Source organism: Salmo salar, chromosome ssa12, assembly GCF_905237065.1.
Source record: "Salmo salar chromosome ssa12, Ssal_v3.1, whole genome shotgun sequence".
NCBI lineage: Eukaryota > Metazoa > Chordata > Actinopteri > Salmoniformes > Salmonidae > Salmo > Salmo salar.
The window spans coordinates 68,770,455-68,903,360 of record NC_059453.1 but is presented as its reverse complement, the minus strand read 5'-3'; the positions used below and the strand labels follow the sequence as shown (position 1 = coordinate 68,903,360).

Sequence of the window (132,906 nt, the reverse complement as noted above, 5' to 3'; positions counted from 1 at the left end):
ATCAGACCAGATAATCTTGTTTCTCATGGTCTGAGAGTTCTTTAGGTGCCCTTTGGCAAACTCCAAGCGGGGTGTCATGTGCCTTTTACAGAGGAGAGGCTTCCGTCTGTCCACTCTACCATAAAGGCCTGATTGGTGGAGTGCTGCAGAGATGGTTGTCCTTCTGGAAGATTCTCCCATCTCCACAGATGAACTCTGGAGCTCTATCAGAGTGACCCTCGGGTTCTTGGTCACCTCCCTGACCAAGACCCTTCTCCCCCGATTAATCAGTTTGGCCAGCTCTAGGAAGAGTCTTGGTGGTTCCAAACTTCTTCAATTTAAGAATAATGGAAGCCACTGTTTTCTTGGGGACCTTCAATGCTGCAGAATGTTTTTGGTACCCTTCCCCAGATCTGTGCTTCGACACAATCCTGTCTCGGAGCTCTACGGAAAATTCCTTCGACCTAATGTCTTGGTTTTTGCTCTGACATGCACTGTCAACTGTGGGACTTTATATAGACAGGTGTAAAACTGTAACGTAACAACATGTGGAAAAAGTCATAGGGGTCTGAATAATCTCCGCATGAACTGTATTATATATACACTGTACGTTTGTTGTCACTTTTATCCTAATTGTTTGATTTTTTTGTGGTCTACTTAAAGGATTGCTTTAGATCAAGAGTCATTATTTTCCTATTGCCTGTATTTCGTTTTTTTCCCATGGAAATTTTATATCCTGAGATTTTAGATTATTCTGAAAATATTTTTTGCAAGGGGGGCATTATGTTTTCAGTGTTGGTCAGGTATATCAGGAGATCATCTGCAAAGAAGTTGAGTTTATATTCAAGTTTACCAATACTGTTACGTTTGGGTCTTGTCTAATTCTTTCTGCAAGAGATTCAATTGCCAGTGCAAACAGGAGTGGGGAGAGAAGACATCCCTGTCTTGTGCCCCTTTCTGAAGCAATAATGTATTATTATCAGATAATGTATTATTTCTGTATATTTTTGCTTTAAGACATTTTATACATACCCTCGTAAAACTGACCATCCTACCGATCCTCGACTTCGGCGATGTCATTTACAAAATAGCCCCCAATACCCTACTCAATAAACTGGATGCAGTCTATCACAGTGCCATCCGTTTTGTCACCAAAGCCCCATATACTACCCACCACTGCGACCTGTACGCTGTCGTTGGCTGGCCCTCGCTTCATACTCGTCGCCAAACCCACTGGCTCCAGGTCATCTACAAGACCCTGCCCTTATCTCAGCTCACTGCTCACCATAGCAGCACCCACCTGTAGCACGCGCTCCAGAAGGTATATCTCTCTGGTCACCCCCAAAGCCAATTCGTCCTTTGGCCGTCTCTCCTTCCAGTTCTCTGCTGCCAATGACTGGAACGAACTACAAAAATCTCTGAAACTGGAAACACTTATCTCCCTCACTAGCTTTAAACACCAGCTGTCAGAGCAGCTCACAGATCACTGCACCTATACATAGCCCATCTATAATTTAGCCCATACAACTACCTCTTCCCCTACTGTATTTATTTATTTATTTTGCTCCGTTGCACCCCATTATTTCTATTTCTACTTTGCACTTTCTTCCACTGCAAATCCACCATTCCGGTGTTTTACTTGCTATATTGTATTTACTTTGTCACCATGGCCTTTTTTGCCTTTACCTCGCTTATCCCACCTCATTTGCTCACATTGTATATAGACTTATTTTTCTATTGTATTATTGACTGTATGTTTGTTTTACTCCATGTGTAACTCTGTGTTGTTGTATGTGTTGAACTGCTTTGCTTTATCTTGGCCAGGTCGCAATTGTAAATGAGAACTTGTTCTCAACTTGCCTACCTGGTTAAATAAAGGTGAAATAAATAAATAAAAATAATATTTTTATGAAATGTATTACACTACAGTCGTGGCCAAAAGTTTTGAGAATTACACATATATATATTTTTCACAAAGTTTGCTGCTTCAGTGTCTTTAGATATTTTTGTCAGATGTTACTATGGAATAGTGAAGTATAATTACAAGTATTTCATAAGTGTCAAATGCTTTTATTGAAAATTACATGAAGTTGATGCAAAGAGTCAATATTTTCAGTGTTAACCCTTCTTTGTCAAGACCTCTGCAATCCGTCCTGGCTTGCTGTCAATTAACTTCTGGGCCACATCCTGACTAATGGCAGCCCATTCTTGCATATTCAATGCTTGGAGTTTGTCAGAATTTGTGGGTTTTTGTTTGTCCACCCGCCTCTTGAGGATTGACCACAATTTCTCAATGGGATTAAGGTCCAGGGAGTTTCCTGGCCATGGACCCAAAATATCGATGTTTTGTTCCCCTGAGCCACTTAGTTATCACTTTTGCCTTATGGCAAGGTGCTCCATCATGCTGGAAAAGGCATTGTCGTCAACAAACTGTTCCTGGATGGTTGGGAGAAGTTGCTCTCGGAGGATGTGTTGGTACCATTCTTTATTCATGGCTGTGTTCTTAGGCAAAATTGTGAGTGAGCCCACTCCCTTGACTGAGAAGCAACCCCACACATGAATGGCCTCAGGATGCTTTACTGTTGGCATGACACAGGACTGATGGTAGCGCTCACCTTGTCTTCTCCGGACAAGCCTTTTTCCGGATGCCCCAAACAATCGGAAAGGGGATTCATCAGAGAAAATGACTTTACCCCAGTCCTCAGCAGTCCAATCCCTGTACCTTTTGCAGAATATCAGTCTGTCCCTGATGTTTTTCCTGGAGAGAAGTGGCTTCTTTGCTGCCCTTCTTGACACCAGGCCATCCTCCAAAAGTATTCGCCTCACTGTGCAAAGCAATGATGACGGCACGTGTTTCCTCACAGGTAAGCATGGTTGACAGAGGAAGAACAATGATTCCAAGCACCACCCTCCTTTTGAAGCTTCAAGTCTGTTATTCAAACTCAATCAGCATGACAGAGTGATCTCCAGCCTTGTCCTCGTCAACACTCACACCTGTGTTAATGAGAGAATCACTAACGAGATACTTTTCTGCCAGGGCTGAAATGCAGTGGAAATGTTTTGGGGGATTCAGTTCATTTGCATGGCATAGAGGGACTTTGCAATTAATAGCAATTCATCTGATCACTCTTCATAACATTCTGGAGTATATGCAAATTGCCATCATACAAACTGAGGCAGCAGAATTTGTGAAAATAAATATTTGTGTCAATCTCAAAACTTTTGGCCACGACTGTATATGTCCAAAAGTATGTGGACACCGGCTCGTCGAACATCTCATTCCAAGATGATGGGCATTCATATAGAGTTGGTCCCCCCTTTGCTGCTATTACAGCCTCCACTCTTCTGGGAAGGCTTTCCAATTCAATTCAGCGATAAGATCATTAAAGAGGTCGGACACTGATGGCCGATTAGGCCTGGCTCGCAGCCGGCGTTCCAATTCATCCCAGTGGTGTTTGATGGGTTTGAGGTCAGGGCTCTGTGCAGGCCAGTCTGTGATCCAAGCCACAGACCCCATTAAGCCTGACAAGCAGCGTCCTCCATCCCTCCACACACATACATTGTCTACTACTCCTACAGATATGTTGTACAGCTTGGTTTTATTTGGTCCTAATAGAATAAAGTAGTGATTAACTAATCTGCGTTGCCTTGGCCTCCACTTAAACTTAAGATCTACACTGTAATAAATAAACCCAAAGCATCATTTTACCACAGATACTGTACTCTTCGATTTTACTTATGAAAAACTCACTCACACTGGACATTATGAAGCTAACACGCTAGGTGGCAGTATTGCACAAACCTTCAGGCTCCAGCCAGCACAGGTGGAAGAAAAGGGAATGGGTGCTTCGCCAAATATTTCCTAGAATGGCTTCAATAGCTGCTTGCAACCATTAATTCATTCACCAAAATGGCTCGATTGGAATCTCTTAAGGCGTTTCTAGCCTTATGGAACAAATGATCACCAAGTATGAGGGTAAAATGTTATGTTTCAAGCAGGAGAACGACGTGTACCTACCGAGCATGTTGGACGTCGCGGTGAACACTGAAACACTAATCTCAGGCCTGGAACTAGCTAGACTGGTAGCTAATTTGAAGTTTCTAAAGTATACTCTGGACCTATCTTGTTTCTGGCAACAGTACCATAGTGCCTAACCTATGTATTACTGTCTCTAACAAATCCATATCTGTCTACCATAGCTGCTAAGTAGCTATAATTTGTCACTGTTGTGCACTTGAATAATGGTACGGTATCATTAACATAAGGTGTAGTTTGCTTTGATGAGGTGGATGCCTCTTAGATATTTTGTTCTATCTATTACTATTACCAATAGGTTGTTGGTCTTTTTCACTATTTTATGCCCTATGGTCATTTGAGCTAATAATATAATCTGTCTTTTCAGATTCTCGGATGCTCGCACTCTCAGGCTCCATAGAGGATCCCCATGACCAGCCGCAGGAGTGGAGCCACTGTCTGGGACAGGAGGGCAGGATCAGCCATGAAAGACGCACCTCAGATGTCACATGCGTACCGAACTGTACACTCATCGGCACTCGCTGACACAGCCTTCCTCAGAGGAAAACACAGACAGCTCCTCAGCATGGAGTGAAATCCCCAGTGAGAGTGAGAGCCAAGGAAGTGATGATGAGTACCAACAACTGCAGACGGAAAACTCACGCAGGAGAGGAAGTGGAAAGGGCGGAGAGTAAGGGGTCAAAAGAGTCAAAGGTAAGCGGGAGGAACGGGGCAGAGACCTCCCAGGAGTCTCCATCCTCCATCCAGAGCCAACAAACCTCCTTCCCCTGTAAGGTCTGCAGCAAGTCATTCAGGCACATGGGAAATTTCAACGTGCATGTAAGAGTGCACACGCAGGAGCAGCTGTACCTCGCAGTGTGTGTGGTAAACAGTGCCGGTCCTCAGAGGAACTGACGGGAAACTATGAGATCCACATCGGGGAGAAGCCCTACCGCTGCCACTCCTGTGGAAAGGGCTTCAGACAGGCAGGGGAGCTGAGGGTCCATACAGGAGAGAAGCCCTACAAGTGTTCTGAGTGTGGGAAAATGTTCATCTCGCCACTACGCTCAGAATCCATCAGAAGATCCACACAGGAGAGAAGCCCTATTGCTGCGAGGTCTGTAGGAAATTCTTCAATCAGAAGGTTCACCTCAACGTGCACATGAAGGTCCATGTAAAGGCCAAATAGTGAGGATATAGAGAGAGGAGTAAGGGATAGACTGCTTTTCAGGTCAATAGCATTCTCTTCCGACATGTGGCGTCACTCCTACGCGACGCTCGTTCCTCTGTTTAAAGATATTGTGTGAGACTGATTCCCTTCTCCTGATTTTTTTTTATTATAATGATACTCAAAAAACATTTGCTATGTGAAAATGGGTGGTAAGTGTTAATCTCCAATGCTTCAAACCAGTGGCGATTTTAGCATGTAAATCTTGGCCAAAAAAAACTAAAGTGGGATGCATGCCAGCAAAGCCACTACACAACACAACAGTGAACAATACATTAATTGCACTATAACAGTGACAAAAGGTGCCCACATACTGTTAGGACCTACATAAAGATGTCCCAACAGCAGTCCCAACACCTTACCACTGCTACACCTGGCCATCAGCGGAGCCTTGTCTGGCAGCGAAACAGTTCATTCAGCCTCATTTACTGCCTTTTAAAAAACATAGCTGATATGGCTGACTTGCTTAAACAAATGTGGTTTCTAACGACAACTGAGATGTACAAACTATGGCATAAGGGGATGACAAGCGGATAAGAGGCAATCCATAATTTCGATTAAGACATTAATGAGCGAGCTTGGACGGACGTAGTCAATATAAGTTCAGCACTTTTGAAATGTACAGCAACAGAATTCAGAACATGGGCCGTTCTTACAGTGTTCTCCCTGTACACCAAGTCAGAACCGTAGGATAAATAAAGGGGGCATATAAGCAGACAATGAAATCTCTTAAAATATTTGATGATTACATTTCTTAAAAACAGGTCATAGGCTACATGTGCACCACCAAGTCAGAATCTTAAGTGAAATTAAGAGGTGAAAATAGACCAAATGATTAGGGTGAGGCACATGGGCTACTAACAGCTTACTACACAACATACACTTAATATTACTTTCTTAGTTACAGTATACATATCTCCCTGGCATATTACATAATTTACGCAGCAGCATACAAGGCATTTTTGGACTCACCTTGTCGTGCTGTGCACACTTGAACAGGAAGGTGGCACGGCGGTCCTTCTTGTGAGCAAATTTTGTCATCAAACTTTGTTATCAAAGTCTGGCATTCTCTGGCTTTATGGTGCTTTCAAGACAACTGGGAACTCAAACAAAAAAAAAGGTTGATTCATGATGACATCAGTGATCTTCAGGTCGTATCTCTAGAAAGAGGCCCGAGTTCTGAATGTACAATTCCGAGTTGGATGAAAGTTCATAACATATTTCCCCAATTGTAGCTCGTTTTTCCAGAGTTCCCTGTTATCATGAACTCACTGAAGTCAAATTTTGCAGTTCCGAGTTAACACTTGTTTTGATTGCGGCACAAGCCATGTTTCATTGACAGCATGGCCAATGTTGAATGTTTATCATTTTAAATTAGGAAATGAGACCCTTAATCTTAGACTTGGGACCACACAGCCACTCCACTGAATAGCAGGATTGCTTTGCAATGCTTGCACTTAGCCACTGATTCCTTCCAAACCACTCATTGTTGAATTTGTGATTTCCAACTTGTTGTGTAATGTTTATGTCCAATGGCCGATGAGCACCGATACGTTTTATCTATAATTTCTCTTCATTATTGCTCTTCATATGTCAAGGAATAAAAAGGATTTGCCAGTAGATTGTCAACTTGATTCATGATGATGACTGCTAGCTAAGATTTTGAAAGTATGATGTTGACATGATCAGTCCAATCTGTAGATATAATGTGATTTAACGTAGTTTTATCTGTGGCCAATGACCTTGAGCCTTCTTGGATGGGCACTTCTAATGTAACTCTATGGCAGCACCCAAGGGCTTGAATTTTCTAGCTCTACCCTTAGACTTGGCGGTGACTAGTGTCCCCATGAGTGACAGAACACTGAGTTAATCATTCCTTTAAATTATTCCACTGAACTGTACCATTTGATTGTCATTCCTTTATTGAAAATTGTACCTTGTTAACACCACAGGGCCTACCAAAGCAAGGTTTCTCAAACAATTGTGGGGTGTCTGTTTTGATGGTAAGATGCTTGCTATTCAGTATATTATATTAGTCCTATTTTCTGTTATAACATATTAAAAGTTATTATTATTTATGTGCTTGCAGCATGCAAGGCACACTGTTGTTATTGCTCATACTTTTTCTTGTTTATTATTCTTGACACTTCTTGGGACCTATTTCCTACAGTTTTACACTACATACACATTTCATACATCAAACTCCTGCAGAGCTGTACGCTGATGTGACATGCTGTGACTTCTTGAGGGGGGGTGTCTTCTACATCCTGAAATATATTCCTGGGGGGGATGTCTTCTACATTGTGAAATATATTCCTGGGGGGGATGTCTTCTACATTGTGAAATATATTCCTGGGGGGGATGTCTTCTACATCCTGAAATATGTTCCTGGGGGGGATGTCTCCTACATCCTGAAATATATTCCTGGGGGGATGTCTTCTACATCCTGAAATATATTCCTGGGGGGATGTGTTCTACATCCTGAAATATATTCCTGGGGGGGATGTCTTTTACATCCTGAAATATATTCCTGGGGGGGGATGTCTTCTACATCCTGAAATATATTCCTGGGGGGATGTCTTCTACATTCTGAAATATATTCCTGGGGGGATGTCTCCTACATCCTGAAATATATTCCTGGGGGGATGTCTTCTACATCCTGAAATATATTCCTGGGGGGGGATGTCTTTTACATCCTGAAATATATTCCTGGGGGGGATGTCTTCTACATCCTGAAATATATTCCTGGGGGGGATGTCTCCTACATCCTGACATTTTTTCCGGTGGGGATGTCTTCTACATCCTGAAATATATTCCTGGGGGGATGTCTCCTACATCCTGAAATATATTCCTGGGGGGATGTCTTCTACATCCTGAAATATATTCCTGGGGGGATGTCTTCTACATCCTGAAATATTCCTGGGGGGGATGTCTTCTACATCCTGAAATATATTCCTGGGGGGATGTCTTCTACATCCTGAAATATATTCCTGGGGGGGATGTCTCCTACATCCTGAAATATATTCCTGGGGGGAATATATAAATATATTCCTTGATCATTGTTGTTGTTATCATAACTATCAAACTTAATGACCTACTCTTTCCTAACTTACAGTACGCCCTCTACATTGCAATGGAAGCACAGTGGGATTTCCCTGAGGTATGTATAAATTATGAAATTCTCATCACTAGTGGATATAATGTTTTTTGGGATACCCATCCGATTGTGTGATTTTCTTTTTCAAAGGAAAACATGCAGCACATTAGGCGATGGTGGTGCTTAGTTCTGCAGAACTTTCCCATGCCGTAAGACTTGAACATTATAAAAACTTTTCTTTTGCATTCTTAAAATCACTTGTTTCACCGTAGCCAGACTGACCTGAATATACACTGCTCAAAAAAATAAAGGGAACACTAAAATAACACATCCTAGATCTGAATGAATGAAATAATCTTATTAAATACTTTTTTCTTTACATAGTTGAATGTGCTGACAACAAAATCACACAAAAATAATCAATGGAAATCCAATTTATCAACCCATGGAGGTCTGGATTTGGAGTCACACTCAAAATTAAAGTGGAAAAACACACTACAGGCTGATCCAACTTTGATGTAATGTCCTTAAAACAAGTCAAAATGAGGCTCAGTAGTGTGTGTGGCCTCCACGTGCCTGTATGACCTCCCTACAACGCCTGGGCATGCTCCTGATGAGGTGGCAGACGGTCTCCTGAGGGATCTCCTCCCAGACCTGGACTAAAGCATCCGCCAACTCCTGGACAGTCTGTGGTGCAACGTGGCGTTGGTGGATGGAGCGAGACATGATGTCCCAGATGTGCTCAATTGGATTCAGGTCTGGGGAACGGGCGGGCCAGTCCATAGCATCAATACCTTCCTCTTGCAGGAACTGCTGACACACTCCAGCCACATTAGGTCTAGCATTGTCTTGCATTAGGAGGAACCCAGGGCCAACCGCACCAGCATATGGTCTCACAAGGGGTCTGAGGATCTCATCTCGGTACCTAATGGCAGCAAGGTGGTGCGAACACCTAACATTTAAAGGCACCGTTTCCCTCCCAAGTGTAACTGGGATGGACGGGGAAAACCGCATTACAACTCTTAAAGAACTACAGTTGTATGATGGAGGGGGAAGACCACATTACAACTCTTAAAGAACTACGGTTGTATGATGGAGGGGGAAGACCACATTACAACTCTTAAAGAACTACGGTTGTATGATGGAGGGGGAAGACCACATTACAACTCTTAAAGAACTACAGTTGTATGATGGAGGGGGAAGACCACATTACAACTCTTAAAGAACTACGGTTGTATGATGGAGGGGGAAGACCACATTACAACTCTTAAAGAACTACGGTTGTATGATGGAGGGGGAAGACCACATTACAACTCTTAAAGAACTACAGTTGTATGATGGAGGGGGAAGACGCATTACAACTCTTAAAGAACTACGGTTGTATGATGGAGGGGGAAGACCACATTACAACTCTTAAAGAACTACGGTTGTATGATGGAGGGGGAAGACCACATTACAACTCTTAAAGAACTACGGTTGTATGATGGAGGGGGAAGACCACATTACAACTCTTAAAGAACTACGGTTGTATGATGGAGGGGGAAGACCACATTACAACTCTTAAAGAACTACGGTTGTATGATGGCCTGGATGAAGAGGAAAATATTCTCTTCAAGGAACCATTCATGTTCTCGTTCCAGTTACAGAGATTATGAGATGTTCTATGTGGAGGCAGTTGACAACAAGGAAATGTTGAGGAGCAGGAGTGAAGCCATTTTTGAGGACTGGTCAAACCTTGTTTTTGTCTGTTGTGTTAATTGTGTTGTTTAGTAAAGATGACGTAGAAGTCACCCGAGTCTCTGATCTCTTTACTGAAGCTGGTATAACTTAATGTACAGAGCACATTCAGCTTGTCAGTATGTCTATATGGTATAGTCTGTCTCCATTCTCATGAGGAAAATAAATAGCATTATAAATCAGGATAAGTAGGAACAGTGCGTATATATATGCTCAATGAAATAATATAATCAAGTTATAATATTTATCAACACAATTTTAACAGTACATGACATAATTATGTTGTTCACTGCCACAATATCAGTAGCTTGTCTCAAATATAGTATGAAGCAAAAAGTGTTACAACACATCCGCCGGTACCACTTTATAGAATATTTCTAAATACGTTTGTATTCAACGTGTCTTACGCAAACGTGTGTTTTTTTAATTCAGTGTGTGACTGTCAAACCTCAGATGGACAAACGTGTGTTTTTTTTATTCAGTGTGTGACTGTCAAACCTCAGATGGACAAAAAAGGTGCGCGGGGTCAAACGATTGACTCCGCCCACATTGAGTCCTGCCCCGAACTGCACAGTGCAGTCAGAGGTACTGTCTGTCTGTCTGTCTGTCTGTCTGTCTGTCTGTCTGTCTGTCTGTCTGTCTGTCTGTCTGTCTGTCTGTCTGTCTGTCTGTCTGTCTGTCTGTCTGTCTGTCTGTCTGTCTGTCTGTCTGTCTGTCTGTCTGTCCCGAACTGCACAGTGCAGTCAGAGGTACTGTCTGTCTGTCTGTCTGTCTGTCTGTCTGTCTGTGGGGAATCTGCAGTAACTACCTCCCGCCCATAGGGGCACTGCAGCATTGCGGCTCAGTCACTCTGCTTGCGCACGCGGAAAGCCCACAGCGCGCCATTGAAGAGAACCCCAACGTGATTATTTCAATTTCGCTGTCGGATTGCGACTGAAATGTTTTGCTGAAAGAAAAGGTTTTTAGACAACTAAGCGTTAAACCGACAAGGAGGATGGCGTACAGAGGACAAGGGCAGAAGGTCCAGAAGGTTATGGTGCAGCCAATCGTATCCTTTTATCAGTATTGTGTTGTAATGTTAGCCTGCTATTTTGCTCTGGCTTGTGTCTGGTTCGCTGTAGCTAAGTTAGCAGGGTAATCAGAACTAGCTAGTGGTACGTAGCTAGCTAAGTTACTCATTAATGAGCCGTTGCTATTAATACACGTGGACCTTAGTGTTTCAGCCAGGAACTGAAACACTATGGCCGTTTATGTAACTAACTTAACTTAAACTATTGAGATATTAATGTTGCTAATGGCCAGAAAAACCTGTGCAGCCAGTTAAGCAATATGTTTGTCGAGTTTCCTTGACCCCCCGTCCACCAGAACCTTATTTTCAGGTATCTACAGAACGTAAGTATTGCATTTTTATATGATTTTATTCATTTCAGTCAAATGATTTGATGTTCATGGTTGTAAATAGACCTCGTACTTTCATAATACATTGCCTATCGGGCTATCTCGCAAATGTATTCAAAGCCTCTCTTCTCGCTGCAGCGTTCTCGGATACAGGTGTGGCTGTATGAACAAGTTAACATGCGGATAGAGGGCTGCATCATCGTAAGTCCTCTTCCTCCACTGTTTCCTCCCTTATTCTACTTGGCCAAGGCTCCTGAAACTATATCTTGGCTGCTGATGCCTAGATGTGTAGTTGAAACCAACAAACCTCTCCCCCTCTCAGGGCTTTGATGAGTACATGAACCTGGTTCTGGATGATGCTGAGGAGGTCCACATGAAGACCAAGAACAGGAAGCCCCTGGGTAAGTCTGAGTTTGTTTTCTGTCTTTCTTACCTCACATTTCTCAGTGTCTGTCTGTATTACATGTTGATTCATACACATTTCAGTGAAAAGACTTCCAGGCTATTGTCCACGTTCCACAATATCAGTTTGTCTGTGACTAGCCTCGGAGGCCCAGGCTTCTCACATTCTGTTTGAAAGCCTGGGGAAGTTCTCCTTGGGAAGATAATAAAAAGGGGTGATATATGGCTGGATGGAAACTAGTGATGTGTTGCCACTTATTAAACCAATTAAAATGTTTTGCATGGGTGGAGGTCCAAACCGAGGTTGTGTTTTTGAACATTTGTCTGACTTGCAAAAAGCTAGCTTGCGTAAGATATAAAATGAGCACAGGATAGGCTACCAAAACGTTGTCTGACATGATAGGAAAAGAGACACGGACAAACAAGGAAATGCCTCTTCCTGTGGGGAGCACCTTGGAGAAAAACACACTTCAAACTAGATGACTCTTGTGGCCTAATGCCATCAAATTGATAAAGGCCACTCCAGTTGACTAAGTCTGTAGTTTCTCATTCATTGTCTATGATTAGTCATCTTTTCTTTGTCAGCAGTCTGAACAAGTGTCTCCTACTACTGAAGTGTCAGTTACTCTAGACTGATCACCTGTCTATCTGCCTCTCTCGATCCCTCCCTACATCTGTCTCTCTCAGGGAGGATCATGCTGAAAGGAGATAACATCACCTTGCTACAGAGTGTTGCCACTTAACTCAACAGGACAACAGCCAGCAGACAGATTTGTGGATCTTGTGGATGTTTTTCCCGTTCTATTTTGTAGTGTTTTTCATTTTTTTTGCAAACAATGTTGAAGCTCAATGGTGTTTGGGACATGAGTCATGTCATTTTCCTTTTATCAACGTTTCCTCCTCTGAAATAAATGTAGTTTTGTTTCTTAGTGGTTCTCATTTCAATGATGAAATATCTATTTACAAACAATTACTCTTTATTCCAAAGGGAACATAGTAAGCGAGCAGGGATCATATACGCATCACTTATTCTGTCGACCTGTATTCCTTCTGAGAATCGCAAAAGCCAACAAATAGAAAACTGCTAATTTGAGTGTTACTTGGTTTCATTTGGCTACAAATTAATTTGAATCATGCTGCTAGATGCATTTTATTTGCAAGCAATATTGACCATCGTACTGGCATCCACTTTTCTGGTCTTTGGGTTAATACTGTGAGGATCCACCAGACGGCGATATGTGCTGTGTACTATGCAACTCATGAGAGATGTAGATATATTTTCAGCAGTGATTCTATAGTTTTCTCAGATTTTTTTTTTAATCTAGGAAACATTGCCTGCAACATTTCAGATACTAGACTGTGCTGACTGTAGAGTACCATTTACGTCAATCAACATTTCCACACATCTTACCATAAGTGGCCATAGTATTTCATATGGTATTAATAGAGCGTATTATATAAAGCAGGATTGGCCATTTCACTGTTGGGTACAATATACCTGTAACATGATGATCTGAGTCAGCGAGGCCAGCCTTGAGTTTGCAGTTAACAATCGTATTAATAACATACAACACTAGGCCGGCTGGCTATCTGGAGGAAGTGTTATGGAAACGAGTAGCCGAGGACAGACGGGAGCTCACAAGTGGGAGAAGGGGCAAGGAGCTTCAGCAGTGAGGGCCGAGGTGTCGCCTTACAGGACAGGAGCCCTGCGCCTCATCTTAAAAGGAAGGGGTGCCACAGCTTGTGGCAACATGCGTCGCTCATCAGGCATCGTTGTCAAGTGCCAGATGACTCTCTTTGTGCTATGAGGGGAGGAATGGGCTGACTCAATGCCACACGCCTCCCACACATTCTTAAGTCAGGCTGAGAACAGTGAGGCTCTACAGACGTTGGCAGTTGACTGTCACAGTGGTGCAGTTCAAGCAAACAAGTTTCACTTGAGGATTTCTCTATGTTGTAAGCCAATTGAAATTATTTTGGTGACCTTTCTGCCATAAAAAGCTTTACCAGACACACACACTCATACATAACGTACATAACATGACATACATAGTCCTCCATAGGAGTGTTAGGGCCAACTCCCCTTCTCATCCATCTCTGTCTCCCCACTTCCAGACAAAGGACACAGTGCCCGGGTCAGACCCCCCCCTCTCCAGAGACCTCTTCCTTAGCCACCTGACCCCTCTCTTGGCTTGGCTCAGCAAGGTGTGGGTCTATATCCTGTCTATTCATAGCACCTTCATTGAACATGTTTTGGGGCTCAGACTCTTGTGTGGTTGTTATTTCTTTCAACCTCTGCTCTGTCAATGGCCTATATCAAAACTTTCATTGAATAAATGTTATTCAAAAAGTTCAAATACACATCAATACAGTACAGATGTATTGTAATGGGATTGTTATTTCAACCTCTGCGTGGCTTGGTACCTATTCTGACTCTCAGGCTTGGTACCTATTCTGACTCTCAGGCTTGGTACGTATTCTGACTCTCAGGCTTGGTACCTATTCTGACTCTCAGGCTTGGTACGTATTCTGACTCTCAGGCTTGGTACGTATTCTGACTCTCAGGCTTGGTACCTATTCTGACTCTCAGGCTTGGTACCTATTCTGACTCTCAGGCTTGGTACGTATTCTGACTCTCAGGCTTGGTACGTATTCTGACTCTCAGGCTTGGTACCTATTCTGACTCTCAGGCTTGGTACCTATTCTGACTCTCAGGCTTGGTACGTATTCTGACTCTCAGGCTTGGTACGTATTCTGACTCTCAGGCTTGGTACGTATTCTGACTCTCAGGCTTGGTACCTATTCTGACTCTCAGGCTTGGTACCTATTCTGACTCTCAGGCTTGGTACGTATTCTGACTCTCAGGCTTGGTACGTATTCTGACTCTCAGGCTTGGTACGTATTCTGACTCTCAGGCTTGGTACGTATTCTGACTCTCAGGCTTGGTACCTATTCTGACTCTCAGGCTTGGTACGTATTCTGACTCTCAGGCTTGGTACCTATTCTGACTCTCAGGCTTGGTACCTATTCTGACTCTCAGGCTTGGTACCTATTCTGACTCTCAGGCTTGGTACCTATTCTGACTCTCAGGCTTGGTACGTATTCTGACTCTCAGGCTTGGTACGTATTCTGACTCTCAGGCTTGGTACGTATTCTGACTCTCAGGCTTGGTACGTATTCTGACTCTCAGGCTTGGTACGTATTCTGACTCTCAGGCTTGGTACGTATTCTGACTCTCAGGCTTGGTACCTATTCTGACTCTCAGGCTTGGTACGTATTCTGACTCTCAGGCTTGGTACGTATTCTGACTCTCAGGCTTGGTACGTATTCTGACTCTCAGGCTTGGTACGTATTCTGACTCTCAGGCTTGGTACCTATTCTGACTCTCAGGCTTGGTACCTATTCTGACTCTCAGGCTTGGTACGTATTCTGACTCTCAGGCTTGGTACGTATTCTGACTCTCAGGCTTGGTACGTATTCTGACTCTCAGGCTTGGTACGTATTCTGACTCTCAGGCTTGGTACCTATTCTGACTCTCAGGCTTGGTACCTATTCTGACTCTCAGGCTTGGTACCTATTCTGACTCTCAGGCTTGGTACCTATTCTGACTCTCAGGCTTGGTACGTATTCTGACTCTCAGGCTTGGTACCTATTCTGACTCTCAGGCTTGGTACCTATTCTGACTCTCAGGCTTGGTACCTATTCTGACTCTCAGGCTTGGTACCTATTCTGACTCTCAGGCTTGGTACCTATTCTGACTCTCAGGCTTGGTACCTATTCTGACTCTCAGGCTTGGTACCTATTCTGACTCTCAGGCTTGGTACCTATTCTGACTCTCAGGCTTGGTACCTATTCTGACTCTCAGGCTTGGTACCTATTCTGACTCTCAGGCTTGGTACCTATTCTGACTCTCAGGCTTGGTACCTATTCTGACTCTCAGGCTTGGTACCTATTCTGACTCTCAGGCTTGGTACCTATTCTGACTCTCAGGCTTGGTACCTATTCTGACTCTCAGGCTTGGTACCTATTCTGACTCTCAGGCTTGGTACCTATTCTGACTCTCAGGCTTGGTACCTATTCTGACTCTCAGGCTTGGTACCTATTCTGACTCTCAGGCTTGGTACCTATTCTGACTCTCAGGCTTGGTACCTATTCTGACTCTCAGGCTTGGTACCTATTCTGACTCTCAGGCTTGGTACCTATTCTGACTCTCAGGCTTGGTACCTATTCTGACTCTCAGGCTTGGTACCTATTCTGACTCTCAGGCTTGGTACCTATTCTGACTCTCAGGCTTGGTACCTATTCTGACTCTCAGGCTTGGTACCTATTCTGACTCTCAGGCTTGGTACCTATTCTGACTCTCAGGCTTGGTACCTATTCTGACTCTCAGGCTTGGTACCTATTCTGACTCTCAGGCTTGGTACCTATTCTGACTCTCAGGCTTGGTACCTATTCTGACTCTCAGGCTTGGTACCTATTCTGACTCTCAGGCTTGGTACCTATTCTGACTCTCAGGCTTGGTACCTATTCTGACTCTCAGGCTTGGTACGTATTCTGACTCTCAGGCTTGGTACGTATTCTGACTCTCAGGCTTGGTACCTATTCTGACTCTCAGGCTTGGTACCTATTCTGACTCTCAGGCTTGGTACCTATTCTGACTCTCAGGCTTGGTACCTATTCTGACTCTCAGGCTTGGTACCTATTCTGACTCTCAGGCTTGGTACCTATTCTGACTCTCAGGCTTGGTACCTATTCTGACTCTCAGGCTTGGTACCTATTCTGACTCTCAGGCTTGGTACCTATTCTGACTCTCAGGCTTGGTACCTATTCTGACTCTCAGGCTTGGTACCTATTCTGACTCTCAGGCTTGGTACCTATTCTGACTCTCAGGCTTGGTACCTATTCTGACTCTCAGGCTTGGTACCTATTCTGACTCTCAGGCTTGGTACCTATTCTGACTCTCAGGCTTGGTACCTATTCTGACTCTCAGGCTTGGTACCTATTCTGACTCTCAGGCTTGGTACCTATTCTGACTCTCAGGCTTGGTACGTATTCTGACTCTCAGGCTTGGTACGTATTCTGACTCTCAGGCTTGGTACCTATTCTGACTCTCAGGCTTGGTACCTATTCTGACTCTCAGGCTTGGTACCTATTCTGACTCTCAGGCTTGGTACGTATTCTGACTCTCAGGCTTGGTACCTATTCTGACTCTCAGGCTTGGTACCTATTCTGACTCTCAGGCTTGGTACCTATTCTGACTCTCAGGCTTGGTACCTATTCTGACTCTCAGGCTTGGTACCTATTCTGACTCTCAGGCTTGGTACCTATTCTGACTCTCAGGCTTGGTACGTATTCTGACTCTCAGGCTTGGTACCTATTCTGACTCTCAGGGTAGTATGTTTGTTTGTTAGTCTGTGTGTCTCCCTCTAAAGCCAGCACCCATTGATAGCATCATATTATGACCTGGACTGATATACTAGGAAAGAATAGGACCAATAGGTACTTAATACATGACTATTATATGCATGTTTATTTTGTTTATTCAAAACGTGGGTTGGAGGCCCACTCCTTCTTGTTTAAAATCAAAACATGGTCACAAAATAAAAGGTGCTTTCCTTGGACTTTTTGTTTTGTTTCTTGGTTTTTTTATGTTTATGTTTCTCACAAATAAAGCTTCCAAATTCATCTAACCAGATATTATGTGTTTCTAAGTCTAACTGGAGCAGCAGATGCAGTTAGCGATAGCTTGTGGTAATGAAAATACTACTTACTGTGTCAGCAGAAAGATACACAGCCATCTCTGTCTTTGTTGTTGTTGGGGGAGGGGGAATGTGTGTAAGTTTGTAACATTAAGCAACGTTAATACAACATCAGTTTAGCTAGTGCTTAGCATGATGGAATGGCAATAATTCATTGAGAAAATGTATAAATACTGTACCTCGGATTGCTCTCTGTATGTTTATCTCCTCAGAATCAATCAAATGTACAGGTATATATATATATATGTATGACATTTTACCTGCAGAGATGCATTGTGTCAAACATAGCAATCTGTCACCATCTCTGACAGAATCCAGGAGAATCTGTCAGGGCAGAGCTGGGGAACTTCCAGACTGTTCACCTCAGACAGGCAGACTTGGTCAGAGCAAAAAGGAAAAATAATCTGTTTTCAACTTGTTCACAATCTTTATACCAAACAATCCCATTGAATGGCCATCGGCTTGGACCTGTTCACGAGGCCCTTATCTTGTTTTCACAGGGCCGTCGCAATGCACAATACATGTATTTCCCCCCAATTAACACCGTGAATAATACGCAGGTCGCCTTTTTGTTTTAAATAGAATTTGTGAAAATGAGGAAATGTGGAGGCATTTTAATTGTGTGACTCTTTGGCTGGAACACAGAATCTGATCTACAGTGGCAGGTTTGTTGAGGCCAAACCTGTGCCAGAGGCGTCACGGCGTACCAGTGGGAAAGTCACCCCAGGGTTTGGGGAAAATATTCTTCAGGAATCATGTTAACATATGAATCCTGATGCTTATTGAATCTTGATGATCAGTTATTCAATGTCTTAATGGTCAGTTGATATCTTACTGAATCTGGTGTATTAGAGCTCGGCTGGGATGAAGGCTGGCACACATATACAGTAGCTCTTCAGGACCAGGGTTAGTGACCACTTCTGTGCTTTACTGTGTTCAAACAAGATCTATTGATTTGCAATGGATATTTCATAACAATGGAAAAGGTCCTAGCTGTGCACGGCCATGCGATAAGCCTGTGAATAGATTACTACTTCTCTCTTCACAACGACCCTTCATTTTCTCTGCAGATAGTGTATATGTAGCTGTTTGTAGCTTTCCGTGATGTTATAGAATGAGAGACATATCTTTTCAGATTATTTACTTCCTGTTTTATCTCATCATGAAACTGACACCTGTTTAGCACACACACACACACACACACACACAGAGTGGCGGTGGCTCCAAATGAAGTGCCTAAATGTGTGGAACAAAAGATCTGCAGGGGAGCAAAAGGAGAAGCGGAACAAAAAACAAACGAGTAATGAAATTATAACAATATGGAGAGAGGGAGAGGTAGAGAGAGAGAGAGAAAGAAAGAGAGTTGGGTGCGGGTGCCGCAATGGCAGGGAACAATCGTGCCGCGTCAATGGAAAAAGAGAGGTGGGGGAGGGCTATCTGGACAATAGAGCCGGTGACAGGAGCACAATGGCTGCAGTGTTTTCAATTAGACATTATCTCATAGACAGAGTGGCAGGTCTCATTGTGTGAGGGGGCTATTTCAGGGCTGCCTTTGTGTGGGGCAGTGCCGTACCCACCTTCCCTCAATCCCCCCCGCCCCTGCCGAGAGACTGTACCCCTCCTGCGCCCCTGTGTATGTGTGTGTGCGGTGTGTGTACACCCATGGAGAGAGAGCAGGCCTTTATGCAGCCCTCCGTCAGGACAGGGGAGAATGTGGGTGGCTACTGGGACTGGACCTCAGACAGACAGACAGACAGACAGACAGACACTTTTGGAACTTCTGTGAGTATAATGTTAACTGTTCATTTTTATTGTTTATTTCACTTTTGTATATTATTTACTTCACCTGCTTTGGCAATGTTAACATGTTTCCCATGCCAATAAAGCCCCTTGAATTGAATTGAATAGATGGTGAGAGAGAGAAACATAGAGACAAAGAGACATATAGATAGTGAGAGAAAAAAACATAGAGACAGAGAGATAGATAGTGAGAGAGAAACAGAGAGATATATAGATAGTGAGAGAGAGAAACATAGAGACAGAGAGATAGATAGATAGTAAGAGAGAAACAGAGAGATATATATAGATAGTGAGAGAGAGAAAAACATAGAAACAGAGAGATAGATAGATAGTAAGAGAGAAACAGAGAGATATATATATAGATAGTGAGAGAGAGAAACATAGAGACAGAGAGATAGATAGATAGTAAGAGAGAAACAGATATATATATATATATAGATAGATAGTGAGAGAGAAACAGAGAGACATATAGATAGTGAGAGAGAGAAAAAAATAGTGACAGAGATAGATCGTAAGAGAGAAACAGATATATATATATATATATATATATATATATATATATATATATATATATATATATGAGATAGTGAGAGAGAGAAACATAGAGACAGAGAGATATATAGATAGTGAGAGAGAAACAGAGAGATATATAGATAGATAGTGAGAGAGAGACAGAGAAGTTCGCTTGTCATCAGGCTTTTGCTCCAGCCCAGCAATAACACACCTGATTCCGCCCTTTCAACAGCCATAAGAGGCTTGACAAGCACAAGGGCCCTGGTTTGAGGCCTTGTCTTGGCTATCACCCAAATTGTTGTCACAAATAGATTGGCTGTCACATCAAAGAAAAAAATGTAATCAAATAAAAATCTAATATTTGTCACGTGCCGAATACAACAGTGAAATGCTTACTTAAAAGCCCTTAACCAATAATGCAGTTCAAGAAATAGAGTTAATAAAATATTTACTAAATAAAGTAAAAAATATCAAATCAATCCAAAAAGTAACAGGACATTTACATAACGATAACGAGGCTATATACAGGGGGTACCGGTACAGAGTCAATGTGCGGGGTACAGGTTAGTCGAGGTAATTTGTAAAGTGACTGTGCATAGATAATAAACAGCGAGTAGCAGCAGTGTAAAAACAAAGGTGGGGGGGGGGGTCAATGTAAATAGTCCAGGTGGCCATTTCATTATTTGTTCGGCAGTCTTATGGCTTGGGGTTAGAAGCTGTTAAGGAGCCTTTTGTTCCTAGACTTGGCGCTCCGGTACCGCTTGCCGTGTGGTAGCAGAGAGAACATCCTCTGACACCGCCTAGTATAGAGGTCCTGGATGTCAGGAAGCTTGGCTCCAGTGATGTACTGGGCCGTACGTATTACCCTCTGTAGTGGTCAGATGCCGAACAGTTGCCATACCAGGCGGTGATGCAATTGGTCAGGATGCTCTCGGTGGTGCAGCTGTAGAACTTTTTGAGGATCTGGGGACCCATGCCAAATGACTACAAGACCTCAAAACAATTTCTGTTAAATTACCTGCATTCAGTAAAACTATCAGTTCATTCGGGTCACTGCGGTCTGTCTCAATAGGGTAATGTTTGTGAGAGGGAGTGGTACTGTGGCCGTATGTTTTTCCGATGGCAGATGTGTTGTTTTGCTCGAATCTGCGGAAGTGGTGTCAGAAGGGGGGTGTTGCGGTCCCTTCGCTTCTGAGAAATAATGCGAGTGCTTGTTATCGTATAAACATGTATGACGCACACAAACACACACAAACACACACACAGGAGTGATGTTTTTGCTGTTCTCGATAACATTCTCAGCCTACTTCTCCCATGCGGTTGGTGTATGTATCCACCCTCTTCTGTTTCCCACCCCACCTTTTTCATGTTGGTGAAGACACCTTGGTTTGTGTAAGTGCATACATGGGCAAATCTGCTTCATCGCTTTGGCTGCTATCAAATATACTGTAGTGTCAGCTAAGCAAAATGAAGTCAACCTCACGAGGAGCTGTCCCCCCACAGCGTTGACTGTTATCTCTGTCGTCACTGGTTCTCCCTTTGATGCTCACAAGATTCCATGGTTTTGCTTGATGTTCTGGCTGACATTGTTAAAATACACATTCACAATCATATTAGTCATACTGATGGTTATTCCATTTGGCAAAATGTGTGTGAACTTCTCAAGGAAACATGACCCATCAGCCCCCTCTGCTAGGGTGAGTGATACAGTACAAGAGGGCATTGTGAGTATGCTTGTTCTTTATCCCCAAAACATGTAGAGGCCTATCATAAGCTTTTAGGATTGTCCTATGGCCCACTCATTACTAACCAAACCAATGTTACCAGTCATCTTCTATACAGATGGAAAGGAATCCACTATGACCCAGAAGTGAACACTGGAGGCTCCTGCAGACCAATGTCATGGTTTTGGTGATTTAGTGGTTAAGGTCTTCAGTACATTGTGTTCTTGTGAACACTGGTTGGGATTGTGGGTCCGCCGTGTTAGAGATGGACTGTGTTCCACCAGCACCACAGGGAGAGACAAACAGTGTGCTAATATTCACTTGCTTCAGTCCAACCCACCAGTGGTGCTGAGAGTGCTGTTAGATTAGACAGACAGGCAGGCAGGCTAACAGATCAGATTCAGGAGAGAACAGAGAGGCCCACAGCCAGATAGACATCTAATGGGTGAGGGCAGAGAGCAGGCAGCAGTGTGGTCTGATACTGATCTTAGCCATCAGGGGAGGGCAGGGGCTTCCAACCCCACAAAAACAACCTGGCACACAGGAAGAGAGTGTGGTAATCTCAGTCAGTTTGGATCGTGTCTGTTATGACATATATCACATGGAGGCTAGGCGCTGATGCAAACACACATAACGGACATAAATTGTTTGGTTTGTGGGGATAGGTCGGCTGAAACCAATGTGAAGTTTGACTCTTTACTTTGCCTAGGGCAATTCTGGTCCTAGAAGGCCATTGTGTGTAAGCTTTTGTTCCAGCCCAGCTCAACACACACATACCAGATTAAACTAATCAAAATCAATGATAAGTTGATTATTTGAATCAGGTGTTCTAGTGCTGGGTTGGAATAAAAGTGTGCCCACCCCTGGAGTAGGGTTTTCACATTCTCTCTCTCTCTCTCGCTCTCTGTGTTGATATGAAAGTGGCTTAACAACCTTGGCTCGGCTCGGCTCGGCTCAGCTCAGCTCAGTTCGGTTGGTTTAAGCAGGCAAGGTAGACAAAGATGCATGGCCTGAAAGGCAGAGGGGAGAATCAGGGTGCCAGATCCTGAGCCTGGCAAACAGTCTCACTGCAGCTCACTGACACCAGAGTGACTCACAAATAAACAGAGAGAGTAGAGTGTACAGAGAGGAGGGAGAAAAAAAACCAAATAAAAAATAAAGGAGATGGGGAGAGATTGAAAGAGAGAGAGGGAGAGAAGAAAAGGAGAGAGAGCGAGGGAGAGAGAAAAGACGAAGGGGAGCAAAAAGGAGAAGTGGAGAAAGGTTTCTGTAATCCCGCAATAGTGGTGTTGGGCCGTCTCCATGGTGACAGGCACAAAGGCCTGTGGTTGGCCATTGATGGCTAATTGTATTCTTCACAGCTCTTTTGTTAATTGTTGTCTGCCCAGCTCCTACTTCCTGCTGGGCCACAGCACAAAGGCAGGAACAGGGGGGATTAGAAATGGCACATCAGCTCCCAGCTAGCTAGCTATAGTCTCTCTCCCTCTCTCCGAGCCCTCGCCTCTCTCTCTCCCTGTCAGTCCTTGCCTCTCTCTCTCATCCTTCCGAGCCCCTTTCTTTCTCTCTCTCTCTCTCTCTCTCTCTCTCTCTCTCTCTCTCTCTCTCTCTCTCTCTCTCTCTCTCTCTCTCTCTCTCTCTCTCTCAGAGTCCTTGACTCTCTCTCACTCTCCCTGTCAGAGCCCTCGCTTCTCGCTCTCTCTCTTTCTCTGACTGACTGGGTGAATGACTGTCTAGTGACTGTCTAGTTTTGGCATAGGGCCCCACTGTATTTCTCTGTGCTTCTCTGGTCCACCACTGTATGGCTTCCATCCATGTAACAGATAAAGCACTATGTGGTACAACTATTAAAAATAGGCTTCTGTTTCTAGCTACAGACAGTACTCTGAAGTCTTACTCTAAGGTACCACTTTAAGGTGATAGTAGGCATACTTCCACTTTCACCCAGTGTAGACCAACATCACACAGAAGGTCATGGGGATCAAACCCTTTTCTCAATGTTTGGAATACTTTACTCCAATAAGGGATGTTGTGTCCCATGAATGTTTAGATTATACAGACCTGTGCTGAGCAGTTTTAGGTTAGGTACTTTTGAGCCCTAATGTATGCTCTCCTTTGCTTTGTTTGTGTGTGTGTGTGTATGTGTGTATGTGTGTTGTTTTGGAGTGTAGGGGAAGGGATACCTTATTGACAGTTTGGTTATTGTGTCAAATGAGAATCGAGTGCAGAAAATACCATTCTTTCCAGTCTAAAGATCATATTGATTGGATACCCGGGCCCTTTCTCATTATCCCTTATCTTCCAAGCCCGCTGCCGCGACAGTTAAATGAGTCCTTTGCCTTTAAGGGGGAGGTGAGTGGCAGGGAGCGTGAATGTTGGACACAAAACACCAGAAAGTAATCGGGAGAAAGCGGGGTGAGGTTGTGTGAGCGTTGGGGAGAACTACCGCGAAGCTGATAGTAACTATAGGCGCTTATGTAACTCTGTCCTCTAATTCTCTGTAGACCGAAGAGAAGTCGACACAACGCACCCTCTTGTGCTTTGCATGCGGTGAGCGGTCAACCGCGAGGGCTCGGAAAAACAGCGGTGGAGACGGAAGTTTGGAAATCCCGGGCGCTTCAGGAGTGGTGAGTGAACAGAGCGCGGCACGGCAAAGCTCCCGACGCACATAGTATTTTTACAATCCACTTTACCCAGGATTGGTGTGATGACTCCCGACACACTGTACTACCTGTTATCGACAACACATACAGTATTACCTATTGTCCATACAATTACATAAAGCATAACTTTGTGTGCTTTGGGATGTTTCTCCTATGCGTTTCCCCCGAAACAGCATGCGCGCATCCTGTATCGCGACTCTTTCGAATACCAAAGGACAATTTGCAACTTTCATATGTGTACCATATTCGAACTCGAATAGTTAATATCATATGTATCAATTACTCAGATCGGTCCATCTCGCCTATTCTTCAGTTTGATTCTGTGTGAGTGTCAGTCTGGGACTGTTTTTATAGGCAGAACAGTGACGACGAACGCAATAAGCAAGAGAAGATGCCACTTCTGTTTGCAAATTCAAATGAAACTGTTTCATCTACTTTCCAGAGAATAGCTGCTAGTGTTTAAAACGCAGATGTTTTAAATATATCTGTGTTCTCTCATGGTATAATTATTATATAAATACTTTGCTGGGAGGTGTTGGGTGTTTGCATGGGCAGACAAGGCATCTGGCATAATGGCCAAATGGCAGATTGCTAGTCCATTTTGGGCTCATTGAGGGGAAAAAAAGTGGGCCGGTGTGTGGGCATCAAAGAAAGAAATTGGCTGGTGTGTTTGAAATGCCATGGCCGATGTTTGGTCCCAGTCTGCCCCTGGGTGTTTGGACGTGTAGATTAGGCTATATCTTTGTAGAGTTGGAGAATTGGTTGGAATAGATAAGGAAAGAGAACATGCTTCATAATTCAGTAACGTTGTACCTTTTGTAGAATCTATGTGCAGTCTACTCTTCTAGATCATATGGACATAGCTCTGGGTGGAGGTGACGGAGCGTTGTTAAGTCTTGATGGCTGGAATGAGTTGATTGACAGCACTAGACAGCAGAGAAGTCTTCATGGACAATGTGTGTGCATTGTGCAGGTTTTATAAGCAAAGCATGTCACTCTGTAGTGTACAGGGTCTGGGTAGGCATACCTACTGTGTGTTGAGCATGTCTGGGTACTGTGTGTGTGATGGGACTGTGTTTAGGTCTGTGTGTGTGATGGGACTGTGTTTAGGTCTGTGTGTGTGATGGGACTGTGTTTAGGTCTGTGTGTGTGATGGGACTGTGTTTAGGTCTGTGTGTGTGTGATGGGACTGTGTTTAGGTCTGTGTGTGTGTGATGGGACTGTGTTTAGGTCTGTGTGTGTGTGTGTGTGATGGGACTGTGTTTAGGTCTGTGTGTGTGTGTGTGTGTGTGTGTGTGTGTGATGGGACTGTGTTTAGGTCTGTGTGTGTGTGTGTGTGTGTGTGTGTGGATGGGACTGTGTTTAGGTCTGTGTGTGTGTGTGTGTGTGTGTGTGTGATGGGACTGTGTTTAGGTGTGTGTGTGTGTGTGTGTGTGTGATGGGACTGTGTTTAGGTCTGTGTGTGTGTGTGTGTGTGATGGGACTGTGTTTAGGTCTGTGTGTGTGTGATGGGACTGTGTTTAGGTCTGTGTGTGTGTGATGGGACTGTGTTTAGGTCTGTGTGTGTGTGATGGGACTGTGTTTAGGTCTATGTGTGTGTGATGGGACTGTGTTTAGGTCTGTGTGTGTGTGATGGGACTGTGTTTAGGTCTGTGTGTGTGTGTGTGATGGGACTGTGTTTAGGTCTGTGTGTGTGTGTGTGTGATGGGACTGTGTTTAGGTCTGTGTGTGTGTGTGTGATGGGACTGTGTTTAGGTCTGTGTGTGTGTGTGATGGGACTGTGTTTAGGTCTGTGTGTGTGTGGGACTGTGTTTAGGTCTGTGTGTGTGTGTGTGTGTGTGTGTGTGTGTGTGTGTGTGTGATGGGACTGTGTTTAGGTCTGTGTGTGTGTGTGATGGGACTGTGTTTAGGTCTGTGTGTGTGTGTGTGATGGGACTGTGTTTAGGTCTGTGTGTGTGTGTGTGTGTGATGGGACTGTGTTTAGGTCTGTGTGTGTGTGTGTGTGTGTGTGTGTGTGTGTGTGTGTGTGTGTGTGTGTGTGTGTGTGTGTGTGTGTGTGTGTGTGATGGGACTGTGTTTAGGTCTGTGTGTGTGTGATGGGACTGTGTTTAGGTCTGTGTGTGATGGGACTGTGTTTAGGTCTGTGTGTGTGTGTGTGTGATGGGACTGTGTTTAGGTCTGTGTGTGTGTGATGGGACTGTGTTTAGGTCTGTGTGTGTGTGTGATGGGACTGTGTTTAGGTCTGTGTGTGTGTGTGTGTGATGGGACTGTGTTTAGGTCTGTGTGTGTGTGATGGGACTGTGTTTAGGTCTGTGTGTGATGGGACTGTGTTTAGGTCTGTGTGTGATGGGACTGTGTTTAGGTCTGTGTGTGATGGGACTGTGTTTAGGTCTGTGTGTGTGTGATGGGACTGTGTTTAGGTCTGTGTGTGTGTGTGATGGGACTGTGTTTAGGTCTGTGTGTGTGTGTGTGTGATGGGACTGTGTTTAGGTCTGTGTGTGTGTGATGGGACTGTGTTTAGGTCTGTGTGTGTGTGTGTGATGGGACTGTGTTTAGGTCTGTGTGTGATGGGACTGTGTTTAGGTCTGTGTGTGTGTGTGATGGGACTGTGTTTAGGTCTGTGTGTGTGTGTATGTGTGTGTGATGGGACTGTGTTTAGGTCTGTGTGTGATGGGACTGTGTTTAGGTCTGTGTGTGATGGGACTGTGTTTAGGTCTGTGTGTGATGGGACTGTGTTTAGGTCTGTGTGTGTGTGTGTGATGGGACTGTGTTTAGGTCTGTGTGTGTGTATGTGTGTGTGATGGGACTGTGTTTAGGTCTGTGTGTGATGGGACTGTGTTTAGGTCTGTGTGTGTTTGTGATGGGACTGTGAAGTCTGAAGTTACATAATTGAAGATGATTTAAGGCTTTCATTTCCAGGCTATGGCCTCAGTGTGTATCTGAGAGAGCCAGAGTGTGTGTGTTCGCCTTTACAGTGACTGGCTGCACACAAAGCTGTCCGTCAGTGGGGAGTCCCTGACCTTTCTTTCTGTCCATATCTATTCCTCACTCGCTTTTCTTATTCTCTTTTCTTTGCCGTCCTCATTCCCACTCTGTTTTGTCTCGTTCTCTCTCTGACACACACAGCGAGAGAGAAAGACAGTCTTATTTGCTCTTGCCCAATGGCTAACCCTAATGCCTGTGAGTTCCAGTTGTCTTCAGCCTACAGAGCAGAGAGGGTCTGTGTTAAAGCTGGCAGAGAAGGGACTGACATGCAGTCTGTCAGCAGCAGAGAGCTGACTCCATGTTCACTCTGTACTGTCTCAGCTGTCTCTGTCTCCACTGTCAAACATTTCAGCGGGCCCACCTACTTCTGCAGAAACACACACACAATTCCTGTGTGGAAATGAACCAGAGTAACTGACGGGCTGTGTGTGCTGCTCGAACAAGGGGAGGGTTGACCTCTAGCATCCCCCCTTCTCTCTCTGAGGATGTGCCTCCAGGTGAAAGGGTTCACACAGGATGAGAGGTGACCTGGATGCACTTTCTCTCTCCAAGTCAATCTTCCAGTCACCTATCAAGTTTGACCTATCAGTCAAGTTCTATTGAAAGAGTCTTTACACCTTCTGGCTAAATAAAGCATTGTCCATGATTACCTGCCGAGTAGAGAAACTATGAATGACCTATTGTTGAAATGTATCCAGCTGCTCTATAGGCTGTCTAGCTAGCTCTCTGAGTGTTGCTCTATTGTGACACACAGTGCATATATGTTTCTGCTCCACTTCATTTCCATTGGCAAAGTTCAAGAACTCAGGGCAGTGTTTGTGTGGCCCATCTCCTATACACCCCAAAGCAGGTCCATAAGGGCAGCAGAGCAGACAAAGATTGTCCTCTTCTTCTGTGGCAGTCTGCATTGTTCTCTCTGTCCTATTGAACCAGGGGTCCACGGAGAGACACCACAGTGGAGACAGAAGTGTGTGTGCTCCCCCTGTGTGCTCTGGTGTGTGTGTGTGTGTTTTCAGATCAAACAAAAAGTGATAGATTGGTTGCTGTGATCCATAGAATGTATTTTGCAAATGTCCTTGGCTCATCAAGTCATTAAACAATAGGATGAATTTGTTGTTAAAAACTGAATACACATGGAACACACTTATTCAGTCCATGACAAGTTAAGTGGGAAGGGTGTCACAGGGATGTTGTGGGAAGGGTGTCACAGGGATGTTGTGGGAAGGGTGTCACAGGGATGTTGTGGGAAGGGTGTCACAGGGATGTTGTGGGAAGGGTGTCACAGGGATGTTGTGGGAAGGGTGTCACAGGGATGTTGTGGGAAGGGTGTCACAGGGATGTTGTGGGAAGGGTGTCACAGGGATGTTGTGGGAAGGGTGTCACAGGGATGTTGTGGGAAGGGTGTCACAGGGATGTTGTGGGAAGGGTGTCACAGGGATGTTGTGGGAAGGGTGGCACAGGGATGTTGTGGGAAGGGTGTCACAGGGCACAGGGATGTTGTGGGAAGGGTGGCACAGGGCACAGTGATAAGGCTTGTGTCCATAATGAGGGGAGTGAAAGGCCTGTGGTGAAAGGGAAGTGCATGTTGTCTCCTGTTGGATCTGCGACTCAAACCCCGTGATTAATGAGCCAGGCAGATTTCTTTATGTGTGAGAGAGGACGAGAATGATAGAATATTGACAAAGAGGGCAGTAATCATTGACTACATTTGACTAAGTGTGTTAGTTCAGTGCAAACTAGGTTAGAGGCATTGCAATGAAAGAAAATGGTTTTACACACCAGTGTGTGTGTGTGTGTGTGAGAGTTCACATGGTTTTGGACTCTTTCCTTCTTGAGGCATGATATGATTTAGAGACCTTGAGGTAATATTTTCTAATATGCTTTGATTTCATTAGCTACCTGATCTTTGTACCTAACTGAAATGCACCACTTCAGTGCTAGCTATCTTAACACAGTGGTTCCTCTGAAAAATAACATTTGCTAGAAAAAAGGGTTTTGTGTCATGATGCTGGCTTTCAATGGCCTCATCACAGGAAACCCAGTTTAGTGTTTTGTTTCACTGATTGGTTGATGCAGACTTCATACTCTAGAGGAGAGTTAGGAGATCATTGACTTTTGATGAATCTCCAACCCCTCCCTCTAACACCTCATCTCATGCGTACACACACACACACACACACACACACACACACACACACACACACAGTCTCCACCTGTTGTCTCGGTGGTGAGTGGTACCTTATTGGGGAAAACATAGATGAGGATGTCTCAGGCTCAGCATTGCTCTCAGAAGAGACAGTCAGTAAACTCGATCAAAATAGCTCAGTCAGTAGAGTCCAACAATAGAGAACACATCTTACCTGCTGCCCTGCATATCAGCCTCTCTTAGATATTTCAAGGTAAGACTCCTTTCCACCAACTGGTTCCACTTCAGTCATTAATATACAGTATTATAAAGCAAAATTACTGAAAATAAGTTTAATCCATGACTGTTTTCAATTTGCGACGTTATAAAGTTCGAAGGCAGTAACATCTTGTTTGTGGAACTGAACTGTTTTTGTTTGTTGGGTTAAAGTTGCACTTTGTCTGACTTTATTTTCCAGTCATCTCATTTGTTTGGTGTCTTTTTGTTCGATTTTTGTGCCAGGTATTAATACAGCATAATGTCACAAGTCTGTAACAGGACTCGTCAGCTATATTCAGCCGCTGGCCAAGTTCTTTCTTCAGGGGATGGTCCGGGGCCCGGAACATAATAATATTTGTGGACTGCAAATTGACAGCAAGAAGCCCAAACAGACACTGTATAATATTTGACTAAAACTATTTCAAACTCTGTTTACATTTGTATATGATCACATGTATCTCTATTATGTGTGGGAATACTTTGGAACAGATTCCCAAAATGTAAAATCACTTTGGGCAAAACATTGCTCAGAACTTGGCCTGTGGGTGAATACATTTTATCTTTAAACCCCCCCTCAGGTTTTGTCAGCATTTATATATATATTTTTTTCTTCTAAATATTCCCCCAGATGGCGAACCCTTGTCTTTAACATCTTACAGTCTATGATGTATTTTCTACAGGTGTCTGAATGTAGTGTTATTGAAGGATGCTTCACACATCTTTTCCTCTATCTCCTAACTCTGGTCATTTCTGGGATAATGTCAACCACACCTGGTGTTGTATTGTGCGTTTTTACCTTGGTGTGAACCGTGGGTGTACATTCAGGGGTCTGGAGTTGTTAAAGCCAGTGACGTGTTCTACTATAGGGAGCTATTCACTAACGGTAATAAATCAGTCTGAACAAGAAAGAACGGAAGCTGCTGTGAAGGCTGCTTTGACTTTCTCATGCCACAGCTAAACAGCTTTTAATCCCTCTCAGAATACGTGTGTGTGTGTGTGTGTGTGTGTGTGTGTGATCCTGTACCTGCTGCAGGTGTGTGTTAGTGCAGAGGGCACTAGGTGGGGCGCTGCTTCAAAAGCAAGCTGCTACAGGACCAAGGCGTGTTTCGCCATGCCTCTATCTAAATAGATTTCAGGAGGATCTTTTGTTGGTTAAAATGTTTTGTTTCGCCCATTTCATTGTTTGTGTAACGTGAGCGATGCAACATCACAGTGGAATTTTACTTACATTGCCGAATGAATTACCGGTATGACTGACTCTTGTCTCACAAGTCTATAAGGAAAAAAACAAATGATATGGAATGGCCAAACATACTATTTAACAGTTGAATAGTCAATTTATGTTTAGACAACCATAAGCAATATAATTTAGACAGTCTTCCTGTAAAATCCAGCCACATATAAGAAAATGTAATATTTCCCATCACCATAAGTTGTTAACTGGTGTGACTGTAGGTAACAATATTAGACTGCTCTCACCAATGCGTTTTCCAAGACACAGATGGGGAGACGCATTACGTTTCACACAATACAAATCCTTCCGTCTCTTTATGTTGTTCTGTGGTTAATGGAATGTCACTGTATAGTATTTGTATGGATGATTGTGATGCTAACTCTTGATTGTGATACTCCCTGTTCATAAGTAGAGCACTTTAACCATTCCTTGCCCTGGGACCCCCTCCCAGGCTAACTGGTGACCCCAGGGGCCACCATCATACGTCAGCAAAAAAATATTTTTCACGTCTTGTCTTATCATTAGGTGAATAATCATGACAAGGAGAAGTAATCAACATTTTTAAAATGACTAGATTTCATAGATTAGTTTAAATTATTTTGACCTTCCTGGAAGAATAATTTTCAACTCTAATATACCTTTCTAGCTAATAGGTTAACTCAACACATGTTTTGCTAACAGCAGCTGGTTAGTGGGCCATGTATTGAGTTAACCTAACAGCAGCTGGTTAGTGGGCCATGTGTTGGCAAAAATTAATGTCCAAGTCAAGAAAGCTTACCAGCAGCTAGCGGCACTTTCTGCACTGGTAGCCTGTTTGTGGATGCTATTTCAAAGCCTATGTCAGATACTCCAGTGAGTGTAATTGGCTCCAGTGAGTGTAATTTGATCAATATGAGGAGATGAGAGATAAAGTTGACATCATTATGAAGAAATTCTATTTTTATATAGGAATGTCATTCAAAATGTCTTTATTCTGTTGCTTATGATACTTAAAAAAAAAAATATATATATATATATATATATATATATATATATATATATATATAACAACCTTCCCAAGTTCTCTCACGTCACCCCGCTCCTCCGCTCTCTCCACTGGCTTCCAGTCGAAGCTCGCATCCGCTACAAGACCATGGTGATTGCCTACGAAGCTGTGAAGGGAACGGCACCTCCGTACCTTCAGGCTCTGATCAGGCCCTACACCCAAACAAGGGCACTGCGTTCATCCACCTCTGGCCTGCTGGCCCCCCTATCTCTGAGGAAGCACAGTTCCCGCTCAGCCCAGTCAAAACTGTTCACTGCTCTGGCACCCCAATGGTGGAACAAGCTCCCTCACGACGCCAGGACAGCGGAGTCAATCACCACCTTCCGGAGACACCTGAAACCCCACGTCTTTATGGAATACCTAGGATAGGATAAAGTAATCCTTCTAACCCCCCCCTTAAAAGATTTAGATGCACTATTGTAAAGTGGTTGTTCCACTGGATATCATAAGGTGAATGCACCAATTTGTAAGTCGCTCTGGATAAGAGCGTCTGCTAAATGACTTAAATGTAAATGTAAAATGTAATAAAATTGTGGGTTTTGGGACCACCGGTTGAATACCCCTGCTATCAGAGTGCACTCTGGGCCTTCTTAGAAATTCGGAGCACCCAAGCTAACTGGCTAAAGTTGGCTAGCTTGCTACTTCCAGACACGAATGTGAGAACACCTCACTAAACATTTTACTCTCCCTAGCGGACCTGGTTAGTGTTTTCATGTTATCAAGACTGTAACTGTGTTACTGGCAACAATTTAATTCCGTTTTTTTTTTGTGCAGATGTTTACTGTTCATCTTTTATAACAACGGAGTTTAGGGCTTCTGTTAATTGCTCAATTATTCTGCGCTCTGGTACTCTCAACCCAGAGTGCTCTGAGATCAGAGTAGATAGCCAGGGTGAATTTACGAATATGGGACTGGCCGTGTTCAATGAAGTCTAAATGTATACATAAATAAAAATACATGAACTATTGACAGAATATGCAATATCTTAATATTTAGCAACTTTACAGTATTGTACTGTAGAAGTTATTTATGGAGTAGTTATAGTAATAGTTAAATGGCCTACTCCCAAAATATTCGGAATTTGCTTCTGATACACTTTTTTGTTATTATTAACCATGAACATTTGCATGGTTGCCGTCCTGGTGTGGCCCCTCAGATACAAATATATGTGTGTTGTGGCTGTCAGGTGTGTGAGGGGGGTGAATGTCACCTGTTGGTTGTCACAACCCAGTGTCCAGTGGATTTGTTTATCTCCCATCAGGAGAATTCACAAACACTCTATTGATCAGCACCCACCTAAACAGCACAGCATTATAACCCACTAGTTTCCTGCTCCATTTACATGTCTTTCCCCTGGGTGTTTGAAAAACATACACAACAGATTGCTTGTACCGTTAAGTTGAATTCCTCATCTCCGGACACACACCTCAGTGTGTGTGGCAATTTGCAAATGACCAGAGACAGTTTTATTTTTTTCCACAGCTGTCTGAAGAATGATTTGCATCTCTTTTGGAATCAGTGAAAACGAATAAAGAACTGTGTGTTTGTCTTTTTTTGTTATGTTTTTCGTTTGTTTATTAACTTAGACCTTCACTGACAATCTGAGCCATTGTCCAGCACTAAATGTGAACGTAACAGTGCTTAAATAAATAACCTTAACTGTGGGGAAAACAACCATATTACGGTCAATTCAGTAGGATTCATTCTCTCAAATCCTCTATTTAATTATTCAATTAAAGTAAGCACATTTTGGGTTAAGTGCCGTCATGTATTTTATTTTGAAATATTATGGTTGTTTTTGTAAGTGTTACACATTATTATATAGGTGTATTCCAGGGGCGGAATGGGACCAGAAATCATCCCTGGCATTTTTAATACACCGGACCAGTTTTTTTTCCTTTTTTTTTTCTTCTTTGAGGCCCCCACACTGGCCCAGCAGATAATGCACCGTATCAGATATTTATGTAGTTGGTGCTGTATATTTAAGCATTAAGGCATGAGGGGGTGTGGTGTATATGGCCAATATTTCAGGGCTAAGGGCTGTTCTGAGGCCCGACGCAATGCCGTGTTGGCCATATACATCTAACCCCAGAGGAGCCTTACTGCTATTATTTTTTATTTGACCTTTTATTTAACCAGGCAAGTCAGTTAAGAACAAATTCTTATTTTCAATGACGGCCTAGGAACAGTGGTAAAAAAGGTAAAATAATAGCAGTAAGGCTCCTCTGGGGTTAGATGTATATGGCCAACACGGCATTGCGTCGGGCCTAAGAACAGCCCTTGGCCCTGAAATATTGGCCATATACACCACACCCCCTCATGCCTTAATGCTTAAATATTGCCTTGTTCAGGGGCAGAACGACAGATTTTTACCTTGTCAGCTCGTGGATTCGATCTTGCAACCTTTCGGTCCAAGTCCAACGCTCTAATCTCTAGGCTACCTGCTGCCCTTATTGCTATTATAAACTGGTTACCAGCGTAATTAGATTAGTAGAAATAAAATGTTGGTCATACCTGTGGTATATGGTCTGATACACCACGTTTTCATCCAATCAGCATTCAGGGCTCTAACCACCCGGTTTATAATAACTAACTTGAAAAAATGTTTGTTTACAATTGTACAAAAAGACTACCGGAAACGGCAGATTGCAAGATCGTAATTTTGATGACTCATGGTTAGCCTACTGTACATGGTAAGCTAGTGCACACCAAGTTGTACTTCACGTTTTTAGTATGGAAAACATCTGAGGATTTTTCTGCAATATTCAGAACATATTGACACAATTTCATTTTTTTTATTGAATAATAATGTAATTTCCTCAATTACATGTGGAAAAACATATTTGAGTGAACAGTATCAAGCCAACAGCTTCTCCCTGGTTTTAGCTTGTGGCTATCACTGTCTAGCTGGCTAGCTTTAGGATATTTTGTAGCCCATACCAGTGACAAACTTAGTTATGGTATCCATATGTCAGTACACAAACAAAATCTAGCTCACTTTATTTTGCCTGTTAGAAAGAAATAGCCACAAATTCATTCAGAAACGGAGGAAGATGATAGCTAGCTATAGAAAGCTAATGTTAGCAGATGCCTCTTCAACAAGAAGCAGCTGTGACAAAGTTGATCCTAAGATTATAAAAAAAAAGAATTCCCACTGAACAAAATCCACAATCCATCCCTCCAAAGAAAGCATGTCTTCTCCAAAAGAATCACCACAGACACCATCAACAGGTCATCGGCACACACTGAGAGCCCAAGTGCAGACAGCCAAAAACACAACTCGTGCGGCAAGCTACAGAAATAAACTTTGAGCAAAATCCACAATCCACACTTTTTTTTAAAGAGAACCTAGCTCCTTTTCGCCGAAGTGCCATCGGATCCCCGATCGAAAACAATGCAGACGCGTTGCATTTCGGTTTAGCCCGCCATCCCCAGACACATACAGTTTTGGCCCCAACCACAGGGCTCTATACAGAAACATTAACCTCCATCTCACCCAAAACTACTCTTTTCCCATAGTACAAGCCTATCTATTATTGTATGACAGCACCAGCAGTTAGCTACTAACAGCTGGCAGACAAGTTAATTTGGTTACTTTAGCGTTATTTAGACGTGAGCTAAATGCCGTAGCTCTATAGCTAGATAAAGTTAGCATAGAGGTAGTAGAGGGAGCTCTTTCACTTCCCCGGTGAAGCCCTGATAATGTTCTCTCTTTTGGTGCTGCTAGCTGTTTGATACTTTATATGCCATGTTGTTGGTAGATGCCCAACTCATTCTCACAAATGTATCCCACTATTTACTAAGTGTTTCATGTGTGTAGCCATAGAGGCATAACATACTTACATTTGCATAGTAAGTGTTGCTACACCCTACTTACCCACCCTTTTTTGTCATTTTTATATGAAGCACTTGATGTGAAGGGTGAGCATGGATTTTTATTTCCTCACTGTGTGATGCTGACCACAGGGCATTGTGGGATTGTTAGAGCTGATTTGGGGAGAACCTCAAACCCAACGTTTTTTAGAGAAATATTACAGTATTATAAAAATGTATTTAATTTGGGATTGTTTTCTTGGGGTTCTCTAAGTTACTATTATATGTTTTTCTGGCATTGAGAAATGGCTGCTTCATGCCCTTTAAGGCCTCTGTTACTAGCGAGATAATGATAATTTGCGCAAAAAATAACTATTTAGACAGGCCCACTGGGATAAAAATGGACCAAACCATCTGGCATTTGCCCGAAATGCCAGCTGGCCAGTCTGCCCCTGGTGTATTCAACTGGTAAAACAAAAACTTAAGTTAGGCGAACTCTAAATAAGGACGAGGGTTAAGATTCAAGTTAGTTATAGTTTCAATGAGGTTAGGGAGAGACATACAAGTTAACATTGGGTAAGCATACGCCGCCATTCATTGTTCTGTCAGTTAAATATACCTCTATATCAGGGGTAGGCAACCCTGGTCCTGGAGTGCCGCAGACACTTCATGTTTTTGATTTAATCAACCTAGAAGACCAGGTATGTTGAATTTTTTTGTTGTTGTCAATAACTGAACTGATAAATTAGCTCAGTTGGTCTGATGTGGTGCCTAGTTGGAGAATGTTGCAGTACCCGGTATTCCAGGAACAGCATTGCCTACCCCTGTTCTACATTAACAGACAAATGTCACACTGTAGAGGATCTCTTAGAGTGTAAATGTAGCTGGTAAGCTACAAGTGATTCATAACCCATCTTTATCCATCTTAGCTATCGCACCTCTATTTAAATATGGATTTGGACAGCATGTAAAATGCCAGGAAACACATCTGAAAAAGAATAATGTATTGTTACTGTAAATCTGTCCAAGACCATTTCACCAATTACAAACAGTCAAAGTTTGTTCAACTGATAAGCAGTGCAGAAGAGTATATTATAAATCCAGAAAACAGGCTATTTTAGGCTATAGATTAGACCCTAAATAAAAACACGATCATAAATCTTTATTTAACTAGGCAAGTCAGTTAAGAACAAATTCTTATTTACAATGACGGCCTAGGAACAGTGGGTTGACTGCCTTGTTCAGGGGCAGAACGACAGATTTTTATCTTGTCAGCTCGGGGATTCGATCTTGCAACCTTTCGGTTACTAGTCCAATGCTCTAACCACTAGGCTATCTGCCGCCCTCTTTATCAAAAGGAATTACCCTTCATTCCGTCTTGGACAAAGCAAAAAAGAACACGTATCTCATCATGTGTTGAAAACAGACTTTTAGCCCATAAGAGAGTTGATTCTTAAACCATCTTTATCTGTGCACACCCCTTTAAAGAATTGGATGATTGATTGGTTAATTGGGTTCCTTGCTGTCAATCCATAGCCTATGACGTTGTCTTGTTACTTAAGTTGCTCTCTGACTGCAGAGGCTTTGATGTTTGTTTAATTTCATTTATGTCGGTATCTTTCTGACATGTATACGCGTATGGAGAATGGCTTCGGCTCAGCCAAGTTTATCCAGTCCAAGGAGAAGAACCAGTTGTTTTTTTTTATCTCGCTCTTTCTCTCTTTATAGTAGATTTCGCAATACTAAATGTGATATGGGGGGTTTTAGATATGATAATCTGATGCGTATGCACACACACTCTCTGATCGGTGAGGTTAGATGCATGTTGGTGTGTAAAGCAGTGTGGCCCGGTAAGCCCAAGCCATTTTAGACATGATCTGTGTATAAAGGAGCTAGTTAAGAACTCTGGGCCAAGCTGGATCCTAAAACGGCTAACACCTCGTATAATCTCTCTCTCTCCCTTGCTCGCTCGCTCGCTCACTCACTCACACACTCACACTCTCTCTCACTCGCACACACACCTCCCGCAGTTCTCAATACTGAGACCAGCTCAGCTAGCCTTCTTTAGAATCACCTGTTGTGCAACTTACTGCACAAAGACATCTCCATGGCAACGCCTTAGAGCCATGGCCTGTCAGTCTATAAGGCCCTCAGCAAACAGGGATCTATACGGACACACACACACACACACACACACACACACATCCTCTCTCTCAGCCACATATGCTCTGTGCACACATGGGTGCCCTAAAGTAGTCGTCCTGAATGGGGCTAGGATATAAAGTGTGTCGGGGCTGAAGGAAACAGCCCATTGTGTGTGCCTGCCCCTTTTGAGGGAGGAGGGGGCGAGAGGGGGCTTTCTGCAAAAGGGGCCCTTCATACACATCCTTTCTTCCCCTTCTCTTGTTCTTTCTCTTTATTGGGAAGTATGTTTTGTCCTCCTCCCTCCTCCTCTCTTTTCTGATAAATACCACAGTACCCTTCCGCTATCCACCACAATACATTGCCTGTTCCTAAGTCGGGGAGAGATGACAGAGCGAGAGAGGGATGAAAAGGCTGCTTTTTAACCTGCGTTTCTGAAAAGCAGAAGAAAGGAGCCGCTGCACCAGAGCCAGAGTTCCTTTCTCTTCTTTTCTCTTTTCTCTCCTTTCTCTCTTTTTGTGAAAAGTGCAGTTGTGTCATCAGCCTATTTATGTCTTATTTAGAAAGCCTCCTCAGAGAGGGAGGACGCGGGGAACGCAGAGAGGGAGGACGCGGGGAACGCAGAGAGGGAGGACGCGGGGAACGCAGAGAGGGAGGACGCGGGGAACGCAGGGAGGGAGGACGCGGGGAACGCAGGGAGGGAGGACGCGGGGAACGCAGAGAGGGAGGACGCGGGGAACGCAGGGAGGGAGGACGCGGGGAACGCAGGGGAGGGAGGACGCGGGGAACGCAGGGAGGGAGGACGCGGGGAACGCAGGGAGGGAGGACGCGGGGAACGCAGGGAGGGAGGACGCGGGGAACGCAGGGAGGGAGGACGCAGAGGGAGGGAGGGAGGAAGGAAGGACACGGAACGCAGAGAGGGAGGACACGGGGACAGAGAGAGAGAGAGAGAGACCCTTAAACTGTATTGGTTTAGATAAATAACAAAGTAAACATGTGACAGTGGTAACAGAATGTGTTAACTTTTCAACATCTAAAACTTAAATGTAATATACTAAGTTATTTGAATTAGTCGTGTGTGTGTGGTGAGACAGAGGAGGATTCCTTGGGGCTGTCCCTATGCTCCACACGGAAAAAGCTGAGGAAAAAGAGTGTTTGTTTATTATCAGTGTATCCTGGAGCTCTCAACGCTGGTCTTTGTGTGGTGAGATCTGGTTATCAACCACAGAGAAACACGAAACTGATTCAACCTCGACTACCTCTCCTCTGCCCTTATCATGCTTTTACAACTCTCATCACACTGTGTGTGTGTGTGTGTGTGTGTGTGTGTGTGTGTGTTTTCTGTGGCCAGAGTGTAGCCCCCTGGGATTGGCACTCTTGACATCAAAAGGCCAAAAGAACAGAAAAACAGAGAGGGAGAGGAGAGCAAGGGAAGGGAAGCTTTTGTGTGTGTGGCCCTGAGAGCTCAGTTCCTAATGAGACACAGTCAGCAACACAACACAATAAACCTGCTTCAGGCCCTACTCATTCAAAGAAGGGGAGGGAGAGAGAATACTAAGAGAAACATCCATAACACCTGTATCGCATTTAGTTTCTGTCGTCTTGCCTCTAAAATCTCATGTCAAAAATAGACACTCACACAGCAGCCGCTGCATGTCGGGCTCATCATGTCAGAGAAATGTGTGTGTTGACGTTGTTCTCTCACTACAAGGCTTCGTATACTCAGCATCTGACACATGGTTTGGGCGTGAGGCTGTCTGGGATTCAGGGGTGACTGAGAGAGGGACATGGTCCTGGGCGTGAGGCTGTCTGGGATTCAGGGGGGACTGAGAGAGGGACATGGTCCTGGGAACCACATGGTCTGGGCGTGAGGCTGTCTGGGATTCAGGGGGGACTGCGAGAGGGACATGGTCTGGGCGTGAGGCTGTCTGGGATTCAGGGGGGACTGAGAGAGGGACATGGTCCTGGGCGTGAGGCTGTCTGGGATTCAGGGGGGACTGAGAGAGGGACATGGTCCTGGGAACCCACTGGATCCAGGTTTTCATCTCAACTCAGTTAATTAGCCCACGTTAAACTATTATCAATATTATTGGTAAATATTCTTCGATGGCATTTGTCTGTGTATATTTTGGGGAGAAAATCTCTAAAATGAGGGATTCAGAGTTAATTGGTGGCCTTTAAAACAAGGCAGATCCTAATTGGTGGCGGTCTTCAGTGAGATCCAGCATCTACAGAGGGAACCCAGGACCAGGGTTGAATCCATAGCTGCATTGTGTGGGCTGAAGAGAAGCAGAGGGAATATTTTGTGTCACCAATGAAATCAGAGTGAAGGTCTGTCCGCCTGCTGTTTGCTGCTGCCGAGCGTGATCTTTATATAACTATATTAAACATATCGTCTTACTAATCTCTATGACTCGACAGTCACATAATCACACAAAACTCACACTGATCACTAGATCAATTAAAATCATGCTTGGGAGCAGGAAACACATATGCCTTTATTTTCTTTGACATGTTTCTAGTCCAGCTCCTGTGCTATATTTGAATGTGTGATATTCCTTTCTTTCCTTCTTCTGTGGTGTCCCCGTTTCAGGCAGGTGGCCAAGAAACACACTTAATGCATAAAGGTGACATTGTTCGGTGTTAGGTGCTCCTGGACATCCCAGCGCGGTATCACACACCTGGATCACACCTGTGGGTCCAAGTATTTGATTATCACATATTAATGTTCTAGATATGCTCACCGGGTGCAAAACATATTATGCAAATTAGTGGATTGTTTGGCTCAAAGATGCCAAAAAGAGGCTCTTTGTCACAATAACGGGAGGTTTACATGAACACACAGAGAGGGAGGCGGGACAGAGGGAGATAGTTAGAGGGATATAGAGAGACTGGGAGGGAGCTAGAGAGAGAGTTGAAAGGAACATAGAAAAAGAGATGTCACAGAGTTGAGACTGCAGAGTGGCTTTGGGCTGTACTGTCCTGAGAGAGGGAGAGAGAGAGAGCGTGTTAGAAGGCTGTCCTGTGTGTGACTGAAGAGAACATGACGTGTTTCAGCATCACCAGTGCTCTACTGTGGAGGGGTCCTCTAGGTCTGGGGACCTCCACACTCACCACACCTAAGAGGTACCTCTCCCTTACTGTACTTTCTCCTTCTCTCCCCCTTCCTCTCGGTTTCTCTCTCTGATGGGGTCCTGAATGAGGAGTGACAGTGCTTCTTTTTCCATAGTTGTCATTAACTCTGAAAGGGGGGGAAGGATAAGGTTTTGAAGTGTTTGTCCTATACCTAGGATATATAAGAAAGCTCAGGAGATATATATATTTTTTACATATTTAAACCCATCTTTTTTGGGGGCACACAACTACCTCCATACTTCCATGTGTTTTGTACTGGTTACATTCAGAGGAGTTCCATGACACTGGTGGGGGTCGTAGAGCGAAACGGAGAACACCATCGTGTTCGTGCGAGTCTCCCCTTCTCACAAAAACAGTTTGGCCTACAAACTATTATGGGAAGACCGATTTTCGGGACGTCTCATGGTCTGACAAACACTGCTGTAGCTCGGACTCCTTCCCACAGATGTGGAAGGCCGACATAGGCAGATTCGGTGGATTGAGACGCAGCCCACGCAAAACAACTGATATCTCTAGCTTAAACTGATGGATTTTGATGGGGATGTTTTTATTATGTTACTTAGATTGATGCAAAGGTGTGTCAATAGACTCTTAAGGATTAAAGACTTGCTTGTGATATCACAAGTTAATGATTTGTTGTACTGCATAATTTAGCTGGTATAGAAATGTAGACATTTCATGGTAAACATTTTAAATTCAAGTAACTGTCCAGTGTTTCCAGATTTCTATGAAATATGACATATAGTGTATTACAATATGAGTTAAATGGTTTCCTTCCAAAAATATTGTAATTAAGTATGTTAACCTCTCTAGGCTAGGCGGGACGAATTCGTCCCACCTACGTAACAGCCACTGCTATCCTGTGGCGCGATTTTCAAAACCTTCAAAAATCCTATTACTTCAATTTCTCAAACATATGACTATTTTACAGCCATTTAAAGACAAGACTCTCGTTAATCTAACCACACTGTCCGATTTCAAAAAGGCTTTACAACGAAAGCAAAACATTAGATTATGTCAGCAGAGTACCAAGCCAGAAATAATCAGACACCCATTTTTCAAGCCAGCATATAATGTCACCAAAACCCAGAAGACAGCTAAATGCAGCACTAACCTTTGATGATCTTCATCAGATGACAACCCTAGGACATTATGTTATACAATACATGCATGTTTTGTTCAATCAAGTTCATATTTATATCAAAAACCAGCTTTTTACATTAGCATGTGACGTTCAGAACTAGCATACCCCCGCAAACTTCCGGGGAATTCGCTAACATTTTACTAAATTACTCACGATAAACGTTCACAAAAAGCATAACAATTATTTTAAGAATTATAGATACAGACCTCCTCTATGCACTCGATATGTCCGATTTTAAAATAGCTTTTTGGTGAAAGCACATTTTGCAATATTCTAAGTACATAGCCCAGGCATCACGGGCTCGCTATTTAGACACCCGGCAAGTTTAGCACTCACCATAATCATATTTACTATTATAAAAGTTTGATTACCTTTTGTTGTCTTCGTCAGAATACACACCCAGGACTGCTACTTCAATAACAAATGTTGGTTTGGTCCAAAATAATCCATCGTTATATCCGAATAGCGGCGTTTTGTTCGATGCGTTCCAGACACTATCCGAAATAGTAAAGAAGTGTCGCGCATGGCGCAATTCGTGACAATAAAATTCTAAGTATTCCATTACCGTACTTCGAAGCATGTCAACCGCTGTTTAAAATCAATTTTTACTACATTTTTCTCGTAGAAAAGCGATAATATTCCGACAGGGAATCTCCTTTTCGGCAAACAGAGGAAAAAATTCCAAAGGCGGGGGCGGTCGGGGTCACGCGCATAAGCCAGTGTCCCTTGATCGGCCACTTGAGAAAGGCGATAATGTGTTTCAGCCTGGGGCTGGAATGACGACATTCTGTTTTTTCCCGGGCTCTGAGCGCCTATGGACGACGTGGGAAGTGTCACGTTAGAGCAGAGATCCTTAGTAAATGATAGAGATGGAAAACAAGTTCAAGAAATGGTCAGACAGGCCACTTCCTGTAAAGGAATCTCTCAGGTTTTGACCTGCCATTTGAGTTCTGTTATACTCACAGACACCATTCAAACAGTTTTAGAAAATTTAGGGTGTTTTCTATCCATATGTAATAAGTATATGCATATTCTAGTTACTGGGTAGGAGTGGTAACCAGATTAAATCGGGTCTGTTTTTTATCCAGCCGTGTCAATACTGCCCCCTAGCCCTAACAGGTTAAACAGGTTGTCTGTGTTGGAAGGGTGTGGGTGTACTGTATACTGGTCATTCAAAATATTCATGCAAGTAGACGGCTGATTGGCCAGCTCATCATCCTCAGGAAATGGCAAGCATTTTTTTAAACCGTGTGTTTGAGTTACAAGTTTGAGGTGGGGCTTTTCGAGGGTTTTTTTCTCCAATTTACGCTTTAGCCACGAGTATAGGATTCAACTAAATGATTTGGGTATGAGTTAACAGACTATGAACTTTTAAAGTCAGAATTTTACTGGACAGTTACTTAAACAATTACCTTCCTCTTTGGTTTGTTTGGGATTCAGTCAAACCACCACCACAACGTAGAATGTAGTTATTACCATATTAACAGTAATACCAGCTGAGATAGGACTTTTTAATAAAGTGTAATTAATAAACATTAGGCAGAGGGAATGGCTGCAGTGGGGTTCTACAGGGCATCTAACTTCCTTCCCCCAGGGAGGACCATGGTACTAGGGAGGACCCAGGGAGGACCATGGTACTAGAGTCCCACTAAGCGTCTGGACCTGTACTATAGTGCACCTGTTACTTTACAAGGGTTCTGTCCCAGCCACTGATCAGGCTTTAATGTTGCCATCGCCAGCCTCACCTGCTACTATACCAGCCCTCAGGGTTTAAGGGAATCAACCACTCTCGGCTGGTGAACAACTGCATGTCAACATGTTAACTTTGCCAGAGTATTTAAACATTCCTAAAGCAGGATTGATTGAATCCAGCCATAGGTTTATAATGGAACCGTAACACAACATTAAACAAACGTTTTGAAAAACGTATGTCAGTTCTGTCTGTGTTTCTCTCTCTCTCTCTCTCTCTCTGCCTCAAGGAGTCCATGCAGAGCTTCTGTCTTTAATTTGTCAGTCTGAGTTCACGATGGCAGAGCTTTTATTTGTTTAATAAGATAATTCAGCCACTTGATCAGCCGCCGTGTGCTGGAATGGAACGGACTCCTGGCTCAACTCCGTCTCTCTACCTCTGCTAGTCCCCTTCAGGCCAGGTTTGAAAAACAACAAAGGCTGCTGGGTAAACTGCTCCTATCAGGGAGGGAGGGATGTGCATTTATTTTCCCTTTTGTACTTTCACTATGTGCATCATTACAACACTGAATATATACATAATATGACATTTCAAATGTCTATTCTTTTGGAACTTCTGTGAGTGTAATGTTAATTTTTGTTCACTTTTGTTTATTATCTACTTCACTTGCTTTGGCAATGTTAACATATGTTTCCATTGCCAATAAAGCCCTTGAATTGAATTGAGAGAAAGAGAGAGAACAACAGATGACATTGGCATTGCAGACGCCCCGGGGTAAGATGTTGGGTTTGCATGTTACAACATGTTGGGTAACTGAAGCTTTTGTCTGCTGTTTAGTGTGTCGTGGGAAGTGTATGATTTCAGAGGTGTCGGAGCTTAAAGACTCAGTGCTAATCTTATCTCGGCTGTTATCCTGCCTTCCTCCTTTCTTAGATGTAATCACTGATTGACTGGATTGGTGAAGGCAATGTATTGGAACTTGCTTTCACCTGTCACCGAGTTTCCATTCCATTTGAACTAGACTGTAACAGTCTTAGAAATGTATTTTGCTGATGCACTGCAAACTGTTTATGTGCAATACAGTTTTCCAGTCCCACTTCAGTGAAATAGTTTTTAAATGCATGGTGTCATGACAGTCCCAAGCAGTTATATTCACCAGGAGTCTTACATATAGGACTGTGGTGAGGCTTATAATCTCAGCAACAACAAAAAAATGGCACTTTTCAGGACCCTGTCTTTCAAAGATAATTTGTAAAATCCAAATAACTTCACAGATCTTCATTGTAAAGGGTTTAAACATTGTTTCCCATGCTTGCTCCATGAACCATAAACAATTAATGAACATGCACCTGTGGAACGGTCGTTAAGACACTAACAGCTTACAGACGGTAGGCAATTAAGGTCACACAAACTTAGGACACTAAAGAGGCCTTTCTACTGACTTTGAAAAACATCAAAAGAAAGATGCCCAGGGTCCCTGCTCATCTGCGTGAACGTGCCATAGGCATGCTGCAAGGAGGCATGAGGACTGCAGATGTGGCCAGGGCAATAAATTGCAATGTCTGTACTGTGAGATGCCTAAGACAGCACTACAGGGAGACAGGCTGGACAGCTGACCGTCCTCGCAGTGGCAGACCACGTGTAACAACACCTGCACAGGATCGGTACATCCGAACATCACATCTGCGGGACAGGTACAGGATGGCAACAACAACTGCCCGAGTTACACCAGGAACGCACAATCCCTCCATCAGTGCTCAGATTGTGAGCAATAGGCTGAGAGAGGCTGGACTGAGGGCTTGTAGGCCTGTTGTAAGGCAGGTCCTCACCTGACATCACCGGCAACAACGTCGCCTATGGGCACAAACCCACCGTCGCTGGACCAGACAGGACTGGCAAAAAGTGCTCTTTGACGAGTCGTGGTTTTGTCTCTCCAGGGGTGATGGTCAGATTCGCGTTTATTGTCGAAGGAATGAGCGTTACACCGAGGCCTGTACTCTGAAGAGGGATCGATTTGGAGGTGGAGGGTCCGTCATGGTCTGGGGCGGTGTGTCACAGCATCATCGGACTGAGCTTGTTGTCATTGCAGGCAATCTCAATGCTGTGCGTTACAGGGAAGACATCCTCCTCCCTCATGTGGTACCCTTCCTGCAGGCTCATCCTGACATGACCCTCCAGCATGACAATGCCACCAGCCATACTGCTCGTTCTGTGCGGGATTTTCTGCAAGACAGGAATGTCAGTGTTCTACCGTGGCCAGCGAAGAGCCTGGATCTCAATCCCATTGAGCACGTCTGGGACCTGTTGGATCGGAGGGTGAGGGCTAGGGCCATTCCTCACAGAATGGTCTGGGAACTTGCAGGTGCCTTGGTGGAAGAGTGGGGTAACATCTCACAGCAAGAACTGGCAAATCTGGTGCAGTCCATGAGGAGGAGATGCACTGCAGTACTTAATGCAGCTGGTGGCCACACCAGATACTGACTGACTGACTTTTGATTTTGAACCCCTCTTTGTTCAGGGACACATTATTCCATTTCTGTTAGTCACATGTCTGTGGAACTTGTTCAGTTTGTCTCAGTTGTTGAATCTTGTTATGTTCATACAAATATTTACACATGTTAAGTTTGATGAAAATAAATGCAGTTGACGGTGAGGGAACGTTTCTTTCTGCTGAGTTTACATCTACATTACATGACCAAAAGTATGTGGAACCTGCTCGTTAGACATCTCATTCCAAAATCATGGGCATTAATATGGAGTTGGTCCCCCTTTGCTGATATAACAGCCTCCACTCTTCTGGGAAGGCTTTCCACTAGATGTTGGAACATTGCTGCAGGGACTTGCTTCCATTTAGCCACGAGCATTAGTGAGGTCGGACACTGATGTTGGGTGATTAGACCTGGCTCGCAGTCGGCGTTCCAATTCATCCCAAAGGTGTTCGATGGGGTTGAGGTCAGGGCTCTGTGCAGGCCAGTCAAGTTCTTCCTCACCGATCTCAACAAACCATTTCTGTATGGACCTCGCTTTGTGCATGGGGGCAATATCATGCTGCAACAGGAAAGGGCCTTCCCCAAACTGTTTCCACAATGTTGGAAGCACAGACTCGTCTAGAATGTCATTGTATGCTGCAGCATTAAGATTTCCCTTCACTGGAACTAACCATGAAAAACAGCCCCAGACAATTATTCCTCCTCCACCAAACTTTACAGTTGGCACTATGCATTTGGACAGGTAGCCTTTTCCTGGCATCCGCCAAACCCATATTCGTCCGTCGGACTGCCAGATGGTGAAGCCTGATTCATCAAGCCAGAGAACGCTTTTCCACTGCTTCAGACTCCAATGGTAACGAGCTTTACACTACTCCAGCCGACACTAGGTATTGCGCATGGAGATCTTAGGCTTGTGTGCGGCTGCTCGGCCATGGGAAGCCATTTCATGAAGCTCCCGACAAACAGTTTTTGTGCTGACATTGCTTCCAGAGGCAGTTTGGAACTCGGTAGTGAGTGTTGCAACTGAAGAAAGACGCACTTCAGCACTCAGTGGTCCCGTTCTGTGAGCTTGTGTGGCCTACCACTTCGCAGCTGAGCCGTTGTTGCTCCTAGACATTTCCACTTTACAATAACAGCACGTACAGTTGACCGGGGCAGCTCTACCAGGGCAGAAATGTGACGAACTGAATTGTTGGTAAGGTGGCATCCTTACGGTACCACGTTGCAAGTCACTGAGCTCTTCGGTATGGCAGTAGAATGGCCTATGTTTGTCTATGGAGATTTCATGGCTGTGTGCTCGATTTTTATACACCTGTCAGCAATGGGTGTGGCTGAAATAGCCGAATCCATTAATTTGAAGTGGTGTCCACATACTTTTGTATATACAGTGTATCTCTGGTCAGGTCTATGGTACGGCAGGCACTCCTAAAGGTATGCTGTGTTTATGACGGGCTGTGGTCAGCTCAACTGCTGTGTCCTATAATAATAATTTGAATGTGTGTTACAGTTTTGATCTGCATGGTCTCATAAAGAGAAGCATGTTAAACCAGCCCAGAGCCCTAGGTAGTCTATTAGGCCACAATCAGACACTACTCTGTAATCCTATTGCATACTCAGCCTATTGCATACTCAGCCTATTGCATATTTACTAGCTTCAAGATGTCCAAGCAAGCTAAGGTAACTGAACTAAATGACTATTACCCTGTGGCACACCTCTGTCATCATGAAGTGCTTTGAGAGGCTGGTCAAGGACCATATCACCTCCACCTTGCCCGGCACCCTAGGCCAACTACAATTTGCAATCGCTGTTGCACTGCACATCGTCCTATCCCACCAGGACAACAGGAATACCTATGTGAGAATGCTGTTCGTCGACTACAGCTCTGCTTTCAGCACCATAGTGCCCAGCAAGCTTGTCACTAAGCTCAGGGCCCTGGGTCTGAACCGCACCCTGTTCAACTGGGTCTTTGGCTTCCTCACGGGCTGACCCCATGTGGGTGTATGGGTAGGAAACCACACCTCTGCCACGCTGATCCTCAACATGTGAGGCCCCCCAGGGATGTGTGCTCAGCCCCCTCCAGTACTCTCTGTTTGCATTTCCTGTACTCCCATGACTGCATGGCTACGCACAACTCCAACTCAATCATCAAGTTTGCTGACGACTGCTTACAGGGAGGAGGTTAGAGCACTGGAGGAGTGGTGCCAGGAAAATAACCTCTCCCTTAACGTAAAAAAACAACAAGGAAGGAACTGATTGTGGACAACCGGAGACCGAGGAGGGAGGACCTGAAATGTTTCCACCACACTGACACCGTGGGCAAGGCGGCGCAACAGCGCCTCTACAACCTCAGGCAGCTGAACAAATTCTGCTTGGCCACTAAGACCCTGACAAACTTCTATAGATGCACCATTGAGAGCATTCTGTCTGGCTGCATCACCGCCTGGTACGGCAACTGCACCACCCTAAACTGAATGGCTCTCCAGTGGGTGGTGCGGTCACCGGGAGCATGCTGCTTTCCCTCCAGGACACTTCCAGCACTCGGTGTCAAAGGAAGACCAACGGATCATCAAGGACCTCTGCCACCTGAGTCACGGTCTGTTCACTCTGTGACGATCTAGCAGAAAGATACAGTACAGGCGCGTTAAAGCTGGGACCAAAAGACTGGAAAAACAGCTTTAATCTCGAGGCTGTTGAACAGCCATCTCTAAGTGAGAGTATCACTGCTGTACATATCATTCTTAGTATATATTTTTTGGTGTATATATGCATAGATTGCATTTGGATAACTGATAGTGTTATTTGGGTGGTTAACTATTCTTCCTGACATTCCTGAGTTCTTTTTTTATATTGGATTATTATTATTTGTGTACTTGTTTTGACATGTTTACTTCATTGTTAAGAGCTAGTCACATACGCATTTTGCTGCACCCGCTATAACATCTGCTAAACTGTGTAAGTGTTGATATTCAACTTATTCAAATCACACTTTACAATTCACAAATCCACATGCACACAAGTTCTGCATGGATGCAGTTTGTTAAAACATGGAAGGTGTACATTTAACTAGATTTGTGTGGAGAGCACTGATAAGCTGTGGAGGGCTGAGGTGAGGCGAGCCCAAGCATTGTCTGAGCTGTGACGCTACGGCATTGTTTAACTCTAAGATTAGATGTGTCGGACCCCAACCTCAAACACACACACACACACACACACACACACCTTAATGCATACCTGGCTGTCAGCAGGTCTGTGACTCAGATTCTGGGCATGCCTTTGTGTTGGACACACAGGCAGAGTGGTGAGACTCTGTCTCGTGCACACACACACACACAGTCTAAAGCCACGTGTCAGCTCTATAAGCCAACCACTTTGGAACGCTGATGGGAATGCTGTTAAGAAGACCAGGAATAACTTCCTGTGCTCCACAGCAGGATGCTGAATACCACCAACACCCCCACAGGGAAACCTCATCACTCCTTAAACAGGAACAGTAAAATGAACCGTGTTTGAGGTGAAGAACAAAAGCTTGAGGTGTGTAGAGGAAAGGGATTTGAGTGGATTCTGAAGGTTGTTGCATGTTTGCCCATCCTCTATAGCGTAGCGGTTAAGAGTGTTTTGGCCAGTAACCGAAAGGTCGCTGGTTCGAATATCAGAGTCAGCAAGGTGGAAAAATCTGTCATTCTGCCCAGTAACCCCCAACAGCAACTGCTCCCATGATGTCGATTAAGGCACTTCCCTGATTCAGAGGGTTTGTGTTAAATACGGAAGACACAGCTCATCTCCACCCCCTCATATACACACCCTGGGACTGGTAATCTTGAGAACCCCCCCCCCCCCATATTATTTTAAAGGTTCTGGTGAATGGATTGGTTCATATCTCACTCACTCACTATAGCACTCACACACAGGTTTAGAGCCTTGGCCTCTGGAAGGCAGGTGGCTTTGTTAGAGACAGAATATGAAAGGGGGAACGGGGGAGGAACTCTAATCACTATGCGCTCGGCAGAATGGTGGCGCTCCGCATTTTCCCCCGGTTCCCCGAGTCAGTCGGCACATTCCGCTGGCATTGTTATCTGCACTGTTTCCTGCGGCCTGCGGCTTTTGTTCGTCTTTTGCCCATTGTCCCGGCTTCCTTTGTTCCCTCCGTCTAACAATGGCTTTTTTCTCTCCCTTTATTTATATATATGTGCACTTTTCACCCTGTGTGTTCTGTTTGTTTTGTTCTCCTGTCTGGCGTGCTTTTCTTTCCTCCTGCAGCGGAGGTGGGGAAAAAAACACAGCTAAAGTCTGAGTTCATTAAGGTTCAGCCTCTCTCTCTCTCTTAACCTGTCTTCCACTCCATCTCTCTTTCTGTCTTTCTCTCTCCATTTCTCGGTCTCTTTCTGTTCGTGTGTGTTTGATATGCAGAGTTTTCGCCTTGTCATGATGATTAACTTTCCCTGAGACCTACAATGTCTCCCAGACTAGAAGTTAGGTTTTCAAGGTACAGTTGATGTGTGTGAGATATTCACAGTATGTCCTTTGTTCCCTACGCAAAGCAGGGGTTTCTATACACGCACACACACCCAAAGCTCAGAGACCCAGAGATAGTCACACCTGGAAAGCTTATGGTCACATTACAGAGAAAGGTGGTCGTGTGTGTGTGTGTGTGTGTGTGTGATGCGCGGGTTGACTCATAACCCGTCCACCCTGTGGTTATATCTGCGGGGCAGACGGGTTTAGGGTCATTAAATATTGTGGGGGGAAAAAAAGCTGCTAGAGAGAATGGATGACCAGAAAAGTAATGTTTGGGAAATATTTGGTGAAAGAGGATGATAGCAGTGCCTGCTTTGTTATGTGTAATGATTGTGAGGCCTCATGGTATGTCAAGGGAATTGTAGCCTACTGTTTAGATGGTTAAATGGAAACGGAAATCTGGAGGTTGACTAACCAGAATAACCTACTGCTTTTTGGCAAACTCCAAAGTCCTCTGATTTTAATACTAGTCCTGTGCGAACCCGACGTCCATGTGTTTTTAGAGAATTGTCTGAATCTGACGTGTTGCTCCCATCTGAATCGGTAATAAATACATAACCAACGTTATCTAGTAATAATATAGCCTTAATAATAACTCCTGCAGAATTAAGCATTTCTTTCAGTAAAATGGTACTCCAAATGTAGACAATATTTGGACTTGGGAACAGGAGTGGAGAATATGATTTATTGCTTTCTGCATCTGTAGAGGTGCTGTCTTAATCATAAATGCGTCATAAAAGGTGATTTAGTATTTCAACTACATTAAATATGCATCCGAACTGAAATCTTATCAGAAACATGTTGGGTCATTTAAAGTTTGCTTTTTCCTTACAACCGGTCAAATTGATATAATTTGGACATTTTGCACGTAAAGTCTTAATTTTCTCCCAAGTCCCTAAACGTCTTTGCTCCGCGAAAGATGACCGAGAGAACTTTACCAATGTCAACTAGGTAGAACGAAGGATTCAATCGATCTATTACATTATTCTGTTGAGCAAGCGTTAATACAACGTTAGTCTTCTCGGGCAACATAATGACAAAAGAGAAGCTACGTTTATCTAATTATAAATTGATTAACACAGCCTACCAAAATGTCGGAAATTATAAGCTGAAACATATGTATATCAGGCCAAAAATGTTCTCCTGCATCCCCTGTCAAAAAACCGTGCTGTTGTGTGGTCACTCTGGTAAGGCTAGAGGCACGAGGGAAGGACAGCATTTGCGTTGCTTTCCCCCTATGTCAAATCAATGTTTTTTTGCCACATGGGCCTAAAAAAACAGGTGTAGTCCTTACAGTGAAATGCTTACTTACAACTGCACGGTTGGTTAAGGACTTGTAAGTAAAAATAACAAGTAATTAAAGAGCAGCATTAAAAAAACAGTAGTGAGGCTATATACAAGGGGTACAGAGTCAATGTGCGGGGCACAGGTTAGTCGAGGTAATTGAGGTAATATGTACATGTAGGTCGAGTTTAAGTGACTATGCATAGATAATAAACAGAGGAGGAGTAGTAGTAGCAGCAGCATAAAAGAGGGGTGTGTGGGTGGGGGACGACGACAATGCAAATGGTCTGCGTAGGCATTTACAGAGTCTTATGGCTTGGGGGTAGAAGCTGTTAAGATCCTTTTGGACCTAGACTTGGTGCTCCGGTACCGCTTACGGTGTGGTAGCAGAGAGAACAGTCCGAGTTAGGGTAGCTGGAGTGTTTGACCATTTTTAGGGCCTTCCTCTGACACCGCCTGGTATAGAGGTCCTGGATGGCAGGAAGCTTGGCCCCAGTGATGTACTGGGCCGTTCGCACTACCCTCTGTAGGGCCTTGCGGTCGGAGGCCGAACAGTTACCATACCAGGCAGTGATGCAACCAGTCAGGATGCTCTCAATGGTGTTGCTGTAGAACCTTTTGAGGATCTGAGGACCCATTCCCCCTCTCCTGAAGGGTAATAGTCCATGTGAACAAGCCTATTTATTCACCTGTATGGTTCTTATGCCCCCCACCCCCCCACCCCCTCACACCACTATTTTTCTTTCCCCCCCCCCATTTTCCTCCCAGAATGGTGGAGCCCAGTCCCCCAGCGCTGCATCTCCATGCCAACGGTGATGTCAGCATGGTGGGCGTCAGTGTGAAGTTGGAGGAGTCTGGAGGAGAAGGGGGAGGAGCCCACACCAGGGCAGAGCAGCTCTCCTCTCCTGCCTGTGATTGGTCAGGACATCAGCCAATGGAACGACCGGAGTCTAGACAGCTGACTCCTCCCCTCTCCCGCTCACCCTCAGTAATAAACTTATTCCATCTTTTTAAAAGTTTATCCAGGTCTGCTTCCTAGTCCCACTAGTCCTTGCCTATAGGCACTTGTGCAGATCTGGTTGTACTGTTTATCACAGACAAGCTAGCTACAGTTCATTAGCTATATGATTGTATTCTAACAATGTTTTCCCCTGTCCTTGGTAGGAGGGCTCTCCTGGTAAGGAACAGCTTCTCAGACAGAGTCCTGTTGGGATGAAGGGGGTTAGCAGGGGGTACAACCACCGACCAGAGGGACACATGCACCCCACTGTCAGCGAAGGTAAACCTACACCTCCTCTGCTCCCCAGTCTAATCTGTTTCTGATCGTCACTTTGCTCTATAGAGATCTCTCCCGTACATTTATAGAGGTGAATGTGAATGTGTTGAGTTATTTTATTTTACAATGCATCCCATTTAGACTCTGAGAAGGCCAGAAGAGTTTGCCTTCTGGCTACAGAATTGCATTGAATTGCATTATTTTTTAAGAGAAGTTACACAAAGTACCTTTCTATTGAAATCCTTACAAAGTAGCAGACCTTGAAATTTGAACTACTGCATTGATTCATACACGCACACAATCTAATTCCATTTGTTCATACAATATGGTGGCTGAACAACAACAAGTAACACATCTTTATCCTGTTTCCTGTTGGTAGTCATGCCCACCATAGAGAAGCTTCTGAGTGTGGACTGGAGGGAGAAATTTCTGGACAAAAGCCCCCTGGGAGGCAACCACCTGAAAGGTGAGCTTTTACCCTTTTACCCCTAACCCTTGACCTTTACCTCTCGACCCTGTCGCACCCATCAGTGCTTTGTCCTACCTGTCTCTCCAACGGTCTGTCAGTCTCTGCTTGCCTGCCTGTCTGCTTCCTATATCTAATTGTGTCTCTATGTATAATCATGTTTGTACTTCTCTTTCTTGTTCTCTCTCCTCCCTCCTTCCCAGGCAGTCCAGAGTCTCTGGCAGAGAAGGAGCTGCAGTTGTTGTTGATGATCAACCAGCTGAGTGGTCTGAGGGAGCAGCTGCTGGGAGCCCACTCTGAGCAGAGGAAACATGGCCGCCTTGCTGCTGGAGAAACAACAGCAGCAGATGGAGCTGGCCAGACAGCAGCAGGAACAGGTGACCCTGACCTCTAACCCCTAGCACAACTCACACACACTCTGACCCCCAAACCATAACATTGAACATAACCTGAGTGTACCTGGACTAAGCTTTATGTGGTTTACTCCAGATTGCCAAACAGCAGCAGCAGTTGATCCAGCAGCAGCACAAAATCAACCTGCTTCAGCAGCAGATCCAGGTGAGACGAGACCTCTACAAATGACATGCTATTTTCATAACAGAATTTAGAAGTAACTTTGGGGTAACTCTGAGTGGGACTGACCTTGTGCCCTCTGTCTGACCTGGTCTCAGCAGGTGAACATGCCCTACGTGATGATCCCAGCCTTCCACCCCAACACCCAGCAACTCCCTGTCACCGCCGACACCCAGATGACCATGCCTCTGCAGCCAATCCCCTGCAAGCCAGGTGAGTCACATCCGCTCACCAACCTCTCTTAGCCAATCCCTTTTTTCAAGCCAGGTGAGTTACCATGTTGTCACCATGCCGACAGATCAGTGCTTTCAGCAATATCTCCTGTGTGTTTTTCTGTAAGCTTTCTGTAGCTTTCCTTGGGGCGGCAGGTAACCTAGTGGTTAGAGCATTGGGCCAGTAACCGAAAGGTTGCTAGATCGAGTCCCCGAGCTGACAAAGTAAAAATCTGTCGTTCTGCCCCTGAACAAGGCACTGTTCCTAGGCTGTCATTTTAATTAACAATTTGTTCTTAACTGACTTGCCTAGTTAAATAAAAAAGAATATAAATAATACCTTTATAATACTGTAAATGGACCTGTATACTTCAACTCAAGGTCTAGTGCGGTATAAATACAGATCACTGCAGCAGAAATGGAGAGATGAATAATATAGACCTCTGCTCCACTCATAGAAAGGTTTCTATAAGACTCCCTTGAACTCTGAGCATTTCTAGGAGCCTTGCAGCCTCTCAGTATGCACAGTAAGAAACACACATTTGCCCCTGAATTCTTGCTGGCTTTCCATAGGCCCGGGAGGATGCAGTGAAGAGGGGTGCAGATCGTTGTTGTGAACCTCATTGATCTGTGAGGCAGTGTTTTTCACTGTCTTGGAGGTCAGGTGGTGTGAAGCTAGGACAGACTGAAGCAGATATGTCTTTTTACCTGGAATTCCACAGGCCAAATAATATTTTATTTGTCACAAGCGCCGAATACAAAAGGTGTAGTAGACCTTACCGTGAAATGCTTACTTACAAGCCCTTAACTGACAATGCAGTTCAAGAAATAGAGTTTACTAAAATATTGACTAAATAAACTAAAGTACTAAACACAAACACATTAAAATAACAGTAAGGAGGTTATATACAGGGGGTACTGGTACAGAGTCAGTGTGCGGGGGTACAGGTTAGTTGAGATAATTTGTACATGTAGGTAGGGGTAAAGTGACTATGCATAGATAATAAACAACAATGTAAATAGTCCAGGTGTCCATTTGATTAATTGTTCAGCAGTCTTATGGCTTGGGGTTAGAAGCTGTTAAGGAGCCTTTTTGACCGAGACTTGGCGCTCCGGTACCGCTTACCGTGCGGTAGCAGAGAGAACAGTCTGACTTGGGTGACTAGAGTCTGTGCCAATGTTTTGGCCTTCCTCTGACAATGCCTGGTATAGAGGTCCCAGTGCGCCATCCAGGACGTACGCACTACCCTCTGTAGTGCTCTCGATGGTGCAGCTGTAGAACTTTTTGAGCATCTGGGGACCCATGCCAAATCTTTTCAGTCTCCTGAGGGGGAAAAGGTTTTTGTTGTGCCCTCTTCACGAATATTTTGGTGTGTTTGACCCATGATAGTTTGTTGGTGATGTGCACACCAAGGAACTTGAAACTTTCAACCCGCTTCACTACAGCCCCGTGCATGTGAATGGGGGCGTGTTCGGCACTCCTTTTCCTGTAGTCCACGATCAGCTCCTTTGTCTTGCTCACGTTGATGGAGAGGTTATTGTCCTGACACCACACTGCCAGATATCTGACCTCCTCCCTATAGGCTGTCTCATCGTTGTCGGTGATCAGGCCTACCGCTGTTGTGTCGTCAGCAAACTTAATGATGGTGTTGGAGTCGTGCATGGCAACGCAGTCGTGGGTGAACAGGGAGTACAGGAGGGGACTAAGCACGCACCCCTGAGGGGCCCCCATGTTGAGGATCAGCATGGCAGATGTGTTGTTACCTACCCTTGCCACCTGGGGGCGGCCCGTCAGGAAGTCCAGGATCCAGGTGTAGAGGGAGGTGTTTAGTCCCAGGGTCCTTAGCTTAGTGTTGAGCTCTGTGGCACTATGGTGTTGAACGCTGAGCTGTAGTCAATGAACAGCATTCTCACATAGGTGTTCCTTTTGTCCAGGTGGGAAAGGGCAGTGTGGAGTGCAATAGTGATCACATCATCTGTGGATCTGTTGGGGCAGTATGCGAATTGGAGTGGGTTTAGAGTTTCCGGGATGATGGGTTTTGATGTGAGCCATGCCCAGTCTTTCAAAGCACTTCATGGCTACCGACGTGAGTGCTATGGGGCGGTAGTCATTTAGGCAGATTACCTTCGCTTTCTTGGGCACATGGTGGTCTGCTTGAAACATGTAGGTATTACAGACTCGGTCAGGGAGAGGTTGAAAACAGCAGTGAAGACACTTGCCAGTTGGTCTACGCATGCTCCGAGTAAACGTCCTGTTAATCCGTCTGGCCCCGCGACCTTGTGAATGTTGACCTGTTTAAAGGTCTTGCTCACATTGGCTACGGAGAGCATGATCACACAGTCGTCCGGAATAACTGGTGCTCTCATGCATGCTTCAGTGTTGCTTGCCTCAAAGTGAGTACAAAAGGCATTTAGCTTGTCTGGTAGGCTCGCGTCACTGGGCAGCTCATGGCTGGGTTTCCCTTTGTAGTCCGTAATAGTTTGCAAGCCCTGCCACATCTGACGGGTGTCAGAGCCAGTCTAGTAGGATTCAATCTTAGTCAGGTATTGACGCTTTGCCTGTTTATGGTTCGTCTGAGGGCATAGCAGGATTTCTTAACGTCTGGATTAGTGTCCCGCTCCTTGAAAGTGGCAGCTCTAGCTTTTTTGCTCGGTGTGGATGTTGCCTGTAATCCATGGCTTCTGGTTGGGATATGTATGTATGGTCACTGTGGGGACAACGTCGTCGATGCACTTATTGACGAAGCCGGTGACTGAGGTGGTATACTCCTCAATGCCTTTGGATGAATCCCAGAACATATTCCAGTCTGTGCTAGCAAAACAGTCCTGTAGCGTAGCATCCGCATCATCTGACCACTTCCGTATTGAGCGAGTCACTGGTACTTCCTGCCTAAGTTTTTGCTTGTAAGCAGGATTCAGGAGGATATAATTATGGTCAGATTTGCCAAATGGAGGGCGAGGGAGAGCTTTGTAAAGGTGGTCTAGAGTTATTATTATTATTTTTTTTTTTTTTCTCAGGTTGCACATGTGACATGCTGGTAGAAATTAGGTAAAACTGATTTAAGTTTTCCTGCATTAAAGTCCCCGGCCACTAGGAGCACTGCTTCTGGATGAGCATTTTCTTGTTTGCTTATGGCCTTACACAGCTCGTTGAGTGCGGTCTTAGTGCCAGCGTCGGTTAGTGGTGGTAAATTGACGGCTACGAAAAATATACATAAACTCTCTTGGTAGATAGTGTGGTCTACAGCTTATTATGAGGTACTCAGGCGAGCAATACCTTGAGACTTCCTTAATATTAGACATTGCACACCAGCTGTTATTGACAAATAGACCCCCACCCCTCATCTTACCAGACATAGCTGTTCTGTCCTGCCAATGCACAAAACCCAGCCAACTGTATATTATCTGTGTCGTCGTTCAGCCACGACTCGGTGACGCATAAGATATTACAGTTTTTAATGTCCCGTTGGTAAGAGAGTCTCGAACGGAGATCATCCAGTTTATTCTCCAGTGATTGCACGTTGGCCAATAGAATGGATGGTGGAGGCGGGTTACCCACTCACCGACGAATTCTTACAAGGGACCCCGATCTCCGCCCCCTGTATTTACGTCTTTTCTTCACTTGAATGACGGCGATTTAGGCCTGGTCTCGGAGAGGCAGTAAATATTTTGCGTCGGACTCATTAAAGAAAAAATCTTCGTCCAGTTCGATGTGAGTAATCACTGTTCTGATATCCTCGAAGCTCATTTCAGTCATAAGAGACATTAGCAGCAACATTATGTACAAAATAAGTGTCAAACGATGTGAAAACACACAAAATAGCACAATTGGTTAGGAGCCCGTAAAACGGCAGCCATCCCCTCCATTAATTCCAAGGCCCCACTGCAGTGCTTCCCAAAAAGGAGGGTGGATTGGGGCCCATTGGTGGGCTATGACATGGTTTAGATTACTCAGTGGTTCATTATAAACACTCAATCCTCTCATACACTATGAAAACAAATAAGTAACATGCTGACATCAAGTGATCTCTGCAGACTTTTAATGTATCATAAATGTCAATCTGAAACAACAAAACAATGATCAATTTAGCGCCTCGGTTTTGTTTATCTTGTTGCAATGTACTGTATAAGTTGCTAGAGAAGGAGCAGCAGTCCCTTTCTGATTGTGTTGTGGTCAGTAACCTTCTCAGTCAAACCCCCTTTTTCCCTGCTCATACACTTCAATCTGTGGTGCAGTCAAAATTATGATGGTACAGATAATGTCTAAATGTTTGGATGTTATTGATTCTGTTCCCTTCTGACAGAGATTGTGAAGCTTTCATCTCCCCCTTTTTATTTTGCAGTGGACTATCCCATGCAGCTGCTGCAGAACTCTCACTCCACCCCTGTGAAAAGGCCCAGTGGTACCTTTCGTCAGGTAGTGCTTTTCATCCATTACAATACTAAAACTATACTATACTGTATAGTAAGACCTTTTCCAGATGGAATAAAATAAGGTGAATTGGAACGTAACCAAATGGTGTCAATAAAGACAGGTTAATGTTTTCTGTGCTTTATACAGTGCATTCGGAAAGTATTCAGAACCTTGACTTTTACCACATTTTGTTACTTTACAGCCTTATTTTAAAATGGATTAAATTGTTTTTTCCCCCTCATCAATCTACACACAATACCCCATAATGACAAAGAAAAACTTTTTTTTATTTTTGCAAAAGTAATAAATATTAAAAACGGATATCACATTTACATAAGTATTCAGACCCTTCACTCAGTACTTTGTTGAAGCACCTTTGGCAGCGATTAGAGCCTTGAGTCTTCTTGGGTATGATGCTACAAGCTTGGCACACCTGTATTTGGGGAGTTTCCCCCATTCTTCTCTGCAGATCCTCTCAAGCTCTGTCAGGTTGGATAGGGAGCGTCGCTGCACAGCTATTTTCAGGTCTCTTCAAAGATGTTCGATCGGGTTCAAGTCTGGGATCTGGCTGGGCCACTCAAAGACATTCAGAGACTTGTTCTGAAGCCACTTTGATGTTGTCTTTGCTGTGTGCTTAGGGTCGTTGTCCTGTTGGAAGGTGAACCTTCACCCCAGTCTGAGGTCCTGAGCGCTCTGGAGTAGGTTTTCGTCAATGATCTCTCTTTACTTTGCTCCGTTCATCTTTCCCTTGATCCTGATTAGTCTCCCAGTCTCTGCCGCTGAAAAACATCCCCACAGCATGATGCTGCCACCACCATGCTTCACTGTAGGGATGGTGACAGGTTTCATTCAGGCTTGGCATTCAGGCAAATGAGTTCAATCTTGGTTTCATCAGACCTGAGATTCTTTTTTTCTCATGGTCTGGGAGTCTTTAGGCAATCTCCGAGGGCTGTCATGTGCCTTTTATTGAGGAGTGGCTTCCGTCTGGCCACTCTCCATAAAGGACTGATTGGTGGAGTGCTGCAGAGATGGTTGTCCTTCTCAAAGTTTCTCCCATCTCCACAAAGGAGCTCTGTGAGAGTGACCATCAGGTTTTTGGTCACCTCCCTGACCAATGCCATTCTCCCCCGAATTGCTCAGTTTGACCGGGCGGCCAGCTCTAGGAGGAGTCTTGGTGGTTCCAAACTTCTTTCATTTTGAAGAATGTTGGAGGCCACTGTGTTCTTGGGGATCTTCAATGCTGCAGACATGTTTTTTGGCACCCTTCGCCAGATCTTTGCCTCGACACAATCTTGTCTCGGAGCTCTACAGACAATTCCTTCGACCTCGTAGCTTGGATTTTTCTCTGACATGCACTGTCAACTGTGGGACATTTTATATAGACAGGTGTGTGCCAAATCATGTCCAGTCAATTAAATTTACCACAGGTGGACTCCAATCACGTTGTAGAAACATTTCAAGGATGATCAATGGAAATCTGAACTCAATTTTGAGTCTCATAGAAAAGGGTTTGAATACTTATGTAAATAAGGTATTTGTTTTTATTTTTAACACATTTGCAAAAATGTCTAAAAACCTGTTTTCGGTTTGTCATTATGGGGTATTGTCTGTAGATTCTTTCAGATTTTTTCCCCCCCTCAATTTTAGAACAAGGCTGTAACGTAACAACATTTGAAAAAAGTGAAGGGGTCTGAATTCCTTCCGAATGCACTGTACCTCTCTGAAAATAACAGCTTCAAACATTACACAGGTTACAAGCCTAATACAGCACTATAGTACATGGATATTTGTATTTTGATAAGCATGTCATGTTTTTGGTATAGGCCTGAGGTATGTACTGTATGTACCTAGGAATCTCTCTTAATACTACAGATACAGGCTGGGAGATCTTTGAAAATGCTGTCAAAACAATGTACTCCAAATTAACAATGCATGTTTCTGGTATCTGGGACAGTGAACAACTGAACAAACACACCACACCCTGTTCAGTGTTGTGTGTGCCTTTGCGTGCACAATGCAGTCATGCTCTGTCTGCACTGTTGCACAAGAGGAAAAGGGCATCACGTAAATCACTAAACAAAAGGAAGACAGGACAGAGACAAAATAAAGGCTAGACTAAAGAAACACTACAGTGGTGTGAAAGGAAAGCTGTGACACACCAAATCTGTCATTCATAACCCTAACATACACACCCACCCCATACATGGGTGTGTTTGTTATATTGACTTTGATGAGAATTGAAGTTTGTGTGTGTGTGTGTGTGTGTGTGTGTGTGTGTGTGTGTGTGTGTGTGTTTTTATATTGACTGAAGTAAGCAGTGTATTCTGAATGTGTTTCTTTTGTGTTGGGCTGACACACCGCTAATTGTCTACTCTCTTGTCTTTCATCCCCTTAGGAAGCCAGCCAGCCTCTGAACCTGACCTCCAAGCCCAAGGGGATGGACATGGGGAAGAGCCCCAGCCCGCAGACCTTTGAGCTGGGCTCGCTGACTCTGCAGGGTGGGTACAGACCCAGGGACAACCATAGAGACAGCCCTTCACGACCTGCACTTAACCTGGGTCAGTATACACATACACACACACACGCTACATTCAGAAGTTTGGGGTCACTTAGAAATGTCCTTGTTTTTGAAAGAAGCACATTTTTTGTCCTTTTAAAATAACATCAAATTGATCAGAAATACAGTGTAGACATTGTTAATGTTGTAAATGACTATTGTAGCTGGAAACGGCGTATTAAGAAAAAAAAAAAAAGGAATATCTACATAGGCGTATGGAGGCCTGTTATCAGCAGCCATCACTCCTGTGTTCCAATGGCACGTTGTGTTAGCTAATCCAAGTTTATCATTTTAAAAGGCCAATTGATCATTAGAAAACCCTTTTGCAATTATGTTAGCACAGCTGAAAACTGTTGTTCTGATTAAAGAAGCAATAAAACTGGCCTTCTTTAGACTAGTTGAGTATCTGGAGCATCAGCATTTGTGGGTTCGATTACAGGCTCCAAATGGCCAGAAACCAGGACCTTTCTTCTGAAACTCGTCAGTCTATTCTTGTTCTGAGAAATGAAGGCTATTCCATGTGAGAAATTGCCAAGAAACTGAAGATCTCGTACAACGCTGTGTACTCCCTTCACAGAACAGCGCAAACGGGCTCTAACCAGAATAGAAAGAGGAGTGAGTTTGAGAAAGACGCCTCACAAGTCCTCAACTGGCAACTTCATTAAATAGTACTTGCAAAACACCAGTCTCAACGTCAACAGTGAAGAGGCGACTCCGGGATGCCGGATGCCACAGTGGTGTGCAGAACGGCATCTCGGAACGCACAACTTGTCGGTCCTTGTCACGGATGGGCTATTGCAGCAGATGACCACATCGGGTTCCACTCCTATCAGCTAAAAACAAGAAGAAGCGGCTCCAGTGGGCAGGCGATCACCAACACTGGACAACAGAGGAGTGGAAAAACATCGCCTGGTCCGAAGAATCCTGGTTCCTGTTGCGTCATGCTGATGGCAGTCTGGATTTGGTGTAAGCAGCATGAGTCCATGGACCCATCCTGCCTGGTGTCAACGGTACAGGCTGGTGGTGTATTGGTGTGGGGAATGTTTTTTTGGCACCCTTTAGGTCTTTTGACACCAATTGAGCGATGTTTGAAAGTCACACCTTGTAGAATCCATTCCCTGAATAATTCAGGTTGTTCTGGAGGCAAAGAGGGGTTACGACCCGGTACTAGATGGGTGTACCTAATTAACTGCCTGTATGTATACGCACACACACGCCTACCTCCGCTCATGCCATTCCTCAGCTTCAGACATGTCAACACCCTGACTGTGTGTGTGGTGAGAGAACCTGTTCCTCCTTTGACTTCAGGGCTTGTGCGCTACCATCCCCGTTTCCTCTCAGATGCAATAGGTTGTACTCTGATACTTTGACTCACTTTTATATTGACATTAGCAACCCTTTGTCAGTGCCTTGCCCATTTGAGCTTCTAATGACAATTTTTCCCTGTTTTTTTCCCTCCTCTTTCTTTCTTTTTCTTTCTTTCTTTTTCTCCCTTTCTTTCTCTCTCTCTCTCGTTCTTTCGCGCTCTCGTTCTTATATATACATACACACAGGTTTCCTGGGAGAGGGGGATGTGGTGACCCAGGCCATCCACGATGCCCAGCAGCTGCTGTGGAGTCATGGGCCGGGCGGAGGAGAGAGGGAGCGAGAGAGAGACAGCACTGCCAGGATGGTAAGCCATTGTCTAAAGTCACTCTCTCCTGTCACACACGCAGGGCTTAGGGTTGTGGGTGGGTTCAGGGCCAGGTTTAGGGTTACAGGGATCCGTGGTCTCACAGTGGCTGTTATAGACTGGAGAATGTCTCAGCTACACACACTGAGAAAGTCTCCACCATGTCCTCAAGCAGGAACAACAGCTGCTGTAAACTCACAACAGTGTTCTTATAAACACTGGTGATGACTCACCTTTCTCCTTTGTCCACTGTAACAAACCGCTCCCCTCCTCTCTGCCTTCTCTCTCTCCTCCTTTTCTCTCCAGAGCCATAGATAGTGTTCGGCCAAGTGTGTTTGAAATGTAGACTTTTCATGGACTCCACAATGGCACCAAAATCTCCAAGACGAGTCCTTTCTTCAGCAGTGACAATGTCATTGTTGTAGAGCATTTGGTGCCATCCTAGAGGAGAGTCCTTATGTCTTTCACCCCTCCGCCATCCTCTCCTTCCTTCCCTCAGGTCTATAAACACAATTCTCTCCTCCACATCCCTCTATTTCCTGCTTTTGCGTTTCCAGCCATGCTTTGAAACACCGGCTGACATGAGAAACTTCTCCCTGCTCAGCCAGAAATAGTGCTGTTCAACACACACATACACAGAGAGAGATAATGATAAATGATCTCTTCAGACCTGTTTTTACTGCCGCAACATTCACATTTGTGTACCCATGTGGGTTAAGGTGTAGGCCTGTGTATGTCAGGTGTGTGTGTGTAAATCTGTCTCTGTGTAGGAGCATAAGGAGTCTGGTCGCAGCGACAGGCTGCCACACCAAGACCGGGGAGAGAACAGACAAACCCGCCAAACCAACGATGACCACCACAGCAGTGACTCTGAGGGTAGGCCCTCAAACTGCCTGATCAAAAATAACATGTGGTTTAGATGGTAGAGGGCAAGCATTGTAGTTAGTCTAGAGCTTAAATGTTCTCCTTTCCTTTATCTACACTGATCTGAACACACAACACACAGAGCAGGGGAAAGCAACATGGAGGATTTCTTGTCAAGTATTTGTTTTCATCTTTCCTGTTCTTTTACCAGTGAACTTGAAGGAAAGTAGATTTGTTGTTGGCCACTGACTGTCCCCCCCCCCACCCTGTCCCCTCCTGCAGGCCCCCTGTCTGCTCCTGGTGTGGGGTTGTTTACAGAGGTTCGCAGCCCCCCCTCCTCCGTCCACATCAAGAGGCCCATGAACGCCTTCATGGTCTGGGCCAAAGACGAGAGGCGACGTATTCTACAGGCCTTCCCTGACATGCACAACTCCTCCATCAGCAAGATACTGGGTGAGCCTGGACACACACACACACACACACACACACACACACACACACACACACACACACACACACACACACACAGGACTTAAAGCAGGCACTAATTGCTCCTCTGGGATTAATAGAGTCATATGAAATTGAATTGACATGCAAAACACACACATGCTGTCAGTCAATGAGCACATGTGTGTTTGTGTATCGTCTTTGTATAAATATTGTTTGTGTGTACACTCTGTGTGTGTGTGTCTATTCCGGGTGTGTCACCTCCTGTAGTCCTGGCACAGAGGGGACATGCGAGGGCACGATCTGCCACCTGCTTCCCCCGGCGACAGGAATCCCCCCACACACACACAAATACAGCCGCGCACCCCTTTCCTCTGACCAAACACTCACATTCCATTCCATTGTGGAGCACTGGAGACACTCATGCTATCCCTCCCTCCTCCCCTCCCCATCGAACGTAGTTCAGCTAACTCCTTTCTCTGGAAGTCTGTGTCCGACTAGTTTAAAGTTTTAATGTCACGAGCACAAGTGCAGTGAAATGCCTTTCTTGCTACCTCTAAACCCAACAATACTGTAATAAATATCAATGTAGTACTAAAAATAACAAAGGTAGAACAAAAACATACGAGAAATAAAATTAGAAATAAGAACAGGAGAAAGTAAGAAGCTATATACAGGGTCGGTATCCAACACTATATTTACAATGTGCAGGGATACTGGAGTGATGGAGGTAGATACGGTTGAAGTCAGAAGTTTACATACACCTTAGCCAAATGCATTTAAACTCAGTTTTTCACAATTCCTGACATTTAATCCTAGTAAAAATTCCCTGTTTTAGGTCAGTTAGAATCACCACTTTATTTTAAGAATGCGAAATGTCAGAATAATAGTAGAGTGATTTATTTCAGCTTTTATTTATTTTATCACATTCCCAGTTGGTCAGAAGTTTACATACACTCAATTAGTATTTGGTATCATTGCCTTAATTGTTTAACTTGGGTGAAATGTTTCAGGTAGCCTTTCACAAGCTTTCCACAATAAGTTGGGTGAATTTTGGCCCATTCCTCCTGAGCTGGTGAAACCGAGTCAGGTTTGTAGGCCTCCTTGCTCGCACACGCTTTTTCAGTTCTGCCCACATATTTTCTATAGGATTGAGGTCAGGGCTTTGTGATGGCCACTCAATATCTTGACTTTGTTGTCCTTAAGCCTTTTTGTCACAACTTTGGAAGTATGCTTGGGGTCCATGTCCATTTGGAAGACCCATTTGCGGCCAAGCTTTAACTTCCTGACTGATGTCGCTTCAATATATCCACATAATTTTTCTTCCTCATGATACCATCTATTTTGTGAAGTGCAGCAGTCCCTCCTGCAGCAAAGCACCCCCACAACATGATGCTGCCACCCCCGTGCCTCACGGTTGGGATGGTGTTCTTCGGCTTGCAAACCTCCCCTTTTTCCTCCAAACATAACGATGGTCATGATGGCCAAACAATTCTATTTTTGTTTCATCAGACCAGAGTACATTTCTCCAAAAAGTATGATCTTTGTCCCCATGTGCAGTTGCAAACCGTAGTCTGGCTTTTTTATGGTGGTTTTGGAGCAGTGGCTTCTTCCTTGCTGTGTGGCCTTTCGGGTTATGTCGATATAGGGCTCGTTTTACTGTGGCTATAGATACTTTTGTACCTGTTTCCTCCAGCATCTTCACAAGGTCCTTTGTTGTTGTTCTGGGATTGATTTGCACTTTTCGCACCAAAGTACGTTCATCTCTAGGAGACAGAACGCGTCTCCTTCCTGAGCGGTATGACGGCTGCTTGGTCCCATGGTGTTTATACTTGCGTACTATTGTTTGTACAGATGAACGTGGTACCTTCAGGCGTTTGGAAATTGCTCCCAAGGATGAACCAGACTTGTGGAGGTCTACAATTAAAAAAAATTCTGAGGTGTTGGCGGATTTCTTTTGATTTTCCCATGATGACAAGCATAGAGGCACTGAGTTTGAAGGTAGGCCTTGAAATACATCCACAGGTACACCTCCAATTGACTCAAATGATGTCAATTAGCCTATCAGAAGCTTCTAAAGCCATTACATAATTTTCTGGAATTTTCCAAGCTGTACAGTCATGGCCAAAAGTTTTGAGAATGACACAAATATTAATTTTCACAGTCTGCTGCCTCAGTTTGTATGATGGCAATTTGCATATACTCCAGAATGTTATGAAGATTGATCAGATGAATTGCAATTAATTGCAAAGTCCCTCTTTGCCATGCAAATGAACTGAATCCCCAAAAAACATTTCCACTGCATTTCAGCCCTGCCACAAAAGGACCAGCTGACATGTCAGTGATTCTCTCGTTAACACAGGTGTGAGTGTTGACGAGAACAAGGCTGGAGATCACTCTGTCATGCTGATTGAGTTCGAATAACAGACCTGAAGCTTCAAAAGGAGGGTGGTGCTTGGAATCATTGTTCTTCCTCTGTCAACCATGTTTACCTGCAAGGAAACACGTGCCGTCATCATTGCTTTGCACAAAAAGGGCTTCACAGGCAAGGATATTGCTGCCAGTAAGATTGCACCTAAATCAACCATTTATCGGATCATCAAGAACTTCAAGGAGAGCGGTTCAGTTGTTGTGAAAAAGGCTTCAGGGCGCCCAAGAAAGTCCAGCAAGCGCCAGGACTGTCTCCTAAAGTTGATTCAGCTGCGGGATCGGGGCACCACTGTCTATGCACACTCACAGGATTCTACACTCACACACACACACACACACACACACAATCATCATATATGCTGCTTTTACTCTGTTTATCATATATGAGGTAGATATGTATAGGGGTAAGGTGACAGGGATACTGGAGTGATAATATTTGTCATTCTCAAAACTTTTGGCCACGACTGTACAGCTTGGAAAATTCCAGAAAATGATGTAGCTTGCTCAGGAATGGCAGCAGGCAGGTGTGAGTGCATCTGCACGCACAGTGAGGCGAAGACTTTTGGAGGATGGCCTGGTGTCAAGAAGGGCAGCAAAGAAGCCACTTCTCTCCAGGAAAAACATCAGGGACAGACTGATAATCTGCAAAAGGTACAGGGATTGGACTGCTGAGGACTGGGGTAAAGTCAGTTTCTCTGATGAATTCCCTTTCCGATTGTTTGGGGCATCCGGAGAAAAGCTTGTCCAGAGAAGACAAGGTGAGCGCTACCATCAGTCCTGTGTCATGCCAACAGTAAAGCATCCTGAGGTCATTCATGTGTGGGGTTGCTTCTCAGCCAAGGGCGTGGGCTCACTCACAATTCTGCCTAAGAACACAGCCATGAATAAAGAATGGTACCAACACATCCTCCGAGAGCAACTTCTCCCAACCATCCAGGAACAGTTAGGTGATGAACAATGTCTTTTCCAGCATGATGGAGCACCTTGCCATAAGGCAGAAGTGATAACCAAGTGGCTCGGGGAACAAAACATCGATATTTTGGGTCCATGGCCAGGAAACTCCCCAGACCTTAATCCCATTGAGAACTTGTGGTCAATCCTCAAGAGGCGGGTGGACAAACAAAAACCCACGAATTCTGACAAACTCCAAGCATTGATTATGCAAGAATGGGCTGCCATCAGTCAGGATGTGGCCCAGAAGTTAATTGACAGCATGCCAGGGCGGATTGCAGAGGTCTTGAAAAAGAAGGGTCAACACTGCAAATATTGACTCTTTTGCATCAACTTCATGTAATTGTCAATAAAAGACTTTGACACTTATGAAATGCTTGTAATTATACTTCAGTATTCCATAGTAACATCTGACAAATTTCTAAAGACACTGAAGCAGCAAACTTTGGAAATTAATATTTGTCATTCTCAAAACTTTTGGCCACGACTGTATAAAGGCACAGTCAACTTAGTGTATGTAAACTTCTGACCCACTGGAATTGTGATAGAGTGAAATCTGTCTGTAAACAATTGTTTGAAAAATTACTTGGGTCATGTACAAAGTAGATGTCCTAACTGACTTGCCAAAACTATACTTTGTTAACAAGAAATTTGTGGAGTGGCTGAAAAACGAGTTTTAATGACTCCAACCTAATGTAAACTTCCGACTTCAACTGTATGTATAGAGGGGTAAGGTGACAGGGATACAGGAGTGATGGAGGTAGATATGTATAGGGGTAAGATGACAGGGATACTGGAGTGGTAGGGTTAGATATGTATAGGGGTAAGGTGACAGGGATACTGGAGGGATGGAGGTAGATATGTATAGGGGTAAGGTGACTAGGCATCAGGATATATGATTAACAGAGTAAAAGCAGCGTATATGATGATTGTGTGTGTGTGAGTGTAGAATCCTGTGAGTGTGCATAGACAGTGCAAAAAAAAAACATACAAGTTTCAACTCACTGCTAAATAGCTAACGGCTACACAGTCTTATTTATGGCTTGGGAATAGAATCTGTTCTCCTGAATTCTGATCAGATTCTGATCACTCTTCATAACATTGAGCCTGTTGGTATCAGACTTGATGCACCGGTACTGCTTGCCGTGTAGAAGCAGAGAGAACAGTCTATGGCTTGGTTGGTTGCTGTCTTTAATGATTTTCCGGGCATTCCTTTCACACCTCCTGATATAAAGGTCATGGATGGCAGGGAGCTTGGCCCCAGTGATGTGCTGGGCTGTCTGCACCACCCTCTGTAGTGCCATGCGATAGAGGGCGGTGCTGTTGCCATACCAAGTAGTGATACAGCAAGTCAATACACATTCAGTGGTGCAGCTGTATACCTTTTTGAGGATTTGAGGGCCAATGCCAAACCTTTTCAATCTCCTGAGGGGGAAGAAGTGCTGTCTTGCTTTCTTCATAACTGTGTGCACGTGTGTGTGGACCATTTTAAGTCCTTAGTGATTTGGACACCGAGGAACTTGAAGCTCTCGACCCACTCCAATGCAGCCCCGTCTCCAATGCTGCCCCTCCCCCTTCCTAACTAGGAGAAGCCAATGTATTCTTGTACAGAAAGTCCTCTGTTCTTTAGTCTGACATTGTCTCCCTCCCTCCCTCCAGGAACTAGATGGAAGTCTATGTCCAACCAGGAGAAGCAGCCCTACTATGAGGAGCAGGCCAGGCTGAGCCGACAGCACCTGGAGCGTTACCCCGACTACAAATACAAGCCCCGCCCCAAACGCACCTGCATCGTGGAGGGGCGGAGACTCAGGGTGGGCGAGTACAAAGCCATGATGAAGAGCCGGAGACAGGAGCAGAGAGGGGCATACACACACAGGTAACACACACACACACACACACACACACACACACAGGAGATGATGTTCTGTTAGAGATTGGCTCTGACAGTGAATAGAACCTGAGATGATGATATACAGAGAGCTCTTAGCGAAACAAACTCTGCTCTAGTCCCTCGTGCTTTTTCTGTAAGAACACAAACAAACCCACTGTGGTTAAATAGAAATGCAGGCCTACAGCTGGTTATGTCTTCTCACATAGTGAATAAAACTCTGCTCTATTGTTCTCTATGACTGTAAAACTGCTCTTGAGTAACAGCAGCTTCGAGTGGTTTATTTTCTTCAGTCCAGTCCTCTTCTCTGGGTATGGACATGTCCTGAGACATGGTGGTAGACTCCTACTTACAGCCGTGCCTCAGGGCAAACACCTATCCAGTCCTTTCAGATCTAGACAAGGATTTTGGAATTGTTGTACATTCCAGCACCAACGTCCTGTCTCTGTCTGTCTTCCAGTCAATCAGAGCCGCAGAAGCTGCACTACGCCCCAGGCGAGGGCCAATACCCAGGCGGCGGTGGAACGGTCTCCATGCCGACGGTGCCATTCCACCCCGCGCTATTGGAGCACTACCTGCCACGAGGGTTGGAGGCTCCGCCTCCTCGCAGACTTGAGGGGCAGATCACACCCACTCCCCTCCACAGAGAGAGGGAGAGAGAGAGACCACCGTACAGCGAGGGGGAGGAGAGTGACAGAGGAGAGAGGAGCGAGGGAGAGCTAGTTCTCCTCACTGACTGAGTGGGAGGGAGAGAGGAAGGGGGAGAGAGAGAGAGAGGGACAGAGTTTTTAAATAGGGATAAAGGAGTAAGGAAAGCTAGTGCTACTCACTGACAGAGAGAGAAGAAAGGAAAAAAGGAGAGCGGAACAGAGAAAGAGGTGTGTGTGTGTGTGTGTGTGTGTAGAGAACTGAATAAAAAGGTGTGTGTGATGAAGGGGATCTTGGTCCACATCAAGTGTGTCAGAGTTCAACGGTTAAATCTTAGCCATGTGATATGACCATGTCAGCAGAGCCCATGTTATGGTTAGTAGGAGACAGTTTGTTACGACGTTAAAGGTGTCTGGCAGCTGAATCTAAAAGATCATGAATCATAGATTGGGCTGTCCATGTTGCTAGTAATAAAGGTACATTCAGAATGTGGAATGAGTTGAGATGCACTGGATTAGACTTGGGCTTCATTACTGTCAGCAACAGGCATTGACGTAGATGTTTCCCTAAACACACATCTATTATTTCTAGACAATATCCTTAAAAATATTAGGGCCAGGGTATGAAACATCTGATCTCTCCCTAACTACATGTATCAGTAATTAGGGAGAGATCTGATTCTGAAGGAGTGCTGCCCTCTGCTGTTTGGGATGGGCACAGCACCATGAAATATCCCACATTAAGATCGCTAGAAATTTTTTTAACATTTCATTTTTTAAATTCTCAATATTTACACAGATGACCTAGTCTGTGGTGATAGGTTGAATAATCCCCATTATTAGCCAATGCACTGGTCATGCATATGTAATGAGATGCACTCTGTAAGAATGCATTTTCACTGAACCCTCATCTCCTTTCCAAACAGACTCAAAGGCTGCACCAAAGTAGTCCTAAAGTATAAACTTGTCTCCTTATATCCTCTCCTTCATATGCACTGACAACAAAACAGGATAAGTCAAGGCAATATGGGGGATTCCTTGTGCGAGAGTTTCTTTCACTTCAGTGCAGGTGGAGTAAAGGAGACGAGGAAGCCACTTGAGACTCAGGATGCACCCAGTGTTTCAGTTTTTGCACTTGTGATAGTAGTTGATCAGCAGTGACATCTAGTGTAATGAGGAGAAATGTCTAAGGAATCTCCCTCCAAGCCTTTATTCTAGATTGATCTCATCCTTCTCTATTCTCTAGTTGTGTACAAGCTGTATGTGATGTGTGCATAATGTCTTTCAATCAATTTATTTTGAACGCGGGTTTACAATGTACTTGTCACAGAACGTTATACAAATGTTCTGTAAAATGTGTGTTTCTTTGAGTGTGCGTGTGGGTATTGAACTCAAAGGTTGGCCTGAACACTTTCTGTATCCTGACACCCTGGCCTCTTGTCTTGGCCAGAGCTGTTTCTCTGTCCATGTACTGCAGTTTACCTTTACACAACAGGGCTCCATCTCAATAGTCCTAATGTCGCTTCGTCTCCTTCATCTGCGCTGACCTGGTGAAATGAAAGTTTTCAGATCAATGCAGATGGAGAAAAACAGAATAGGAAGCCACTTTAGACTGCTGGGATACAGCCTTCATCACAATGTACTGGACAGAAGAGGTCAGATTTGTGGTGTAATCGTATTAACTGAGGCAGGCCTGTGGTTAGTTGCTGTTACACTGTTGTAGAGCCTTGCTTGGGGAGTAGGATGAAGTGGCCCCTGGTAAAACTGACCATAGATCAGTGTCATCTTTGCCTATAATGTTAAGGATAAGATAACTGTTACTAAGGACAACTTCAACCCAGAGCCAAGGGGATGGCACTGTATAGAGAAACATGTTTATCTAATTATGACAGAAACCCAGACGAGAACTGTGGCCTGTTGTCACCCCTGCTGTTGTAAATATAGATAGATTTTATTTTGTTTATAAGAGCCTGTGTAATTTAAAGGTGTACCTCTTCTGTATGTTTTCTAAGTTGTGGTTTTGTTTTTTGGAAAATAATAAATTGGTTGTTACATTTGTGGCTGTCATCTTTTCTGTGTGTTCAGCTGCAGTCACGTGCTCCTATAGCCCCAGAGGAGTGCAGTCCAATGAGTTCTTACCATACTGACTCAGGTTGCCATGGTGAATTTCCACCCCAGTCCTTATCATGGTAATGATATTTAGGACCTTACATAAACAGAAGCTTATCAGCTGGGCCTATAGTGAAACTAGAAGGCAAATCATGCTAAATTACTGACCAAATGCAAAGAAGTCAACTCCTACAGAAATGCAATGGCAGTGATAGGTCACTTCATGTCATCAGAGCAGTGTATTAGGATGTGTTTTAGAGAATATCTTCAGTAGTGGAGCCCCCGTGGTGGTCTTCACAGGAAACTAGTGAAGCCAAAACCTATTACCCTATCAAGGTCGGTGTTCTGTCACTCACATGCATACACAACAAATAGTTCAACTTTTTTAATGGAAATATTTACTGACCAATGTTAAATTACTCTCCCCAGCACTCACAAGTTTGGGGGATCACTGTACAGTCAGATTCACAGTATTTCTTAGTATTTACAACCTCTGTCTCTGCTGGCCTTAATGCTACAGCATCCCCTTTGAGAATGGCTCACTCACCTAAAAATTCAAATCATGTACAAAAAAAGAAAATGAAGTAAAATCTAGTTTTCTGTAGTGTTTTCAGGTTAAGTCAATTTAGTACATTCACACACACGTTAATTTCAAATGAACTGCAAGACTTATGAAGCTAACCATTTTGATATGTATATAGAAAAAGTAAAATGAGAAATACCCCCTTCAACACGTCTCTAGTCTACAAATACCACCGTCAGGATGTAACCCTTCCGTAGTCAGCACATATCCACAGGGTTATGTTGGAATAAAATCAAGTCCCACAGTGCACGCTTAACTTTCTACATGTGTATTATTGGCTTTTTCTAAATGGGGAACTTACTTCGAATGCAAGTGTGCAAAGTCTTCTAGGACACATTCAAAAGCTATTTCAACGTTTGTCCAGTGAAGGCATGTGCTGTAGTAGTGTATAAAAACTCTACTACTTTATCGCTTTTACTAGTAGACCTACAGGGCACTCCGATTCTTAACACTGCTCCTGCTGGCTTGCCCTCAAAGATCAGAGGATTGGATAGGTGTTAGGCTGGAGGGAGTTGCTATCAAAAGGCATAATCGTTTACATTTCGTGAAGGCAGTTAACAAGGGCATAGGCAGAATGGGGGGCAAGTTTAAGAATAGGAAAGCAGCCCTAGCCTGCCGCAGTTGGTCTACCACTTCAATAAGTGGGGTGCATTTCCATGAAACCCAGGGTCATTTTTGGTTGTGCATTCAGGAAGCAGACATTTACAGTCATCACTATCTGGCCATGCTAGAATGGACGGAAGTAGGCTGTTGCTTTCTAATCACATTTTAACCATTAACCTATGTTGCCACTTCTGTTTGTTGTAGCTTGGCAATCTAGTGACTGACTAGTTTAGTTGAATGTAACCACAGACCACCAGGAGTGCTTAGGTGCATCTTGACATTCGACCACCTTAACTCCCTCATACTCTTATGGTCAGTCTCCATTTAGTGTCTTCCTCTTCTCTCCTTAAGCACCACACATCTGAAAACAGGATGAAAGCAATATGGTGGATTCATTTATTGTCATCCACCCAATTGTTCCCTATTAGTGCAGACGAAGGAAAGGAATCCACTGTAAGACGGTTGAGATGCACCCTAACAGGAATACAGTTTGAGTCTCATTGAGTTGACCGTAACATTTCAAAGGAAACACATTCACATATGTACATCTACGATAAACAGGAATTCATTGCACTTGGTCACCTCTTAGTTCAACCCTGGGCTGACAGAACAGCTGGTGGTGAGCTGCGACTCACCTGAAGCCTTTCAAAGTGTTGTCTCTGTCCATAACGATCTTTAAAAATGTATACAAGAGGGCAATGACCATCCATTTAGGAAACACTACAAGATTCTCACAACCAATTCCACTCACTTAAAAACGCTGACTCACTGACGTAAATGGTTTGGAATGTTGCAGATAGAAATGTACTGTATAGAACGGACACAATCCTACATCAAGTATGAGTCATTTCCATTTGTTGCATCAATCTACTGCTATGTTGCAGACGTTCTGCTCTGCTTAACACTACTCCAGTAGTCAAACACCCTGGACAGTTACAGGGCGTGCAGGTTCATTCCAGCCCAGCACTAACACACATGATTAAATGAACCAGGATAATGATGCTTAGTTGAATCATGCGTCTAGACTGTAGCTCTCCAGGACAAGAGCTGGTGAAAACGGCATCCACCCTCCCTGTACAGCTAGTGACGAGGGACAAAATGGCAAGCTCTCCTGAGAGCCAAGAGCCTGCTCATCAGTCTCCCCGTGTAGCCAGACAACACAGTTTGCTAGGGGAACTAAGAGGCCTGGCCAGCGTGGCTAGTGACTCATCACAACAGTCCTTCTCTTCAACACCGTCAGAGTTGGCAGCCTCCTATATTGGTGAATTATTAACCGTGTCAGTAACAGGAGCCAGCCAGGGGAGGGATCACAGGACAGGCTGTACAATATCCTAATACTCTAACATGGCTCTCCTCTAGTTTCCCTTCCATGTTGATCTTCTGATCTGAGAGGGCTGGAGAGGAAGGGAGGGGGACCGGGGTAAAGAAAGGTGTTAAGACTTCCTCCAAAGATCATGATGTCAGTCAGAGAAGGAAGTGGTTGCTGGCTCAGTGTGGACTTCACCCTGCTGTCTTGTCCTTGGCCACCTCACTCACATCCTGATAAGCTTCAGAACATTGGGGTTAGTGATTCCACACCCTTTGAAGCATTGACTGGCTCTGACAGTTTACGCAATATCCCATTGTATAAGATTCTGGCTCCTTTTTAGGGAAGTTATGACTGAATGGATGGAGGTTGGGATGTTACAGTGAATATGTGCACTTCAGGCAGAAGTCCCTCCACCACCTCAGCCAATCAAGAGAGTTGAGAGGAGGAAGTGTAATAGGGCAGAGGACAGTGAGAGAAAGGGGGAGGAAGAGGGGTCAGATACTGGGTAAGGCAGGGGTGATTGAGGTTGTGATTTTCAGAGTAGTCTGAGTGCAAAGTTTAACAGAGCGAGTCACCATAACTATAAAAGCTAAAGTGGTGGAAAAGAGGCTGAGGGAGAACAGGGCCCTGGTTTAAAGCTGCTCCCGGCCACAGAGGCAGCTCTGCTGTCACAGACATTAAAACGACCATATCACTGTCTTGTCATGGCTAGCTCCTCTCTAACCTACACGGCAATGCCACCTTCACTGCAAAGCAACTAAAACTTCTCAGTTCTACGTCAACCCCTAGCCACTTCGTGTAGATCTGGGAGAATTGGTGTTTGGACCTTTTTTTTTATATGTAGTTGAATGAATACACTATTTTCAAGGTGAAACCATGACCATATTGCTTAAGAAATCCTCTCAGATCAGTGCCTACATTAAGGACAAGATGGCTGCCCTCTCTCCTACACTACACACCTTGAACACAACCACAGGGCAAACTCAGAGCCCATATCTACAGAACTCTGTCTGCACACTGTCCTCCATGTTGGCACCAAACGCTCCCGGACTCAGCTTGTGTTTCAGCTACCCACCTGCCTGGGGAATGAATCTTACATCACTAGGTCAATCAATTCTTCACAGAATAAATAAATAAAGATACATTTACACACAGACCCCCCCCCCTGGCTGTTTTGGGGAATCTTGATGAGCTTGACTGGTGAGACAGAGGTGGACAGAGTTGAAGACGAATTAAATAGTATTTGCGCTTGTTGCCAGGGACCGAGTTCGGAAAAAATGTTGTGGTCCATCCACACTCAGCCCTCTAAATGTTATTTACCCCACCCCTCGACCCCATTAATAATGCTCAACCCCAACCCTCATCCCCCAGCACAGCCCTCTCCTGCTCAAAGTGTGTCTGCTCCCCTGGTCAGTGATGGGGTCCCTCTTCTCTCCTCCTCTCATTCTGGGATCTGTAGGGCCATCACTGCAGGCTTGGTCTTGAAGTATTGGTTGAAGCGCAGCACAGCATACCTGCAGGAGAGATGGGGGGGAAAGGTGGAGGGAGAGATAGGGAAAGGAAGTGTTGAAAGAGAGCGGAAGAGAGTTTGAAACATCCATTTTGACTTAAGTATTCACCAAGTATCCAATAGCAACCATAACAATAGCCCAGACAGCTACAATTGACTGGTTGTTAAACTGTCAAGAGCAATATGTCATTCATACAGGTGACCGAGGGGGACCGTTCTGTCGTCACTGCAGGACTGATTGGGTTGCAGACACTCAAACCACCAGGGTCAGTTTCACCTCTGCGGGCCAAAGACGAGACCGCTCAGTCTCTACGCCATCTTTCCTTTCTCCCTCCATTTTCTCACTCTCTCCCCATCAGCTTTCTCTGCGTGTGTGTTTGTGGAAACTGTGCTATACCACAGAGCTTGACTGTGCTGCAGGGTTTGTCTTTCAGTCTGTCATCCACATTAAATGATCCCTTTCACTCACATGCACCACAGGCAGACAGACAGACCAACAGCTTTTAACAACACTCAACAGAACACCATTACACACACTTACCCCAGGAAGTCAAAATCGATGGAGGAGTACTTGGCCTGGATGAGTGCCCAGAAGCCCCAGAAGAAGTGTGATGCCTACAGAGAGAGGTCAAAGGTTAGACAGGGTCAAACTAATCAAAGTTTCAGCCTGGCATCTACCAAGTCATCTGATGGAGAGAGAGAGGGTGTGTGTTCCTCACCAGAGCAAACTTGTTGACCTGTACGTAGAGTCTCTCCAGCTCTCTGTCGCTGACCTCCTCTCCTTTCTTAGTGGACAGTTTGTACGCCTGCAGATACACACGCAGCCACTCCAGCTGCATCTCACGGCTAGGATACAGCCCATAGTCCAGCTCACTCATACCTGTAAACACACAGGTCACATACATACAGCATGTCATGACTAGGATACAGCCCATAGTCCAGCTCACTCATACCTGTAAACACACAGGTCACACACACACACACACACAACATATATACACACCACACACACACACACTGCATGTCATGACTAAGATACAGCCCATGTATCTCCTCTTACCAGCAAACTCGTTGAAGTGGTTCCCGATGTCAAAGGCCTGATAGTTGTAACTAGAGTATTCATAGTCTATGAACCGGACATGGCCTGGAGAAAATGGAGAGGGTGGAATCAGTAACACTTGGATGTTATAATAAGTGGATGATCACCTGGGTGATGTTCTAAACTGATGACATATCTCACCCTCTTTGCTGTTGTGAATGATGTTCTTGCAGAGCAGGTCGTTGTGACAGAGCACCACAGGAGAGCCCAGCTGTGACAAGTGCTCCTTCATCCACACCATCTCCTGCTCCAACACTGCCTGGCTGGGCACCTCCTGCTGGATCCTGGAGAGATGGGGGGGAGACAGGAGGAAGGGAGAGGTAGGAGGAAGTGGGGAGGTAGGAGGAAGTGGGGAGGTAGGAGGAAGTGGGGAGTAAGTTGCCTCTATTGCTAGTCTTTATCTTAAAAGGATAATGTTTAAAATCAGACACAGAGAGTGTGTGTGTGTGTGTGTGTGTGTGTGTACTGTGTAGAGTCAGAGTGCCCAGTGGAGCAGTGCTGAGGAGAAACGGCCACTGTCCTGTGGTAATGGGCTTGAAGGGTTCATCCAGAAGGTTGACCGACTCCCATTGTGTTCTCAACCCTCTATCCAGGGCCACCTCTGACCTTCTTCCACTAGTAGTACAGCAACAGCTACTACTGGCTGGACTGCTCCCTACTAACAGTAACCTACCTCCCCATGGCCTATCACCACCGAGGACCAGCTACCTAGGCCACCTCTCGCCAACTGAGTGACCCAAGTCCCCAGAGCCTCACCCAGCTCTCTTCTCCCTGCCTGCCCAGATCTCTGCTGTTGGCTGGGTAGAGGAGCAGCCAGTACCCACCCACAAGAAGACAGAAGCCTCCTCTGACAGTGCTGTCTGGGGCACAGTTGTTGAGTCTACATGTGTGTGTGTGTTTGTACAGTGCAGGCAGGCTGGCTGAATGACGCATTAGCTCGCTACATTACCCAGGCATTCTAGGCAGGCTGATAAGTGGTAAGCAAACATCTGTTATCCCAGTGCATACCTCCGCCTCCATAATCCACCTCTACCCTGCGCTGTTGTTATGATCACACTTATATAGGAGTCTGTATAGAGGACTTAATAGCAGACCCAGGCAGATACAGCCATTGAGGACAGGACTGGGAGACAGCTGGCCAGCACATGTATGAACAGTAAACCGTTTTAAGAAAATACCTTCTTGAGTAAGAGGGGGCCAAAGTGTGTGTGTTCAGGTTCCTCTTACCTGGCGTTGGAGGCTTGCTCGGTGAACTCGGTGGCGACCAGAGAGAAATATTTCCTCATCTTGATCCACAGGTTGGGTTTGGGGATGCAGCCGTTATGTGCGTGGATCGCATGGATACGAGCCATCTCCCTGGATATTAGCCTGAGGAGACACACACACACACCTCATTACATCATTCTGAAAGTATGATGAAATAAACAACAATCATTACAAAATGACTCCTATCCCCCAAAAATAGGTTTGTGTTCTGCATCCTGTTCTGATCAATGAAAAAGTAATTTACTTGACTGTTTTTTGACCTTTTAAATGGTGTTTACTCTACACAGTTCTTATTCTTGTTCCATGGTGCAGCCAACAGGGCTTAGGACTGCCTAGAGACGCAGTCCCTCTGGACTCATTAGCATTCAGCTACGCTATGAGCTTGTATTGAGGGTGTGTATATTTACACATCAAACCAGGCTTACCCTGCAGACTAGACCGATACCAGGATCAGCATGAAGATGGTTTTCTAGTAAAGGTCCTCACCTGAGTAACATAGGGTCCCTGACGTCCTGTGTTCCGAGGGCGTCCCCCTGCATGAACTCGTAGCAGAGGCCATTCTGGAAGGTGCAGTAGAGGCGCGGTGCGCAGCCGTTAGCATGTAGCACCTGGAAAGACATGCAAAGGATTAGACACAGATGACCTCATAAGACACACCAGGAAGTAGCCTGCATATGGGTCCATGCACAGGGAGTTGAACTTGGCTACCAGTGTAGATGCCCTCAGTTCCTGAGTTTGATAGTGAAACGCTCGAAGTGTCAAATGTGTGAACTGTAAAGGGTGTGTGTGTGTGTGTGTGTGTGTGTGTGTGTGTGTGTGTGTGTGTGTGTGTGTGTGTGTGTGTTTGAGAACGTGTGTGGTGCACCTGGAAGCTCTTGAGCTCGTTGTCTCGGTCGACGATCAGCTCCGTCTTGTTCCCATACACACGCACCAGAACCACGTCTTCTGGACTGGCATCCACATAACAACCCACCAGTTTATTAGTGGTCCCATCAGTGAAGAGCTGAGAAAGGGGAGGGAGGGAGGGAGGGAGGGAGGGAGATTAATACAGCAAAAATGCATCAGTAGGTGCAGCAGGTAGCCTGGCGGGTAGGAGTGTTGGGCCAGTAACCAAAAGGTTGTTGGATCGAATCCCCGAGCTGACAAGGTAAAAATCTGTCGTTGTGTCCCTGAGCAAGGCAGTTACCCCACTGTTCCCCGGGCGCCGATGACGTGGATGTCAATTAAGGCAGCCCCCCCCGAACCTCTCTGATTCAGAGGGGTTGGATTAAATGGGGAAGAGATTTCAGTTGAATGCATTCAGTTGTACTACTGACTAGGTATCCCCCTCCCCACCAGTGAAGGTATAGTTTAGTCTACTCTAGTTAACGGTCAGTTGAGGCACAAGCCTGTCCTTGCCAGGAGTCATATCAGGAAGCATAGGCCTAGATGACCATGAGAAGGTTGAGGGGAGTCACAACAGTCATTTCCTAGAAGGTCTGACTAGCTTATCTTAGGAGCTGAGATAGTTACAGTATTCTGGGTTATGTCTATACTGAAGCTGGACAACTGGGCCAAAGGGCAAGGGCTTTCCAGCTAGGCTACTTGTTTAACGGCTCCCAGACAAGGAAGCTGTTTGCATTGCCAGCCACTTCATCCAATGACTACTGTTGGGGGAGAAAGTCACACAGGACGTCATGGTCTGCATGTGTAGTCTTTAGTTAAATGTGGCTTTCTTTCCCCATCTCCTTTCTGACCATTGAGATCCACCCAATGGCTAATAACTGACCGTATTCATGCTCTCTGGAATGTGGCCAATCCGGACTAGTGATTTGACAGTGGGCAGATATCCATCCCCACAGCTAGAGATTGCAGAGCGACTAGTCCCATCCACACTGGCCCGCTCTCTGGCCGCCCACCCCTACATAGCTGGCATTCCTAGCATGGTTGACCAGAGAGCTGGGCACACCGGCACCATGTTATGACCACACACACACGTATACCGCTTTTGACTGCTTTATCCCGTGACAGTCTACACAGACCCAGAACACAATGCACCACTATGACCTGTGATCATCATACCACAGTGTGTGCGAGTTTCTCCACGTATCACAGGCAATAAGCTCCAACACAACTGGGGTAATTATTAACGAGCATTCTGTTTTAGGTGACATGTTCTTTGAATGAGAACAGAACGTCTGCATATCTTAGTAGGCTATCACTTTATTGTGGCTACAAATTAAAACCTTCTCCAGAGCATTGATCTTCTCTGTTGAGACTGAACCCTTCTCTCAGTTTCTAGCCATTCATGAGGCCATAGACAGTCAAACACGCAAAGGATACGAAGTATCTCTTGCACACACACATCAGAATTGGCAGGCGGCCACATGGCATTAATGTGTGATAATAAGCAGGTCAAAGGTGATGGGAATGGGATGTGACTGGGGTGTTGGTAGGTTCTGGTGTTTGTAGGGACAGAGGGCAGGATGTTTGGGACTGGACTTGACACTAGATATTTACAGTAACAGAAAGCCCCCCCGACCCCCTCCAAATCCTGTCCAGGTGGCTCAGTCAGTTCAGTTCCAGTAATCCCCCCCCACCTTCACTTCTCTCCAACTAGTTTCTCACACGTTCTCCCAGCTCTCCATCTCTATAAGTCTACCACTCTGTCTGTCCTCCCAGTCTCGCTCAGTTTGTCCTCCATCTCTCTCTGGCATGTACCCATGCCTGGTGGGGGCTGTATTAGGCTGTGGTGGTGCGGGGCTGTGTGGGTTACAGGGACAAAGGCAGGGGGACAAAGCCTGTTTGGGTGGCTCCCATTGAGAAAAGCTGTGTTGGGAGGTCAACAGTGTCACGTTCTCAGTCACAGGGTAGCGGGGGGGGACAAGCCCAGATTAAGCTACACACACACACACACACACACACACAGCTGAGACAGTCACATTCTGGCCTCAATGTACCAAACAACACAGAATGACTGGAGTTAGACATGTCTAAGTTTGTCAGCACTAGGCAAGAGTGGGAAGTTAGTCTCACTAGCAAGGCCCTAGAGCTGGGCGATATGGCCAAAAATCCACATCCCAGTAAATTGATGTTTTTTACGACAACCATAAATCAGCGACTAATAATTGACCATTAATAAAAATGGGGGGGGAGCTAGAGCTGGGCAATATGGACAAAAAGTAATATCCAGATAAAGGTAACTATGTTGCTCGATAAAACATTTTTTAAATGGATAGTTACTTTACATTAGCGGCAGGGCGCTACAATATAATTATTTTTTGCCAGTGCCAGGTAAGACAACTGAGATGGTAGTCTATGATTAAAAAAGTAAGCTAACATATCCAGGAAATGCATGACTGATATTTAGATGTGCAACCTGTCAAAATAGGATCCAGAATGATCAGATGTATTTTTAGCTCTTGAGAATTTGCTGACATCTTTGTGCATATTAACCTATAGGTGACATTTACCACCTGAGGAAGTGGGAACTGGAATCCCTTAGCTAGATTGATAACTCTAAATATGACATTGTTGCTCGCCATGTAGTCTAATTGAGTAATCTATCAGTAAATGTAGGCAAATGTCCTACAAACACTTTCCAGAACAACTGTAGTTGCTTTGAAAGCATTTTTCCCCGCCATTTTTTTATATTTTTTTTAAGGTGTGGATCAGCTTAATATTGCTGCTTCCATCAATGTAATTGTTTGCATCATCTCCAATCCACTCATATATATATACACATACATACATACATACATACACACACACATACCCCTTTTTTTAGAATACACCTTTATTTTTCCCCACAAACCCTACCACCCTTCCCCCCAATTGGAGTAAACTAATAAACAACAGCATTTTTAGCAACAGTCATGCTTCTCAGAATGCATCTCCCTCCTCCATGCGCAGAGAGGGGGAATGAGAGAGGGGGAATGAGAGAGGGGGAATGAGAGAGGGGGAATGAGAGAGGGGGAATGAGAGAGGGGGAATGAGAGAGGGGGAATGAGAGAGGGGGAATGAGTCAGCAGCCGACAGCCAAACAGGGACAGAGATACTTTCATAGCAGGAATGAACATAATGCATATGCCATTACTGTTGACCGAATAATGGTTTTCGAACAATCTACAGGAATGTTGTGTAGCAAAAATCACTGAAAAATTACCTTAGTAAACGGTGTCGGTAATTTGGGGTTTATCGTCCCTGCTCTTCAAGGCCCGAAAGAAACCAGTGTGTCATATACCATTAGTGTAATCATATGTCACAAACACATTGCCATAAAACAGCTGACAAGATACAAGATTCACCCAATAGCAGGCCTACCTACTGCTTATTGCCAGTGAATAATGCATTTCCTCTTTCCCCGACAGGAACCCTAAGTGTGGAAGACATCACACAGGGTCAGAAACAGGCCTAGGTATATTTATTTAACTAGGAAAGTCAGTTAAGAACAAATTCTTATTTACAATGACAGCCTACCAAAAGGCAAAAAGCCTCCCGTGGGGACGGGGGCTGGGATTAAAAATATAGGACAAAACACACCTCACTACATAAAGAGAGACCTATAAGACAACAACATAGCAAGGCAGAAACACAACATGACAGCAACACATTGCAGCAGCACAACATGGTACAAACATTATTGGGCACAGACAACAGCACGACGGGCAAGAAGGTAGAGACAACAATACATCCCGCAAAGCAGCCATAACTGTCAGTAAGAGTCTATCAATGGACATCAAAACTCCAGTTGGTATGGAGATGAGAGTGAGGTGTGTGTGTGTGTGTGTGTGTGTGTGTGTGTGTGTGTGTGTGTGTGTGTGTGTGTGTGTGTGTGTGTAGCTGGGGGTGAGTTGTGTCTTATGTGGGTGTGTTCGTGAAGCCAAAGTTAGGTGTTTGTCGGGGATCAGGATTGAGGCAATTAAGGATGGGAATATGACGTGGTTATCTGACAATGGTGACTCACAGGGTATTAAAATCCTCTGGACACGCACACACCGTTTTGCCACTACACTGTCCATCTTATCTGAGAGGACAGCTTACCAAGTGCCTGTATTTATGTGAAGCTATTGAGGCAGTGGGGAATGCAAATGAGATCGCTAGCTAGGAGCTTTTGACTGTCCACTCTGGTGATCACTTTATAAAATCATGACATTTTGATCAACTGAATTAAATTGAAATATTTCTGCACAGATATCTTCCTTGATATTTTGTGAATAATGTGTGTAAATGTCTGATAAGTCGTTTGTGGGCATGTCTCTGATATGGAAGGAGCCTCAATCAGTCTAAACCGTTTGATAACACCACTTTGTGCTCTCCTGAAAATACAGCTTTCACATTCGTCCATTTAGAGGTGTCATCTTATCCAATCAAATATTTCAAGGAGTTTTGTGGAGAAAACAAAAAAATTGGAACGAACATTCTGCTACGCTGCTATCAAGATTTAATGATGAATTGAAGTGATCGTAGATTTACCACGAGCAGGTGAACAAGCTGTTTAGCTAGGTAGCCACCGTTAGCTAACAGAGGGAGAGTGGGGCGTTCTGCTTGGATACGGAGGAGATGTTCTCTCCCACTGAGCTCTGTCTCCTATCGATTTGTTGAAACTAAAATAACTAAAACATTTAAACCAGAGGTTCTTATGAACAGTGTGATATGCAGCAATTGAGACTGCATTTAGAATTGCGGCTACGACCGGATATTAACCACAGATTACACAAATTGTAATCTCAGCAATGGTAAAGCGGCAGGTAGCCTAGTGGTTAGAGCGTTGGGCCAGTAACCAAAAGGTTGCTGGATTGAATCCCCGAGTTGACAGGGTAAAAATCTGTCGTTCTGCCCCTGAACAAGGCAGTTAACCCACTGGTCCCTGGTAGGCCGTCATTGTAAATAAGAATTTGTTCTTAACTGACTTGCCTAGTTAAATAAAGGTAACATTTTAAAAATGGCATTCAGACATGAAACATGCACTCTGCATCTGAGAGTCTTGTTTTATTTGGAATCTTGAAAGATAAAGGTATGAATGATGCTTCACTCAGCTGGAGTTGTTCTGGAATGAAGTCTGGATGAGCAAGCATGGCATCAGTAAGCGACTCAATACTAAGTTTCCTGAAGTCCCAAACGGAGATGGAAGTCATGTCCGAGAACCGGGCGAGGTAGTGGGCAGATGGCAAGTAGCAGCGAGTAGCAACTCAATGTTTATATCCCAGGACACATTAGATTGCAACAGCAAGCTAGCTAAATATGACAAATTAGCTAGCAAGTGCAACCTAGCTAGCTAAATTGCCATAAATGTTTAATGCTTTTTGACCTGTCCCTAAATTAATGTAATTGGTTCAGAGTTTGTTTTGATATTTTAACCTGCGTGTCGTGATCGCGTTTGGTGTGGGGGGACAAAATACATTTCTGCACGATGGTGCACGCGCGCAGCCGGTTTGGGTTCCGTGTTAAGGTGGATCAACTGAAGTTGGGGAACCCTATGTAAGTGATGCACGCTGTTTGGCGCGATGCAGACTAGGGGTCGACCGAATATGATTTTTCAACGCCGATACCGATTATTGCAGGACCAAAAAAAAGCCGATACCGATTATTCGGACGATTTTTATTTATATATAAAAATATTAATTACAATTACACTTAATATAAATCATAAATAAAATCTATTTAGTCTCAAATAATGAAACATGTTCAATTTGGTTTAAATAATGAAAAAACAGTGTTGAAGAAAGTAAAAGTGCAATATGTACCATGTAAAAAAGCTAACGTTTAAGTTCCTTGCTCAGAACATGAGAACATATGAAAGCTGGTGGTTCCTTTTAACATGGGTCTTCAATATTCCCAGGTAAGACGTTTTAGGTTGTAGTTATTATAGGACTCTCTCTCTCTCTCTATACCATTTGTATTTCATATACCTTTGACTATTGGATGTTCTTATTGGCACTATAGTATTGCCAGCCTAATCTTGGGAGTTGATAGGCTTGAAGTCATAAAAAGCACTCTGCTTCAAGCATTGCAAACGCAGGAAACTGCTGTTTGAATGAATGCTTACCAGCCTGCTGCTGCCTACCACCGCTCAGACAACTATCAAACTATAGACTTACTTATAATAAACACACAGAAATACAAGCCTTAGGTCATTAATATGGTAAAATCTGGAAACTATCATTTCAAAAACAAAACATTTATTATTTCAGTGAAATACGAAACCGTTCTGTATTTTATCGAATGGGTGGCATCCCTAAGTCTAAATATTGCTGTTACATTGCACAACCTTCAATGTTATGTCATAATTATGTAAGATTCTGGCAAATTAATTACAGTCTTTGTTAGGAAGAAATGTTCTACACACAGTTCGCAACGAGCCAGGCGGCCCAAACTGCTGCATATACCCTGACTCGGTTGCACAGAACGCAAGAGAAATGACACAATTTCCCTAGTTAATATTGCCTGCAAACATGAATTTCTTTAAACTAAATACGCAGGCTTAAAAAAATATTCTTGTGTATTTATTTTAAGAAAGGCATTGATGTTTATAGTTAAGCACTGTCGTTGCACCAATGTACCTGTCTCGCGAATGCGCTTGTTAAATCACCCATTTGGCAAAGTAGGCTGTGATTTAATGATAAATTAACAGGCACCGCATTGATTATATGCAACACAGGACAAGCTAGTTAAACTAGTAATATCATCAACCATGTGTAGTTAACTAGTGATTATGTGAAGATTGTTTTTTTTAGAAGTTTAATGCTAGCTAGCAACTTACCTTGGCTCCTTGCTGCACTCGCGTAACAGGTGGTCAGCCTGCCACGCAGTCTCCACGTGGAGTGAAAAGTAATCGGCCATAATCGGCATCCAAAAATGCCGATTACCGATTGTTATGAAAACTTGAAATCGTCCCTAATTAATCGGTCGACCTCTAATGCAGACCCGTTGGCGAGCGTAAGACTGAGGAGACCCTGTCTGTCCTGAGTTTTGATGCAAAGTAGAGGATAGTGGGCAAAGGGTGAGGGAGCCTGAGAGGATCCCTGTGAGTAGTAGGCCAGTACAGAGTGACCCGAACAGTTTGTGCATTAGCAAGGTTGGCTTCTTGGCATTTATTGCTATGATCATTAATTGTACCACACAGATGGAAAGGAAATCCAAGAAGATTGAAATTGGTAGTAGCAGCAGCAGAGATGTTTTTGGGTATCGGAGATTTTAATGCAGAAAAACTACAAGGGGTTTTGAGAGAAGGGGTTCTAGCCTCCCAGGCTGAAGGCCTGGTGTTAGGGATAGTAATATATATATACACACAGTACCACTACCCATTCAAGGGTTTCTTTAGTTTACCATTTTCCACATTGTAGAATAGCAGTGAAGACATCAAAACTATGAAATAACACATATGGAATCATGTAGTAACCAAAACAAAAGTGTTAAATCAAAATATGTTATATTTTAGATTCTTCAAAGTTGCCACCCTTTGCCTTGATGACAGCTTTGCACACTCTTGGCATTCTCGCAACCAGCTTCACCTGGAATGCTTTTCCAACATTTTTGAAGGAGTTCCCACATATGCAGAGCATTTGTTGGCTGCTTTCCTTCCCTCCGCGGTCCAACTCATCCCAAACTATCTCAATTGGGTTGAGGTCGGTGGATTGTGGAGGTCAGGTCATCTGATGCATCACTCCATCACTCGCCTTTTGTGTCAAATAGCCCTTATACAGCCTGGAGGTGTGTTGGGTCATTGTCCTGTTGAAAAACAAATGATAGTCCCACTAAGCTGCAAACCAGATGGGATGGCATAATCGCTGCAGAATGTTGTGGTAGCCTTGCTGGTTAAGTGTGCCTTGAATTCTAAATAAATCACTGACAGTGTTACTAGCAAAGCAACCCCAAACCATCACACCTCCTCCTCCATGCTTCACGGTGGGAACCACACATGCAGAGATCATTCGTTCACCTAATTTGCGTCTCACAAAGACACGGTTGGAATCGAAAAATCTCAAATTTGGACTCATCAGACCAAAAGACAGATTTCCACCGGTCTAATGTCCATTGCTTGTGTTTCTTGGCCCAAGCAAGCCTCTTCTTATTGGTGTCCTTTTAGTGGTTTATTTGACCATGAAGGCCTGATTCACGCAGTCTCCTTTTAACAGTTGATGTTGAGATGTGTCTGTTACTTGAACTCTGAAGCATTTATTTGGGCAGCAATTTCTGAGGCTGGTAACTCTAATGAACTTATCCTCTGCAGCAAAGGTAACTCTGGGTCTTCCTTTCCTGTGGTGGTCCTCATATGACCGCCAGTTTAATCATAGCGCTTGACGGTTTTGCGACTGCACTAGAAGAAACGTTCAAAGGTCTTGAAATGTTCAGGATTTACTGACCTTCGTGTCTTAAAGTAATGATGGACTGCCGATTCTCTTTGCTTATTTGAGTCGTTCTTGCCATAATATGGACTTTATCTTTTACTGAATAGGGCTATATTCTGTATACTACACCTACCTTGACACAACACAACTCATTGGCTCAAACGCATTGAGGAGATAAATACCACAAAATAACTTTTAACAAGGCACACCTGTTAATTGAAATGCAATCCAGGTGACTACCTCATGAAGCTGGTTGAGAGAATGCCAAAAGTGTGCAAAGCTGTCAAGGCAAGGGGTGTCTACTTTGAAGAATCTCAAATATTTTTTGATTTGTTTAACACTTTTTTGGTTACTACATGATTCCATATGTGTCATTTCATAGTTTTGATGTCTTGACTATTAGTCTATAATGTAAAAAATAGTCAAACTAAAGTAAAATCCTTGAATGAGTAGGTGTGTCAACTTTTGACTGGTAGTATAGTATATATTGTTAGACGGAGGTGCAATTTCCTTTTATTTTTGTTAACAAATGTGTAATGCACTTTCCAAACTGTGAAAGGCAGCAATACGCAACAAAGCGTCTAGTCTACCGGAAAACCACACTAAGGGAGACGTATGACCTTTTTGTCAACGTATCCATGGAGCACAGAATACAGACACGAACATTCCTTGTTGATTCGACTAAAGACTCCAAGAACGGCGTAGTGACTGACAGCTAGCTAAATGCTAACACCACTAGCTTTGAACTCTGCTTGAATAACTACAAACGAAGTAACTAAATGCAAGAGAAGCCAGTGTGATGCACGAAATACATGTTTTAAATGTATGCACAGGACGAGGAATATATCAAGGCCCCTGGACTGGTCTGATAGTTATGCTAACTTTAGTTAGCTAGCTAGTGATGATGATGGGCCATGGCGCATCATTCAGTGGAGAGATGTCTAACTTACCTTGGTCTTGACATGGTTTATGTCCCACGCTGGCCGAAGCTGCTTTATCAGCTTCATTGCCCCATCGGTTACGTTATGTTCCTCCACGAAAATCGGGAATTTTCGAATTACCGGCGACCCCACAGGCACGTGTATCTCCGTCTCCATAATGTGGTTTATTTTCCGTTTCGAATTCTTGACAGATATGAATGGAATTCGGGACATCCAAAAAAAAATAACAACAATTGTTTGTGAGCTGGTTGGTATAAACGGCTAACGGTAGCTAAACAAGAAGCTTATAAATGGTTAAAGCAAAGGATGCAACTACCGGTGAGGTTCTCGTCGTCGCTTAACTCCTACTTGGCACCGCCCTCGCGTAATCATCCGATGCTAGACGCGCATAACCGCGAGCTCCGAGCAACCGGCGGACTGGGAGGGAGCACGCCAACTTTCTAAGCCCGAGTTTGTCCGAGTGGAGTCGAAGAGCGTCAGAGTAGACGTTTTCGTTTTTCGGTGTTGTGACAAAGAAACTCTGTGGGTGTATGCATATCCAAAGAGTCATTATCAAATAACATGAGAAGGGCGACATTCATGACCTTGAATGGGGATCTACTTTTGATCAATAAGAAACATGTCATTGTTTTTACGCAACATTTAGGCCTATTGATTGGTCCCAGACATTGACAATAACTTGGTCTGGGGCACCCCCTATTCTTCTCAATATGTTTAGAAGTACCAATTTTAGTCAGAGTGTGTCAGTGTTGTAATGCAAATACCAGTCGAATACCAGCAATGTAATGGCATTCAATACGTTTTTTTTGTATTCCCATTGTTATTGGACCTTGAACCCATAGGAGGCCATTTTGAAATGTATAAAAGCCTTATCCATTTTTCTGTCTGTAGCTAGGTTTCCATTCAATTGGGGACAGATTTTCATGTGAATATTCTAAAATCTGCATGAAAACAGTATGTGCATTTTCCCACCAGAGATGAGTTTATCAAACTGACTTGTTACGGATAAACGGCTGTGCGTGATGACGTAGTGCACATAAAAATACCTTTTGAGGTTAAATTCCCATGTACAGAATAACAAATACAAGTTAAGTGGGTTTCCATTGCATTTTCAACTCTACTATGATTTTATCACAAGAAATGTTGCGTTATATAGCTCACACCCTGGTATTTGCTGGCATGTACGCTCTAGCCAACACCTTGTGGGTATAGCCTACACCAGTGTTTCCCAAGTCCAGTCCTCCAGTACCCCCAACAGCACACATCTTTGTTGTAGCCCCGGACAAGCACACCTGATTCAACTTGTCAACTAATCATCAAGCCCTCATTGAGTTGAATCAGGTGAGTTTGTCTGGGGCTACAACAAAGATGTGTGCTGTTGGGTGCATTTGAGGACTGGAGTTGGGTAACCCTGGCCTACATACATGATGAGATTATTATTGGCAAAAGAGCTAGATTATTATTATTTGTCAAAAGGCAGCAAGCATCGATGATCATGTCACCAGAATAAGACCCTCGATATTTATACTTTCATCATAACTTATTTCATCTGTAGCCTAATTTTACATTTACGTCATGTAGCAGACGCTCTTATCCAGAGCGACTTACAAATTGGTGCATTCACCATCCAGTGGAACAAACTGCATACTTTCAAGACAAGTTGTAATGGGAGTGTCACACAACATGTAGTCAAGTGACTCCAAGTTTACTTTGATATGATGGTTATTAGCAGGAGTGGAAAGAGTACCGAAATAGTTACTTGAGTTACTTTTAAAATAAAAACATTGACCTTGATAATTAGCTAATTTAACTCAGGTTACCTGAATGTTGTTACATATGATATTTTCCATACATTCAATTGAAAAAGGAAGCGAGGAAATTAATGATGGGATTTGATTAATGCCCGGGCAATTAAGTGAACCGTGTTAGCATTGATTGCATTGGATTTGGAACCGGGCTGCCTCCAGGGCATGAGCTGGAGGCCTACAGCAAAGTCGGCTCAAAACAAAAGTGATGTAAATTAAGCACGTAGAGTAGCCTAATGAGTAGGATTCTGTAACACGAGCTGGATACCAACCAGTACTCTACCCTGCATCTTAAAGACTGCTGCCCTCTTACAAAAATATAAATGCCACATGCAACATTTTCAAAGATTTTAGTGAGTTACAGTTCATATAAGGAAATCAGTCAATTAGAATAAATTAATTAGGCTCAAATCTATGGATTTCACATGACTGGGCAGGGGTGCAGCCATGAGTGGGCCTTGGTGGGCATAGGCTCATCCACTGGGGAGCCAGGCCCAGCCAATCAGAATACGTTTTTCACCACAAAATGGCTACGGAGTCGCCTCAGACGACTGTTTTTATTATTAAAGTTTATTTGAGTAGGAACAGATACAATAACACATTGCAATTTACAACAAGTAAGCTGCATTGCACCATAACATGTTAGCTTGTTCTAATTTACAGTGCCCGTCCCTAGATAGAAAATTAAAACAAAATAAAGACAAAATACATACACATACAGTTGAAGTCAGAAGTTTATACACCTTAGCCAAATACATTTAAACTCAGTTTCACAATTCCTGACATTTAATCCTAGTAAAAATGACCGATCTTAGGTCAGTTAGGATCTTCCTGACTGATGTCTTGAGATGTTGCTTCAATATATCCACATCATTTTCCTACCTCATGATGCCATCTATTTTGTGAAGTGCACCAGTCCCTCCTGCAGAAAAACACCCCCACAACGTGATACTGCCACCCTCGTGCTTCACGGTTGGGATGGTGTTCTTCGGCTTACAAGCCTCCCCCTTTTTGCTCCAAACAACGACGGTCATTATGGACAAACAGTTCTATTTTTGTTTCATCAGACCAGAGGGCATTTCTCCAAAAAGTCAAATCTTTGTCCCCATGTGCAGTGGCAAACCGTAGTCTGGCTTTTTTATGGCGGTTTTGGAGCAGTGGCTTCTTCCTTGCTGAGCGGCCTTTCAGGTTATGTTGATATAGGACTCGTTTTACTGTGGATATAGATACTTTTGTACCGGTTTCCTCCAGCATTTTCACAAGGTCCTTTGCTGTTGTTCTGGGATTGATTTGCACTTTAAGCACCAAAGTACATTTATCTCATAACATAGACTAAGTATATTTTCTGTGCCAAGGCCAACCTTTGTTAGCTCGGTAAGAACAAGGTGTGTAAATGATAAAGAATCACAGTATTTTGTGGTTGCCATTGGCAGCAACCGCTCTCACATGTTATTGTTTTCATCCAGGTAATGAGTGACGATGGCTATATTTTCACATCCAGTAGGATCCTTGGTCCCGTCTACCTTCAGTGTGTACCAAGATTCTCTGATTTCTTTAACTATTTCCTCAGTGACAATCTCTCTCATGAGTGACGTCATTTTGAATATCATGTGACGTGTGAGGCATTGTGGGGCATGGGGCTAAACACCGTGGCAAGTTCCTTGTCTTCAGAGTATATACCATCATAGACAGAAAACGTCTACTGCCCTCTTGACACTAACGCGTCCAATGTCCCCCTCAGTGGTTGCTGGTTTGAAACAAGGAACTCAATGATGTCCACAATCGCCAACAAATACATGTGATTTCTTTCCAGCTGCTCATCATTAACAAGTGTTGACACCAATGTTCCCAAGCACTTCAAACTAGGTTTTTCTTTCCGCAGTGCATTTCAAACGGTCCTTGCTTGATGCGTGCCTAGCGAATCCTTTGGTACTATCAATAGAATTCTTCCAGTTAGAATACCCATCTTGGGTGAAGGCCTTGTCTGCATTATCATTGGACCCAACACAGAACTTTCCACATGTGAAACGAAATGCACCATATGCAGTATCTGAGTATTACTGCCACTTTCTTCCTATGAAGTAGTTTCTATTAAATGAGTGTTTTTGGACAGAACCTGCAGCTAGGGTATGATTCTAGGCTAACCTGGGCTGGCTCCTCTGTTCCAAGATAATCAGGAACAGTCGAAGGTGGAGGCTACTGTGAGCCATTATGGCGGCGTTTGTAAAAGGGTGGGTAGGCTCTGCACATGGAACTAGCTGGAGCTCGGCAGAATTATCACTGTTGGGCTTTGCAGCGGCCTCAGTGGTTTGCTGCTCATTGCTCTCCTTTGTTTGGGTACTTTGGCAAAGCCAATTTCTGATATCCATCGTGGCAGATTAGCTGCTTCGAGCTAGCTAAATAGTCTAAGGCTAATAACACTAACACTTTTTACAGCTATAGCTAAGAGGGAAGCAGCTTGAACTGTAAACTGGTGCTTAAGAACAGCCCTTAGGCTTGGTATATTTAAGCAATAAATACCAAAAATGTTAAAAAAAATAAAGCAGAGCGCGTGTGGTATATCGGCCATATACCACAAACCCCTGAGGTGCCTTATTGCTATTATAAACTGGTTACCAACATAAATAGAACAGTAAACAAGTATTTTTTCGTCATACCCGTGGTGTCTGATACAGTAAACACATGGCTGAAATGCTGTTTCAGCCACTCAGCATCCAGGACCCAAACTACCTGGTTTTAAATCTGTATTACACAGAAGCTTTAGCCATTACTCCCTGTCTGTCTATTCTGTTGTGTTTGTTACCAACATGGCACTTATCATACAGACACATTTATATATTTATACTTGTACTTATATTGGACAAGGATTAGCTATTCAAATCACTGAATGTTTTGGTTTTTCTGTGTTTTTTGTCAGATTTGACATGTTTTGTCAGTCTAGTTCACAGCTTTGTAGAGGAGCACACTACTAGTGTGTGTATTGTATTATTCTGATTGACATTAGACACTGCTTACTCAACATCAGGTGCAGTAATTAGTTTACACTCTTTATTCATTATTTATCTCATGGAGACAACACATTTTCACACGAGGGACCTAGAGGTAATATAATTAATGTAGTTATTGTAGAATTACATTCCTAAATAAAACATCATTAAATGTGTATTGTGCACTAGGCTAGGTCATTTCTTTCACTGTTCAAATCCATATCTACTGAGGTTGAATTACTCAAAAAAACAGGTGTCTTCCAAGATTCAGTGTTGAGCTGATACATTGTACTGAGACAGTTCTGTCTCTGATAAGACGGTGAGAACCAGGACTCAGAGTGTATGTGTGTCTTTGGTTGTGAACCAGATGACAGCACCAAACATCTGTGTGTGTGTGTGTGTCAATAACCCATGTCATACATAACATTTTATCTTCAGAAAGGCATCACACACACACACACACACACACACACACACACACACACACACACACACACACACACACACACACACACACACACACACACACACACACACACACACACACACACACACACACACACACACACACACACACACACACAAAGACAGAGGGACTCACAGAAGACCATAGGATTACTGAAGAGTGGTACGAAATGATATAGTCCTTTAATTCCAGCAATTTAGAAAGTCCTGCAGAGAGAGAACCCCACTACAGTCATGGGGTTACAGAGAGAGAGAGAGAGAGAGAGGAGGGGGGGTATGAGTGTGTTTGTGTGTGTATATCTGTATGCATGTTCAGTATGTATGTATGGTATGTGTGTGTGTGTGTGTTATGCCTTTCTGAAGATACAGTGTAATGTATCACATGGGTATGGGTTATGCGGAAGGGCGGGGTTGATCAGTCCATTATACTTTCTAAACCTCGGTGTCGTCCCACCACTGAGTCTGTTCCTAACCCAACCCAGAGTTGCCCTAGTCAGCGCCATCTATTTACAATATCCATCTATTAATTTATGTTCTAAATAGAAGATTCTGGCCCCAGTGATTCCCAAACACTGCAGCCTTTACAGCCATGCAGCCTCTCTCTTAGACTGCTCATTCACTCATCAAATCAACACAATTCACAACATCAAATCAACATACATCAGTTATTACTCAAAGCTAATTAAAGAGATGCTACTCTGTGGTGAGCCTGGCTCCTGATTTGTTACTATGTCTTGAGCTTGGCTCTTGATTGGTTAAGGCCTCCTATGTTTGGGCCCCTGCCTGAGGGCAGGGGTTGTGAGGTGTGTGAGGTTCATGAGATATTAGGCACCACGCTGTTCTGTTCGTTAACTTAGCCGCTAATCTACCGCGGTTAGCGCTGAAGCTCTACTGGCCCGAGGCAAGAAAAAAGAATTAACAAAAAAAGAAAAGAAAATGTGATAAACAATTACAAAAACAGCGAACTGAGACAAAATGAAATGAAAAATAAACACCTTATTTATAGAATAAATATAGTATGTACAATTTGCTTTGTGTGCATCTAAAAATAAATAGACAAAGCATTCCTTCCCCCCTGAAGAAGTATTCACAACCTCTGACCCGTGCTGGGGCAGAAAGCTGCCACAGGTTCACTAACATCCAGGCTTCTGCTTCAAGAATCCAGAGGACTTTCTAGAATAGAATCTTGGATACAGGTTCTAGAATCCAGAGGGTATAGATTCTATAATCAAGGATACAGGTTTTAGAATCCAGAGGAAAGGTTCTAGAATAGAATCTTGGATACAGGTTCTAGAATCCAGAGGGTATAGATTCTATAATCAAGGATACAGGTTTTAGAATCCAGAGGAAAGGTTCTAGAATAGAATCTTGGATACAGGTTCTAGAATCCAGAGGGTATAGATTCTATAATCAAGAATACAGGTTTTAGAATCCAGAGGGAAGGTTCTAGAATAGAATCGTGGATACATTTTCTAGTATTCAGAAGGTATAGATCATACAACCAAGGATAAAGGATCTAGAATACCCAGGTTCTAGAAAAAAGAAGATACAAGTTCTAGAATCTAGAAAACACAGGTTCTAGATCAGAATCTTGGATACGGGTTCTAGAATCTAGATGAAGGGAATGGTGAACAGAGAGGCGATCAGCACAGAGGCGAACAGCACTGTCTCATATTCACACATATGACAATCTCTCCATCTGGTGTCTATGTGTATACTACAGTACTTTCCACACAGTGACACTATAATCCACTGGGGCTGTCTCAATTATAGACATGACATAATCATTCTCTATGACCAACACACAAGATGACAGAAGGATTAGGAAAAATAATGAAGTTAAAGAAAAATCTAACAGACTCAACTTACACTTTGTAAAATGGGTCACAAACCTAAGCAGGAAAAAATTATAATTTTAAAGAGAAGGAAACTTAATTCATAACGCACACGTTTTGCATATTCATATTATGTGCCCTGCACATGCATTCTGCTGGCCCCTTAAAAACATAGAAATCTAACAAGCACCAGATAAGGAAACATCAGATGATAACACATGCATTTCACCATCAAGCTGGGCTCTGCTGCTTAGAGAATTAGTGTCTATACTGACAGTAGGTAGATGAGGGTTGGATAAGAGACCGTTTTGAAGCTTGGTGTCTCCTGGCAGATATTGTAGGTCAGCTGCACATTGTGTGTGACGTTGTGTTTGTACCATGATAAAGAGAGAGAGACATGACATTTTGTTACACAATATCCCTAACAGAGAGATCGAGAGAGACATGACATTTTGTTACATGATATCCATAATGGTGGCAATATTGGCTTGACAAATCATCCTTCAACAAACTGCAATTTTTGATAACGTTCATCTCACATCAGTTGACATCCTGTCTTTCCTCACTAACCATTGAAGCCCAGTTAAGCCTTCCAATCAGAACACACCAAACAAGTAAAGCCACCTTTTTTACAGATTCTCCTAATTCCTTGCGGTGGGAAAAAATGTCATACAATTTGGAGAGCAGATTTCACCTAGAATAGCCTCTTTCTCAATAAGAGCTGTCTCTACCCTCTCTGCTCTCTTTCTGGTCTCTCTCTGGCCTCCCAGTAAGGCCACTCTAACCTCGGTGAACCCTATGTGCGCATGGCCGCAGGAAGATGTTTTGGGGTGGGGGTGCTTGTTGACGGGGGGAGGAGGCAACGAATACACATTAAAAAAATGTAATATTATTTTAGTTTTCTCAGATTTATCAGGGGGTGCTGCAGCACCCTCAGCACCCCAACTTCCTTCAGCTATGTGTGTGCATAACCATCATCCAGCCAGAAACTTCGGCAGGCCGGACAAACATAGAGACAGAAATTTGGGCTAAGTGTTTGTGTGCAAAAAAAGTAGACAAAGAAGAAACAACAATCTAATTTAAGACATTTCACTATCATAGCCCTTTAGGGGGATTTAGGGGAGAACAAGGAAGTGTTGACGCTTAGTTGTGGAGCGCTGCCGCCTTAGGGACCACTAAGGACAGGGTTGGCAAGAACTGGGCTGACTTTTATTCAAGAAACAACCCTCCAACTGAGTGCGAAACATGATTGTGTATAGAGGTTCCTGGCACCTGACCTTACGAACTGGCACCACGTTAGTGACCTCTGTCCACAGAATAGTTTGAAGTTTCATCTCACTGCTGATACATGGTCAGGTATGTTTTCATCTCTCCCCAATGGTTCAGGTTAGGATTTGGGAAAGGTAAGCTGATCCAAGATCTGTGCTTAAAGGGCAACTTCTACCCAGAGATGTTAACACTTCCTGTTTCTGTTCAGGTTAGTGTTCAGACATCTACTGACTGGGTTGGAAGGTTGTTACCTAAGTGGATTCAGGTCTATACATTCTGGTCCCTGTGCAGCAGACCCCACTGAATCACTACTCTAAAGGGAAGGCAAATTGGGATGGTCATGTGCACTCCCCTTCATCAAACATAATTCACATAGGGACCGATTCCGACTTAGGAAATATATGCCTTTTGTACGCGCGCCTTTCCTACGCACTTCTTAGTAGTTGGTATTCAGACTTACCTTATGCAGGTGCGAAACGGGCTTTGCAGACGTGGTTCCCTTGAGAATGCTGAATACATTTAATTCAACTGCTAAAAACCCTACCGCTAGCTGGCCAACAGATTTTCTTGTGTTGCTTTCAATCAATACGGTTTTCAGTACATTTGTCTTAAGACATCCCTTAAATACGGTGTATTTGAAATTTGAATTTTGTCAACCGACTCATTAGAATACATCGGTTCAGAATAAAGGGATCAACGAAAGAAAGCCATCTAAATACACTACCTGTCAAAAGTTTTAGAACACTTACTCATCCAAGGGTTTTTCTTTATTTTTTACTATTTTCTTCATTGTAGAATAATAGTGAAGACATCAAAACTATGAAATAACACATATGGAATCATGTAGTAACCAAAAAAGTGTTAAACAAATCTAAATATATTTTATATTTGAGATTCTTCAAAAAGCCACCCTTTGCCTTGATGACAGCTTTGCACACTCTTGGTATTCTCTCAACCAGCTTCACCTGGAATGCTTTTCCAACAGTCTTGAAGGAGTTCCCACATATGCTGAGCACTTGTTGGATGCTTTTCCTTCACTCTGCGGTCCGACTCATCCCAAACCATCTCAACTGAAGAATCTCTAATCTCAAATATGTTTTGTTTAACAGTTTTTTGGTAAGTACATGATTCCATATGTGTTATTTCCTAGTTGTGATGTCTTCACTCTTATTCTACAAAGCAGAAAATAGTAAAAATAAAGAAAAACCCTTGAAAAATGGAGGAGGAAGTCTTCTAGGTAGGTCTTCTAAAATGTTTGACCGGAATTGTATATGCATATTCGTCTCCTTTTCAGCACCAACTGGTAGATTTAGAAATACTGTGATCATGTAGATTATTTGGGCACATTTTAGGGTTAGGAAAGTATGTTTGAATCATAAGAAAAACACTGGTTTGGAGAGCCTTTACACACTAAATATATTGATTAATCAAAAATACAGTAGTTTGATTTATCCTGAATCAAGTACCATCCATTAAATATTGGAAGGTGGCCTCCCAAGTGGCGTAGTGGTCTAAGGCAGTGCATCGCAATTCTAGCTGTGCCACTAGAGATCCTGGGTCGAGTCCAGGCTCTGTCGCAGCCGGCCGTGACTGGGAGACCCATGGGCCAGCGCACAATTGGCCCAGCTTCGTCCGGGCTAGGGGAGGGTTTGGCCGGCAGGGATGTTCTTGTCCCATCGCGCTCTAGCGACTCCTGTGGCGGGCAGGGCGCAATGCACGCTGACACGGTCGCCAGGTGTACGGTGTTTCCTCCGACACATTGGTGCGGCTGGATTCCGGGTTAAGCGGGCATTGTGTCAAGGGTTGGGTTGTGTTTCGGAGGACGCACCTCTCTCGACCTTCGCCTCTCCCTTGAACGAGTAAGTCCGTACGGGAGTCGCAGCAATGGGACAAGACTGTAACTATCAATTGGATACCACGAAATTGGGGAGCAAAAGGGGTAACATAAAAATAAATAAAACATTTAATAACAAATATTGGAACTGTATGACTATGGTCAAGTCATCGTGAACAAGGCTCCAGGTTTAAACTGCTACGTGTGGTTTGAGTTCCATAGTGATTCTAATAGGCTACGTGTCCCTAATTATTGGACAGCATTAACCTAATATGATCCAGTACTGCTAGAGACCCTCAGGAACAACTACACAGACGTGACAGAGGAGAGAAAGGTCAACAGAATGGAATGATGCAAAGGGTACAAACTGAAGAACTAACACTAAAGTGACAGTTCTAAATGTATGTGACTGTGGCTCCCGATAGTGGCTAATATTTAACATGATACAAATTGTAAAATAAAATGGAGAAAAGCCGGGGGATATAATTAAAACATTTTAAAGCGCTTATATCAAGTGGGCAGGTTCAGCCCTACAGAAGCCTTTAGCTTGGATCTCCAAATTTCATCTACGCAAATTATGGAGGCACACAATGAAACTGGAATAACAGCACATCTATTTATAGCCTACTTCCTTTATAGCCTACTTCACTGTGTCATGTTGATATGATTTTCAGTTTGTTTCCATACAACTGGTTTCATATTCGTCTCCACGGATCATAAGGAAAAATCATCTAAAACAATTGCTGTGTGTATTTACAATCCCCTTCTCCAAATGGATTACTCATTTATCTAGTTTTTATCAATTTATAAATTATAGTGCATGGAGAAAGCTGTTATTTCTATCGGAAAAAAGAAAGTAGACGCTTTTTCCACTTGGAACCGGCAGGTTCCCCCAACCTTACTCCTGGTTTCCTCGCGTGTAAAGGTGGTCAAGGTCAGAATACGGTGTACACACCTTCATTTCTTAGATCTCCACCCTGAACGAATAGCGGGTGAATATCACGTTATTCTCATGCTTAAATTCAAGGTCAGAATACGCATACAGAGAAAATGACCTTCCATTTACTAGCGCTTAACTCGGGTCGGAATCGGCCCCATATCTCATCATTAATTAATCTCTTTATATATATATATATAGCACTTGGTGATAAAGCATTCTAGGCTTGTGTGAGTTTTTTTGCTGTCTGTCTTCATTTCAAGTCTTTAAAATATATCTCATCTTTACAAATGCGGCCAACGTGACTGGCCCAAGGGAGAATGTCCCCATTGAAAATAATGAGGATTAATCTTCCCAATGATATAACAAATATCGATTCATATCAAATTCACTATTACCAATAATAATCATAATCATTGTAGTAATAATAATAAAAAACAATAGTAGTAGAACTCTCTTATTTAGTCAAATAAAGAAAGAGTGGAGTAGTCTGAGACCCAGGGAGGGGAGGGGGAGGTGGGGGTCAAAGGGTCAGGGATTAGATCTGGGTCTGAAAGTCATTCAGCTGTTCTGTGGTTCAGATGTCTAGAGGGAGATACTGTACAGTTCCGTTGTTCAGGTTGTTTCCGGTGTTCTGGCGTTGATGCCGTGTATGTATGCTGTCCAGGTGTGTGTGTGTGTTCAGTCTCCCACGTCGGTGTCTCTGTCTCCAATGAGCCAGAGCACATGGAAGCAGAGGGCCAGGAAGCCGGTCCCCAGCAGATCTCCCAGGGCCGTTAGGTAAGGAATAGAGAAGTTATCAGGGTTCATCCCCCTACTCCACATCCAGTGGACCATCCAGTCAGCCAGGTACAACAGGATCAACACCTAGAGACAGAGAGGGAGAGTGGTGAGGGTGTGTGTGTGTGTGTGTGTGTGTGTGTGTGTGTGTGTGTGTGTGTGTGTGTGTGTGTGTGTGTGTGTGTGTGTGTGTGTGTGTGTGTGTGTGTGTGTGTGTGTGTGTGTGTGTGCGCAAGTGGTGCGTGTGTGTGCGTGTACCTGCAGTAGAGCAGCTGCCATATAAAAGGCAATGAATGTGGATGTTAGAGTGGTGTGTCCTCCCTGCATGGAGTTGATAGTGTAGAGGAAGACCAGGTGACCTGGAGCAACCAGGAGGAAGAGCACCCGTGCCGAACGAGAGTTCACATCTGAGAGAGAGAGAGAGAGAGAGAGAGAGAGAGAGAGAGAGAGAGAGAGAGAGAGAGAGAGAGAGAGAGAGAGGCAAGAAAGATGTGTTTACATAATAACACTCAACAAACCACCATTTTGATTACAATCTTGCATCAGTAAACATTTACCCTTCACATAAAACCAATCAATACTCACTGGAGCCGAAGAAGGAGGTGCAGGGAGTGGGGCATTTCCTGGGGTTGGGGTCAGGCTCTCCCATTGGGATACCGTTCATGTGCAGATAGGTGGAGATTCTACTGGCCTGCACTGCAACCAGGTTACCTCCCACACCTGGCAGAGCACATCACAGTACACGTATGAGACAGACAGGCATAGTCTATGAGGGGTCTCGTATCAGTGGTTGTGTATGAGTGGTTATGTGCTGGGTATTTCAATGCCAGGAGTCTCACCATTGATAACAGGAGTGAAGACAGCCATACCAGCAAAGTTGGGGTTGGACACAGTCTTATCTAGGATCAGACCCCCAACACTGAGGAGAGACAGAGGAGGGGAGGTGAGACACAGGACAGACACAGGAGAGCACAGAGGAGGGGAGGTGAGACACAGGACAGACACAGGAGAGCACAGAGGAGGGGAGGTGAGACACAGGACAGACACAGGAGAGCACAGAGGAGGGGAGGTGAGACACAGGACAGACACAGGAGAGCACAGAGGAGGGGAGGTGAGACACAGGACAGACACAGGAGAGCACAGAGGAGGGGAGGTGAGACACAGGACAGACACAGGAGAGCACAGAGGAGGGGAGGTGAGACACAGGACAGACACAGGTGAGCACAGAGGAGGGGAGGTGAGACACAGGACAGACACAGGAGAGCACAGAGGAGGGGAGGTGAGACACAGGACAGACACAGGTGAGACAGAAGTAAGAGATGAGAAGTAGGTGAGACAGGTTAGAGAACAGTGACACAGATGAGAGGTAGGTGAGACAGGTTAGAGAACATACACAGATGGGAGATAGGTGAGACAAGATAGAGAACAGACACAGATGAGAGGTGGGTGAGACAAGTTAGAGAACAGACACAGATGAGAGGTAGGTGAGACAAGTTAGAGAACAGAGACACAGATGAGAGGTAGGTGAGACAAGTTAGAGAACAGACACAGATGAGAGGTAGGTGAGACAAGTTAGAGAACAGACACAGATGAGAGGTAGGTGAGACAGGTTCGAGATTGTGACACAGATGAGAGGTAGGTGAGACAAATTAGAGAACAGACACAGATGAGAGGTAGGTGAGACAAGTTAGAGAACAGAGACACAGATGAGAGGTGGGTGAGACAGGTTAGAGAACAGATACACAGATGAGAGGTGGGAGAGACAGGTTGGAGAACAGACACAGATGAGAGGTGGGTGAGACAGGTTAGAGAACAGACACAGATGAGAGGTAGGTGAGACAAGTTAGAGAACAGAGACACAGATGAGAGGTGGGTGAGACAGGTTAGAGAACAGACACAGATGAGAGGTGGGTGAGACAAGTTAGAGAACAGACACAGATGAGAGGTAGGTGAGACGGGTTAGAGAACAGACACAGATGAGAGGTAGGTGAGACAGGTTAGAGAACAGACACAGATGAGAGGTAGGTGAGACAAGTTAGAGAACAGAGACACAGATGAGAGGTGGGTGAGACAGGTTAGAGAACAGTGACACAGATGAGAGGAAAGTTAGGCACAGAGAGAGGAGAGTAGGGGTGAGACACATAAGAGACACAGGTGAGAGAGTGGCTCAACATAGGTCTTGTACCTGCTGATTGCCATGGCGATGATGACAGGTTCCCAGCCTGAGTAGAGCACCTCTCTGGTGGACGGGATCCTCCGAGCGATCAGAACCCACAGAGGGGTCAGCGCCACAAACACAGCACACACCAACGGGTTGGCATAGTCGTTAAACTCTATAAGAGAACACACACACACACACACACACACACACACACACAGGGGTTAACATCATCGTTATGCTATATAACACACACTTCATCAGCTCAATATAGAAACTCAGACTGGGTGTGAATGGGAAATCGTGAGTGTTCCCATGTATTTATGTGTGGTCGTGGGGGGCAATAAAAAACACGTTATTCTGAATCACATGCCACAGAGTGTGGTGATGGTGAAAACACAATCACTGAGCTAAAACTAGACGGCATAGCTATGGGATCACACAGTCAGACATACATACATCCCCTACCACTGTGAGGTTAGTGGTGGAGTCAAACCTCAAGTAGGCCTATGTTAAAATAAGATCCTTACTTTAAGAGTCTAGCAGTGAAGGGGTAAGTTAAAGTGTTTCTAATGGGACTTTTACTGCCTCACTCACACCCTGGGGTGAGACAGATAGGTGTAACACAGGGGTGGGCAACTCCTCCAGGGCCTGATTGGTGTCACACTTTTTCTCCATCCCTAGTAAACACAGCTGATTAATCAAATTGGAATTGTAAACTAAAGATCATGATTAGGTGATTATGGAGTCAGGTGTGTTGGCTGGGGCAAAAGTGTGACACCAATCAGGCCCTCGAGGACTGGAATTGCCCACCCCTGGTGTAACGTAAAGTGGGTGTTTGTGATGAGTGTGTTTGAGTGTGTGTGTTTGAGTGTGTATCTGTATCTCAAGCACTATATATACATGTTCTATTTAATTCTGAGATCACAAGTGTGTGTTTGTGTGTCTGTGTTTGTATCTGTATCACAAGTGTGTGTGTGTTTCTGTATCTTTCGTGTGTGTATGTGTGTGTGTGTGTCGTACCTAGCTCCTTGTACAATCCTGTGCTGATGCCAGCCAGAAGAGAGAGGGTGATCAGGTCTCCCAGACTGGCAGCGATGGGCGTGGCCACGTTGTCAGGGTTGATGCCCACCTTCCTGGCTGCAATGATCACACCAATCATAATGATCCCTGCAGACAGAAAGAGGGGCTTAATGTTAAACCCACCAATCATAATGATCTCTGCAGACAGAAAGAGGGGCTTAATGTTAAACCCACCAATCATAATCAGTTTTATGGAATTTGTAACATAAACTCAGCAAAAAAAGAAACATCCCTTTTTCAGGACCCTGTCTTTCAAAGATAATTAGTAAAAATCCAAATAACTTCACAGATCTTCATTCTAAAGGGTTTAAACTCTGTTTCCCATGCTTGTTCAATGAACCATAAACAATGAACATGCACCTGTGGAACAATCGTTAAGACACTAACAGCTTACAGGCGTAGGCAAATAAGGTCACAGTTATGAAAATGTAGGACACTAAAGAGGCCTTTCTACTCACTCTGAAAAACACATTTACATTTACATTTTAGTCATTTAGCAGACGCTCTTATCCAGAGCGACTTACAGTAGTGAATGCATACATTTCATACATTTTTTCCCGTACTGGTCCCCCGTGGGAATCGAACCCACAACCCAGGTGTTGCAAACACCATGCTCTACCAACTGAGCCACACGGGACCAAAAGAAAGATGCCCAGGGTCCCTGCTCATCTGTGTGAACGTGCCATAGGCATGCTGCAAGGAGGCCTGCAGATGTGGCCAGGGCAATAAATTGCAATGTCCGTACTGTGAGATGCTTAAGACAGCGCTACAGGGAGACAGGACGGACAGCTGATCATCCTCGCAGTGGCAGACCATGTGTAACAACACCAACACAGGATCGGTACATCCGAACATCACACTTGCGGGACAGGTACAGGATGGCAACAACAACTGCCTGAATTACACCAGGAATGCACAATCCCTCCATCAGTGCTCAGACTGTCCGCAATAGGCTGAGAGAGGCTGGACTGAGGGCTTGTAGGCCTGTTGTAAGGCAGGCCCTCACCTGACATCACCGGCAACAATGTCGCCTATGGGTACAAACCCACCGTCGCTGGACCAGACAGGACTGGCAAAAAGTGCTCTTCACTGACAAGTCGTGGTTTTGTCTCACCAGGGGTGATGGTTGGATTCACATTTATCGTCGAAGGAATGAGCGTTACACCGAGGCCTGTACTCTGGAGCGGGATCGATTTGGAGGTGGAGGGTCCGTCATGGTCTGGGGCAGTGTGTCACAGTATCATCGGACTGAGCTTGTTGTCATTGCAGGCAATCTCAACGCTGTGCGTTACAGGGAAGACGGTCCCGCGTGGCTCAGTTTGTAGAGCATGGTGTTTGCAACGCCAGGGTTGTGGGTTCGTTTCCCACGGGGGACCAGTATGGAGAAAAAAATGTATGAAATGTATGCATTCATTACTGTAAGTCGCTCTGGATAAGAGCGTCTGCTAAATGACTAAAATGTAAATGTAAGACATCCTCCTCCCTCATGTGGTACCCTTCCTGCAGGCTCATCCTGACATGACCCTCCAGCATGACAATGCCCACCAGCCATTCTGCTCATTTTGTGCGTGATTTCTTGCAAGACAGGAATGTCAGTGTTCTGCCATGGCCAGCGAAGAGCCCGGATCTCAATCCCATTCAGCACGTCTGGGACCTGTTGGATCGGAGGGTGAGGGCTAGGGCCATTCCCCCCAGAAATGTCTGGGAACTTGCAGGTGCCTTGGTGGAAGAGTGGGGTAACATCTCACAGCAAGAACTGGCAAATCTGGTGCAGTCCATGAGGAGGAGATGCACTGCAGTACTTAATGCAGCTGGTGGCCACACCAGATGCTGACTGTTACTTTTGATTTTGACCCCCCCCCCCTTTGTTCAGGGACACATTATTCCATTTCTGTTAGTCACATGTCTGTGGAACTTGTTCAGTTTGTCTCAGTTGTTGAATCTTGTTATGTTCATACAAATATTTACACATGTTAAGTTTGCTGAAAATAAATGCAGTTGACATTGAGGGGACGTTTCTTGTTTTGCTGAGTTGATATTATCCATTTTCCGCTGTCAAATCGTATCTAGGGTTACCATGTGCATATGAATAATTCCAGTCTGAAAAAAGTGAATCAGTATTATTGATTATTGTCTCCTATCCTCCTAGTGGTACCTAGTATCAGAGAGGCGATGAATGCGGTAGCCACACTGGAGGCACACAGCAGGATAGCATGTCCCAGTCTAAAGTTCCCCTCTGGGATCCAGCCAAAGATCACTGCTGCGATGGATGCCAGGAACCCTACTACTGTGGCCTGGACCTAGGAGGCAGAGAAAGGGAGGGAAGGGTTACTGTAAACTGTACTGCACGTGTGTGTGTGTGTGTGTGTGTGTGTGTGTGTGTGTGTGTGTGTGTGTGTCAGTTTCCTGTAACACCCTGGTGAGCAGACCCAGCACACAGTGATCCATCTAGCAGGTTATGTGACTGTCGGGGATCCAAAGTCTGGGGTTGAGGGGTTCCATGAACCACAGACTCAGCACTTTTACATCTGACACTGTCCATGTATGGTAACACAATGATTGGACATATTTTGTTTTATATCTGTGACTTGTTTTGTTTGGGAATATGTTGAATGTTGTTCTGTGTTCCCCAGTGTTCCATCCAGGTGTTGTGGGATGTTCCAGAGTGTTTCGTACCTGGATGAGGGCGAGGTTTCCAACGATCATCTTCCACATGTCCTTGGCTGAGTCCATCTGACCAACATTGGCCTGCACAGAGAAACACACACAGAAGACCATAAGAGACCACGGCCAGAACACAACTATAACACAACCACAACACAACCATAACACAACTATAACACAACTATAACACAATCATAACACAACTATAACACAACCATAACACAACTATAACACAACTATAACACAATCATAACACAACTATAACACAACTATAACACAACTACAACACAACCATAACACAACCACAACATGACCACAACACAACCATAACACAACCATACCACAACTATAACACAACCACAACACAACCACAACACAACCATAACACAACTATAACACAGGAGACCATGAGTCCACAACCACAACACAACCATAACACAACTATAACACAGGAGACCATGAGTCCACGACCACAACACAACCATAACACAACTATAACACAGGAGACCATGAGTCCACGACCACAACACAACCATAACACAACTATAACGCAGGAGACCATGAGTCCACGACCACAACACAACCATAACACAACTATAACACAGGAGACCACGAGTCCACGACCACAACACAACCATAACACAACTATAACACAGGAGACCATGAGACCACGACCACGACCACAACACAACCATAACACAACTATAACACAGGAGACCATGAGACCATGAGTCCACGACCACAACACAACCATAACACAACTATAACACAGGAGACCATGAGACCACGACCACAACACAACCATAACACAACTATAACACAGGAGACCATGAGTCCACGACCACAACACAACCATAACACAACTATAACACAAGAGACCATGAGACCACGACCACAACACAACCATAACACAACTATAACACAGGAGACCATGAGACCATGAGTCCACGACCACAACACAACCATAACACAACTATAACACAGGAGACCATGAGACCACGACCACAACACAACCATAACACAACTATAACACAGGAGACCATGAGTCCACGACCACAACACAACCATAACACAACTATAACACAGGAGACCATGAGACCATGAGTCCACGACCACAACACAACCATAACACAACTATAACACAGGAGACCATGAGACCATGAGTCCACGACCACAACACAACCATAACACAACTATAACACAGGAGACCATGAGACCATGAGACCACGACCACAACACAACCATAACACAACTATAACACAGGAGACCATGAGACCATGAGTCCACGACCACAACACAACCATAACACAACTATAACACAGGAGACCATGAGTCCACGACAACAACACACTACCATCTGACTGGCCACGGTTTGAATCCAGGAAAGGTAACCAGAATCATGATGTTTCAAAAACGTAGAATGTGTTCGACTGAGTGTGAACGTGTACATGAACACGTGTGTGTTTGAGTATGTGTCAATGTGTATGCTTTAGTGTGTGTGTGTGTGTGTGTGTGTGTGTGTGTGTGTGCGCGCTGTGCCATTGGCCCTGGCTCCTGTCAGAACAATCAGGGGTCAGTTCTCTAGACAAAGGAGCTCTGGAGTTCTGACCCCTTCACCCTGTGGCCGACTCCAATTATCTCATCTCTCTCTACACACACACACACACACACACACACACACACACACACACTTGTACAGCTAACCTTGTGGGGACACACAATTCGGTTCCATTCAAAATCCTAATTTTCCCTAAACCCTAACCCTTAACCTAACCCATACTCTTACCCTAATCCTAACCTTAACCCAAAAACCTAACCTTAACCCTAGCTCCTAAGAATGGACTAAGAAGCATTATCAATGGAGGATCTCAAATGAAAATACTTCTCCGTCCAAGACTAGGCTTAATGTGTCGGGGAAAAGGCCCTTAGAGTTCTAGCAGGACAGGTGTGTATGTGTGTGTGTAGCAGAGAGCTGATAGTGGAAGACTGAGTCAGTGGCTGTGTTTGAAACCCATCTCTCTTTACTTCCTCTCTTTCACTGATCCTTCCATTGATTACCCAGTTATGTAGGAAAAAAGATGACATGATGTAAAAGTGATCGTTACTTTAGATGCTCTTTACAGATTTGTTACACAACTATACATACAACTGGATGAGCTATGCAAATGAATTAATATCATATTAGATCTGTGATTAGCCTGCTTCTCTGAAAGGCAGAAGGAAGGATGCTTTTTCTAAGTATTCAAACAGGGTGAAATGCTGAGTCTCTTCCCCCCCCACCCCCAACACTACATCAAGCTCTAGTGACTAGCCACATGACTGCCAAAAACAGAGAGAATGCTTTGGAAGGAGAGAAAAGAACATGTTTGAAGGAGAGAGCAGAGAGCAGAGAGCGAGAGTGAAAGTGAGTATAGAGAGAGAGATGAGAGAGGGAGCTAGAGATGAAAGAGAGAGAGAGAGAGGGGGAGAAGTTGGCTCAGAGCCAGAGCACATTGGCCTCTAGGTCTCAGCTTGAGCTTCTGTTCCCAATGTGAACACACATATGGGACTAGTACTAAACACTACTGCCACTGATGTGACCCTGAATCAGTTACAGCAACTCTGCCTCAGTATCAGCATGGCAGTATTTTTATTTGTGTGTGCCTGTGAGTATCTGAGTGTGTGTGTGTGTGTGCCAGAGAGTTAAGAGGAAGACTGAGTCAGCAGCTGCTTTTGAAACCCATCTCTCCTTCCTTCCTCTCTTCCACTAATCCTTCCATTGATTACCCAGCTATGTAAAAAAAGACAAACAGATGACATGATGCAGTAAGCTGGCTATCAACACTATGTGGTAGTTAATGCGATTATGCCTGCCTGCAGTCATTCACTAAATATGATTATTCCAATACTTATAGTCAATTAGGGTCACAAACAAGGATCATAGAGAGTTACAAAAACAAATGATTGTAAGTAGGAAAAAGAGAGAGGGAGAGAGATAGAGGGGCAGAAAGAGAGAAAGAAAGAAAGAGAAAGAGAATTATACTATCCCCATTTCCTCTCCTATCCTTTAAACAAAGATGACAAGTTACAGCAGACCAAAATAACAAGCAATTCAGGGAGAAGCGTGGTCATGTGTATGGCATTCTGCCTCAGCCCCTGGCAGTTGTTTTTTATTTGATAAGTGCATTAGGAAACTTAGAGTGGGCTTAATCTGCTGATAATTAGTATTGCCATGGAAAGAAACCCACCGGGGCCAAGATCCTCAAAGAAAAAGAATAACTCTGGGCGGACGGGGAGTATATCATACTATACACATTACATACTCAGGTCACCTGCCACACAATACACTCTAAGCTCCCTTGTCATCAAGCCTCGGCAAAGAAACAGCCTCGACAAGGAAACAGCCAGGAAACACAATGGAGAAGCTTCCCATCCTGGAACGGGGTACGTATACCCACCACACTAATACCAATAAACATGATTTCTTTAGCAACCCTATAATGAATTGCGTACTACGTCATACTGTATATGTGCAGATATGTGCACCACATCATTGCTCTCTCTCTCTCTCACTCAACTGTTTGTGCATTTTGCTAGCTGTCTGTCAAATGCAGATGAGCTGAACCTCATTGGCTGGAACTTCAATTGCTAGGGGGCTGGCCCACGTGGGGGAAAATGTAAGGAAAATGGCGCTGTACAGCTTCCAGTAAACAGTCGCTTTCAAACTAGGGATTTTGTGGCTAATTGACATAAAACAGTAATTCTGCTCATAGATTATGCATGTATGAACTACACATTGACACATCCAGTCCAAAGCGGGAGGTTTAAAAATGACTTACTAGTCACCAAAGTTCCGGTGCATGTCTTTAATAATCAGGACAGGAAAGAGCTGGAAAAACTTATCACATTCTGCTGTGTTTGTCAGCCTGTTTTCCCACAAGCCAATGGAAGGAATGTGTGGATTGGTGTACTTAAGAGCAGCAGTGGACTAATTCGCATTTAGCACCACATAGCTCCAGGGATAGGAGGCTAGGCTAGCTAGCGCCTCCTGATAACAGCACCAGTGTCCCAATGACCCCTCTGCCTGCTGCCTACAATGGACAATAGTGTTGCGTTGTTCTAATGGTGTTGTTAGCTGAGTGTTAGCTCATGAGCTAAGAGCCTAATAGAGATTTAAACACTTGCCTGGTGTCAGGTACAACAGACCAGGGCTTTGGTTAAACTTTGAGCAAAGTCAGAGAGATCAGTTTAAACCAGAGAAATAACAGGAAAGCTGGGATCTGGTACAGTTAGTCAACCAGTCAAATGTCTTACAAAACCAGACACATAGAGTACAAAACTCAACTGACTGAAGTCTAGCGAGAAAATGCAAACAACACTTGGTTGACAGGTTGGTAAGTGTTGTTGTTGATAAAGTGTATGTGTGAGATATTCAGCCTTGCTAAAAATATTTTCACATTGTCACAATCCTTCAGACGTTGTTACGTCTGGAGAGGAGACAGGTCAACAGGTGTCCAAAGTGATTAGTGGAAAAGTACACCAAACTCAAACACACTCCCATACACCCAGGGCAGGTTGATGCTGGATCAGGTAGCTGTGTTGGATCAGTAGAGCAGGGGAGTGGAATGTTGGCTTGAGGTCAGGTCACAACCCAAGATAAATAGGATTTATGGAGAAGCTTCCCATCCTGGAACGGGAAACGTATACCCACCACAGTAAGATCTATAAACGTTTGGGGGGACATGATTTCTTAAGCAACCCTATAATGAGCTCTATACTCAATACACCTGAAACACAAGAGATTCTCTGGTACTTTGTGTACTTTCTAGCCAGTAGTTCAGAGAGTAGCGTTCACAAGCTAAATGTGGTCCCCCAAAATTGCATACAACGTCATACTGTATATGTGCAGATAAGTGCACCACATCATTGCTCACTCTCTCTTACTCAACTGTTTGTGCATCTTGCTAGCTGTCACTCAAATGCAGATGGGATGAACCTCATTGGCTGGAACTCAAATTGCTAAGGGACCATGTGGTGGAAAATGTAGGGAAAATGGCGCTGTACAGCTTCCAGTAAACAGTCGCTTTCAAACTAGGGATTTTGTGGCTAATTGACATAAAACAGTAATTCTGCTCATAGATTATGCATGTATGAACTACACATTGACACATCCAGTCCAAAGCGGGAGGTTTAAAAATTACTTACTAGTCACCAAAGTTCTGGAGTATGTCTTTAATAATCAGGACAGGAAAGAACTGGAAAAGCTTATCACATTCTGCTGTGTTTGTCAGCCTGATTTCCCACAAGCCAATGGAAGGAATGTGTGGATTGGTGTACTTAAGAGCAGCAGTGGACTAATTCGCATTTAGCACCACATAGCTCCAGGGATAGGAGGCTAGGCTAGCTAGCGCCTCCTGATAACAGCATCAGTGTCCCAATGACCCCTCTGCCTGCTGCCTACAATGGACAATAGTGTTGCGTTGTTCTAATGGTGTTGTTAGCTGAGTGTTAGCTCATGAGCTAAGAGCCTAATAGAGATTTAAACACTTGCCTGGTGTCAGGTACAACAGACCAGGGCTTTGGTTAAACTTTGAGCAAAGTCAGAGAGATCAGTTTAAACCAGAGAAATAACAGGAAAGCTGGGATCTGGTACAGTTAGTCAACCAGTCAAATGTCTTACAAAACCAGACACATAGAGTACAAAACTCAACTGACTGAAGTCTAGCGAGAAAATGCAAACAACACTTGGTTGACAGGTTGGTAAGTGTTGTTGTTGATAAAGTGTATGTGTGAGATATTCAGCCTTGCTTAAAATATCTTCACATTGTCACAATCCTTCAGACGTTGTTACGTCTGGAGAGGAGACAGGTCAACAGGTGTCCAAAGTGATTAGTGGAAAAGTACACCAAACTCAAACACACTCCCATACACCCAGGGCAGGTTGATGCTGGATCAGGTAGCTGTGTTGGATCAGTAGAGCAGGGGAGTGGAATGTTGGCTTGAGGTCAGGTCACAACCCAAGATAAATAACATTTAGCAGTCATGACCTCTGACTTTTGACTGTTGACCAATCACTTGAGAGATTCCAAGTGAGTGATAAAAATAACAAATGTTTCCCTGAATGAGAAAAAACCCTTTTGGAATCTAGTCACCACTGAGCATTATTTTGTTTTCTATGGGGTTCTAGATACATCAAACAGAATGCAACAATTTATGTTTTTTCCTCATTACGTTTCCATGACAACAAAGACAAAGCTCTTTCATACACTGAAGTGAGCGTGAACCCCTGTCTCATTAAGACACGTGATTAGTGCTTGTTGACCTGTAGCCCACCTGCAGGCCCCTGTTAGTCAAACACTCTACAGTCGTGGCCAAAAGTTTTGAGAATGACACGAATATTAATTTTCACAAAGTCTGCTGCCTCAGTTTGTATGATGGCAATTTGCATATACTCCAGAATGTTATGAAGAGTGATCAGATGAATTGAAATTAATTGCAAAGTCCCTCTTTGCCATGCAAATTAACTGAATCCCCCCAAAAACATTTCCACTGCATTTCAGCCCTGCCACAAAAGGACCAGCTGACATCATGTCAGTGATTCTCTCGTTAACACAGGTGTGAGTGTTGACGAGGACAAGGCTGGAGATCACTCTGTCATGCTGATTGAGTTTGAATAACAGACTGGAAGCTTCAAAAGGAGGGTGGTGCTTGGAATCATTGTTCTTCCTCTGTCAACCATGTTTACCTGCAAGGAAACACGTGCCGTCATCATTGCTTTGCACAAAAAGGGCTTCACAGGCAAGGATATTGCTGCCAGTAAGATTGCACCTAAATCAACCATTTATCGGATCATCAAGAACTTCAAGGAGAGCGGTTCAATTCTTATGAAGAAGGCTTCAGGGCGCCCAAGAAAGTCCAGCAAGCGCCAGGACCGTCTCCTAAAGTTGATTCAGCTGCGGGATCGGGGCACCACCAGTACCGAGCTTGCTCAGGAATGGCAGCAGGCAGGTGTGAGTGCATCTGCACGCACAGTGAGGCGAAGACTTTTGGAGGATGGCCTGGTGTCAAGAAGGGCAGCAAAGAAGCCACTTCTCTCCAGGAAAAACATCAGGGACAGACTGATATTCTGCAAAAGCTACAGGGATTGGACTGCTGAGGACTGGGGTAAAGTCATTTTCTCTGATGAATCCCCTTTCCGATTGTTTGGGGCATCCGGAAAAAAGCTTGTCCGGAGAAGACAAGGTGACGGCTACCATCAGTCCTGTGTCATGCCAACAGTAAAGCATCCTGAGACCATTCATGTGTGGGGTTGCTTCTCAGCCAAGGGAGTGGGCTCACTCACAATTTTGCCTAAGAACACAGCCATGACTAAAAAGAATGGTACCAACACATCCTCCGAGAGCAACTTCTCCCAACCATCCAGGAACAGTTTGGTGACGAACAAAGCCTTTTCCAGCATGATGGAGCACCTTGCCATAAGGCAGAAGTGATAACTAAGTGGCTCGGGGAACAAAACATCGATATTTTGGGTCCATGGCCAGGAAACTCCCCAGACCTTAATCCCATTGAGAACTTGTGGTCAATCCTCAAGAGGCGGGTGGACAAACAAAACCCCACAAATTCTGACAAACTCTAAGCATTGATTATGCAAGAATGGGCTGCCATCAGTCAGGATGTGGCCCAGAAGTTAATTGACAGCATGTCAAGGCGGATTGCAGTGGTCTTGAAAAAGAAGTGTCAACACTGCAAATATTGACTCTTTGTATCAACTTCATGTAATTGTCAATAAAAGCCTTTGACACTTATGAAATGCTTGTAATTATACTTCAGTATTCCATAGTAACATCTGACAAAAATATCTAAAGACACTGAAGCAGCAAACTTTGTGGAAATTAATATTTGTGTCATTCTCAGAACTTTTGGCCATGACTGTATTGTTAAAACCAGTGGGTCTGATTAATCTGACAAGAACATTATGATAATGTTATGGTTTCAAGTGTTACACTCTGCTGCTCCTCATTAAGCCAAACACTATAGCAACACAATGGCTGCCAAATGTAGAGACCACAACAAAACACACTCACTGCTGTTGACAGTCTGGAGGCCAATGTCATCTCCAGGTTGCCCTTTAACCCCAGCAGCGCCGGGACCAGGATGAAGACCTCTGTCACCTCCGTAAACACCGTCCAGTGCTGCAACACAACAACACACAGTTACATAACTACACACAACACAATACCAGGTGTGTATTCATGGATGCCAAGGGAAGCCAGGCTTCCCCAAAAATGTGATCATTAAAACAATTTTTATTATATAACAACTTCTCTTTCGTCTCAAAGTGTTTTCATAATTTTCCTTCAATTCTCACTGGAGAAATCATCCGAGGGAAACAGCGCCCCCCTGTCTCAGTATGTGTCGCCCATGTATATGGGCCCGTGTGGCTCAGTTGGTAGAGCATGGTGTTTGCAACGCCAGGGTTGTGGGTTTGATTCCCACGGGGGACCAGTATGGAGAAAAAATGTATGAAATATATGCATTCACTACTGTAAGTCGCACTGGATAAGAGCGTCTGCTAAATGACAAAAATGTAAAATGTATATGATGCTGTCTGGACAAAAATAGTATGACATGTTGCCACCGTAGCATTTGATTAATTGACTCCATCAAGCATTTGACCTTTATTCATAAAAAATATATAAAATAATTAGCCAATCAGTGTTCAGCTGAGCTCAGCTGTGGGTGGTCCTGGCGCAGCTAACTTAACTGGTCCATTAATGCCCAATCGAGGAAGTTAGGCGCCTGGCAAGTATTTTAGCCAGCTAGCCTAGTCTAGCTGGCTAAAACTAAAAGTGTGTACTATTGTCTGACAGTCATAGACCGTTTTGGCAACATAAAAGAGAGGACAATTGCTTTGGAGTTCATCCAGTCTACAAGTAGGGTGTGTCAACAACATGCTTTTTTAAGCTTTTTCCCCACACATTCAGAAAATCAGTACCACAGCCACATGATATTTTGTCATGTTGATTGGACTAAATTGTCTTTGGTGTGTTTAAGTTTGTTTTCACTGTATTAGGGTAAGTATATATAGCCTAGTTGATTTGATTACGTTTAAGCTGAAAGCCACTGGGCACAAATGTAATTGGATTTAAAAGTTGGGTGAATAAAATAAGCAATTCCCTTACGTTGATTACTTTTTGCAAATCAAATCAGTTTTCCACATTGATTCAACGTCATCACATAGATTTTTTGTTCTATAAATGAATTGGAAACAATGTTCATTCAAACAGTTTTTGCCCAGTGGGAATGGTTCTGGCCTTCCCTGTAGCTCAGTTGGTAGAGCATGGTGTTTGCAACGCCAGGGTTGTGGGTTCGATTCCCACGGGGGGCCAGCAAAAAAAAAAAATGTATGAAATTGTATGAAATGTATGCATTCACTACTGTAAGTCGCTCTGGATAAGAGCGTCTGCTAAATGACTAAAATGTAAATGTAATAGTGGAGGAAGTGCTCCAGTTGTCTTTGTGCTGACTTGCTGTAACTCTCCGTGGTTCTAAATCAGGAACTGTTTAGTAAACTGTCGGAAACATTAACTTGCTTGACCACTGTTTGTTAGATGGAATACTTGCTATTGTGAACTTCACCAGACGGATGTTGCTCTCCGGTTTTGTGATGAAACAAACGCATGTGTGGTTGATTTTATTCCGCCACTGTGTGACTGTTGTCTTTTAGTTGTCTCTGCCTTATTGTACTGTACTTATTGTACTGTACTTATTGTACTGTATATGACAGTGGCGTATGAACAAATGGGTTAATTGCACAAACAATGCAGTTATCACAACAGGTTGCAATATGGCTTTTTTCCTGGCTTGGCTTCCCCAGTGAATTTACCCACGCACCACTACTGCACAATACAACACAACGTCACCTGCACAACAAAATAACCTTTACTGACATAGAAAGTAGTATAAAGTCTGATTTCGATTGTGATAAAACAGTTATCGTGATGCAGTTATCACTGAGTTTTCATGATACAATATCCCATTATATTACAAACCCAACAGCGTATCACACTGGGCACTGCTGAGGTTGACAATGTCTTGCTGCTATTGAGTTTGATATTGATTCAATCTGAAACCTGATCTCTGTCTCATCTTACTAATATTATATTTGTCGAGACTGTGTTGGGATCATAAGATCTTATTCACTCTGAAGAGGAGCAAGGTCATTTTGACCTCACACTGCAACAATTCACCACCCTCTTTCTACCACTTCTCTCTCCCTCTCTTCTCTCAACCTCCACCCGCGCCTTCTCTCTGTCTCGCTCTCTCTCATCCAGCCTCTCTCTCTCTGCTGTCCTGAACAACAGTAGACAAGAGGACATTTTATTATCACCTTTCATACAGTACTTGCAACCCACAGTGTTTTACTGTAACCCTCCGTCTGCCTGCTACCTCACTGCCTCAGCACAAATACTCTCTGATTCTGTGCCAATTACCCTACCTTTACACAGCGAACAACTTGAGGCAAAGTCAGCCAGGAGCAAGAGCAGCTATACTGAACAAAAATATAAACACAACATGCAACAATTTCAAAGATTTTACTGAGTTACAGTTCATATAAGGAAATCAGTCAATTGAAATAAATAAATGAGGTCCTAATCTATGGATTTGAAATGACTGGGCAGGGGTGCAGCTATGGGTGGGCCTTGGTGGGCATAGGCCCACCCACTTGGTAGCCAGGCCCACCGACTGGGGAGCCAGGCCCTTCCAATCAGAATGAGTTTTCCCCCCACAAAAGGGCTTCGCAGACAGAAATACTCCTCAGCACCCTGAACCATGGGACCAACACTTTACATGTTGCATTATATTTTTGTTCAGTGTCAATCTGAAAGGTAATTTAGGCTTGAGAAAATAAATAAATCATACACACAAATGCATGTGCTCACGCAGCAAAGGTGTTATAGAATCAAATGGAAATTCACAGTGGATGACTGTGGTTCTGGAGTTGATTACTGGCCCACTTTGGCCCCCACTTTGGCCCCCACTTTGGCTGTTTTCCAGCCCTTGAGATGGTCTCTATGAGTCCCTGAACTAATGATTTTGGGCTCCCGAGTGGCGCAGTGGTCTAAGGCACTGCATCTCAGTGCTAGAGGCGTCACTACAGACACCCTGATTTGAATCCAGGCTGCATCACAACCGGCTGTGATTGGGAGTCCCGTAGGTTGGCGCACAATTGGCCCAGCGTCGTCTGGGTTTGGCCGGTGTATGCCGTCATTGTAAATAAGAATTTGTTCTTAACTGACTTGCCTAGTTATATAAAGGTTAAATATATTTTTTTTTAAAGACTTGGGTAAAGTGCATCTTGGGTGTTTCTCCATTAGCCCAGTGCAATGGGAGGATCAGCAGAGTGGGGCTGGGGTATGAAGATGAGTTTGGTGTAAATAGCTAGGGATGGGCTGGGTTAGCCTAGAAGGCTGGGACGGGGGTATAAGTCTGGGGTATAAGGTTGGACCGAACATTGATCCATCAACAGAGAAAGTGCTGATATTTAGAGCCAGTCCCACTGGCCCCCAGCACTTACAGCTCAGCCCAGCCAGCCCACAGCTTAATCAATACTGAGAGGCTGTCAGAGAAAGGAGAGGAGGAGAGGAGAGAAGAAGAGAAGAGAGAATGGAGAGAAGAAAAGAGGAGGAGAGGAAAAATAGCTATATGACTTTATGCTGCCTACAGATCCCTACAGTATGTGAGAGATAACAGGGCTTCATTCTGGGTGGAGGTAAAAGCCTACTGGGCAAAAACTGGTTGATTCAATGTTGTTTCCATGTATTTATTAACAAAATAATTTGATGTGAAAACGGATTGAATTTGCCAAAAGTCATCAACCTAAGGGAATTTAATCTGTTTTTCAACCAACTTTTAACCTAAATCCAATGACACGGTGCAATTTTTGGTTAATTTCACATTGAATTCATGTTAGTTGAACATCTATTTTGTAAATCCAAAATAGATGTTGAACTGTTTGTGCCCAGTGGGAGGTTAACACTGCTGCTCTCTGTCTGTCAGCAGCCTGGGCTCTTTAAAGCAGCCGACTCCGCAGGGACCCCACCACCCTACCTCCTGGCACTCTGCCACCTAGACCCCCCCCCACCCATGTCATTTCTACCCTCTAACCCAATTCACTCTCTCGTTCCCTTCCTAACTACCCCCAATCTTTTCCCCAATCTCTCTATCTTCCCCAACCCACTTCTCTCTCTCTCTCTGCCTCTCTTCCAAACCCCCTTTTCCTTTCCTTACCCACCTTCACCCTCTCCTCCTCTCTCTACTCTCTTCTCCAGCTGTGATATATGTTGTTGTCTCCAATGGAACAGTGGAGCCCAGCCAACAACCCCCTCACTCCCCAATGACCAGCCCCAGTTCTGCGAACTCTGTGGATAGTCAGTATCATGATGTATCAGAGGCATACAGGCTGTGGTATGCCGTCCAAGGGGTCAGGTTGCAGAGTTTGGTAACGCAGCCCCGTTTGCCCACTGTTGCTTATATGAAACCGCTGTGCATATAGAGTGCTGTGAAAAAGTACTTCCCCCCTTTCTGATTTGATATATTTTAGCATATTTTTGATACTGTTATCAGATCTTCAACCAAAACCTAATATTATATCAAATGAACCTACGTTACCAAATAAACAAAATTGATACTTATTTCATTTATTTCATAAACAAAGTTATGCAACACCCAATGCCCCTGTGTGAAAAAGTAATTGTCCCCTTACACTCAATAACTGGTTGTGCCACATTTAGCTGCAATGACTCCAACCTAACGCTTCCTGTAGTTGTTGATCAGTCTCTCACGACGCTGTGGAGGAATTTTGGCCCACTCTTCCATGCAGAACTGCTTTAACTCAACAACACGTGTGGCTTTTCAAACATGAACTGCTCGTTTCAAGTCCTGCCACAACATCTCAATTGGGATTAGGGGTCATGGGTCCCATTATGCCTGGCGAAAACCAAACACTGAATTCTACAGTAAAACCCTCATACCAACATTCAAGCGTAGTGGTGGTAGTATGATAGTTTGGGGATGCTTTGCTGCCTCAGGACCTGGACGACTTTCCTTAATAGAAGGAACCATGAATTCTGCTCTGTATCAGAGAATTCTACAGGAGAATGTCAGGCCTGAAATCAAATTGTATTTGTCACATGTGCCGAATACAACAGGTGTAGATCTTACAGTGAAATGCTTACTTACAAGCCCTTAACCAACAATGCAGTTTTAAGAAAAAAATCTAAATGGAAAAATAACAAATAATTAGGGAGCAACAATAAAATAATAGTAGGGAGGCTATATACAGGGGTTCTGGTACAGAGTTAATGTGCGGGGGCACTGGTTAGTCAGGGTAATTGAGGTAATATGTACATGTAAGTAGAGGTAAAGTGACTATGGATGGATAATAAACAGAGACTAGCAGCAGTGTAAAAATGGGGGGGTGGGGACAATGCAACTAGTCCGGGTAGCCATTTGCTTAACTTTTCATGAGTCTTATGGCTTGGGGGTAGAAGCTGTTAAGGAGCCTTTTTTTACCTAGACTTGGAGCTCTGGTACCACTTGCCTTGCGGTAGCAGAGAGAACAGTCTATGACTAGGGTGGCTGGAGTCCTGGATGGCAGGAAGCTTGGCCCCAGTGATGTATTGGGCCGTACGCACTACCCTCTGTAATGGCCGAGCAGTTGCCATACCAGGCGGTGATGCAACCAGTCAGGATGCTCTTGATGGTGCAGCTGTAGAACCTTTAAGGATCTGAGGACCCATGCCAAATCTTTTCAGTATCCTGAGGGGGAATAGGCGTTGTCGTGCCCTCTTCACGACTGTCTTGGTATGTTCGGACCATGATAGTTTGTTGGTGATGTGGACACCAAGGAACTTGAAGCTCTCAACCTGCTCCACTACAGCCCCGTCGATGAGAATGGGGGCGTGCTCGGTCCTCCTTCTCCTGTAGTCCACTATCATCTCCTTTGTCTTGACCACGTTGAGGGAGAGGTTGTTGTCCTGGCACCACACGGCCTATAGGCTCCTCCCTATAGGCTGTCTCATCGTTGTCAGTGATCACTGATGTGTCATCCAGCAAACTTAATGATGGTGTTGGAGTCGTGCCTGGCCATGCAGTCATTGGTGAACAGGGAGTACAGGAGGGGACTGAGCACACACCCCTGAGTGGCCCCTGTGTTGAGGATCAGTGTTTCAGATGAGTTGTTACCTACCCTCACCACCTGGGGGCAGCCCATCAGGAAGTCCAGGATCCAGTTGCAGAGGGAGGTGTTTAGTCCCAGGGTCCTTAGCTTAGTGTTGAGCTTTGAAAGCAATATGGTGTTGAATGCTGAGCTGAGGTCAATGAATAGCATTCTCACGTAGGTGTTAATTTTGTCATGGTGTGAAAGGGCAGTGTGGAGTGCAATAGAGATCGCATCATCTGTGGATCTGCTGGGGTGCTATGCAAATTGGAGTGGGTCTAGTGTATCTGGGATAATGGTGTTGATGTGAGCCATGACCAGCCTTTTAAAGCACTTCATGGCTACAGAAGTGAGTGCTACGGGTCGGTAGTCATTTAGACAGGTTACCTTGGCTAAATTACTACTGGCCCGTCTGTGAGCTGAAGCTGAAGCGCAGCTGGGTCATGCAGCAAGACAATGATCCAAAACACACAATCAAGTCTACACGAAAATGTCTAAAAAGCTAAACATTCATATTTTTGGAATGGCCAAGTCAACGTCCAGACCTAATCCCAATTAAGATCTTGTGGGAGGACTTGAAACAAGCAGTTCCTGCTTGACAACCCACAAATGTCACTAGTTAAAGCAGTTCTGCATGGAAGAGTGGGACAAAATTCCTCCACAGCATCGTGAGACACTGATCAACAACTACAGGAAGCGTTAGGTTGGAGTCATTGCAGCTAAATGTGGCACAACCAGTTATTGAGTGTAAGGGGACAATTACTTTTTCACACAGGGGCATTGGGTGTTGCATAACTTTGTTTATGAAATAAATGAAATAAGTATGTAATTGTTGTGTTATTTGTTCACTCAGGTTTCCTTTATCTAATATTAGGTTTTGGTTGAAAATATGATAATGTTCAGTTTCAAAAATATGTAAAAGTAGAGAAAATTAGAAAGGGGGCAAATACTTTTTTACAGCACTGTATGTAGAGTCAGGAAACTGAACCCAGTGGCATACAACACCAACGCAACGTCGATGGCTGTGCAGTGACACCAAAGGTCAGAACACCTATGACATCACAGGCAGTATCTCTGATGGCACACAGCAATGTTTGTCCTAGATTTTATTTCTCCTATTGCTGGCTGCAAAAAAACAACATTTTAAATTGAAACTAATTGATTCTGAATGCTTTTAGGCAGACAGCCACTGAGCTTGGAGGGGAAGGGTATCCGCCTCAGTAATGGAGACGGCAGGTAGCCTAGTGGTTAGAGTATTGGGCAAGTAACTGAAAGGTTGCTTGATCGAATCCCTGAGCTGACAAGGTAAAAATCTGTTGTTCTGCCCCTAAACAAGGCAGTTAACCCAGGCTGTCATTATAAATAAGAATTTGTTCTTAACTGACTTGCCTGGTTAAATAAAAAAAATGTTTAGGTCAATATTGCGTCACAGCAACTCAGATGAGTGCAAACAGAATGCTCCTGAAAGTTCTAATGCCTCCTATGGATGCTGAGTAAAATATTAGCTAGGGCCTTTAGCCACACAATACAGGCTAACCTGCTAAAGCCTTCAAACAATCAGCCAGTCAATGATTGACAGGATATAGCATTGTAGCAGGCTACTGCACATTTAAATGTGGGATTTGGATGGATGGAAAATCCACGTCACTTCAGAGCATGTTTTAGAATTACATTTGGGAGGGTGTTGTTGCACAAAGAAAAACGTACCACTTCAGAAATGACAAAACAATTAATACAACTAACCCAAGGTGAGAGGGGTTCATATGGGTACACAACCCAAACCAGGACTACACAAAACAACACAACCAACACAACATATCTCCACTGTGCTGAGTAGAGAGACATCCCATCCACCGTGTTGGTTGTGTTGTGTTGTTCTGTGTACACCTGGTTTGGGTTGTGTACCCATATGAACCCCTCTCACCTTGGGTTAGTTGTATTAATTGTTTTGTCATTTCTGAAGTGGTACGCTCCACCACTCATATTGATTAATCGGTGAAACCTGGCCTCTATCTCATCTCGTATGCATACTGTACCAGTCAAAAGTTTGGAACCACCTACTCATTCAAGGGTTTTTCTTAATTTTTTTACTATTTTCTACATAGCAGAATAATAGTGAAGATATCAAAACTATGAAATAACACACATGGAATCATGTAGTAACCAAAAAACTGTTAAACAAATCAAAATATATTTTATATTTGAGATTCTTCAAAGTAGCCACCCTTTGCCTTGATGACAGCTTTGAACACTCTTGGCATTCTCTCAACCAGCTTCATGAGGCAGTCACCTGTAATGCATTTCAATTAACAGGTATGCCTTGTTAAAAGTACATTTGTGGAATTTCTTTCCTTCTTAATCTGTTTGAGACAGTCAGTTGTGTTGTGACAAGGTAGGGGTGGTATACAGAAGATAGCCCTATTTGGTAAAATACGGACATTACACCATGGACATTACACTGTGGAAAGCTGTCGTTTGGTCTGATGAGTCCAAATTTGAGATTTTTGGTTCCATCCGCCGTGTCTTTGTGAGACGAAGAGTAGGTGAGTGCTTCACACCGTGAAGCATTGAGGAGGAGGTGTGATGGTGTGGGGGTGCTTTGCTGGTGTCAGTCATTTATTTAGAATTCAAGGCACACTTAACCAGCTTGGTACCACAGCATTCTGCAGCGATACGCCATCCCATCTGGTTTGCGCTTAGTGGGACTACTATTTGTTTTTCAACAGGACAATGACCCAGCACACCTCCAGGCTGTGTAAGGGCTATTTGACCAAGAAAGAGAGTGATGGAGTGCTGCATCAGATGACCTGGCCTCCACAATCACCCAATCTCAAACCAATTGAGATGGTTTGGGATGAGTTGGACCGCAGAGTAAAAGAAAAGCAACCAACAAGTGCTCAGCATATGTGGGAACTCCTTCAAGACTGTTGGAAAAGCATTCCAGGTGAAGCTGGTTGAGAGAATGCCAAGAGTGTGGAAAGCTGTCATCAAGGAAAAGGGTGGCTACTTTGAAGAATCTAAAATCTAAAATATATTTGGATTTGTTTAACACTTTTTGGGTTATTACATGATTCCATATGTGTTATTTCATAGTTTTGATGTCTTCACTATTATTCGACAATGTAGAAAATAGTAACAATAAAGAAAAACCCTTGAATGAGTAGGTGTGTCCACACTTTTGACTGGTACTGTATATGTAGGATCTTATTTTTATGTCATCTGACCAAAGCAATCCAAGTTCCAATGCCGTTTAGCAAACTCCAGGCGTTTACATTTGTTGGATGACATGAAAATAGAGCTCTGGTGGGTTTGGCGTCAAAATGAGAACACACGAGCAGAAAATAACCACACAACTACTGTAAAATATTGTGGTGGATCTTTGATGTTATGGGGCTATTTTGCTTCCACTTGTCCTGGTGCCCTTGTTAAGGTCAACAACATCATGAACTTACCCAGTAGCAGGACATTTTAGCCAAAAACCTGGTTGCTTCTGCCAGGAGGCTGAAATTTAGCCGCAAGTGGATCTTCCAGCAAGACAATAACCCCAAGCACACATCAACATCCACAAAGAAATGGTTAATTGGCCACAAAATCATAATTTTGCAATGGTCATCTCAGTCTTCAGACTTGAACCCCATTGAAAACCTGTGGTTTGAACTAAAGAAGGCAGTCCAGTCCATAAGCACAGATGATGCATATCAAGGATCGAGAAAGATTCTGTATGGAGGAATGATCTATGAACCCTCCCAATGTGTTCTCCAACTCATAAAACATTTTAGAAAAAGGCTCAATGCCGCTATCCTCGCATGGTGAGGTTTTGAAAGGTATTGAAAACGGTGGTGTCAATAATTTTCACCCCTAGTTTAAAAAAAACATTTATTGTTAAATAAAATCTCTTTCTCTGAGCAACTGTATTAATATAAAATAACAATTTACCAATATTTTTGAACATACGATATAGCTCAGTGTTTGAATTATTTATTTTATACAGTCATTTTTGCTCATCTTTATCCAGGGTGTCAATAATTCCAGACCCCACTGTATGTATCAGATTATCCATTGTGGAGAGGAGCAAGGAGTTCAAATGATTCTCTAACCTGGCTTGGTCTCAATAAACTAAACAAGCTTCTTTGTGCCCATTCCTCAATGATCTCTGATCTGGCAGAAAATGTCAGTTTAAAGCAAATATTTAATGGAAATAAGGAAAGCACATGAAGGGAGGGAGGTGATGAGAGGCAGCCATGAAAGAGACATCCATGTTGTCATTCATGATCGTGTGTGTGACAAGAGCTTAGCAGATCAATTAAATGACTGTTAGCACCATAGAGATGATATCTTCATTATCGTCTGTGGATAACATTCCCAGATTAAAATGAGAGAGAGCTGGATTTACCAGATTATGAGGCTAAATCAGATCCACAGGCGGACCAAGCCCACACTCTGGTTTCACACTGGCTCCTGTAGAAACCCAACAACTGGATGTGGTTGACCAAAAATGGCCTCCCTTGGGCAGAAAGGGCTTGGCTGTTGTGAGGCCTTTGTGTTGATTGTGTTTTCCTGTTTACAGTTTCCTATATTTTTAGATTGTTTGTCTGTTTTTGAGGCACTGAGGCTGAACCCATGTCTCGCCTTGCTGTTTTATATTGGTCATCTGCACATCATCCGATGCCACAGTGTAAACCAGACAGAAAGATGGATGAGAGACAGATATCTAGGATAAATTCCACAAAGCAACAGAGAAACAAGTTAGTACACATATTTACACTATTTCATCTGTGAATGTCAATAGACTGTGGGGTGGGGTGTTCTCCCTCCTTCCAGACAAACATAAAAACAACCACTGCACCAGTCTTGACCTTTCACATTCCTAGGAATGTAAACACAAAAATCACATCCAACGAAGAACAAATCTGTGACCTGTCCTCTCGATGACCTACAGTAACCAGTGGTGGAAAACGTTCTCAATTGTGATACTGGAGTAAAAGTAAAAAGTAGAAGTAAATGCTATACCGTAAATCAAATTCCTTCTTTTTTGGGCACACCAACACTCAGACATAATTTACATACATACTTTTTCTTCCCACTGTAAATGTGGCAAAAACTAATGTATACATTAATAAATGCATTTCTATAGCTTCTAAAATATTTTATGCAACGGTGGGGGAGTGCCAAGATGGAGGCATGGCTGCTTCAACACAGCACCCACTACCAATCATCTAGTGTATATATAAATTAGTCTCTTCCTTTTCCATACTGTCCTGTGTTGTCTATCCTGGGCAACTCTGGCAGATTGGGGCCAGAGACAGGGTGTTTGTGTGTAAAGGGGGAAACTAAGTGAAGTTAAAGAGGTGGGTCACAACGCATCACCCTGGGCAACCATTACCTTACTCCAGGAGCAACACACACACACACTGAGGGGCTGAGATATTTTGCATCTACCATACATCTGAGTCAGAGCCAGCTTGCTTAATCAGAAAGAAGAGAGAGAGAGAGAGAGAGAGAGAGAGAGAGAGAGAGAGAGAGAGAGAGAGAGAGAGAGAGAGAGAGAATTGCCTCCTGCAAGGGCAGAAGGGGATTAGCTGAGTTAGCAGTTAGCAGTGTCAAGGGAGGGGAATTAGAATGTGATAGAATCTAGTAGACAAGCTTCTAGAACCATTCACTATACTGACAACATTGTCATTATTATGTAACACTAGAACCACTCCCACCTCACAGGTAAGCACTTTCTTTCTCTTCACCCTCTTTCTCTCTCTCTCTCTCTGTGTTCATCCCACTCCCTACTTACCCCCTCCTCTCCTTCTCCCTCCCTCCTTCCCCCCTCTCTGCCTTCCCTCTCTCTCTCTGTCCAGAGTTCCTGGGGTACACCATGTTGGCATCAAAATGGGCAGTCAGTGCCAGCGCTTGGTCTCTCAGCAACCAGGCACCTCCAGCTTTATCTGTAGCAGAGGCTGACCTTAAAGAAATATCTGAACTGTCAGGCGCTCAGGACTGTATTTTTACACTGTACACACTTGTACGCAAGTGTTCACACACACATGTACCAACAATAACATCCACACCATGTGTTCACAGACACACACACACACACACACACACACACACACACACACACACACACACACACACACACACACACACACACACACACACACACACACACGTACCAACAATAACACCCACACCCAGTTTACACCAGGCAAGTCAACAGGAAAGTGGGAAGGAGAGTAATTCTAAGTTAGTTTAATTGTTTTCCCTGTGGCTCTCAGAACCCAGCGGTTCTGTTGTTGGTCTCCTTTGTAGTTACAGTCAGCTACAGTGGCTGAAATAAACACTATACTTTACAGGTGCATGCACATACTATCCTCTGTTCCACTTTATGTGTTATTCTATTCTGTTCTGCTATATTATTTTTATCAGAACCATGAGGATCTACCTATGTGTTTGAGTCTCTGTCTCAGCAGTATTCACATATATGTCAGATAAATCAACAGACAAGACTTTATTAAACGGCCCAGCTGTCCTCTCTACCTCCTCAACCTCCCCTCCCCCTTCCAAGAACAGACTGTGTTCCAACATGTGCCAGATGGGGGGTGAAGGGGTCATCTGTTACGTCGCCGATAACCTCCCATTCTGTCCATCATCAGAGCTGAGCTGTCACATTGGCTGGCAGGAAAGTGATTGGCAGGTGCTGGGCCAATCTGACTCGAACCAACCAGTTCATTCAAACATGCCCAAGACCAGCCCCTTAGTAGTCATCACTCATCATCACACAATGACAGCTGCTTAGGCCAAACAGGTTGAGTTATGCATACTAATATAATCATATATGTGACTAAATCAATCAGACAGGCAACAGTGTCTATTCCACTTCCTCCCTTGTGTAAGTGAAACGCATGACTAACAACACGACTGTAGCAATAGGCTGAACACTGGGCCCTTATTGTCGTAATAGGACTGGGACTGTAATGAGTACTAGATTGTGGATGAGGTAGCATAAGCACATTAGAGTACAGTTCCAGACACAAGGACTAGTGTTGTCTATAGCCTACAGGTGGAACAGAACTATGTCTAAACATTCTGCTTCTTAGTCCATGCTGCTGATTGAATCAGTAGGTTCAGGAGTTTTTGTCTGACCATGTGACCTGTCACATCAGAAATAAATTGGTGTGAATCAAAACAGGGTAGACACTAATCAGAATCCTTGGGACAACCCTACCCTAAACCCTAACCCTTACCTTAACCGTTTAAAATGCATTCTTCAATAGAGTGACGTCGGAGTTAGGTCCTCCCAAGCATCCCAATTAGCAATAAACATCAAAATAGTCTCTCCTCACCTGAACGATGTCCAGCACCATACCCGCCGCCACCGTCCCGAACCCGGCCAGCAGGAACGGTAAGACCACCTGGAGGCCAATAGAGAAGGAGGTCTCCTTCAATGGCGCCGGTGGCTCTGGGCTCTGGTCAGTGCTTATGTCGTCACTCTCATTGCTCTGGCTGGCGTTCTCCAGGAGAGCGTCCTCCTCGCGCTGGCCCTTGGCATTCGCCCTACAGTCTATCACCACTATCTCCCGGTCCTCATCTCCCGGTTCACCAGACCTGTCCGCGACGGATGTCACCTCCGTGAGCTCGTACTCGCCCCTCTCCTCAGGTCTCATCTCTTCGGGGTCCTCGGTGAGGATGGCTGGGTGAACGGAGCCGTTGGAGTGGAGGTACGCTGGTGCCACCACCTCCTTCTTCATCTCTATCGCCCCCGATGACATGTCAGTGTCCGACGGTTTGTCTTGCTCTTTCGACCAAAGTACCATGCGGAAGCTTTTGGGGACAGTAGACTGAATGAGAAATATAGGCAAGCTATGGCCAAAAGGTGTGGGACGTTTAATTGAGTTTAGATTTCCCTTGATCGGTTTTTAATAACCTAATCTCACAACATAATTTATCCCATTAAAAAATGCTGGTGAGTGGCACTCAGGTGTGGTCACGAACGCGAAATTATGTGGTAATAAAAAAACGATTCAAGGGCGCAACTAGGCTACTCTTGCGTCTGCAAAGGCAGGTGTGAGTCGCCGCTCTCCCCCAGGCGTGCGTGCCCTCTTGCCGGTGCTTCGGGAGAAGCTCGAGTATGTTCTCCATTCACTGCGTGCTCAAGGTAGACAGATGGATAGAAGAATGAAACATATATTTTCCAAAAAGATAGCAAAAACAAAGAAACATACAAATTGTTATCTGGTCAATGTTCTCTGATAGCATAACCTGGTCAATAACGTCTGGTAGCCAAAGGGTATTGAAAAGTTGGTCTTAAAAAGTAAATGAAGTTATTTTCAGAAAGTCCTCCAAGAGCGCAGTCCTGTCCTGCACGCACTCTGACAGTCCTCTTAGACTAGCTCGCGCCAGTCGGTGTCCGGGGCTGGGAAGGTCTCACCTTACACCACGTGGTTATTTCTGAGGAGTATTTAAAGATCTGCAGCACGGATAGAGTTACTGTACTGCGGAAAAGTACTTATCCTCCAGCGCTCTGGCCACGGTTCTCCTGAAAGAGAAGATATTAAGAATAACGTCTATGCATAGGCTACATGTTCTGTCTCTTTCACATGAAATATTAGCTTTACAAAATTGGTTCAAACTGTTTTATTGGCTTTTGTTGCCATATGCCTATAAATGGCATTATTGCGCGCAAATGTCTACAATGGCATGGACATGGCAATACTGAATTTATTTGGTAGGCACTGGTGAGATATTTAAAAATACAATTTTAGGCTGTTTGCCTATGTTATCCTCAAACGGGTGATATCCATATCAATAGGCCTACATTGTTACCTAATTCCACAGCGGCATCATTTCTTGACATGATCATGATCTATGGATGAACACTTAGACACTTAGGCTCTAGCCCACCTAAATCAGCCTTTACTTTCAGCTGTCTACTTCAAGATGAGTTTACTAAAGGTCGGCTAACCGTTAAAAGTGGTGTTTTGTGCCAACAACTCTCCACGCTTTACACTCTTGTTTGGCGTTATGAAGAGGGGTTGCATATAGGAACGTTTACAAACGGGTATATATACAGGATACAGCGCCAAACATGTCATTTCCTCTGACTGGCTATAAATAATTTGCCTTCAGCCAAGGTGTACATCCTCTAACGCTGATTCTCTCCCAGCATGTTATGACATCCGTAGAGGATACGCTGAAACGTCAGTGCGCATTTGGTTTCCCCCCTGGTCCTGGAACAATCCTTTGGTCTGTTTAGTAGTCAAGACCAATACCCCGCAGCCCAACATGGCAAAGGCGTAAATTAGTACAAGCTTGGTCGTAGCTGAATAGGGGGAACCCTCCTGTTTTAGTAATAATCCCAACACGATCGTTGTATTAAATGACAGATCATGTGTATTTTTTCTCTCCAAGTATAGCCAGCCCAGTTATGTATAATGAAATAATTCAAGCAACTGGCTTGACAGATAAACTAGCCACAACATAACGCTGACATGAGGCAGGGAATATTCTCTGAAGTGGCCATGACAACAACAAAAAATATTCCCTTACCGGTAATAAACATTTATTCACACACATAGAGAGAGAGATAGAGAGAAAGAGATAGAGTGCACTGAGTAATAAAACATGAAAATAGTCTATGGTCAGCATCCCCCATCCAATAGGTCTGGATCGGTACCAGCACATCAGGTATAACAGACAGTTCTTTACCTAAAACGCGTAGGTCCACAGAGGAGACGAGAGAACTCCAAACAGAAGCAGAACAGAGGGCACTGCTGAACGCCACACAACGGTTGTCTCATATCCTGCACTCGGTTATAATGTGTGCTGCAGCCTGTGTGGGCGCAGGTGTGCATGCCTTATGTACGGTAACGGCCCGTACCAGGCTTAATCTTTAACCCCGACTGGTTAAGGCTGTCACTTTCCGACCGTCACATTGTTCCATTCAGAAGAACCATGCGAGCCGCTACATGCGCATCTACAGTATAAACCACATCCTGGCATAGGAAGTCACAAGGCGGGTCACCCAGAGATGACGTGAGCACGTGTGCGTGAGAGCCCCCTCATGTTTCTCCCTGTTTTAAATTAATGTTTATATTTTCTCCATGAACGGTTGAGCCATGTCTCCGTCCGATAAGCACGCGAGTGGTTTGATCTATCCCTGCCAATATCACCCATGGGGCGAAGAGTTGGGATGGTTATAGACTGGATTCTTCATTGTAACTGAAGTGGACTTTCAGATAATCCTTTCACCAACACATCCTTATATAACTGGATTGGTCATCACCCCACCATGCTCATTCAGAAGTACACATAAACAATGCAGGATTAGGATGATATTCTAATATCCTTATAGTAAGTACACTGGTAGAGATCATAGACTATAGCACAGGGGAAATGGTATTGAGCCCAGGTCATCTGTACTTTCCAACACCTTGAAAGTGAGCTAAAATGTAGGCATTCACAGAATTAAATCAACTATAATTTGACCTCAGCAACTGATATGCTAGATATCAACTGTGTGACTCAGGTCAAGGCACCAATGTGACCTGTTTTCACCAATGTGAAGTGGACTGACTGGGTATTGATCTTGGGTCATCTGTTTCACTCAAGATGACGATTACCCACAGAGCTAAAGCCCATATAGGTGTTGCGCTGGATTACACTCAGGGTTTTCACAATGGCAGGCATGGGCCCAGTGCTGTTTCCTGTTGTGTGCTAACTGACTGGTTTTCCTATTGAGGTTGGGGTTGTACCAGGATGGAGATGTAACAAGAATTACATAAAGTGTTAGCTACAGTTAGGGTTGCACATTTTGGGGAATATTCAGAGGTGGAAACTTTTCGTGGGAATTAACAGGAATATATGGGAATTAACGGGAATATATGAGAATTAACGGGAATATATGAGAATTAACGGAAATATATGCAAATGAATATTAATACCATTTAAATGTAGATGCCTTTTTGCGTTGTATATATTTACCATGTCATATGGAGACAGAAACATAAACCTTTCACCTTATCATAAGTAGACATAATTGCAAATGATTAAATCCTTCCAATAGAAATAAAAAAAACAATTAAGTTACGGATTGAACTAATTAAATGAGTTGACTCTTCACATGGGATGATTTCACTAAACAACAAAAGAAAGGGAATATTGAATGATCCCCAATGATCCATCGCATCTCCCCAAAACCTTTTCAACATACATCTGTAAAATTATAGTCTACAAACTAAAGCTTTGGTTGTCTTTCTCTCAGGCTTCCATGTCTTCTCCCTGGACCTCCTCAATGTCCACCTCTTGAACATCAGACTCTGAGACCTCATCTTCTTTGTCACTTTCCAACCTTGTTGAGGATGGCTCGTTATCAGGCTCAAAAGCCTCAAATTTGCCCAGATGGTCACCAATTTTTCAACCCTTGTATTGGTCAGCCTGTTGCGTGCTTTGGTGTGTGTGTTCCCAAACAAGGACCAGTTGTGCTCTGAGGCGGCTGGTGTTCTCTCACGTCACCCCGCTCCTCCGCTCTCTCCACTGGCTTCCAGTTGAAGCTCGCATCCG

At 44.1% G+C, this 132,906-nt stretch overlaps 4 protein-coding genes across 4 annotated transcripts; 2 read left to right on the top strand and 2 right to left on the bottom strand.

Annotated features, from left to right (window-relative positions):
* Positions 1-10,883: 10,883 nt before the first annotated feature.
* On the top strand, positions 10,884-12,785 carry LOC106565620 (small nuclear ribonucleoprotein E). The gene is made up of 5 exons (XM_014132929.2): positions 10,884-11,104; positions 11,422-11,448; positions 11,593-11,655; positions 11,777-11,855; positions 12,544-12,785. The coding sequence occupies exons 1-5, from the start codon at positions 11,051-11,053 to the stop codon at positions 12,597-12,599; spliced, it is 279 nt and encodes a 92-aa protein (XP_013988404.1). The 5' UTR covers positions 10,884-11,050; the 3' UTR covers positions 12,600-12,785.
* A 28,002-nt stretch (positions 12,786-40,787) lies between these two features.
* On the top strand, positions 40,788-72,647 carry LOC106565622 (transcription factor SOX-13). Its single transcript, XM_014132932.2, is given in 15 exon segments — positions 40,788-41,061; positions 52,962-53,181; positions 53,358-53,472; positions 53,849-53,935; positions 54,139-54,242; positions 54,244-54,312; positions 54,425-54,493; positions 54,607-54,721; positions 59,064-59,137; positions 61,530-61,692; positions 63,245-63,363; positions 64,134-64,239; positions 64,510-64,680; positions 69,715-69,931; positions 70,404-72,647. Coding segments are annotated over 15 exon segments (1,992 nt in total). The 5' UTR covers positions 40,788-40,978; the 3' UTR covers positions 70,684-72,647.
* Positions 72,648-73,069: 422 nt separating this feature from the next.
* On the bottom strand, positions 73,070-89,773 carry LOC106565623 (ethanolamine kinase 1). Its single transcript, XM_014132935.2, has 9 exons — positions 89,349-89,773; positions 79,935-80,072; positions 79,556-79,677; positions 79,031-79,171; positions 77,945-78,087; positions 77,765-77,848; positions 77,424-77,584; positions 77,246-77,319; positions 73,070-76,708 (listed from the first exon to the last, which is right to left on the bottom strand). Exons 1-9 carry the CDS (start codon positions 89,550-89,552, stop codon positions 76,636-76,638), a joined length of 1,140 nt encoding a protein of 379 aa, XP_013988410.1. The 5' UTR covers positions 89,553-89,773; the 3' UTR covers positions 73,070-76,635.
* A 4,392-nt stretch (positions 89,774-94,165) lies between these two features.
* Positions 94,166-131,333, bottom strand: LOC106565625 (solute carrier family 41 member 1). The gene is made up of 11 exons (XM_014132936.2): positions 131,053-131,333; positions 128,691-129,883; positions 115,220-115,327; positions 107,169-107,240; positions 106,648-106,792; positions 104,433-104,579; positions 103,437-103,584; positions 102,091-102,170; positions 101,837-101,971; positions 101,510-101,658; positions 94,166-101,338 (listed from the first exon to the last, which is right to left on the bottom strand). Exons 2-11 carry the CDS (start codon positions 129,159-129,161, stop codon positions 101,153-101,155), a joined length of 1,641 nt encoding a protein of 546 aa, XP_013988411.1. The 5' UTR covers positions 129,162-129,883; positions 131,053-131,333; the 3' UTR covers positions 94,166-101,152.
* Between the last annotated feature and the right edge of the window lie 1,573 nt (positions 131,334-132,906).

Excerpts from the sequence above, each read along its gene's own strand:
- LOC106565620 (XM_014132929.2), top strand. The coding sequence starts at position 11,051 with ATGGCGTACAGAGGACAAGGGCAGAAGGTCCAGAAGGTTATGGTGCAG. Across the intron at positions 11,105-11,421 it reads AGGTTATGGTGCAGCCAATC|AACCTTATTTTCAGGTATCT; the intron begins GTATCCTTTTAT and ends CCCGTCCACCAG. Across the intron at positions 11,856-12,543 it reads CAAGAACAGGAAGCCCCTGG|GGAGGATCATGCTGAAAGGA; the intron begins GTAAGTCTGAGT and ends TGTCTCTCTCAG.
- LOC106565623 (XM_014132935.2), bottom strand. The coding sequence starts at position 89,552 with ATGTCCCGAATTCCATTCATATCTGTCAAGAATTCGAAACGGAAAATA. Across the intron at positions 77,849-77,944 it reads CATTCACAACAGCAAAGAGG|GCCATGTCCGGTTCATAGAC; the intron begins GTGAGATATGTC and ends CATTTTCTCCAG. Across the intron at positions 76,709-77,245 it reads ATCGATTTTGACTTCCTGGG|GTATGCTGTGCTGCGCTTCA; the intron begins GTAAGTGTGTGT and ends TCTCTCCTGCAG.
- LOC106565625 (XM_014132936.2), bottom strand. The coding sequence starts at position 129,161 with ATGGTACTTTGGTCGAAAGAGCAAGACAAACCGTCGGACACTGACATG. Across the intron at positions 106,793-107,168 it reads GAAACCTCGCCCTCATCCAG|GTCCAGGCCACAGTAGTAGG; the intron begins GTACGAAACACT and ends TCTGCCTCCTAG. Across the intron at positions 104,580-106,647 it reads CATCGCCTCTCTGATACTAG|GGATCATTATGATTGGTGTG; the intron begins GTACCACTAGGA and ends TTCTGTCTGCAG.